The 127,500-nt window shown below is 38.8% G+C and overlaps 6 protein-coding genes, 3 long non-coding RNA genes and 2 pseudogenes across 10 annotated transcripts in view; 10 read left to right on the forward strand and 1 right to left on the reverse strand.

The window, feature by feature from the left end:
- LOC149109017 (uncharacterized) overlaps window positions 1-4,706 on the forward strand; it is a 5,127-nt gene extending 421 nt beyond the window's left edge. The window contains exons 1-3 of the mRNA XM_089293755.1: window positions 1-1,449; window positions 2,750-2,857; window positions 4,557-4,706. The exon at window positions 1-1,449 is cut by the window's left edge and continues 421 nt beyond it. Coding sequence (XP_089149881.1) covers window positions 1,236-1,449; window positions 2,750-2,857; window positions 4,557-4,600 — 366 coding nt within the window. The 5' untranslated portion in view covers window positions 1-1,235 and the 3' untranslated portion in view covers window positions 4,601-4,706. The remainder of the gene's footprint in view (window positions 1,450-2,749; window positions 2,858-4,556) is intronic.
- LOC149109018 (uncharacterized) lies at window positions 4,686-6,684 on the reverse strand. Its single transcript, XR_016208455.1, has 2 exons — window positions 6,033-6,684; window positions 4,686-5,544 (listed from the first exon to the last, which is right to left on the reverse strand). It is a non-coding gene; the product is annotated as an uncharacterized LOC149109018 (long non-coding RNA).
- A 1,105-nt stretch (window positions 6,685-7,789) lies between these two features.
- On the forward strand, window positions 7,790-9,876 carry LOC149109019 (uncharacterized). The gene is made up of 2 exons (XR_016208457.1): window positions 7,790-8,006; window positions 9,414-9,876. It is a non-coding gene; the product is annotated as an uncharacterized LOC149109019 (long non-coding RNA).
- Window positions 9,877-17,571: 7,695 nt separating this feature from the next.
- LOC110042112 (multidrug resistance-associated protein 1-like) lies at window positions 17,572-49,562 on the forward strand. Of its 2 annotated transcripts, XM_089293461.1 has the most exons (29): window positions 17,572-17,939; window positions 18,049-18,179; window positions 20,384-20,721; window positions 21,240-21,348; window positions 22,865-22,926; window positions 23,713-23,844; window positions 24,791-24,997; window positions 26,208-26,391; window positions 27,694-27,948; window positions 28,555-28,620; window positions 29,125-29,262; window positions 30,107-30,247; window positions 30,769-30,856; window positions 31,236-31,311; window positions 32,091-32,217; window positions 32,594-32,770; window positions 35,388-35,555; window positions 36,033-36,116; window positions 38,729-38,825; window positions 39,234-39,871; window positions 41,237-41,749; window positions 42,022-42,221; window positions 43,766-43,892; window positions 44,321-44,422; window positions 45,038-45,184; window positions 45,303-45,461; window positions 45,603-45,769; window positions 46,453-46,647; window positions 47,685-49,562. In XM_089293461.1, exons 3-29 carry the CDS (start codon window positions 20,444-20,446, stop codon window positions 47,791-47,793), a joined length of 4,746 nt encoding a protein of 1,581 aa, XP_089149587.1. In that variant the 5' UTR covers window positions 17,572-17,939; window positions 18,049-18,179; window positions 20,384-20,443; the 3' UTR covers window positions 47,794-49,562. The 2 variants fall into 2 exon arrangements, with proteins under 2 accessions (XP_089149587.1, XP_020603110.2); XM_020747451.2 differs by having other exon boundaries at window positions 17,572-18,179.
- A 2,383-nt stretch (window positions 49,563-51,945) lies between these two features.
- LOC110055077 (uncharacterized) lies at window positions 51,946-54,209 on the forward strand. The gene has a single exon (XM_020761457.2). It carries the CDS (start codon window positions 52,162-52,164, stop codon window positions 52,981-52,983), a length of 822 nt encoding a protein of 273 aa, XP_020617116.2. The 5' UTR covers window positions 51,946-52,161; the 3' UTR covers window positions 52,984-54,209.
- A 2,395-nt stretch (window positions 54,210-56,604) lies between these two features.
- LOC110042117 (QRFP-like peptide receptor) lies at window positions 56,605-59,630 on the forward strand. Its single transcript, XM_020747455.2, has one exon. It carries the CDS (start codon window positions 58,202-58,204, stop codon window positions 59,027-59,029), a length of 828 nt encoding a protein of 275 aa, XP_020603114.1. The 5' UTR covers window positions 56,605-58,201; the 3' UTR covers window positions 59,030-59,630.
- An 8,115-nt stretch (window positions 59,631-67,745) lies between these two features.
- LOC110042114 (QRFP-like peptide receptor) lies at window positions 67,746-70,138 on the forward strand. The gene has a single exon (XM_020747453.2). The coding sequence runs from the start codon at window positions 68,080-68,082 to the stop codon at window positions 69,046-69,048; it is 969 nt and encodes a 322-aa protein (XP_020603112.2). The 5' UTR covers window positions 67,746-68,079; the 3' UTR covers window positions 69,049-70,138.
- A 2,615-nt stretch (window positions 70,139-72,753) lies between these two features.
- On the forward strand, window positions 72,754-77,895 carry LOC149109020 (uncharacterized). The gene is made up of 2 exons (XR_016208578.1): window positions 72,754-73,098; window positions 75,958-77,895. It is a non-coding gene; the product is annotated as an uncharacterized LOC149109020 (long non-coding RNA).
- A 9,488-nt stretch (window positions 77,896-87,383) lies between these two features.
- Window positions 87,384-91,786, forward strand: LOC149109021 (QRFP-like peptide receptor; annotated as a pseudogene).
- Window positions 91,787-98,983: 7,197 nt separating this feature from the next.
- On the forward strand, window positions 98,984-100,900 carry LOC110042116 (QRFP-like peptide receptor). The gene has a single exon (XM_020747454.2). It carries the CDS (start codon window positions 99,187-99,189, stop codon window positions 100,156-100,158), a length of 972 nt encoding a protein of 323 aa, XP_020603113.2. The 5' UTR covers window positions 98,984-99,186; the 3' UTR covers window positions 100,159-100,900.
- Window positions 100,901-117,250: 16,350 nt separating this feature from the next.
- On the forward strand, window positions 117,251-119,805 carry LOC149109022 (uncharacterized; annotated as a pseudogene).
- Window positions 119,806-127,500: the final 7,695 nt, after the last annotated feature.

A 127,500-nucleotide genomic window follows, 5' to 3' on the forward strand; every position in this document is an offset into this window, starting at 1 on the left:
GTAAATTGTTCTTCGGTTACGCCTCCGGTGGCCATGGAAGGACGCCAGATACCACTCTTCCGCATTGGTTATGTTCTTGGATTAAAGCAGTATAGTTGGACCTAAGTTCTGATTGCTGTTGATGTCACTGAAGATAATTCCCTGTAACAGATTCCGGTACTGATCCGCGCAGCAAGAGAGTTTCCCCAGGTTTTTACAGAAATGCTTTCCCGGGCCAAAAACCTATTATCACAATAGGTGATCGATTAACAATTTTGTAAAGCGTCTCTACATATAATTTTTAAACAATCATTAATTGCATCCTGACACTACGATAGCTACGATAGCTATCGATAGCCCAATTGGTAGGACACAGGTGTACAGTGGAGATTGGGTACATGATAAACTGAGGAAATATCTTACAAATAAAGAGAGAAATAAATTCAACGACTATTTACATGCAAAAAAGGGGAAAAGATAACCCCGGATTACGTGTACAAATTTAGGCTTAACTTTTCAAGACGCCCAAACTGTGATGCACTCCTTGAAACTGCTCTACCTTTGGAATAGGCGTGGGTGTAAGGGATGAGACAGTGAATCTGGATGCAAATACAACGGCTGGAAAAGAGGAAGGTTTAGTTAATCCAGATTCAGAGAATGTGATATTGGCATCGGAAAATCCAGAGACTGTTGATCAATTGCCAGAGAACCCAGGAGCAGAGAATGTGACGGAGGAGGCGGCAAATTCAGACTGGCTGTAAGACAACTTCCAGAGAATGCAGATTGGATCGTTTGCACTGGAAGTGACGGGCAACGGATAACGCGGAGTGATAGACTGTCGATAATGTAACAATATCCTAACTTTAAATACTTTTGATCATTCTTTTAGAACCGTAGTCCAGCGTCGTGTAACAGATAAACTGTAGGGGACTGGGCAGGAACTAGCCGAGCAAAATCTCGGGAAGGAAACGTTAATCTGTGACATTTCTCCCCAGATATACTAGTGCTTTAAACATCTCAGCTTGACTAAATGGCGGATTCGTCTGTTATATGTGATCTCCGTATTTGTTTCGTATCAGTGTGCGTCCGGATACAGGGTTATCTGTACATTATCCAAGCTATCTAATAATCTCCCCAGCACAAGGGCATGGTAACTAGAGTAGCTTTGAGTATTGCTGTTATTCTCGCCCCAGTCATTCATTCCAAATTGAGATAAGACGAATCGCTCGAGAATAACACGTTTTCCAAGCCAGCTTATGATGCAATCATCGGTATGGAACTTGTATTTGCAACAACAACAACTAGCTTTTCTAGCCACGACTTTAGGTTTATTACTAGTACACGTAATATTGAAGCTCTTGCGTTGGTTGGTGGGCATTTTCTTATCTCAGCAGGCAAAACTCCAGATGCGGCCATTGCGCATTCCTATGGAGCACGATGAACGTGGAAACAAGGCAAATGGTAAAGATGGTAAGCCTTTCTTGATGCCTACATAAGTTATAGTCTATTTTACCGATATTTCAGGATTGTGAACATATAGGCCGAAGTGCGAAGAAGGAATGCGCTGAAATTAACTACATTTCAGTGTACCTTACAGGCGTTCCTGCTAACTCAGTACAAACACAATCCTCTTCGCTAGCGCCCAAGTGGCAAGTGCACAAGACCGTAAGTTACATAAGGCCTGCTTACTATACTGCTCGGTTACTGCTACTTTTCAATTGTGAGACCTACATACAAATGATCTTAAAAAGTATACAGTTTGGGCAATAAGAATTGTTAACTTTACAAAAACAATGCAGAGTTCAAAATGCTGCATTGTTGAATTCTTGCATTCAATCGACATACTCTACTTAAAAGTCTCTCCAGCCATAATTAATTGGAGTAAGTGTAGCTGCAATATCTGAAAATGTACAACTGCGTACATCAGTTGTTCGTTTTTCTGCTATCAACGAATCGACGAATCTCTTTAGAACGAATTCCTGCTAAAGTGATCGAGAAATGTTGCTGGGCTTGGCCAAAACTACAAGGTAAAATGCATGTATGGAACGGCATTCAGTTGTATTGAATCATACCGCCCAAGAGATAATCAGGGACGGAGTTTTGATCTCTGTTATGACTAAAATAAACTCCTAATCTTGTAATTGTTGCATCGAGGTTTCACTCTTTTGCAGCACAAGCAATAGTGCATCAAACACCAGCCCAAGAGGAGTACTAGAATTGAAATCTGTAGCGATGTTTCTTGTTCAATTCCCGCTGCACTGTTACGAAATGACTGAATTTAATCACCGTCTTTCCCAGAATATCTTCTGATATTAACATTCTTCATGAAAGTCATGGGTCAGTTTAAACATTCCTAAATTTTGGCCTCTATGCCTTCGAGTAAGGGAAGAAAAATGGCGGCTGCTAAAACATTAGCAAGGGATAACTCCATAGTGTTTACATCCCATTTAACTGATCTGTGTTCTAATACTTTGTGTACCTTAACTTAAACTTAGTCGTTATTTATCAAATGATACCGAATATATCTTTAAACTCAAGTCACAGATAAAAATAAGTTAGATTTAAATGACCCTCACTCGATTTCTTGTCCTCGATCATTCAACTGAGCCGGTCATGTAGGGACAGTCAATTGATCACTCCCTGTGCCTTCTTTTAAGTGAATGAGATTTAATTATTTCTTTGGACTAAATGCACTTCTAGGCTATTGCTTAGTCATTAAAAGACGTTATTTTTTAAATTTAATCTTCATTTATTTGCCTCTCACATCCAGATGTGAAATATGGAGTTCAGTGCTCCGAAGATTACCACTTATCCTCGGAAGCATGTATTTTTCAACAGAATCGGCCAAGCGAGAACGATGATACTTCTAGCATAAAAGGTAACGCCATTTTACAAATATTCAATACCTTTATTTCTATTCATTTTCTCCTCATTAACAGCAGCAAATCCTATGCCTTGGACTGAAGTTTTAACAACTGCTGAATAACCAGCTTGTACGATCTATATATAACGTACTCTAAATAAGACAATGTTGAATATTAGGTCTTATACATATTCTGCAGAGAACGGCTACAGTAGCAGTAATAACGATATATCGTAAAAAAAATTGAATTCCTTAGTACACGGTGTTTGTATAGAATATGCTTACAAGCAGCGATTTTTAAACCAGAATACAACTTCTTCATGTTGCGTTTGTTACTTGCAAAGAAAGGTACGAGAACTTTAAGTGAATCAACATTTATACGAAACATGTATGGAAGTATACTCCAAACAACTCATAATCGGAAAGAAAACACCATTTTGTAAAAGCACAGAGAAATGTATACATTGCTATCCAGCTTACACGTCTCAGTGCACGAATGGAAATGTGGTCAAACACTTTAAGTAAGTAAGTAAAGGCTTTATTAATGTGTCAGTGTATTTAGTTTTCACAACTAATTGGGGACACAACCGAAGTCATAACTTACCTGTGTTGTTGTTTAAATGGCGAGGCGATGGCAAGTTTTAATGTCAAAATTATGTTATATAAGTCAACCTGATAAAACAGTACTAAAATGTTATTACTTTCCACTGCAGCAGCCTGAATTTCCGGCTGCAAACACTATAATAACTCCTGGTCAGTTTTGTGCGCGCCTTCAGAGCGAATGTTGAGTTCCCGTGAAAAGAAACACTCGTCAATGATACTTTCCCTCGCAACGAAATTCTCGTAGCTCTTTTCGTCGATTATTACCTCTGGCATTACACACAATATCCCGCGGAAGCAAAATGTACCTCAGTTGTCGTTAAAACATTATTGTTAGCCTTTAATTTAACATGCTTTCATAATCATGCTTTCGAAATATCAATTCCAGTGCCTCATGCGCTTCTAAAAACACAGAACTATAGTTTAGCGGTTTCCCGTTCAAGATATACAAGAATGTCTAAGAACTTTTGCAATTTTGTTTTTACTTTATCATTACAAAACATCTTTCTTTTCTTAACACGCTTAAGTATGCCGTAGCTAACTCACAATTAGTTAAAATGTTGGTGACTGAATGTGTCCTGATCGAGATCAAAGATGGCGGGGCTGTTCAGTAAATATTATTGCTGATGACTGGCGAGTCTCTCCTTCGCCTCCAGCTAAAAATTTTGAAGACATAGTAGCTAAACAATCTCTGTATCCCTGCATAGAAGATTTTATTATCACCAGGGACAGGTTAATGCAGTTAACGTGGCTGCCTCGAATTCGGTAGCCTGCGTCGAATTGGTCGAGGGCTTCAAGTTTTACATTTGGGAAAAGTTTACTTATTCTAGCTTATATAATTAAGCAATAGACCACAAGTTTTTATGGTTTATAGGCTGATAAACCACGCGGGATGTTGGAAGGACACGAGAAGAATTCGTAAATCACGAGCCGCAAGAAATGTCCATGAGTTTACCGGCACAATAAACCATAGCTGCTTGACCAAATCAGAGCGCGCGCATTCATTTCATTATGGTATAATTATAGATAAACAACAGGTTGGTCTTTTGAAACTCACAATTATCTAGTCACATGTACGTGCTCTTCAAGGCCACTAAAATTTTTGTGTTGTTAGCCACAGAACTGAAGTATTCCATACAATGCACAGAAGCTGACTGATGTGGCAGACGCTGCAGCGAGAAAAGACGACGACAAGTTCCTCAACCTGGAGAATGCTGGCGATTTCATTTGAGAAATAAAGGAGTGAAAATAATTTCCCTTTTAATACACAGTTTCTTTTTAAATTGCTTTATAAATACACATAAATGTCTATTATTGGGATACTGGAACTGAACAAGCTAGCTAGACTGAATCTTTGATGTGCAAACATTGAGAAATTTCAACTGTATGTTAGCGACGTTTACCTACATTGTAGCGTATAAAGCGCCCAATATAGCCAGCAAGTTCGACAACGCCACTTACTCGCAACCTCTTTCTTATTATTTCACGGGGCTGGTTATCACGACATGTGTCAACAATAATTTTTGGTGTTTATGCATCAATCGGAATCAAAGTCATACTCAACCACAATTCGCGAATGTCGAGTCAGCTCTCATCAACTGCATGGCTAACCTGACCTCGTAATATAAATGTTATAAATCAGAAACGTTTCTTGTGAGCTAAATAGGTTTCCGAGGTTAATTTCTCTTCTCCAGTATGTCAGAGAATAACAAACCTTCAGTAACTTTGGTTTTGTAGAAAGGAGGACTAAGAAAACAATCGTTTTATTACTTGAAGTGGAAATCGAGCCTAGGATTGCCACGTCGCAGCTCACAAAAAATGGCAGCTTAACAAAATACACGTGACAGCGAATACAGTCTATTGAAATATCGATCATTTGGTTTTACAAAATTATAATCGGTAATGAATCTAACCACAAAAATTTTTCCTACTGTCGGAATCAGTTGAAACTGAAAATGTTATACATAAAGTTGTTCCCTAAATCAATCAAACCTCTTTCAACTGGAAGCCATAAATCATATTTAATCTCGCTTGTAGCCGTTTAAAATAGCGATACAGCTTCCCGACTCCATGGCTGTCGTCAGTTTGACTCTTCCCAAAATCTGAAAATAAGAAGCAGAGTATACATGAGTACTTCTGGACCATTTTCCACCATCGATCGACAGTCACGCAATTAAAAACGTGGGGTTTATAAACACGAGGGTTGATTGAAATGAACTTTTGTTGCATGTTAAGTCTCTGCATTGCTCAGATATTATCCCAGCCTGGGTTACTTTCGTTGGTATATATGAACGAAAGAATCAATGCTCTACATCTTATGCGAGTCGCGCTTTGCAGTCCTGTAGCCCCTTTGCAGACGCTCAGTTTGCCCCAAAGAGCTTCTACGTTGGAGGCTATCTGCTCCGAAGATCTTTGAAAGCCCGGCTTACTTCGAAAGGTCAAGTTAACTAACTGTTACCAAATGTATTCAGGGAAACTTCGCCACCAGTAAATATTCTCATCGCCGGATCAGCAACTGATTCGCATATCGATCAACAAATTAAATTACAAATAAAATTCCTCATCAACGAAAGCATAAAAGTCTACTTACGTTCGAATTCATCTCTGCTCAAAAGATCAGTTAAATTGTCGATGAATCTGCTGGTTCCCGCGGCAGAATTTCAGATCCTTTTACATCGCCTTAAGGTGTCAATCTACAAATACAATCCGAAGTCGTTCCTTCGATCCGTAAGTGCGTCGAGGATCACATTCTCGTCTTCGCATCGGTGTTTCTTTATTTTTATTTTTTTCTTCAAACTGATTGTTGAAGTACAAGTGACGCATCCATCCTCTGACGATGTCACCTCGCCTGGATTTCACTGCACCAAGAGCAAATAAGCACTGAGAAATAAAGAAGTTTTGCGAGTTACCAAGGACGTCTGAGACACGTGGTTCAGGTACTCATTATTGTATTTCAGATACCGTCAATGAAGATTATAGCCCACTTCATGCATGTGATTTGAAGCATTGTGTGTGGTCTTATGCTTATGCATTATGCTTAGCTTTATTTGTTCAAATTGTGAATGTACGCTTCCACCCTTAAAGACTTGCTTAGCCATCGAGATTGTGATACTTTTTTTTTTTACCACCAAATGTAAAGTTCATTGTTTAATCTACTATTTTTCGGAAAAAGAAATCTTAAAACTTAAAGCATACAACACGCACGTGTTATTAAAGAAATAACGTTTCTAATAAAAGTAACACAGCTGTCACAATCAATCATTAGGTCCATTAGCATTTTTGTTGAACATAGGCAAAGAGTAGAGAAAGAACTTGGTCAAATTGACTACATTTCACGGTGGCCTTATAGTCGTTCGAGTCGTTCCTGCTTAAAATACTGCTGAGTTGTGAGAACTGCAAATGTTCTTGAAAAGTATGCAGAGCATACTAATAGCATATTACTAGCATTTAAACAGTTAGTTTACTGCACAGTATATGTGCGCGCCAACAGACTTACACTGAGTAAAGCTGTGTCAATATATAATAAAGAACAAAATTGTTAACATTGCATAAACAACGCAGAGTTCAAAATATTACATTGTTCAATTTTAGCATTCAATCGACATCTTGAGCCATCGTTAATTGGAGTAACTTTAACTACAATTTTTGAAAATGTACAACAACATTAGTTGTTGTGTATTTCCCACGATCACTGTGCAGTTATGCAAAGCGATAGATACTTTGTGAGTAAATAGAACCGATCCAAATAATAAATACAGTTGACCCTCAAAGGATCTCTTTAGATCTAATCCTCCGGTAGGACGAGAGATGTTGTTCAGCTTGGCCAAATCTAAAAATATTTAAATGTATGGAACAGCTTCAGGTCTATTGAATCCGTACAGGAGCTACAATCGGGGACAGAGTTCTGATCTCCGTTATGATTTAAGAAGTTAGCTAGTCTTAGAAATACTGCGTCAAGGTTTCACTCTCTTGCAGTGCGAGCAACTAATTGGATCAAACACCAGCCCAAGAGGAGTACAAGAATTTAAATCTGTAGCGATGTTCCTTGTTCATTCCCCCGCTGTACTGTTACGACATAAATTTAATCACCGTCTTTTCCAGAATATCTTCTGACCTTAACACTCTCAGTGCAAGTCATGTGTCAATTTAAACTTTCCCCTTAATGCCTTCGAGTAAGGCAATAAAGATGGCGGCTGCTGAAACCACAGCGAGGAATCACTATCCAATATATCAGCTTCCAGGAGTATCTTTTTAACTCAGGTCACATATAGAATTTATTTAGATCTAAATGACTCTATCACTCGAGCTTATTTCTTCGAACATCCAGCTGAGCCACTCTTGTAGGGGCAGTGAAATGATTACGCCCCTGAGAGCTACCTTTTAAATATAGTCTTTTCTTGTAACTAAGTGCTTTTCTATGCTATTGCAATGTCACCTACATTTATTTGCCCCTCAGATCCAGACCTGAAATATGGAGTTCTGTGCTCCGAAGACCCGGGGGCATGTGTTTTTCAGCAGTATCGACGAATTCCAAGCGAGAACGATGATACTTTTAGCATAAAGGGTAACGGTATTTGATAAATGTCTAAGACTAGTTGCATATGTTTACTTATTTTCTTATTAACAGTAGCAAATTTCTTTGTGATCCGTAACTCTTGGTCAAAGCTTTAATAAGAGCTAAGACACTACTGACTGCAACACCAAGTAACCTATGTTACTGTTGGATTTAACGCAGATATATTTCTTCTGTAGCAGAAAAAATGGTAGATCGATATAGTTTAAAAAGTGTTTGAATTCCTAGCACAGTATTGCATGGTAGAACATGCTTCTTAGCAGCAATGTCAGTCACTCTACAATACAATGGCTACATGTTGTGTTTGTTATTTGCAAAGCAAGTAACGAAAACTTCAAGTGAATCGGCGTTTGTACGAAACATGTAGGGAAATATATTCCATGTATTAACAAATCCGAAAGAAAAGAGCATTTTGTAAAAGCACACAATAATGTTACCCTGTTAATATCTAGCTACGCTCTGCAAGGGTGAAATGATGTAAATATAATTATTTGTAACAACCCTGCGCCTTTTTAATGCTACGACAAAGTCCTAGTACGTTTTAAGTTTATTATGTTGAGTTAATCTGAAGAAACAGCAATACATTTTTAATACTGTTCACTGCAGCAATCTCAATTATCTGGCTGCAAACACCATAATAACTGTCAGTTTTTTCGAGTTTCCGGTGGAAGAAAACACTCGCCAATGATTTATTCCCTTGCAATGTATTAAATTATCGTAACTCTTCCCTTACATAAAATATCTAAAGCTAAAGACAGCTAGTCCTTGTTTTTCGTTGAAACATTGTCTGCTTTGATTTACTCAGTGTGCTCTCGAATTCTCGAATGCCGGGCCACTTAAACTGCTAACATCAAAGAGTGTTTCAGTTTCCTGCAGTTTTAAGATATACAAGACTGTCGAACACTTTTGCAATGTTGCTGTAAATAATTTATTATGATTACAGAACATATTTGTTTTCTTAATATGCTTCGGTTAACCTGCGTTTTACAATTAGTTAAGATCCTAGTATTCAAGAATGACTCCTGTTCGAAATCCAAGATGGCGGAGCTTCTCCTAGTGTACGCCAGGAGAACTAATTAACTGAGCATGCATAATATTGCCGAGTTTACATTCTCCCAGACACCAGCAACTAAACATATTTAAGAGATAGGGGTTAACAATCTTTTCATCTCTGCATGGATGGTTTCATTTTCAACAGAGACAGGTTAATAGCCAGCGATGAATTCGTCGAGGACTTCAAGTTGTAGTTAGTTTTTCCGTTGGGACTGGAGAAAATCACTTGTTCCGCTAGCCTTTATTATTAAAGATAAGATGCCTTTTTTCAAAATAAAATTACTTTTAGTCATCTGTGCATGTCTTTTTTAAGGCCACTACTAATTATTACAATGCTTCTCATAGATCTGAATTCGACGTATTCCGCACAGTGTACAGAACACTGAAGCTAGCACGACGATGTACAAGTCCCTCAGAGTATGCTGGCGGATTAACTTGAGAGAAGAGTGCAACTACTGTGGGCTTTAAATTCACTACCCTGGTCCCAGAGGTTTTTCTTGATTTTTCTTCTTTTCGCGAAATCAAGAGAAGAGAAAAATCAAGTAAAGCCTCTGGGACACTGCACATAGATGCCTAGCACTGAAATCTGTAGAACAGCATTTGAAATAGCATGTGAAATAGCACAAGTTGATGAAAGTGCACTGATTTGAGTCTTAAAGTTAAAATGTAAATTACCTTAGGTATGTAGCGCTTTAGCTTCGATTACCAGCCGCTCAGTGCATGCGATGGCGAACTTATTCTTGCAAAGTTATAATGTAAAGATTCTAACTTCAGTAAAAATTAAACTGTTTCCATTGTCGGATTGAAACTGAAAGTGTTATGTGGTTGTTCCGTAAAAGCAATCAAACCTCTTTCAACTGGAAGCCATAAATCAAAGTTAATCTCGCTTGTAGGCGTTTTGCATGAAAAAGCGTTGCAGCTTCTTGACTACTTGGCTGTCGTTTTCGACTCGTTCCGAAATCCGACTGAAAATATGAAACATAGTGAACGGCATTCGACCATCGACAGTCATGCAATTAAAAACCGTGTGGGGTTTACAAACACGAGAGTAGATCATTGAAATGAACTTTTGCTGCATGTCAAATTTTCACATTACTCAGATATTATCCCAGCCTGGTTACTTTGGTTAGTATATGAACGAAAAAAAATCAAGGCTCTGCATTCAGCTAGTGCGAGTCCGTTTGTCCCAAAGAGGCTATCTGCTTCGCCATCGCCTTCGCCAATCTGTATTGATGCAGACCACACGGCTACTCGGTTTGACGATCTTTGAAAGCCTTCGAAAGCTCAAGTTTTCTACGTTTAATATTTCAGCTAGTGGAAATCTGTTGCCAAATGCCATGTTAGCTAGTCAGACTGTTGCCAAATGCATTCAGGGAACCAATTCGCCAATAAATATTCTCATGACTGATTGCCATATCGCCACAAATTACTTGATCAAGGAAATTATAAAAATCTCAGTACTTACGTTCGAATTCATCTCTGCTCAAGATCAGTTTAATTGTCGATGAATCTGCTTGTTCCTTTCCAGAATTACAGATCCCTTTATATCGCTTTAAATTTGGTTTAAATCTAAATACAATCCGAAGTCGTTCTCTCTATTCGTGAGTCGAGGATCACATACGAAGACGGCTGAATTCTCGGTGTTGCGTCAGTGTTTCTTTAATTTTTTTTCTTCAAACTGATTGTTGAATTACTGAACGCATTCATCCTCTGACGAATTCACCTGGCTTGGATGTCACCGAAAGCAAATAAGCACTGAGAACTAAAGAGCTAACTAGTAAGTTTAAAATTTGCTAATCACGAAGGTCTGAAACACGAGGTTTGTTTGCACTTTGGCCATGGTGTGACTTACGTAGCTCACACTCCTGTGGTGTCAATCATCAGATGATGATTTGAACCACATCCGGTGTGTGGCCCTGAAAGAACGCACTGCTTTTATGACCTTTTATGGCTGATTCTGCGAGTCTTTCGGTGGAAAACCTATGGCTTTCCTGCCTTTAATCTAAGGAACTAACGTTTTGGTCGGAATTGAAGATTAAGGGAGAAAGAAGAAGAAAACACTGGTTTTGGACCTCTCGAGGGGTTGTGTATATGTACGCAACTTAAGACATGCTAGTCGATAATTTGGACGCCAAAGTAAAACAAGATTTTGAATGTACGCAACGCTTCCACCCTTAAAAACTTGCTTAGCCATCGAGATTCTGACTATTTTACCACCAAATGCAAAGTTCATCAATTAATCTAGTATTTTTCGGGAAAAGGAATCTTAAAACGCGCAGGAGTTATTGAGAAAAATAATGTTTCTAATGAAAGTTAACAATCTGTGACAATCTCCAAAAGGTGGGAAACGACTGCATCCGGTTCAAGTGCTTCTTTTTGGCACCTCTTGGTGAGATAAAATATGTCAAGTTGAGTGATGACAGCTGGTACATGTATTCTTACACGTTTCCCTTTTCGAATGAAACAGGGGCTTGCAATAGACCTTTTTCGACTGGGCGGTTTGTTGCCCCTTTCAGACCATGTGATGATACTTTTTAAGAATTCTTGCTTTCAAATTTTCAAATTGTCACGTGTATGTGAATAAATAATTTACAGATGGATAAAAGAACAATTCACTTGTGAACATCACGTGGTCTGTAATCACGTGGTCTAAAAACAAACCGCCCAAGCGAAAAAGGTCTATTGCAACTTAATTACCCAAGCGATTTCATATCGGTAGCGAGTGCTTTTAGTTTTCGAAAGAACGCAAAAGCACTTGGCACTTTAGACCGTTTTTACAATCAGATATCAATGTTAATTAATAATGTTTACGGAGCCAGTAATGATGATATAAACGCCATCAGAGATGATGATATCTTTACAAAAGGTTTGATTTCCAAATAACTCGCAGTGATTAAAAAAGCATTTCTTCTTTAATTAATCCGACTGGGAATTCAAAATATTTATTCCATTTTTTAAAATGAATACGAAAGCGAAAAATAGCAAATAAATGTGCAATTGTTGTTGTTTTTCTGCATTATTATTAAGGAGTTAACGCAATGAAACTTTTTTCTGCCTTATATTACTTTCTTTAAGAAAGATAGATTATACTCGGGTATGAGTATAGCACATGGGCTTGACGCGATCGAGTAACCAAAAGCGCATTCGTCAATGTCTAAGAATGAAATAAACTGACATCTCGATGGCTTTGTATTTATAACTTAGAGCGGCACGTCCAGATTTATACCAAATGTTGGCAGCTGAGAGAAAACAAAAACTTACACAAACAAGATATAGAATAAATAAAATTAAATGATTAATTAACTTAATAATTTGCGCAGCTGAAAATAGGACCTTTTCTTCTCATATTTACCGGAAAGTCTTACTATATGACTTGTTTTTTAAAAAAGCAAATTTTCGTTTGGTTTAATTGAATATTAGTACCAAGAAATTAGCGTACATTCCCATACTAGCGTTCGCGTCAGTCGTTTTACCTTGAATATTAGAGCCATATATCAGTCATCAGTCCTCATCGCGCAATCGGACGCATAAGGCCTTCACAGTCTCTCTCCAGCGCGAACTGATCTTGCGCAGCCTTACGGAGCTATATATATATATGGATCTGAAATTTATCAGACATCACCTCTGTATTATTGGCTTTAAAACAACCACAAAGAAAGAAAGAAAGAAAATCAACGACTATTCAGGGGCACCCAACGGATCGTTTCGGTAAATTATGTGTTCGGAAGACTTTTAGTCCCCTCTGATTTTCTTAAGAGAATTGTCACTTCGAACTTAAGTGATATGAAAAATTAATGTCTGTTGGTTTCGGATTGTTAAAAATGTCGTTTTAGGTACCGAAAAAAGGTCAGCTATCATTTTCGGAAAGGCGATAAGACCTAAGGTTTCCGGGAAATGGACAAAAAAGACCTAACAAATTCGAGAATACTCAAATGCAAGTTCCCCTAGAATAACCGAACAGATAATTTTTTTTTTTTTTTTAGCGCAACCTAAAATTAACCTACAGAGCTTTAAAAGTGCTCCAGATGGCCTAAAACCGCCGCGTTTAAAAACATTCGAGAGAAAACGGTCGTTGGGTGCCCCTCAGTATTTACGTGTAAAAAAGCGGAAAAGATTAACCCGGATTACAATGAACTTAATTTAGGCTGAAGGTTGCTTCAAACCTTGGCGGGTGTACTCCAGAAAAAAAATTCGTACGCGCGCTGTTTTCAAAGAAACCTCCACAAACTATATATCAACAGAAAGGTTATAAATTGTAGAATTCGATAAAATGATGTTTTGGTTTAGATTTTGCCTTCCAAACGCGGCAGAGGCCGTCAACTCCAAAATGACCGACTGACGTTCCAGCGAATTAATCGGGTATCAAATGCGATCGTTCATGCAAAATAACAGTGCAGTGTTTATCACAAAACCTCAATCTCCAAAAACGTGTTAGCATTTTCTTTTATTTCTATTGGTTATTTTTTTATAGATCTGTCGAGTTCGACTATCGAAAAATTCGCGTAACCTGTTGCGTTAAAGGCCGCCACGAGGAAAGTACTTAAAATAAGGGAATTCGCCGACATGCTTTTGTTCCACATCTATCAGTGAATGCTCTGACCAAATTTCATGAAAAACCGTCAAATCTGCATACCCTATTAATTCATTTAAAGAGAAGAGATTCTCTCGAAGAGCGAGTGCGAGTTTTCGCCTTCTAAAGATTTATAAACATATCACGCCTTCACAGAGGAATGTGTCAACCATGAAAAGCCGTGAGCCAATGAAATAACAGAACCCCTCGGACTTTAATTTTCTTGACCAAAAGAATATCGACCAATGTAGCCCCGCGAAGGTTTGAAGTAACCTTAACTTTTCAAGATGCGCAAACCGTGACGTAGCTCCTTGAAACTGCGTCACCTTTATGTTCAGGGAAATAAGTCATACCAGCTGAAACCGCAGTTTGAAAAAGCGTTACAACTTCTTAAGAACATCTGTGTCGTTCTCGAAATAGAATTCGAAAATCTCAGCGGAAAGAAAAACCCCTTTTCAATGTTGTAACCACGTGACAGTGTCCACGGAACGTATTTCAACATTGAAAAAGGGGAGAGGGGGTTTGGCTATCGACAAAAAAGGTTTTTGTTTTTTTCCAGTTACCGACGGACGCCGATAGAGAGCGTTTGGTTTGCACAAATGTGTCAACACTTTTGTTCATGATTGTCTGAAATTGCCTTTCGATGAAAATAAATAGAAATTGTACTATATATGTGCTGAAAATATTGAAATACCATAAAAATTGCAACAGAAACCGTCTAGTTGTAGTTTAGGTCAGGATTTGGAGGCTTACGAGCAGTGCAGAATAGTTTTCCGCAGACTCGTTTCCAGTCTCCGCGCATCAGCAACCGCTTTATTGCGCTGCAATATTTAGTGGTCTCGCTAAGCTCAAATTGAGTCCAGACACGTTAGAAAACAACAAATCGTGTTTGTAAGATAATACGCTAAAGTAAAGACCCAAATTTACGTCCGTGTAGACTTTGATTCGCGAAATTTGTCTGAGTGATTTTGCTGATAACAAACCCAGTGATTGAACTCGGCAGCAGAAGTCTCATATGACACAAGCTATCGTTGACAATGCAACAGTTCTGGGGAACAGTTGCCACACATAAAAACCCAGAATTTCTGCCTCTTTCCTTGATGTTGTTAGCAGAATATATGCCCTGAGGTGGCTTTGCAACGATTCACAGCGGTTCACAATGGTTCCCAGCGATTTACATAACTCAAATAAAGAGTATCGTTTATGTTCTTTAATTGGGTATGTGAACCGTTGTGAGCCGTTGAAATGTAACGTCTTGCTCATGTGAACCTTTTTCGTATGGTTTTCCAAGGAAATTGCGCGCGGGGCAGTACGGGTCATATGATAAAACAAACTTCCGGACTGCAAAACAAATCTGTTTTTGATCGAGTGGTGCAATTTACACGTACAGCATCGTAGTTAGCAACAAAATTCATTCTAAAGTATGAAATTAAAAAGGTTAGTTGTGAGCCATTATTTAACAAATAAAGAAGCCTGAGCTGTGTATTATACTGTGATAAATTACGACGGGCATTTCAGGGACAGAATGTTTTTGAAACGTTCACTTAATTCGTCACACAAGGGAGTGGTAACTGGATAGTTCTTATCTCGCCCCAGTCCTTGATCATTGCAATTACTCTCGTAGTTGAGAGGAAAATTTTGCTATCGCGCGCGAAGGACATTTTCTCCAAGCCAGCTTGCAGTGATGGAATCAACGGTATATAGCTTGCATTACAAATGTTTTTGTTATCATGGCTTTTTATTACTGGTAATATTGACGCTCCATCCATTTGGCGGATGGACGTTTTCTTTTCTCAGAAGGCAAAACTTCAGCTGCGGCCTAAGCGAATTCCTAAAGAGCATGAGGATGAACTTGGAAACACCTGCGGTAAATATTTGCTCGTCTTGAAACTATAAGAGATATTTCAGGATTATGAACATAGGCAAAGCGTAAAGAAAGAACGTAGTCAAATTGACTTCATTTCACGATGGCCTTCATAGGCGTTCCTGCTTAATATACTGCTGAGTCCGTGAGAACTGCAAATGATCTTGAGTGGGGAATAAGACATGCAGAAAACATTACGAACGTATGTGCCCGCCAATAGACACACACTAAGTTAACCTGTGAAGCAGTTGTTGTGCATGCTTTCCTCACGATCACACTCTGTAAAAACTGACTAGTTGAAACAACCAATTAAAATAGTTGCCAAATGGATCTGAGAGAACTCTTTCTTTTTAGTTGTAGTCACCATTTTAAAATGGTTTGAATTAACTGGTTTCTTTTGGTTTGAAACAACTAATTATTATAGTTATTATGACTATTGATTTGTTTGTTTCGACTATTTTGTTTAGTTAAACTGCCGCCACTTCTCATGTAATTTTAACCATTAAGAAATAGTAGTTTTAACCTGTTTATCATAAGTTGGAACAACCATTACCTTTGGTTAAGATGACTATTTTTTTTGTGTTTATTAACCAAACAAATTGGTTAATTTAACTAATTAAAATGGTACCCAGGGTGCATCTGAGAGAACCCTTTTTTTTTAGTTACTTCTTGTCAAAATAACTAAAAGAATGGGTTAAACAAATTTGTTATTTTGACCCCAAACGTATCAGTTATAATTGCTGTTTTTAATTAATTGAAATAACAACTTAAAATAGAACGTGGGCAAGCTGCTCATCCGAATGAAGAAGTTGTCGCACCCGTTGAGAAGATTGTTTGTCTTCTATTTCAACCGACTATTAATATAAAGATTATAAAAACTATTAAAGAGCTACGATGGTTCCTTTTCAAGAAAAAGCAAGTACAATCAGACAGGCTGCCACCAACGCAGGCCACATTGCACCAGGCAATCCTGAGAGCGCATTACCAGTTGATGGTCTGGAAGAGCGACAGAATAACAAACCCCGCGCTACCATCACCGGAAGATGAATGGGTACCCGTCATGACAAACCTGCTACCAGCCCCTAAAGCGATACTTCAACTTGTATAGTGTGAATGCTCCAAAGAAAGGTGTTCCACTAACCGTTGTCAGTTCCGCAAGTCTGGTTTAAACTGAACAGTCCTCTGCACCTGCTCCGACAATGTGGAGACCTGTGATAATGATGTTCAGGAGGAAGATGTTCTCTACTCAGATGAAGAGGACATTTCAGATGATGATGGCGACTATATTATAGTCCAAATGAACACTGTAAATCATTGTATACACACGAGTGAGCCATATGGACAATCAGGAACAGTGTTTATAACTAAAAACCATTCTAAGATATTTGTTAGAAAGGCTATGGTACATTTCGGTACCAGTAAAACTCCTGTTAAAAGTGATTCTAATATGGCAAAAAAAAAAAGTTTATGTGATCCACTGTAATGTTTTGGCTACATCATATCACTGCTATGAAGAGTGACAAGGAGTTGTCAGACTATTTTGATTAAACTAGTTTCCTGGCCTATGTCTGTCATACTATATTTTTAATCAGTTCGTAAAATAGTTTCCTAAAAGATTGTCATTTTGGAAAATAACTAAGGCTTCGTTTATGACAGCCTCGTTTTCGTGCAAGCATGGTCACGTGATTACCCTTACCATATAAGCACGTTTGATTACACGGATGACATACTGTCTTCGTCAGGAGAAGTTTAAGGGCTTTCCAGTGCAGCTTTTGTGTGAGCCTCATTTTCGTGCTAGCTTGGTCACGTGACACCAATAACCTCTTAAAATTGTGTTTTCATATTTGAAACATTGATTTGCATAATTGCGGTGATTTGGGTTCAATTTTACGCAAATAGTGGATACTTATGGTTGGTTTTATGTTTGAGCCTCGTTTCCATGTTGGGATACATACGTCACATTTTCGACCCCTCATAAATCCCGTCTGAGCGAGTTCCAAAGTTGCCACCAAAACTGTTCACGTAATTTAGGGTCCCCTTAACACATTCAGACTAGTGGCTTGCTTTCTTCATGAAATTCCCATGGCATTACACGTGCTCCCGGACTAGTACCATCATCCGATGTCTAAACCGGATGGCCTCTCTTGAAACAGTTCTTAAAATAAGCAAATATAATCCGTTGACTGGGATTTCTGTTTGGCTAATTATTCTTGTGGCAGCTTTTCTGGGCTAGAGCTTGCGAACAGGCTCCCGGCAAGCCCCGCCCCGATCACTTCGCTCTGGCTTTGATCGGTAGCGTGTCTCGCGCCTAACGCTCGTGTCACGCGAGTACTAAACCTAAATTCCACGCACGAAAAGGCTTGGTTACCGTTGCTAGCGATTGAACGGATGGTTCTGTCTTGCGCCAAAAAAAGAAGAAGAAGAAAAAAACGAAAAGGTAGGGGAGAAAAGAATACGTCCTTTGACAATACCGGTGCAACAATTGAAGAACGCTGACACAGCTCGTTTAATTTGACTGCCTAAATCTGTGTTCGATTCAATGTCAGAGGGCTTTTGAAACATAAAACTGCTCAGGAAGGAAGGCCTAAATGCAATGATATCGATTTCTTCGCCCTTTTGATGGTCACGGCATCCGTTTGTATTATCGTTTACGATTCGTGCCAACAGACAAGACTTGGTAAGTGATGTTCAGTTTTTTGTTATTTTACTAAGAGCTTAATGTTTCAGCTTTGGTTATGAATATGTTACGGTCGATCGCCACGCAAGCGAAGTGTATCGGGTGCGCTGAATATCACAAGGGGCTTCAAACTAAGTTTAATATTTACTCTACCTGAAATAACGAAATATTTTTCTTCTGTAGTTGTCTTAATACGTAAAAGCAACACTTTAATAATGTATGCAAAAAAAGCACAGAATCCATGTAAAAAAGGTCACCGTTCTAAGCTGATAACGTTATGGTGCGTTATGCAAATGGTCATGGAAATCCCAGTCAAGTACTCGAGCTTAGTTTATCTCACCTGATCCCATGTAAGCGAACACTCTATCTTTGAATGATTTCCAGCTTTTCAAGATTTAAATTGAAGCTTAAATCTATCAACTGGAGAGAAGGTTTGCAATGGAAACAAAAGAATACAATGCTACAATTTTACACTGTATCCATCCATTTGTTGTGCACTTATCAATGTTAGACCCCAGTAGGAAGGGGAAAACCCAGGGGAAATTGACATTTTCAGGGAAGCCAAAGTCAAGTTCCCCACCCATGGGCCCTGATCCTGTAAATGTCAATTCCTGTCCCTTCCCTTGGGGAACTTATTCTTTCACTGAGACACGCTAAGAAATTCTGCACCTACAGGCTCAACTTGCCTTTTGTATCATTAAGCAACAAGGAGTACATGTATTTTTACTCCCATGAGCATGGGACACTAGTCCATCCCAGGGTTAAGCCCCAGCATTGACCCATTTATACCCATTTATTATCCAACTGGAGCAAATAACATCCAAATAACAGTACAGATATACAGTGACATTGTACAGTTATTTGTACAGTAGAAAACCTGTTTGCCATACAGGTTGGCGCACACATGCAAAACTGTCACACTCTCTCTCTTTCATTGATAAATTTATTGACTACAGCAGTTGGATAGTAAATCTCTTATTAGATGTTTTGGTGTGTAGTATCACTTTATATTTTTTCTTGTTGTTTGTATTTTGACTCGCCCTATGGGTTCGTCAAAATATGGCACAACTTGTAAAAATATACTACGATACAACATACCAAAGCATCTTATATAGTAATAGATATATTTATTCACCTGGGCAAAGAGATTGAGACACTGCAAGAGTTATGTGTCTTGCCCAAGAACACAACATAATGACTCTGCCAGACCTCAAACATGGACCACTCACGGACTACTATGCCTCAATATAATTATACCATACATGTATGATACATGTATTGCAGGCAATAAATTCATTGTACTTTTACCTATAGTGTCATATGCATATCTTTGATGTATGAAAGGTTTCCAAATTATCTAATGGTTAGTACATGTAAACATGTATATTGTAGCTGTAATTAGATAGAGTGCAGTATACTCGGTCACCTTTTTTTCGGCAAGTACATTTTGCAGGTTGAAGGTTGCAGGTTGAAATTTAATTGTAACTGGAAAACCGCTGGCACCTAAAAGAAATGTACAGGCGGTAGACTTACCGTGACTGTTACATGACACTGTTTACAATCGCTCAGTATAATGGCTTTCACCTAAATGCCAAACCGGCCAAAGTGCAGGAAGCGATGGGAGGAGAGTATATTCCTAATAAGCCTGCAATGAATTATTGTTTTTGGAGAAACATCTGAAATATCATCTGAAATATCTGCTGAATTTGGTTTCTTCCCGGTGAGTACCAAAATGAAAGCACACTGAGGCTAGTATATTCCGTCGTTTAAAATCTTATATTATTTCATTTCTTTATTTATTTACTTCATTTGTGATGGCAATCTTCTGTTGTTGGGAGAAGACCCAAGCCAAATCTGGAATCGATGGAAACATCTGTGGAGCGGCCATCCAGATGCCTTCGAAGAGATTTCGCTGGTCTCAGCGTGTTGATATCGATAAGTACTTATAGTGGATTGAATCAATAAACCTAACATGAAAGACGCCTCCTACTTTGTGTAAGAACCCCTGACAAGTATATAGGTTATTAACTATTTTTAGTGCCAGCAGTTTTTCAGTCATGATTAAATTTCAACCTGCAACCTGCAACCTGCAAAATATACCTACCGCCTTTTTTTCACTTGCAAGTAACCATTTTGGAAAGTTCTATTCTTCTTACACTTGTGAGTATTTTTATTTATATTTGATGCAATCTGACTTATTTTAGATATGTCCGAGTACTGCTTTCTGCAAAGTGTAAACAGTGAACAAGGGTACATGTACATGAATGCAAGCCATGGCAGCAGTAATTTCAAAGAAAGTAAAGGTGGTGGCTATTTACGACTTTGACCCATCAAATTCTGTTGGTGTCTTGATGCAAGATTGCCTTGAGAATGCACCGACTGCTCAGGCTCAGTTGCCATTTTGCAAGGGTCAGTGTTTTGAGATTCTGACCAGGAATGTCAAGTCTTGGTGGTTGTATGTCAGATGTGTTTCAAGCCAGAAAGAAGGGTTTATACCAAGTATCTGTGTTGTCCCTTTGAGGGATGACCTGAGTGATGAAAAGTAAGTGCATGCATATAAATTCTGAGTAAGAATAAACGTAGTAACCAGCAATTAAACTACATGTAAATTAAAGTAGATCTGCGACTTCATCCGAGACAGCGAGATACATGTACAGGTATTTTTTTTCTACAAGCCTGAGACTTTGTTAGTTATGTGCTATGGAAATTGAGACTTGACTGGGAATCAAATAGCCTAGAAAAATTTGAGTCGTCAGGACCCTTGAAATTATCCTGTTGTAAAATTACTGTACATAATGAGATGACTGTACATTAAATGATTTTCTGTATTCGCGGAAGAACTGGTTCTCTGCAGATGATGCCAAAATCTGGTCATGAATATATAATAATTAACAGGAAAGGCAATTTTAATACACATGTCATGCATTTCATAATATCAGGATATACCTTAGTCTGTACTCCCTGTACCTGTATGTGGTTCATACTTGTATCATGGCTCCTTGAAATAATTACTCCAGATGTACTCAGATGTTAATTAATGGCTTTGTGAACATATTCCAGACTTCATTATCTCATGAATGGTGGTGATGTGTCTCCCTCAGTGGTTAATTCACAGGCTAATTCCAAGTATTTCCCAAACACCCCATGTGAAAAGACAGTATCAGGAAGGGTATGTAGAACTATAAAGTCGTGACATTTTATTTTATAATAAGAAAAAAAGTATATTTAAAATCAGTTAAATATTAATAGTAAATTCTTTTTAATCATTTGTCTGTCAGTGTAGATGACTGAGAGTTCTCTCTCTTTGATCAAACATGCCTGCAAAACAAGCTATATGTCCATGTCTTGATTGATTGTACATGTATACAGAATGGGTCGACGTTTTGTGAGCATTAATAGCATTTGAATTTCTTTTTGGCATGTTACCCAGAATGTATGTTAACAATCAGAACTGACTGAAACTAAAATATATTATTAATAGTATTCACAACTACATGCCAAGAAACTGAAGCGTGACTGTCCACATTGTATTTTATACAAATAACAATGTGTATGTGTGTACTGTAGCACAGTAAAATACATGTAGCTGGTTACATAAGGTACATTTAAGACTATGGAACGCAATGGGTAAGGCGTGTCAATGACAGAAAAGTGCAAAGCCCTATTTTTGCATTTCAAATTTGCCATCTCTACTAGTTTATTCGAGTTACATGTACAAAGTTTTTGGTTTACTAAATTGGATGGAAGATTTGGTTAATAGTAACGGCTTTTTCAGGGTTGACGAAACACACTACTAACAGTGGGTCCTTGTTTGTTGGTTGGTGTGTGTTTATTTTATCATCGCAAGTAGTTTTGACCTTTTTGTTACATGCATGTACTGTACTTCATCCATCCCACATGATTCATATGATAGTTTTTGAATTTTTGTTGTTGCTTGTACGTGTAGATGTTACTACATGTATTATTTCAGTTTTCCATTTGTTAATTTTATGCCAAGTGCCCAATAGCAAAATGTTTGTTTCAGCTATAGATATACATGTACATTAATCTAGTCTGAAGGCATATGCCTCATTGTGTATTTAAAAAAAAATAAAACCCTTTATTATATGGCTAGCTCCATGAGCGGGCAAGATGAATCAAATCTTGTGCTGTTATTGGCTACCTGAGTGGGCAAGATGGAGCTATCTTGGCCACGTGGGACTACCCGCCATTTCCCGGGAGAAAAATTTCCCCGAAAGCCACGTAAAAAATCCTTTATTGATAAAGCTCATTCAGTCAAGATGGCTGGATATTTACCTCATTCTTTTTTTGTGTGTTTATGGACCTCAACTCCGTCTCAGTCCATAAACACGCAAAAGAAGAACTTGGCCAATATCCAGCCATCTTGACCTCACACTTGGTCAATAATCCATACTTCTTGCCTTGTGGCAAGCTCTCAAGCCATTAAAAACAACAATGACCTGTTAAGAAAAGAAGAAACAATACGCTAGCTCATGTATACTAATGAGGCATATGCACGTACAAGTACTGTATGCTGTATACCCGTGCATGCACACACGGACACTGTATGTACTTGTTTTTGGCTGATGCAAAGTGTGCATGTATATCTTTTCTTATTTCTGAGCTGCACTATATTACAAGTTTTTACTGACAGTAATTTTTGTGATTGTGCTTTTTCCTTGGAGAAACCATGCCCAGAAGGGAAAGCTAATTTCTTTTCACGCGTGTCATTTTGGTGGCTAAACAGGTAATGTTGACTGTTACAATTTATGCTTAACTTTGATTTGTTAGTTTAAGTGCATGACTGTGTAAAAACTTTGTGTAGTCTGTTAGCCCTTTTTTCTTTCCTAAATAGGTTGTTATAGGTTGTCATGCAACAATGATTATGAAGTAACATAAGCAGAGGGCTAGTCTTTGCTGGTCAATGAAATAATTTAAAGGTTTAAGTATAAATGTACCTTTACCCTGTGTACATGTATATGTATATATATGGAACTTAGTGCAGTGTTAGGACTATTTATATTGTAGCTGTCCAGCCCTTTTGCATGCATTGCATGCCTGTGATGTTCATGTAGGTACTATCAGAACATAACCATACAGTCGGTCTATACACCATGTGCGCCAATGACTGCATGGACAGTTATGGCTCTACATGTACATGTATGTGCTCTTTGCACAATTTGTGTCTTGATGATTACTTTTTATTAGTGCTTAAAAGTTTACGTATATTAAAGGCTGCAGTCAAACCCTGCCACTGATCAGAACCCTGTCCCGTACTTTGGCCTGTGTTTCACCCCACGAGAGACCCATCTCCATCCCCCAGCACTTTCATCACTGTCCTCTGTCAGGTGGTTTTTGGCACGTCTCCCTTTCTTCTCTCAGTTGAGGTCCATTCCAAGCCAGTGTTCGGTAACTATCCCCTCATTGGGCGTTTTCAGCACATGACCAAGCCATCGCAACCTGTGATTCGTGTCTATGATGCTACATGACTTGTACTGTAGATAATAATTTTTACTCTTCTTTTTGTGTGCAGTTTGTTTCTAACTGGCTTCAAGAGACCATTGCAGGACAGTGACTTGTGGTCGTTGGAGGAAAAAAGTCTTTCTTGTAATATTGTACCAAGACTTCATGGGGAATGGGACAAGGAACTTAGAAAAAATCATGGGTGAGTGTCTCGAGATCAGTCTGTGGGAGTACTTCTGTCACCATTTTCCCTCATCCACTTCAATTTAATTCTGCTGGTGAAAGTACTTTACAGTTACACTGTACATGTTTCAAATACAGATCTTCACATTCAAATACCTTTGATAATCTTCACTGACATGTATAATACCCAGAGATCTCCAATGTTCTTGAAGGATCTTGAACGAAATGATTGCTACAATATCCAGGGCTCGAAAAGTGTCGTCCGGTTGTCCAGTACAAGTACGTGTACTGTAGATTGTTCTGCTGTGCAAATAACTCTTCGTTCTCACTTGCCCAGTGGCTAAGGGCCCAGGCAAATCGTCTGCCAACTAAAGAAAAAGAAAGTAAACTAAGACTTGCCCAGGGCAAGCAAAATTTGAGAGCTGCTTGTCTGAAGGGCAAGCTAGACTTCAGGTGTTTTTTTTTTTTTTTTCGAGCCCTGATATCCTAAAAAGGCCCACTCGAAAGTCCCTTGCAAAATCCTCAAGGATTATATCAGTTGCAACAAATAGATTCTTCAAATAATGTTATCCTGAGACCCTGGCAAAATCCTCATTGAATCCTTCAAGGATTGTATTTAGGATCATTGTACCGGTAAATCTTTGTGGGGATTGTTGCCTAAGATCTTTGATGATCATTGGCAGACTAAGGATCCTTAAGTGGTATCGATGACCTTGCACGATCCTCTTCTAAATTCCTTCTTGCGGGTGTTTGAAAAACTTTTATTTTATCTTTTAGAGATGTTTTTATCAGGAGTAGTGCAAGATAGGTAGTGCATGTATATGTCTGTGCGCGAGAAAGTGCATTCTTTTCTAGGTTAAATGCAGTCTGAATGCAATGATTTATTACAGTAACCATAAGATAATCTCCTGTTATGCGTCTCCCTTTATTTCTGACAAGCCTGCATCTGTTTGTTGACATGTCAGGAAAAACAAAGCACCTCAGTTTGATGAACATGAACTTGAAAAGGACCAACTTCATGGAACCTCTGATGTTACTTTTGCTAGAAAGAAATGCCATGATCCATCCCTGGTCAAAGCTATGATCAGAGTGTTTGCTCCTTACTTTGTGATTGGAATCGTCTTCAAACTGATCAACGATATATTGCTTTTCATTCAGCCGTATCTTCTAGGGTAAGTGGAGTCTTACAATACAGTTCCATTTTCCCCATTTTTTCGACATGGACCATTAACATCAAGGGCCCTAACAGGTGTTATGTACATTTTATGGGGTATGGCTCTTAATGACAACCTTGATATGCATGTATGAAGTAGGTATAATGGGGGTACTCTCTTACTGAATTGATGGGGATGATTGTGAGAGATTTGAAGGGGTACCAGGGTCAATTTTCTTAAAATGTAGCTTGAATTCATTTGCACCTCTAAGAGGCACCACTTCCTATATAGATAAGTCATTCCTATCATATTTAATTTTATTTTCAGCTGAATAGCCTTAGTATGTGAAAAGGTATCAGTGAGGTTCGATATAAAGAGGGGTAATTTTAGATATAAACGCATAGTTCATATTCCTAGGGTATAACTTTATAAGCCCCTTCTTTTCTCGTTTAAGATGCCTGATCAGATTCACTGACTTGTTTTATTCACTGTATTTTATGAGAGGGGTGTGGTGGGGGAATTAATTAGTAGCAGCATTAAACTACAAATTTTGACCAGAAAAATGAATGACAGTCACCTTTGTTGGGAGTTACATTCCCCCATCCACCTCACCCCTGTCCCCTAGGGTATGATGAGGTAGTGTTAACAGTGTATAATACATTCCCTGTTAATTTGTTGCATAGGAATTACTTAGGTGGACTGTGAGTTTGAGATGAGAAGTCTAGTTTCAAACCTGCTACAGCCTGGTTCACAATAACACAAGTGAAATAAACATAAGCGCAAGCACAAGAAGAAAGGAACATGTTTCTTTTTCTTGTGCTTATGCTTGTGCTTATTTCACTTGTGTTATATTTTACAAGTCTGAACCAGGGTTACATGTTATCATGGGGGTCAGTTTTAAAATGACTGTTGTGAAGCCAAAAACAAAGGATGTGCTGCCAAAATCTTGTTTTGGCAACATTTATGGGTGTGGTTCAAGGGTTAGCTTTAATACATATGTACATAACATATTTTCTCAATATGATATTTTTATTTAACACTTCCGAGGATTACTTGAATCCTTCCGAAGGTAAACGAAAATCATGTGAACATTCCGAAAATGAGCACTTGTTGCACAGACTATTTATACCAAATTGCACTCAAACTCTGTGATTACTTATACAAAGTGATTTCTTGATCACAACGTTATTTTACGTACATTTAATTTAATTTTGCTCCTGCTTTACAGACTCCTTATAGAATACACAGAGGATAAAGAAAATGAGGCAGACAAGTGGAAGGGTTATGTGTATGTTGCCTGTATGGTTGTCATAGCAATCTTTCAAATGACAGCAGTTCAACATTCACTTCATATTGCATTTAAATCAGCAATGAGAGTCCACACAAGTATAATTGGAGTTGTTTATGCTAAGGTAAGTCATCTCTGTTGAAGTCTGCAACCATGTTATTAAAATTTGATGTCCAAGGATGGATGCCAGAGAAATAATGGTATAAGGAAAGGGAGGGGTTTGGGGGGGGGGGGGGGGGGGCGGTGGGGAGAGTAAGGGGCAGTAGCATGGGGACCCAGGAGAAAATAATTATATTATATAATTATATTAAAGAATTGGCTTATGCTTAGGGAGTGTATATCGAGTTGTGGGTGCACACAGTAAGTTTGGAGAGGACAAGAGGTGTAAGAGTTACTCGAGGGGACAGCCGAGAGCAACTCTAGCTTCTGGAGTGCTGTCCAAACTTCCCAGCTGCATCCATAACTCGATATATGCACAGCTAAAAGCATGAACCATTTCTGTTATAACTTAGCGACAACAACTTGAGGCCTAAAACATGTTGTATTTGTGATTGACTACAAAGTTGTCACAATGCACTGTGAAGGAAAACAAATGATCCTATTGCCTGGTTAAAAACACGCCACAATCAGTTGAGCAACAGTTGAATGAAAGGGCTTCTTCTGTTTTTAAAATTGTCAATGACTGAAAAATTTGCTTCTTCAAATTACCTATTATAAAAATGTAGGCAAACAAAGTCAAAAATGGTAGGTACATGTAGGTCAAGTCTGCATACGAGCCAAGTCAAAAGTCAAAAATACTCGATGAAAATGTAGGCAAAGTCAAAATACTCAACAGGTTTTAGTAAACATCTTAGCTTGGCAAAAAATAGGATCTGGATTGTTCAGAATGATGTTTACATTGCCGAAAATTTAACAAAAGGAACTTGCGGCTAAACTCGACAGAAATTTTGCAGCTGAAATGAAACTGCACACATTATTTATATACACATGGCCGTATGGATATAAAGATCTCTACCGTGATGGCTCAATAGGAATTAGGGCTAGAGTGTAGGAAACCGGGCCACTCTTTTGCATCCCATTGAATTTGGATGGTTCCTTTTCGTTCTTAGAAGCATTGAGAGAAATATTGATAAGTGGCCCGGTATTATAAAATCGCTCCCTTGACACTCTCAAGTCTGGGTTAGTGTTGTGGCGACTCACTCTCATAGCTAAGCGTACAAATGTACATGTATTGACACAGTAAACTTGAATATTTTGTTTCACCTGTAGGGTCAATGTTCAAAGTAACGCTTTTTCTTAAGCGGTATAACTTGCTTTCTGCCATCTTCTGATATACTGTAATAATCATTTCTGTGTAAATGTTCCTCTGGCTGTTCTTGATGTGCTTAAGATGTTGTTGTCTGTTAATTTCTTGGTGAATCTCTAGGCCTTGTCACTGAGTAGCTTATCAAGAAGAATTTCTACAGCAGGGGAGATGGTGAACCTTATGGCTGTTGACGCTCAGCGTGTTATGCAGCTGGTGCAGTCCTTCAATCAACTATGGTCAGCACCATTCCAAATCTGTGTTGCCATCTATTTCCTGTACGTCACCATGGGTGTGGCTGTTCTGGCCGGACTGGGCATGCTGATAATGTTGATACCGCTGAACCTTCTCATTACACGACTAGCCAGGAAGATACAGGTGATAACTGCAGTATATTATTAGGATTGAATGTCAACTTCTCGCCACTTTAGGGGAAAGGTTCCCAGGAGTCTTTTCTTTCTGTTTAGGATTTTTATTTTTCTGTACGCTTCAGCATGTACTGTTTGCTTCAACATCACTTACAGCCAAACAAAGCAAGCTAAATTTATTTAGCCTGTGAGCAGGCTCTTGTTGGAGCAGAAGAGCGTGCGGTGCGAGACAAGAAAGTGACTTTCTTGGCGCCTCTTCACCAGACTCCTTCCCGCCGAATCTCTTTGCTCTTCGCCGCTCGCGCGCGTGACTAAAAGGTGAGCCTGCTCGCAAGCTAAAATTTATACTACACAGTAAATTGTAGACCTGTTGTAAATGGGTCAAGGACTGTTGAACTTTATAAGATTCTGGACACTACTCGACAAAGCGAAGCAAACACACCACTACACGACTACCCAAAGCCAACAGCAAACATCCTATGGGAAACTCAAACGATTTAAGTACGTTAAAAAACTATAAAACGGAACTGGAGCTCTTATGGAGGTCAAGCCAAGGTTGGCACAAGAATTCATGAGTATGCCTATGGAACTATTGTTGCAATATTTTTATTTACAGGTGAAACAATTGGAAAATGCTGATGAACGGCTTAAGCTGACGAACGAGCTGCTTAGTGGAATTAAGGTAATGTCCTCTGCGTTGTACAACTTAAACCTCATTTAGTATTGTATTGGGGTGGTGTTTTGCTTGCCCTGTCGGCTTTTCTTCCTTCTGTGATTTCTTCTTTTTTTACCCAAAATAAGGGGGGGTTGGGGGTGCCTCCCCTAGATCCGCCACTTGCCAGTATGTGTAGTGTGGGTTGCCCTATATGATATCGTTTTCACCTGTACCTGTATGTTTAACAAATAGATTCCGTGTTAACATGCGTATGCTCTGTAATAGATCACAGATGACGTCAAAATTTGGTAAGAACAAAAAAGTGACACACGAGCCGTTAAGCGTATTCTGTGATCTTTTACTGAACAGACTTGTTTTAATTTATATAATGTAAAAAAAAAAAAAAAAAAAAAATGCGTCTGTCCTTCAATAGATCATAAGTAGGCACCAAACAAAATGCGAGAATAACTTGACATATTAAATATTAATTAATAACACAAATAGTTACTGGTTACAACTTTGTATTTCTAGGTGCTTAAACTTTATGCCTGGGAAGAATCCTTCATGACCAAGATCACTGAGATTAGAAATAAAGAACTTCGTCATCTCACCAACAGTATGTACTTCGGTGCAGCTGTTTCCTTCACTTTCATCTGTGCTCCATTTTTGGTGAGGAAGTGTTTCAGTTTGCTCCAATTTATGAATACCGAAGTCTTTGACAACTATATTTCAGACGTCCAGAAAATATCATGATTATGCTTTGTATTTCACTGCTGGGTTTTTCATTTTTCATTTCATTTCATTTTATTTATTTATTCCATTCTAAAATGACAAAGATAAATATAAAGTAAACAAGTAAGAGGAGAAATGGAAAAGGGCAAAAATATAGCAAGCTAATCATATGCCCTTGTTTAATTGACAATAATAATTAGGGTAAAAAAGTTAACTTAACATAGGAGAGGGAGAGGTATGAATTAATTAATACTGAGCAAAATAATACTGGAAGAGTGCAATTCATAACGGCACTAGAGAAAATCAGACTCGAACGTTAGGCAATGTGTCTCTCATACGTTTTGATACGTTTTCTCGCTCATTGTCTTTGAGGTCTCATGCATCTAAAGACACCGTCATTGGTTTGTAGTTAAAGGTCCCATGGAATATGGCTATTTTTTGTAGAAAATTGTTGAGACATTTATGAAGGAAAAGGAAGTGATGGCGGCTAAGTGAATTTGAAATAAATAGAGGAAAATGAAGATTTATTGAAGATTTGACATCAGTTTAGAAGTTTTCACGAGTTGGACACTAACAACCCGTACTGGCTTTAGGTTGAGTGAGCTTAGTCCTCTACATGTATCTAAACTTCCCTTGCAAATTCGGGAAAAAAGTCAATAAACATAACAGCGACTCCTTGACTTTTACTTAAGCTCCAACCATTACCTCCAAGTACGTGTCATCCTGTAAGTTCAAAGCAAACTTGTTTTTCGTCTCTTTTCCTGATTGGTTTCTCCTGCAGGTCTCTCTAGCCACATTCACTGTATACGTTTTGCTTGGAAATGAACTGACAGCTGGTAAAGCCTTTGTAGCGATCTCCTTGTTTAACATTCTTCGCTTTCCTCTTACCATGCTACCCAGAGTGGTAATGAACTTTATTCAGGTACATATATGTTCAGCTTGTCAACGTACATTGTTACACTTTACAGTTGGAAGGTCTTTTTTGACTGGCCGATAATATATCACATGCCACGCCTGTGTTATTATCGAGGGTAAAGAACTTGAGCTTTGGGCTTGCACGTGACCGGGTCTTAAGTCAGAAGTCTGCCGAAAATTTGAGAGGGCATGGAGTTAAACGGATGTTTCAATGTTCAGTTGAATGACTTTTAAAAAGCAGGCTGATTTCATTTGGAGGTGTAACTTAATGACTACAATAGCCCTTCTACAGAAAATAAAGTAATCCCTTAGGGTTTCTCAGGGGAACATTGAGATAATTTTATGAGTTCATAGCTACAGATCGCTGACGTACCAAGGTACATGTATTTGCCTTTTTGAAATGGAAAAAGGTAAGGTTTGCCCAGCGTTTTAAAGGTAAACTATTTTAAATAAAGCCATGGAAGTGACGCAGTTGGCGCGTGTTCACCTGTGCTCTGTTTTTCTGATTTTGTTTTTGTTTTTGTTTAGGCTCAAGTCTCATTCCACCGCCTCGAGCAGTTCCTAAAACTTGATGAATTAGAACCCGAAAACGCCATTCGAAGCATGCCGTCACAATGTAAGTCTGAACGCTGTGTAAGAGGCACATCACGTTATGAGACGCCACATACTGCCTGAACATTTGCTTGAACGACGTAACCGCAGCCCACTTGTCGAGATGATCGCGGCCTGCTTGTCCAGATGACACTTTGCACTTCGCTGTGCATGTCAGTTTGTCTATAGAAGTTATGCATTCATAGTACTAATCCACAAGGATAAATTACGTTAGGTTATTTCGACATTTTGTGACCAGCCCCCATTGATACATGAAAACAGCTCAAGAAGGTTCGACAGCCATGAGCCCCATTTCCTGCACTGGGTGTGGAATGTTAGATCCTAATGACTGTGTCACAGTTATACGAGTCTGTTTACATGATCTCTATTTCGTCCATTACCAGGTTCAACCCTGGCATGTCGCATTGAAAATGGAACCTTTTCTTGGGATAGAACTGAAGACATTCCTGTCTTAAGAAAGTAAGAAAACTTCTAGCCTTGCTGTTAAGCAGGCTATTTAGTCTTCCTAAACTAATTCGGGTGCAGGAAATCTGGTAGTTCCCTCTGAGAAGGTAATGGAGGAATTGTTGCTAGACTGGATTCGAACCCGCGACTTCAAGATTAGGTCAACAGAGTTTAAAGACCAGCCATGGGCAGATAATGGGTAATTACGGTGGGAATTCGTAACACAGACAGCCACAGACAGACAGGCAGCCAGATAGGGACAGACAGACGGCCGGATAGAGACAGCCAGACAGCCAGAGACAGGCAGGAAGATTGCCAGGCAGACAGACGAGCGTACTACCAGCAGACAGACAGGCAAACTGCCAGATAGACCTTCTGTCAGGCAGACAGACCTACTGCCAGATAGACCTACTGCTAGACAGACAGACCTACTACCAGACAGAAAGGCAGAGACAGCAGACAGACAGGCAGACAGACAGACACAGACAGGCAGATAAATGATTCAAAATTTGGAGTAATTTATTAGATATCGATTTTAGTGACTAGATTGCGCTACAAATTTCAGACACGCGCTCATGTAGATACAAAAGCAGTTACAGGTTATCGCCTTTTTTCCGCTGATCTTTTCCTCTTTCTTCCGTCACTCCTTTCCATCCACGCACCCGCTTTCCTCCTCCCTCCCCCCTCTTTAGTATTCTTTCATACTTTCACCGTATGCTCGAGCCTCACTACCACATCATTCCACATTCTAGATCTTGGACTGTTGTTCATTGCAATTTCCTTTTCTTTTCAAGCATCAATGTGAATATTCCAAGCGGTTCACTTGTTGCCGTGGTCGGTCAGGTTGGATGTGGAAAATCAACCCTTCTTTCTGCTCTTCTTGGGGAAACCGAGAAATTGCATGGGAAAGTTTATGTTAAGGTTTGTATTTCAAAAAATCTAGCACTTGTGACAACTGAGGGTGGGTAGACTTATTACATTTGTGCCATAACAACAGCGTTTTTGTACAAGCTTCTTTCAAAATTAAATGACACATCACCACCAAGTGAAAATTTTCCCAGGTCTAGGCAAGCTCTGCGGGAAATTTCTGACTGTTGTTATCCAGTCAGGGATAACCTAGCACTACGTACGTTTTCTGTTCATTTCGTTGCTATGACAATAGCCACGTTGCTTAGCAACACCCCTGCCGAATGTAAAGGCTCAGAGGCCTCTGTTCTCTATTCCGGTTGTAATATAGCATGGTTTTTATTTTTTGTTTCGTCTAAGATTTTTCCCTTGTCTTTTTTAATCTTTTCAGGGAACCACAGCTTACATTCCTCAGCAGGCTTGGATCATGAATGCAACGCTTAAAGAAAATGTGCTCTTTGGTCAGCCACGTGACACTGAGCGATACAAGCACGTGATTAGCGCGTGCGCCTTGGATCCTGATATCGAGGTCTTACCAGCAGGTGACATGACAGAGATTGGCGAAAAGGTGAGAAAAAAATGTTTTAATTATGAACGTCTATCTTTTCTTTTCTTTTCTTTTTTTTTTAACATATATATATACGTTTGTGTTTGTCTGCAAGATAGAAGACGTATTTGTTGTTTTGTTTGATTTTCTACTAAGTTTAACATCGATCTTCATTTTGTTCCACTTATAACATGTATCGACCGAACGACAGGCATGTGATTTCGGTTTTAATGCTGGCACTTATCCACGATAAAGTTGCTGAAAATTCAAAATTTCAAAAACGTACAAGTTTGTCAAAATACAGTTGAGTTTTCATGGAAATATTCAGGGTCCGAAATTGCGCTTTCCTGGTCGCCAATGCGACTAACAATTTTGCACTGGCGACCAGAATTTCACAACTGGTCGCCAGCGAGTGATTAACTATTTCATGCCACGATAATTACACAAACAATAACTTTGATTTTCGGCCAAATCGATTAAAATAAAATTGAAAGCCGCCTGCCAATTGGTCACTTCCTTTTTACCTTCCCGCTGCTTTTAAAGTATAAAACCGATTTTCCTGTTATTATAAATCTACCACAACGTTTTACAGCTACGATTAGTGCAAAGCTTCGCCGCCATGTTTTTTTCAGCGGTTTCCCATAACATGCGTATTGCGGGCTCAAGAGGCCCCATGCGTTCTTTCGCCATGAATTTATTCAGGCGATGTGGTATCCAAAGATGTTCTGAAATCTTTCCGTAATTTACTACAAAGTGGAGACGGAACATCGGCGAAGAAATTAGATGAAGATTTAGATATTCTCTGGGCCTCAAAAGGTGGAAATGTAGATCTGTCAAAGTGGTCAAAAGATGATTTCAGCACTGGTTTGATTCCTGATTCCATCGATTGCAAATATTTTTGTCAGCAAGCCCGTAGCGACCAAAAATTTTGGTTTGTGTTTCGCTGCGAAGGAATAATTTTATTGACACTTTTTGGCGACCACATTTTTCCATATGGCGACTGAAAAAAAAATTTCAGTCGCCAGTTGGCGCCTGCCGAAAAAAGTTAATTTCGGACCCTGAATATCAAAATTTTTGACCAATGACATGCCATATCATGATCATCATCTCATAAATTTACAGAGTAGCATTGCTGTTAATTTCTTCTAGCTAACTTATGTTAGAATGATGAAATTTTTCCTGTGTTTGCACAATTTCTCTGAACTTTGAAATTTGTTTTCTCTCGTTCCCAAAGGAAATTGTTTTCGGTGTTACCTCAGGCAACTATTTATATCTTTAGCTTTAAGAAAATATAAAAAAGGACTGTAAAATACTTAAGATGATTTCCGCAGAACATTTGAGCAATAATGGCAAAAATTAAGTTACCTAAAAAAACCTCATGGCATGGTATTATTTTGAATACAGTTGAGAAGAACTTATCGAGACTTAAGCTCTCAAGCTGATTCCGCGAGAGAAAATTGAACTTGAAGTTATCCATATTTCACATAAAACGTTACTTATTAACTTTTTTAATATATACTTATTTATTTTTACATTCATAACTTCTTTTTGTGTGTGTCCCCAATTAGCAGCAACGCTAAATACCCCAGACACGTTAATAAAGGTTTTTGTTTTGTTTTTTGTTTTTGTTTGTGTGTTTGTTTGTTTTTTTTAACGTTTTCGCTTTAGTTAAAAACACAATAACGCACACTTTAAGCATTCTTACGATGTTTGACATTAATTTTCTCGAGAATGCTTTAGAATTTAATTGCGGGGTCATTCAGAGAAATTAACTAAAGTGAGTTGTTTTAGATAGTATTACAAAAGTTACCGTGCTATGAGTAAATTTTTAGTAAATAATTTTTGCACTTATTGCTCGAACTTTGTGCGGAATCCGTCTTAAAATTATTCTGGTGCCAGATTTTTGTCCACTAAGAACTGAAATTGAACGATTTTCTATCGGATTTCGTCTTAAAACCTGTAACAGTGCGACGTTGATTTGGAGGTGCGTTCCGGGATTTCCAGAACATCAAATTGTTCTTAGACAAATTTTGGCAAACGTCATGAAATTCTAAGTTCATTGCGGTAGTGCTTTTAAAGTTAATAATACAATACAATACAATCTTTATTTAAACACGAGACGTTAGTGAGCTTAAAGCGAAGGCTCGGTTTTTACAAAAATGTACGTGTACAGTATCTATAATACTAATAAATAGTATGCGTTACAAGCGTTTGAAGTTGGTAGGGGCATCTGAAGCCCTCCCCCCTTTTTGAATAGGGTTAAATATCGTGTTATACCATATGCTAACATTTTCAATGAACGCGACGTTTCGAGATCGACAACATTTTTCTTAGAGGCAAATGCTAGTTCAAAGCTAATACATCATGGAAATTTCTGCAATCTCCATTAGCGGCCGGTCTAAAACACAGGTCACGGGTCATTGTTTTTACTAATACTGGAACAACCCTTACCCCTTCCTAATGCTAACCTTAGGCCTAAATACTACACTAAGACAATGTTAAGGCTTAAGGTTAGTATTAGTAAAGGTTTAAGGTTGTTTCAGTATTGGTAAAAACAATATATAATGTGACCCGTGACCTGTGTTTTAGACTCGCGACTCTATTAGTGCTAACTGTTGCTCGTCATGGTTGTTTCAAGGGTATAAACCTTAGTGGTGGACAGAAGCTGCGAGTGAGCTTAGCTCGCGCTGTGTATTTTGATGCTGACGTTTTCTTGCTGGATGATCCACTCAGTGCCGTTGATTCACACGTTGGAAAACACATCTTTGATAAAGTCATTGGGCCTCAGGGACTGCTGAAGGAAAAGGTAGATTAATCTCGAAGATATGTAAAATTGGATGTATCAGTAGGGCAGTCTTTACTCTCGGCGTTTACCTCATTCAGTCTTTGATCGAGCTATGGTAATATATTGACTCTAAATATTGGAAGGGTGTGGATCGGTTGAATGTCCAAAGAAATTCGAGCTTTTTTGTGTGACGTCGGTTCTAAAGCTTAAAATTGAACGGAGAATGTGTGAGTCATCAATAGTGCCAAATTATACCCAAAGTGCCAAACATGTAGCTAATAGCTAAGTTTCTACAGATTCTTTAAATTGTGTGTAGTCAGTTCGTATCCAGCGTGATACCTACTCTGTGCAAAGTGGTATTGCACACTAAGGCGAAATGTAAGCAATGGCATCAGTAAAGACTCTTCTATAAGTTCTGTTTTTGTTCCACTGATGCACCGTAAAATAGCTGTTCGACAAAACGTGAGCTGAATGATGGTTTTTTTCTTTTCTTTTCAGACTCGTGTTCTTGTGACACACAGTATGAGATTTTTACCGTATACGGACCAAATCATAGTTATCAAAGATGGCGAAGTTTCCGAGGTATGCACTAAATGCTATTTTTCATTTTGTCGTCTTATTAGCTAAGCCCCTCTTACTGTAATACCCAAATTACCAATTTCAATGAAACAGAAATACGACATACTTGTAGTAATGTACAGAATAATACTAAGCAATAACGTAACCACGGGGCACGTTAGTGTTTGTGTTTTTGCTGTTAAGGAAACGTCATTAGATTAGGAGCACTCATCTAAAACAGATATTTGTACTCCGTGGCGCAATCTTGGAATACTCTTTACAAGTTCAACAGCAACAGCAGCAACAACAACAACAACAATAACAACAACAACAACAACAACAACAACAACAACAACAAATCAGTTATATTATGATTGTCATCTAGAAGATGATGTTCTTTTTGTAAGTAGTGACTTTGACGAAGCCAGGCTCGTTTGCTGTGGAGCTTGAAACACTTGTTAAACGTGTGAAGGAAATGATGTTAGCAATTTTTACTTTGACTTATTCGTTGCCATTAGGCCTCCATTTCAAGTCATCGCTAAATTACGGTCATGTACATAAATATCTTACGGCGCTTTCCATTCGGCCAATTGCTATTCGACTTTTCCGTTGTGAATCTTCAGAAATCTATAGAGGAAAAATGGAACGTTATCTTCTAGAATTGCCGGAAATGAGGAAAACCTCGCACGGGTATACCCAAATTTTCGAAAACAGGCCGGGAATCTCCGTTCCATTTGCCCCAGTTTTGAAAGTTCCGAACATTTTGGTTGAATTGAAAGCGCCGTTAGGTCCTGACCGCATTACGCCGGAGAAATTTGAAAACGCAGCTTATTTCTGCGGTTAGGCCTACTGTTTTTAGAGTAAAAGCGCTGTTTTCAATTTTCTCCTGCAAAGTGTGGACGAGGTCTTTGTCTGGTTGGTAAACCATTCTATAATCTGGGTCACGTGAATACTTCTGAGATCATGAATGTGGACAAGGGTGGGTTCAAAACAACACTGACTTCATATAACACGAACGCTAGCCTTAGTTGTCTGTGTGATAAAGAATGAAAACCCATCATCGATAACTTCTGGACTCGTCGTCTAACACTGTTTCCCAAGTGTATCTGGTGTTAATTTGAGGAAAAAACAAAAAACAAAACAAACAAATAAACACAAACAAACAAACAAACAAACAAACAACAAAAAAACACACACACACAGAACCCGTCTATAGAGTAAATTTAGCAGTACAATCCCCGAGTGGCCTATCCCAGAAATACTTGCACGCTTACAGAAGCCTAGTCTACCCAGAGTTCTTTGGAATGTAGATCATTGGTCAGTGCATAGTTTCAGCGGAGATATTTTCTGCTGTGGGAATTTGACTATGTCATTAATTACATTTTCTTGTAGTATTTCAAACTATTTCATAACGGCCTGTTTATTCACGGGATCCTCCTGAAAACCACCTCCGGTGAGTGAGGCAATTCCTTTAATATCAACCTCTAAGTTCTCCTTGCAACATAGCACACTATTTATCAGGCAAGAGACGAGAATAAAGGAAATGATAGTCAAAGCTATACAGTAGAAACCCCCGTATAAGAACCTGTTTTTTTTTCAAGTTAGCATCCATAGGTTCTTATATAAGTGATGTTTACTGTGAAATTAGGTTCGAATTCCTAACTTAATTTTTGTTTGAAAAATCAACTTGTACTCATGGGTGTGGCCTTTTTACTGAATCATTCACAGTACAGTATTGTGGTCTTATAACACTGCCAGTGCTCTGGCTAGTTTTTGTTACCTTTTTTATCGCATGTGCTGGGCTGTATTATATTCGAAAAAACTCTTTATTTTGAAAATAAGAACCTGGATTGAGATTTTAGCCGAGAACTGTTCTTATGTGAAGGGTGCTCAACAGGAGGGAAAAAAAAAAAAAAAACACCCAGGTTCTTAAATTTTAGGTTCTAAAACGCGGGTGTTGACAGCAATGTCTTGCTGTACCACCAAGTTCTCAAAAAACATCTTTAAAAGGACTATAGCAGTCAGTAACAGCAATCTTCAAGGGATTAACCTTCAATCTTCGATGCCACTATTTTTTACGCGTCAAAGTCAAAGAACTGTGGCCTTGAGAATCAGTAGATGTAAAGTATTCCGTTCTGTAAAACAGCTCTTTAGATAGGGATTTAAAAGCTGCAAACGAGCGTACGTGGCACTTATTCGAGTGCGGTGCTATTTATATTTTTGTCACGTGGGGAGCTCAATAAAGGGCGGCACGTCTAAAATTACTCGCAAACTTCAGTCTCTACTGCGGTCTCGAAATTCGTGCTGCGTTTCTGTGGCTTCCTCTCTGAATATTGTAATTTATTTATTATTTATGTACGTGCACGTGCACGTGCGAACCTACCAGTATCTAACTGCTGCAGTTTTCTCTACCGTCTTCGAGTAAGAATGTCAAAAATGTGAAAGACCGTTGTCTTGCGTAAAACCAAATTCATCTATATAAATCATGTAGAATTTGTGAAAAATAAGAAGAGAAGTTTGATTGCGTTGCTAAGTGTATGTAGTTAGTTTCATGTCACGAATTGTGCTATTTAGTTTGGTTGATCTTGTCTCGAAAACTGATGTTTTTTTTAAATTCTTGCTGATACTTACTGTAGGTGGGGACATACGCAGAGCTCATAGAATCACAAGGACGGTTTGCTGAGTTTCTTGACACTTATGCTGGTGAAAATGGCAGCTATGAAAACAATACAAGTAGGCTGTGATGTTTTAATCTTTGTATTGCTGATGGTTTGACAACACAACGTTAGTACGGCATCCAATTAGAGGCTTGAAATAAGATTGACTGTACGTGGCACTTAACATTATTTTCCTTTGCCATAATGGTGCAAGATGAGTCACAATCAGCGAGTGCTGGTCAGTGCTGTCCGCAAAATGTTAGGGGTGAGGTTTAAGGTGATGGGGCGATGTCTATGCTTTTACTTTGCAATGTTCAACTTTCCCGTCCATTTCCTCGTCGCAGATCAGTTGAAAACAAGGTTTCCCAACAGGAATTTTTGTCATAGAAAAACGTTTGACCCTTTGAGAGCTGACTGGGAATCAGTAGGTATCTAAAAACGAATTTTTTTTTTTTATGTCTGTCTGTTCCTTTTATTTGGACAGTTATAAAACAGGAAAGTGGAAGAGGAGATAATCACGCGTCACGGCCTGATAAATCTCCCAAAAAGGTGGCATATGCTCGATCTGTCAGCTGTCATCACCTTGGCAACGAGCTTCATCCACGTGACCACGCCGGAAAATCTCAGAGTGAAGTTAACCTAGCAAGACTCGCCGTCGACAAACACGCTGGAAAACGTTCTCCTATAAAACATTCACAAAAGCTTGAAAATCGCTACAGTTTAGCTAGTATGCGTTCTTTGAACAGCTTTTTATCTGTGTGCGAAGGAATGGACGCAGATTATGTGGTAGAAGATGATCCTTTGGAAGATATTGAGCCTGATGAAGACGATGGAAAGCCGTTAGATTCTACGCCAAAGTTACAACATCAGCAAAGTTTGGCTACTGATGTTTCTCTGAATAGTTTGTTAACGTTGGCAGAAGAGGACACTTCAGGGATTGAAGTTGATACACCAACGATCATCATCAAGGGGCCTGAAGATAGTGATGAAGAACCGGTGAAGGAAAACAAATGTTTAATTGAAAAAAGACGATCGGAGAATGCTGATCCTCCTTCTGGGAAAAGGGAGAGAAGAGGCGGGACAGGAAGGACAACCTCGGACGAAAAGTCGCAAACTGGGAGAGTAAGTTTGTACATTATATCTACAGTCCAACTTCCCGTAAGCGACCACCCAAAATGTCAAGCCTACGAGAGTTTAGACCATATTGAATCAAAAGTTTGCCTCATTAGAATATGGTAACTTCCTAGACTTGCCCCGTGCGCCAATGCCAATTCAATGTTTTATTCATGTCAAAAGTTAATTTCGGGAAAAAACAACAACAACAACAACAACAACAACAACAACAACAACAACAACAACAACAGCAACAATTCTTCCCATTGAGAAATTTCCATCTCTTCTACTACCCAGCAATGTGATATGTTACAACGGCTTATTATACAATTTCCTCTTTACCATCTGTTAAGTGGTCGCTCACTTGAGGTTGAAAACAAAAAAAAAATTAACGTTTAGCTTTAGGAGTGGTTGCCTACTAGAAATGGACGCTTACAAGAGGTTCCAAATTTAGTGATTTGACTGGGAAACTTTTGGTATTTCTGGAAACTGGTCGCTGAGGAGAGGTGGCCGCCTACGAGAGTTGGTCGCAACTGGAAGTTGGACTGTAATTCATCTGAGTTGTGCACCTAAAGGTGGCTGGTGTATTTACATTTTATCAGTGTTCAAATCCGCATCGAGAGGTCCGAGTTTGGGCATTAGAAAAGGTTTTTGTGTTGACTTCTTTAGCAAGGCGGTTCTTTTTGCCTCCAGAAGTATGAATGGGTACTCACAAATTGTTGAAGCAGCCTGGTAAAATACTGCCTGAGCCAGGAGTAGTACCCGTGATAGATTGCGATGAAAAACGAAGCGGGAATACTTCTAGTTCTTAATACTACATAACTGGAGCTAAAGTTCCAGCCTAATCAGCTTCTTAGGTTCGAGTACAGATTTAAACAGACTTAAACTTCCAGTTTCGTCTTACAGTTGGTCTAGCTTATCAGTGGCCTAACCTTCGTGCAATGTGGGCCTCAAAAAGAACATTTTATTTTATTTCACACAGTGCTCTTGTGGGCCATTCAATTCAAAATGAAGTTATTCAGTGTTGACAAAGTGTTGTCTGTCCTTCCGTCCGTTATTCTGTCAGTCCGTCCGTTTGTCTGTCTGTCGGTCTGTCTGTCCGTCCGTCCGTCCGTCCGTCCATCTGTCTGTCTCTCTGACTGTCTTTTGTCGACCCACCTGCCTGTCTTACTCTTAATTTTTGTTCTAAGTAGAGAGGAAAAGAGCTTGCTCACACTCTTCTTCTTTGTTACTACCACGTCCATTTCGAGGTCTTTAGAATTACTTCACACTAACTCGGGTTATGACTTATTACAGTGTAAATTTGGCGTCAAAAAAAACTATCAAAAACGGCTTCTATCAATTTTAGTAAATGATATTTTTATCTCTCACCAGGTTAAGCTGTCAGTTATAATGGCGTACGCATCCAGTCTGGGCATTCTATGCTCGTTGCTTCTTCTCTTCTGTGGTCTGGGTGCAGAATCCTCAATTATCGTGTCACGCATATGGCTAGCTAAATGGAGCTCCACTAATGTCACGACATCACAGCAGCGTGACACATTCCTGGGCGTCTACGGTACCTTGGGATTCGGCCAAGTCCTCCTCACTACTGGCATGTCTCTTATACTAGCCTACAGCGCGATGAAAGCTGCGAGAAACCTGCACCAAGGACTTCTTGTCAATATAATGCATCTACCCATGCAGTTCTTCGAAACAACACCCATTGGGAGGATTGTGAATCGTTTTTCAAGAGATGTTAATTCGGTTGATGATAAGATTCCGCGTTCTCTGGGAATGTTTATAAGAACGTTCTTGTCCACGGTCGGTACTATTTTTGTGATCAGCTATTCCACTCCTTTGTTTCTCACGTGCGTGTTGCCCCTGGGCGCTCTTTACATATTTATTCAGGTGAGTAGCAAGGCTTCTTGAAGTTAAGCGACCTTGAGTGTCATTGCTCTTTGAATAATTGGAATGCACATATTGCCTTTAACAGGTGAGGGTATAGCGACTATTAAACGACGGAGAATCTTGACGACCCGTTATATGCTCTTTTAGTTGTTGTTTCTTCGATAGGCAGAGATGTTAAAAAAACCACAGTATGAAATATCAAAAATTGTATCAACAGAAGGTTTATTGACTTAAGGTTTGAGGCGTTCATTTGGTGATTTATTCACTTTCAGAGGGCATTTGTATCAACATCTCGTCAACTAAGGAGAATCGAATCCGTGAGCCGGTCGCCGATCTACAATCATTTTTTTGAAACCATTAACGGTACAAGCACCATTCGTGCCTACTCGCAGCAAGAGAAGTTTGTCCTGGAGAGCTATCGGCGAGTGGATGAGTCTCAAGTGGCGCATTATCCCGCTATTTGTGCAAACAGGTAGCTCCTTACTTATATTTATGACGAGTAATACCGGAAGATGTTGATTATAATGCTACGTCATAGGGTTTACCAGTTCTCGAAAGGTTTTTTGGTGGACTTTTTGACGCGTTTGTAATTTTTTTGAAAACCTTTGTGCGTTAATACCCAAGCAGAATCAAAAGCTTCTTAAAGGAGCTCAGTCACGCTATTTTGAGTTATTTTGGCCACGTACAAAATTACCTTTAAATGGTAGGAAACCTGAAAATAACAGTTTAATAAGATAGAAAAACACCAAAGACATAATGATAAACCATAAAGGATCAAGGATGGCTAAGGAGGGAGAAGATTGACACGAATTACAAACGACGAATTTGAAAAATTGAGGCTAAACTTTTCAATATGTGCAAACCGTGACTGAGCTCCTTTAAGCGTCGTTTCATGTTCCTTAGCAAATCCCGTTGTTTCAGAGAGGTACACACCTGAAAAATTTTGTTGTATACTCCTTAAAAGGTTTTTCAGTGAACAATATAATACATGAGGTGAAATAAGTACAAAGTACACTAGTTATATATTATGTATGAAGTACACTCGGTGTAAAAAAGAAAAAAAAAATAGAAAGAAAGAAAAATGAAAGAAATAAGAAAAATTTAGTTTAAGAACTCGCTGAGAAGCTTTGTCTTCAGAGTTTTGTCAAAGTCTTTGTCTAAAGAGTTCCATAGTTTTACTATTCTGTAATATAAAGATCTCTGACCAGCACTGGTTTTGCACAGGGGAATATTCAGTTCGCAAAGTTCGCAAACTGAGAAGTTCGCATCTTGAAAAGTCTTTTTAAGAGTTTCCTCAAAAGACTGCTTTGCAAGCAAATTCGTTTAGGTTAATATAACGGCGAGGGGACCAGATAGTGTGTATACCAACACATATACATCAACTTTAGTTTCACTCCGACTTTGGAGTAACTATCTGTTATGTTAATGTCTTCGAACAAAACCTGAAATACAATACAAAATAGAGCGGTTATTTGAGTGTCGAAAAGTAATTGGTTTTGCCCTGACTAAACCCTTACTATACTTCATGATTGTTTTAAAAACTCGCGCCAATTATTCATGCAATCAGAAGTAAAACCAAAACCAATCGTGACGCGTTCGCACTCGTTTTCCCGCGCTTCGCGTCAGCAACATGGACAGTGTAATTATGTTGAGTTTTGATTGGCTCATTGTATTGCCAGTGTCCCTTGTGATTGGCTAGAGCGATTACTTTGGTTTTGGTTTTATGACACTCAATTAAAACTGCTCTACTTTCTAAAACTACAATGAATGTTTCCTAATGACAAGGAGAGGGGAGAGTGGGGGATGGCTTTCTAAATTAACTCATCGTGTGGTGCAGCACCAGCTGACAAATAACCAAACGGGTTTATTCCCATATTCAGAGTGGTCAGATAATATAGCATTTGACATTGCCAACCTTAAACCATCGACGCCAAGTTAATACTCTGACTGCCTTACCTTAATGGAGAGACGTTCTTTCTTCGACTTCTTATTTATCTATTTTTTTTTTTTTTTAAGGTGGTTAGCTCTCCGTCTGGAGTTTATTGGAGCTGCTATTCTGTTTTTCGCTTCATTGTTTGCTGTAATTTCCAGAGAGACTATAGCACCAGGTCTCGTGGGGCTGTCTGTGGCATATGCATTACAGGTTTGTTTCAAGTCATTTTTCTTGAGTTTAGTTTTGTTTTTAATGTAAGGTTTTTTCTTGTTCTCTTTTTATTGTTGTAATATTGTTGTTGTTGTTGTTGTCGTTAGTTTTGCTTCTTCGGTTTTTTTTTTTTTTTCGTTGGTAAATAGTGAAATATAGAATGTAAAACTGCCATATCCTTTTAATCCCTAAGATTTTGGTGGCAAAAGATAGCTGAATGACGAATTTCTATATTGATAAATTATTGGTTTGACCTGGAAAATAAAGTGTGTTTCTCGTCTGTCAGTTAACGTGCAAAATACTCTTTCGCATGTATTAGTATTACATACGCTCAAGTTAGAATGGGTAGCCCCCTTAAGAGAGTTTGTACGGCTGTTTGTAAAGTGAGTGCGGGCGAAGTTTCCAGTTGTTTTGTTGTTCGTTTCTAGATCACTGGTGTATTAAACTGGATGGTGCGGCAGTCCAGCGAAATGGAAACCAATATCGTCGCCGTGGAGAGAATCAAGGAATACACAGGAATTACGAGAGAGGTTAGTATTCTATCAGCCAGCCAGACACACACACACACACACACACACACACACACACACACACAAACACTCAGACAGAGAGACAGACGGACGGGCGGACGGACTCCTTAATTTAACTTACATCAGGGTGGCCTGTTTAGGAGCAAACGTTGCCGTAGGAAAGATATATAGTTGAAGGTGCTTCCCTCCAGGTTTAGTTAAGCCGCGGCGAAACGATCGCAACATTTCAACGCAACATATCGCTACATTGTTGAGCCCAACATGTTGTCCAAACGCGTGCAACATGTTGGGCCCAACAGTGTTGCAATCTGTTGCGTTGAAATGTTGCGATTGTTTGGCCGGGGCTTTACACTTGCGAGAAGCGCACATATTTCATCGCAGTAAATTGCCAGTTTCATTTTCGGAATTTCGGAATCAATCGCTTCCGAAGTTTCATCTTCGGGTTTTCAGGTCAATCCGCGTCGGAAGTCTCGTTATTTACTGCGCTGAAACTTTGTCGTCGGGATTTCGAGAAGAACCGCGTTCGGTATAAATCATTGTTTTCCGCTTCTGCTCAGAAGTTTACACTTCTTGTATTTGGATCACATAACCGTTTTGATAATTTATGCTATACAGGCCGAGTGGATAGTTTCTTCTCACCGTCCCCCTGACGAATGGCCCCACCAGGGGAGGATAGAGATAGAACGGTTTGACTTGCGTTACAGAGAGCATCTACCTCTAGTCCTAAAAGACATCAGTTGCGCCATTGGAGCTAAGGAAAAGGTACGTGTTGTGTGACATTTTATTGCCTCTCCATCTCGAATCACGCAATCGCATACCTGAGTGTTTTGAATTTCACCGTGATTTAAACAATTGCTGCAGCTGTCTTTGTACTCAACAGATTGGTATTGTGGGTCGCACAGGAGCTGGCAAGTCAACGCTCACCTTAGCTTTGTTTCGTATTCTGGAGAGAGCTGGCGGACGAATTGTTATTGATGGTGTTGATATCGCTTCAATTGGACTCCAAGATCTGCGGTCACGACTCTCGATCATTCCACAGGTGAGTGCGACATTACTGCTAAAGTACATGGAAGTTACAAAAGGCCAAGTTGATGAAGTGGAGTAACCAAAATAATCATTTTGCAGTGTTCAGAGGAATTTTTAACTTTTCTCAGTTTTAATATGAATTTTGTCCTTACAGGACCCCGTATTGTTTTCTGGAAGTCTGCGTCGAAACCTGGACCCATTCAATCATCACACTGATGAACAACTGTGGAACGCACTTGAAGTGGCTCATCTAAAGAACTTTGTAACAGGGCTTGAGAAAGGTCTACAATTCACCATTCTGGACGGAGGGGAAAACCTAAGGTAAGACTTGCGCACGCATTTCGCCCTGTGTGCTGTCCGTTCATCAAGCAAGGACGAGTTCTTGTCAAAAGCTCTCATTAGTTTGAAGATGGACGTCTCTATTGGCCAAAATAGTAAAATAGAACTGGCTGCCGCTTGTACGATTTGACGACAGCGGACCTGTCGTAGCTGTCAGTAAATGGCCATTTAGCACGTGGTTGAACAGTACGTCTCAATTACGCACCCCGTAATTGAACTCTTGCACTTGAACGGGTTCCAGTTTTCATGCACCTCAAAATCAAAATTAACTGTTGCCCTCCTTTTTTTCGAAGAATTTAGACCTCTCATTTTGTAAGTGATATACAGTTATGTCATGATATATCCTGGTAATTTATGTAATTCTGTCTGTAATTATTCTCGTGATACTACTTCACGGTCGTCCAATTTTGTTAATCATTCAACGTAGGGGATGTACTCAGTCCTGTAGGCATAACTGCAACCCTCAGTATAACCCTTAGTTTCCACCTTTTTTGCAGCTGACTCTGTCAATATTTTTCCAATGTGGGATTTTTGGCGGTTCATTGAAATTTTGTTGTGAAGAGAGCTTTTTCGTTTTCATCTCGTGAACTGTATCTTTGCTTGATCCACAATTTAAAATTTTCATCAGCGTCCTCCTACAACTTTAATTACTGTTTCTTGCACAGTGTTGGTCAGCGGCAATTGGTGTGTTTAGCGCGTGCGCTGCTCCGTAAAAGCAAGATCCTGGTTCTCGATGAAGCCACGGCCGCGGTGGATCTGGAAACTGATGAACTCATACAGCAAACGATTCGGCGTGAGTTCGCTGACCGCACAGTATTCACGATCGCTCACAGGCTTAACACTATCATGGACTGTGATAGGTAAGAGATGAGGTCACTAACATACTTAAGCCGTTTAAGAGACATGGGAAACCAATTTGTACGAATTAATCTTTTGGTTATACCAACAAATTCAGTACTGGCAAGTTTGTTCCTAGAATCTCGGCCTGGAGCTAATTCTTTTCTACTTCAAAGTAATTCGTAAAAATTCAGTACCGACAATTAAATGCCCGTGTCTCACAAGGACTTCGAACTACTTGATTCATCGTTATAGTCTATATTGATCGCGTTGAAGACTTAACCGGTCCTGCTGTAATATTTGCGTGAGAGATAAAATAAAATTCAAGAACAATGGCATGTTTCCTCACCCTGTTTCAGTGGAGACAGAATGTAGTGTCACCGCAACGGGTGCCTTTTATGTCGCCTAACATTTCTTCTACCATTTTCCATTTTCATCTTTGTCCTTCCCATTCTAGAGACGGGTAAATTGGACGATTTTTTTTTGGCAAAGACGAAGAACTTTTCCTTGCTAGTTTAAGGCGAGGTATCCATCTCAGATGGCTTTACTCGTCTACATTTCTTGTAGAATGGGACGAAATCAACTTTAGATGAATAACTCCTGTAAAATGGAGTAGTTCTTCTGTTATGATCCATCTAAAGCGACAGAAAAATGAACAGTTAGGATGTATCCGTCTGATATTACAGTCCGCCTGTTTTCATGTTACAACCAGCTACGGTGTCTGTCTTCCAAGGACAACGTGTCTTGGACAAGTTATCCTCCTCCAAGGGCAAGTTATGTCTCGGGTATACAAACAGCTTTGTTGGATGATCATTGCATTCCCTCGAGTACTTCTGTGCTAAGACAATCAATGAAGACATCATTGCTTTTCGTTGTCATATACACAACTTAAGCAGCTCTGAACTTAAAGCCTGAAAAAATTTATTCTTGAACGAAAAGACAATCGTTGCAGAGTTTTTAATGGTGTTGGTATCACAATGCGCTTCTCGTATTTATTCTTACAGTAGATACGAACGGGATCATGCTTGTTTTGTGATCAATTGTTTTCCTTTCATTTCAGAATCATGGTTCTAAAGGACGGATCAGTAGTGGAGTTTGATGTGCCATCGAATTTGCTATCAAGAAGAGGTTTGTTTTACATCATGGCTCGAGATGCTGGCCTGGCTTAAGAAGAGTCTTGTTGGGTTTGCTTGGATGGGGACATGGGTCGCTGAGCGCCATATTACTGGAATGCCTTGGCTATGCAGTGAGCAGCTGGGTCGCAGTGGATAACCTGTCGGGTTTAAACTTGGATGAAATTTTTGGGGGATTCTCTTCAGCAAAATGAAAAGTTTCAACCGTTCAATGTGGTTTTATAGAGCACTAAAGTAGTGTCACGGGCTCGTGCGCAAGTATCTCTTAGAAATGTTTTTTAGTACTGAGCACGGCACGATCCAAAAGTTGCTGTTTTTTTTGGTTTTTTTTTCATCTTATGATTTAGCAGCGTTCAAATTGCTTTTAATTTTCGAGAAACCGAATTTGTTTCTTTTTGTTGTTTTGTAGAGGCGCGGTGGCCTCATGGTTAGTGCACTCGTCTCCGGATCGAGCGGCCCGGGTTCGAGCCCTGGCCGCGGATATTGTGTTGTGTTCTTGGGCAAGACACTTTACTCTCACAGTGCCTTTTTCCACCCAGGTGTATAAATGGGTACCGGCGAATTTAACGCTGGGGGTAACCCTGCAATGGACTTGCATCCCATCCAGGGAGGAGTAGAAATACTCCTGGGAGCTTCATGCTAAGGAAACCGGGATAAACTTCGGCCTGGTGGGCCACTTGGCTCGTATACAGACTTTACCTACCTTTTTTTTATAGGGCATAACTACTTTCGCAACTGCACTATTTATTGCCATAAAACCGCGGCGTCTAGATTCAGGTTCTATTTATGTGGAGTAACGTTGTCCCAGGTGGATGGGTTAACTTCACTCCCGAGACCTCTTTTATCGAGCGATGAAAGGAAAAAAACAAATTGTCCCTTTAGACCGAGCCAATTATGGTGTCCAATGTGCTCTACATTGTATATGTCCGGAGTTGTCCCGGACATTTGAGTCAAAGATATCCGAAGTGCGTACGCGGACTAACATTGGCTTCTCCAAAGAGTCATCCTACCTTTAAATCGAGTAACGCTCTACCCATTTTCACCCCGGGCTCCGAATCAACTTCGTAATTCCTCACAACAACAGTTCTTCCATTTATCAATACATTTATGCAAAATCTCCTCGTCCCGAGGTACCCCTCCATACATCTCACATATTTGCTTTCATTTTATAGCTCATGGCAAATAATCAATGAAAGTTTGACAGCCTTTTATAGTTTACTTTAGAAGACTTCACCTAAAACTTACACAGCAGCGTTTACGTCTCCTGTATTTCGATCTATCTGTATCCATACCGTACTCTGAACTTACAGAGTATTCCTTCTCTTCTTCATTCTCTTTTTTTGTTTTGTAAGAGAGTTTCTATAACCCGTCGCTTTTTGCTAGGTCTCATGGTCCTGTTCTCGCAAACAAAAGCCTGGGTTTCCTTGTCTGCCTGGAGTGAAAGCAGGACATCTCACTCAATTGAAATAATACGTTAGAAAACCTTAGCTTCCTATTGATGACAGTCACCCTTTGTAAGGAAGCATAGGGTCGACGGGGCCTAAGTTTTAAACATCGTATTATTCAAAATGGGTCGCCATTAATCATTCTGTAGCACAAGTGAAGCGCAGTCGACGTAGTATCATTCTTTAAGCAGAAGCATATCAGTCATATCATATCATATGAAGTCGCAGTCTCTGGTTTAGAAATGGTATTTTTCACCTCAGAAATTATACAAACTTTAATTTATACTATATTATTTTATTACATGAAAATGTGTATATTATTAATTACATAGGTACAGAAAATACAATGTTCAAATTAAACCGTGGATTTATATCTATTTCTTAATTGCTAAGAAAGAACAATCTGAAACAACACTTTCTTGGAGACTGCTGAAGCTCGCACGGTCTCGTTACCAGACTTTTCGGTTTCCAACAAGCGCGCAGATACTGAGGCAGACATTGAGAAGTCAAAGAAGTACCTTGGACCAAGATATAGCCTCAGTGGTAGTCCTTGAACATCTGAAAAAAGTTGGGATAAAGTCGAAGAAAATAAAAATGTAAGGGTGACTACGACACTTTCTGCGGTCGCTATTGAGAACTATGGCGAACGAAAGATTGCTTCAAGATCTTATTGGACGCGTTATAATATATTGGCGTCTTTATATTCTACAATCAGAAATTGAAAGCCCCCTCTGAGGTTTTATATATTGGTGAAAAGATTTCCAGTATATGTGTAGTCTTCTTAGTTTCCAGCTCGATAGCATCAGTTTTAATTGAAAGTACCGCATTTTTTAATCGAAGTTTTCAAACTACACGACATGAAGACGCCAAAAATAAATCACTTACTTCAAACATAGTCCTTTCCTCCAAAGCGTCACACAACTAGCAATCGCTCAACTTCATAGCCATGAAGACAGGAAAGAATGTTACGTTTAGAAAAGAAGACGTGTGCTGAACGTTGTCACAAGTAAAATGAATTCTACCAAGACCGATTGACTTATAAACGGGTATTCACAAAACAATAAACAATGTCACGTGGTTAACAACCAATGAGAGGACGGGGGATAGGGGGTACGCGATATCACGTGGTTACGAATCAATGACAGGACGGGGGATAGGGGTTATACCGCACAGTAATGTCATTAAATTGTTATAAGCAAAACAGAGTCTAAGTCTTTACAACGTTTATTGAATAATAACTCAAAAGAAAGAATTGATTATAATTTTAACTCTTTAAGTCTTGACCGTCGGTATTGCACAAAGTGTTGGGAACTAGACTCGTTTCCAGTTTCACAGAGTCTTGGTCCCTGGCCCCAAACCGCACGATATTCTGCCGTAGTTTTCTTTGCTTTTGGTCATGCCTGATCCGTTCCTTATTCTTGGCATAATAACGTCTCCAATATTCGTTGATCCGTTCCCGGTTGTTTTCGCAGTATTGTCTTCGGTAATGTGCTCCTTGTTCTGTTGACAATAGGCTCTCTGGCTGCGGGCGAGTCGTTCCTTGTTGTTTTCATACCATCTTTTACGACACCACCACCACCTCATCCACTACCACCACATTTACCACCACCACCACCTACACCGTCACCACCACATTTACCACCACCACATCCACCACCACCACCGCCGCTACCACCACCACCACCATATTTACCACCACCACCACATCCACCACCACATTCATCACCACCGCCACCACCACCAGTACCTACACCACCACTGCCGCCACCACCACCACCACCACCACCATATTTACCACCACCACCACATCCACCACCACTTAACCCACCACCACCACATTCACCACCGCCGCCACCGCCACCACATCCACCACTACCTACACCACCACCACCACCACATTAACCACCACCACCACAGCCACATCCAGCACCTACACCACCTACACCACCACCACCACCACATTCACCACCACCACCACATCCACCACATTTACCACCACAGCCACATCCACCACCTACACCACCACCACTGCATCCACCACCACCACTGCATCCACTACCACCACCACCACCTACACGACCACCATATTTACCACCACCACCACATTTACCATCGCCACCACCACCACATCCACCACCACCACCACCACCACCACCACATTCACCACCATCACCACTACACCACCACCACATGCACCATCACAACCACCACATTCACCACCACCACCTATATCACCACCACATGTACCACCACCGCCGCATCCACCACATTCACCACCACCACCATCACCACCACATTTACCACCACCACATTCACCACCATCACCACTACACCACCACCACCACCACATGCACCATCACAACCACCACCTCCTATATCACCACCACATGTACCACCACTGCCACATCCACCACATTCACCACCACAGCCACATCCACCACCTACACCACCACATTTACCACCACCACCACATATCCCACCATATCCACCTCCACCGCCACCACCACCACCACCACCACCTACACCACCACCACATTTACCACCGCCACCACCACCGTGTCCACCACCACCACCACCACCTACACCACCACCACCATATTTACCACCGCCACCAAAACCACATTCACCACCACTGCCACATCCACCACATTCACCACCACAGCCACATCCATTATCTACACCACCACCACCACTGCATCCACCACCACCACATCCACCACCACATCCATTACCTGCACCACCACCACATTCAGCATCACCACCACCACCACCACCAGCACCACCAACACCACCACCACATTCACCACCACCACCACATCCATTACCTGCACCACTACAACATTCAGCGTCACCACCACCGCCACCACCTCCACCACACTCGTCAACTCGATCATTAATCATGTATAAAACTAAGGCATTAACTGCCTCAATTCATTTTGAGTCAAACTAGCAAGGAGTCATGTTCCTTTATTGTCGATATTGTCATAGACTATTCTCTCGTGCAGACAGTAGAATTCGTCACGAAAAACATAGTTGTCAAAGCAGTAGATCAGAAAAGACACGAGATGTCCCAAATATCACATTTCCTACCGAAAAGCACCATGGGATCCCTAGTATAATAGAAATGGGAGAAGCGTTTCGGTTTAAGACACCCTCCAGTATTTTGATCGTTGGCCCTTCTGGTTGTGGCAAGACTTGTTTTACCGAATCGTTACTCTTGGATCACTTGGAAGAATTGTTTGTAAACCCTCCCACTACGATTCATTATTGCTACGGGGCGTGGCAAGACGGATTTAGAGACATGGAAGACGCTGGTGTGCAATTTCACGAAGGGATTCCAGAGTCAGACCATCTCAAGTCATGGTTTCCGAAGGGTGGATTACTCGTACTGGACGATCTGATGGCAGAGGGAGGTGAGGACAAAGCGTTGCTAGACTTATTCACCAAACACTCTCATCATCAAAATATCACCGTGTTGTACTTGTGCCAAGACATGTTTCCACCAGCGAAATACGCCAAGAGTATTTCCAGGAACGCCCACTACATCGTAGCCTTCAAAAATCCAAGAGATCAATTAGGGATGAAGAATTTACTGCTTCAAGCTTTTCCCACTTGCTGGCAAGACATGATGGATGCGTATCAAAAAGTGACCGAACGACCGTTTGGGTACACGGTCCTGGATTTACATCCCGCCAGTGATGACAGGAAACGCGTGTTTAGTCACCTCATGACGCACGAAGGATACCCACGCTGGCATCGAAGAAAGAGAGAGGATGTCTGATCATTGCCCAAAATGGTATATTAAACATCAGTTTAATCGACTCGGTTCATTTGAAGTACGTTGTCTTGGGTGAAGGTCGACGAAAATCATGGATGATCGTTCAACAGATATTTTTGGCCCCGTGGAAGATAACAATGATGAGAACGTTGAAGAGGAAGAAGAGGTGGATGAAGAGGAGCCTGAAGAGGAACTGGAATAAGATGAGGATAGTGGCAGCTCCGAAGAGGAAGAGGAAGCAGACGACGATGAACCAGATCCGTGGAGTCCGCTACGTCAAAACGTCGGGGAAGACGTCAAAGAAACCTACCTGAAAGAAGTCCAGCAGTTCCTGGATAAGGGAAAATCCCAAAATGCCGAAAATGCTGCTTTCAACGTCCTATTACCTGTAAGTAGAAGAAGGCTACGAAGGACTTACTTAGAGCGTCTAAAATGCACTCACCGTATCAAACACGACGCAATACACCGTAAAGTCATGAAGACTCTTCGACGCTTTATTGAGGAAGACGACATGGATTTTGACGAAGCGGCCGAGTCGGCAGTGGCCAAACGAAAATTCCTGCTAAACAGACTTATGCGGAAGAAGTTACTCCCTGACGATGATGACGAGGAGGAAGTAGAAGAAGAGACCTGAATTAGCCATGTGCCTCTTATAAGAGTGTGTGACTCCAGGGTTTTAGTCATTATTTGTAAGACGCTACACATGCAAGATGACTTGCTCCAATCAATTGTCAGGGAATGACCAGAAGGTCGTCTGTAAAAAGGCCTACCACAAAAAATATTATTCAAGGAACAGAGAGTGAATCCTGGCCCAAAAAAAAAAATATCATGCAGAGAACGTCGGAATTCTCAAAACCCGTCGTAAAAGATGGTATGAAAACAACAAGGAACGACTCGCCCGCAGCCAGAGAGCCTATTGTCAACAGAACAAGGAGCACATTACCGAAGACAATACTGTGAAAACAACAGGGAACGGATCAACGAATATTGGAGACGTTATTATGCCAAGAATAAGGAACGGATCAGGCAAAGACTTCATGACCAAAAGCAAAGAAAACTACGGCAGAATATCGTGCGGTTTGGGGCCAGGGACCAAGACTCTGTGAAACTGGAAACGAGTCTAGTTCCCAACACTTTGTGCAATACCGACGGTCAAGACTTAAAGAGTTAAAATTATAATCAATTCTTTCTTTTGAGTTATTATTCAATAAACGTTGTAAAGACTTAGACTCTGTTTTGCTTATAACAATTTAATGACATTACTGTGCGGTATAACCCCTATCCCCCGTCCTGTCATTGATTCGTAACCACGTGATATCGCGTACCCCCTATCCCCCGTCCTCTCATTGGTTGTTAACCACGTGACATTGTTTATTGTTTTGTGAATACCCGTTTATAAGTCAATCGGTCTTGATAGAATTCATTTTACTTGTGACAACGTTCAGCACACGTCTTCTTTTCTAAACGTAACATTCTTTCCTGTCTTCGTGGCTATGGAGTTGAGCGATTGCTAGTTGTGTGACGCTTTGGAGGAAAGGACTATGTTTGAAGTAAGTGATTTATTTTTGGCGCTATTGGAAACCCGCTTAGACAACTATAATTGTTGAATTAGGAGCGATTTGCAGTGTCTGTAAATGAAGTTAAATCTTTACTTCAAGCGCGAAACCTTTGTTTGAAATTCCTTTGATTTTATTCTCAAGGGTTAAGATACAGTCTATCATGATTTCAGCTTCTAAACATGTGCTTTTCGGTTTTAATTTATTCCATGCTTCATCTCTGACTAATTATGTTAATTCTTCAATGGTCGCCCAAAATGCCTTTTGTTTGTTCAAGCTGACATTTTTTTGCGTGACCCTGGCGTGATTTGTGTCGTCATGGAAATCCTTGAGACCGATCCCAGTCCTCCGTCGAGGCTGGTGGGCTGTTTTCCAACATGGCCGACTTTCGTGGGCGCCGCCATCTTGAAATCTTAATTCGGCTCCTGATTGGCTGAAAATAAATAGCGCCATCTTGGATTTGGAAAACAATAGCATCCATTGTTCTTAATTCGACTCCTGATTGGTTACCGCTCATATAAGCGTCTATTACTATTACTATTCCTATTACTACGACTATTACAATAGCATCCATTGTTCTTAATTCGGCTCCTGATTGGCTGAAAATAAATAGCGCCATCTTGGATTTGGAAAACAATAGCGTCCATTGTTCTCCAAACAATAGCCTATTGTCTTTCTCGGCTCCTGATTGGTTACCGGTCATATAAGCGTCCTATACTACTCAACTTGAATATTCTAGCGGCGATTCTGGTCAAAAGCGGCAATCAGTGCAAAAGATATTCATTTTTTCTCGAGTATTTCAAAACAGGAAGAAATGTACTGATTATTCTTGTTATTCCTTTTTTTTCTGTCGTGATAGTGTTTTTCGAATTACATTTTGGGAAACATCACCGAAGCAAAATAATTGCTTGTAGATGAAACAACCTCAGCAGGCATGGTGTACACGTGTAAACAAGCCCAATTCAGCTGCTTGGTTCGATCGAACAATATTTAGGGGATGCAATTTTCCGCAGTTATAGCTGATAAATTAACAGTTATCAGACCATAAAACCAAGGTTTTCATGTCTATTTGGGCTTTAGGACTGTGAGGGATTGCAGACACGCAACCTAGCGGAACACATCTACCCTGATATCTACCAAATTCAATGGTATTCTGTTTCTGGTAGAAATTATGTTTCTGGTTACTTCAGGAATGTAATTATAACTCAATTATGCCCATAGTGCAAAATTTCAATTAATTTTTGATCTAAACCTAGATCGGGGTGTTTTGGGAAAATTCCCGTAGAGTTGAATTTCAAATGTTAAGTAAAAGAATTGAAGCTTCTGAAAAAAATGTAGAACATTAAGTACTGTAGTCAGAAGTTTTAACGTCCACTTGTATAGATAAAATACACATCGAATTATACGTTGTTCTAGCCAGCGATAATCCATTTTGCTTTTTGTTAGTCAGTTTTTGGAGTCCACATAGTCAGCCAGCTGTTTAAAAGGTAAATTAGGCCGTGCATTGTTATGTACTATGGGAATTCTCAAACGAAATTTTTTTAAATTAATTTGAGGCACAGAAAAGGTTGATCAGTTACTGAGGAATAAATCTAAAAGGTCTGAGAACTGACCATTGAGCAAATAAAAGAAATTTTGTAGTGCTTTTAATTTAATTTATCAAACCTCGCTTTCCTGATTTACATGACAATATATGGAGCAAAAGATGCAACAAACAAAAAAGTTCATCTCCGCTGAACATTCGAGGGATATATAATGGCAAAAATAGAGTTACGAAAAATCAAACGGATGGTAATAGTTTGAATACAGTTAAGAACAGCCTATCTGACCCCGCGAGATAAAATTATAATTGAATTTATCAGTATGTTAATTACAACGGACGTTTCGCACCAGTTCGAAACACAATAACACAGGCTTTAAGCGTTCTTATTAGGTTTGACATATAAACCTTTCTCGAGAACACTTGAGAATTTAATCGCGGGGTTACCTTATAGAATTGAATTTACGTGAGGTGTTTCAAACAGTCCAAAAAAAATACCGCGCAATGAGTAGATTTTGAGCAACAATAAAATATATATATATATATTGCACTTATTACTCGAACTTTGAGCGGAATGAAGAAATGTCAACAAATATCTAAGTGATAAACAATGAAAACACTATCTCGACTAAAAGGCAATCTATGATATAAGATGCAAAGTTCTAGGTTTCCTTGAGCTGCTCAATAAACCATACTCGCCTTAAGGCAGATTTCAAGCTAAATTTGACGGACCAAAAATTTTAGCAAATTTTAATACGGAAAACCTCTAGCCTGAATTTCGGACATCTCTTCAAATCGCACGCTCCGAAACGATGAACCTTGAGTAGAATCTAAATTAAATAGAGTGGTGTTTCATCGTCAACGAGACTCACAAAGAAAGAATGTGTGAGCCTTGAAAGTAACTGATAAAAATATAACTGACATAATGTTGGCAAACTCCAATACATTCAAGAAAGGCAAATACATGGTAGTCTTCTCCATTATGGAGCTGCTGGTTTTAGTAGGAAGCTGTTGGCATCAATGGCGATATTCTATGGTTTCTGCTTTGATTAAAAAACAAACAAACAAACTAACTAACTAACTAACTAAACGTCCCGGGCAGCTAGATCCTTTTTTTGTACAGTTTTTCAAATACTTTATTAAAAAAAAATGTCTGAATGTGACAGAACACAAGTTTGAATCTGATACTGATGATGTTAGCTGTTAAAGAAGTCAGATGCATCCCACGGTTTGTATACCAAGGGTCCCTTTTTATGGCAAAAAAAAATGACTCACGATACCCTGCAGAAAAAAAATCATGACACATTTGCGAAGCAGCTGTTGTTTACGCTGTTTACGCTGCCATTATATTGGACATTAAGATTTCTTCACTGAAACACCGATAAGGAACAGCCTCTGCTAGGGCGTCAGGATGATTTAATAGAGTTCGAGCGACTGACGTTGAACATCCCTCGTTCTCACTGATTCGTCTTGATGTCATATGTCAAACGCGGAAGACCGGGTTTGGTCACATTTCCGAACATCAAGAAGAGAGCTGAAAATATGACACGCAGCGGGACATTTCTGACGAACCCTATCCTCAGTGTTTAATATATCTCCTCTATCGAAAGTAAAACTAAGAAGAAAACGAAGAGTTAAAGTCGTTAAAATCTATGCTAATTAAGACCAAACACCATCACGGTCATGATGTCCTTTGTTTAAACTGCATAAATTTTTAATGATTTGAGAAGACAATTGCGCACGTTCAATTAATAACAGCACTGTTTATCATATACTGCAGGCAAAGCTAAACAAAAAACTGGCTGTCGCTACTTCATCTGGTGTAGCAATGCTATTTCAGGACAATTTTCGCTGCCAGTTTACGTCGATGTCAAGTTATATAATGGAGAGTAAATTGTGGCATAAGCTGACGTGTTTCTGATGGAGAGGCGCACACAAATGTCACAAATAGGCTGTGGATCTCCGTACCATTGGTTAAAGTAATTATTTTCGCGCGAATGACGACCTAAGGGCAAACGATTATCCCGCCTTCGGTAGCAAGTAAAAAGACTGAAGTTATTAAGTGAACACACGAAAGAATACTCATTCATGAGAGTAAGACAGCAACTGGGCATAATTAACAACAATGTCGGAAAACGTATATACAACGATGAATGGATCACAGCTATCGACCTGTTTCAAAAATCCAACACCAGAAAAAATCGGAAAAACCTTTGCCTTCTGCCTGATTTTTCTTGTTTCGCTGGCTGGGAACACCGTCATCGGAATAATTGTCTACAAGGCGAAAACCATGAGAAAACCCACCAATTTTTTAATCGTAAACATGGCCATTTCTGATCTGCTGTATGCGATATTTGTTATCCCTCGGGAGATACCAATGCTCTATATAGACTCCTGGCTGATCGGTGGTCCTCTTGGCCAGGCCTTATGTAGGCTGGCAATCTTCTTAACTCATTTCTCTGCTTCTGTGTCTATTCAGAGCCTGGTTCTGATAGCAGTGGATCGATTTGGAGCTGTGGTATTTCCTCTCCGTTCTTCGCCCATCAGTTCAAAACTGTGCCCGTTCTTCATTCTCACCACCTGGATCATCGCGATGGCTGTATTCTCCCCATATCTCTTCGCCGTGAAACTTGTTGAATATCCAGGAAGATTGGAATGCAAGATGCTATGGAACGAAGTCTTTGGAGAGACCTTGTCTTTTCAAAATTACTTTGTGTCATTTTCGGTCGTATTCATTTTTATCCCGTTAGTGTTGATAGCCATACTATACATTATCATCTTTTTAAAGTTCAAGTCACAGAAGATTCCTGGTGAGCAATCGGCCAACAGTGAAGCTGAGCAACGCCGGCGAAGGGAACAAAATGTGTTGAAGATGGCCATTGCTATTGTGTTGGGGTTTGCAATTTGCTGGTTGCCCCCCATTATCGTGTGTTTACTCGTCTTCTTTTCATAGGATATCGTGATGTCCTGTGGCTTCCAATATTTTGCCTCTTTTGCTTTTTTAATGACCAGGGCAAGTTGTGCCATAAATCCTTGTATCTGTTTTATTTTCAGTAGCAATTATCGTGAAGGACTTAAGACTCTCCTTAGATAAACGTCTTTTGAACAGTGCATTAGCCCTCTCTATAGTCTGTCTAGAGGTTCAGTACTGCTAGTGGATCTAAAACTTATAAAAGACGTTAATTTAAAACTGCTTTATATTATACACTATAATGCCTTTAGGGAACTTTGCACATGGGTTGGACACTGGCTGAGCAAGTTATCATCATTTTGTAGTTATTCTGCAGACCCCAGTTTTAATTTCATATTTTCATGGGAAGTTTTCCGTCGCGTGGGAAACCATTCAAACAACGTATTATTTCAATAATGCTTTTTATTTGAATCAACGTACCCTTGATAAACTTTGCGGAACCGTTTGCAGCCGTTCTTTTGATCTTTTTTTGTTGTTGTTGTTTCATCATTTGTAATCATTTCGTGGACCCTTTTCTAATTTTCATAACCGGTTGGGGTCTTGTATTTTATGTACAAGAGAGGAAATTAAAACGTCATTTCATGTAAAATGAATGAAACGCTCTTTCTCTTTCTGTCCTTTTTATCGCCACTGTTTCCTTCGTTCGACCCAACAGTGATTATAAACTACAGAGGTGCAGCAAACAATTTTTATCTCTCAACAAACCGTTGTAATTCTCAGCCCTGGTCTGAACCTACGATAATCAGCCTTTTAAGGCGCATTGCAATGGTTTATATACGTTAGCTCTCCTTTTCTTAATTATGAGACTAATTGCATATTCCATAATTAAGACTTTCTGGTGTTCCAGTTGTAGTGCCATTCACATTTTTTGTTTTATTAACAGGACCTAATAGAGCATATTACGAGGCTTCTGTGTATTATTTTAGAGGCTTTACCTCTGGTAGCTTTTTTAAAGGCGAAGAATATTATTCCATGTCACATTCTAGTTCATTTGTTGATCGAGTGGCGCTAAAATGTTGAACAGGAAGCCTCTGTCAATCACTTGCACCTTGCAATTAAGGGGCAGTGTCCGAATGTTTTCCTATCAGCTGCGAACAGCTTCGTACTTCCTACGATTCTCACCATGTTATAACCACATTGGTTAGATGTTAATCACACCGTCGATCCTCAGGGCAAAAAATAAACTAAAATAACATTGGTGGACGTTTATCACTTTCGCCTTTTTCCCATAAACTACACGGGAAATACTTTGGCAGTTCTAAACAGATAAATAGCTAGACACCTTTATTTCAAATTATAAATCTACAGGTAAATTTTCAGGGCAGTCCCTTTAGGGAGCTTACAAAGCATCTCCGCTATCAATAGTAGCCCTGAAGCTGTTACCTAACACAGAATATACAATAAATAGATATATACCAAAACAACAACATAAATATAGTATAGTATATTACAACAAATATCAAAATCCTGTAACTACCATAGTAATATCTTTAAACAGTTTATGTAAATTCGAGAATACATTGAACATCTTCTGTAAAAATGCACTCTAGCTAAGCCGGTAAAACTTTCCCTGAGCCAGAAACGGAAAATCCAAAGTCGTTCTATTCAGTATCTTCTTTGAAACGAATATCTAATTTCAAAGGCTTGTAAGTGAATTTGCCCACGTAGTGTTATTGTAAACAGTAACGAAAAGGTAGTTCTAGCTTTCCCCTTAAGAGTCGCTAAGCGAAAACAGGCCAAAAAGACAAGTGGAAAACTTTAGGCCCGAAAAACATTGCGTGGCTCCAGTGTGCAGGCGCTTTTCGCTTCTTGCTCGAAAGTTGTCCTGGTTGAAGAAAAAATGTTTATAAGGTTTAGTCATTTTGTCGGGGGCGGGTAAAGGTCGTGAAACTTAACATTTGCCTTTCTTAAGTGTAACAGAGGAGATAGATTCATATTCCACAATTTGTTCCTCCTTAGGCCTCCCAAACCCGCTATCATTATTATTATTATTAATATCATTATCATTATCATTATTATCATCATTATTATTGTTATTATTGTTATTATTATCACTATTATCATTATTAGTATTAGTATTACTTATTACTTATTACTTATTACTTATTACTTATTACTTGTTACTTGTTACTTGTTACTTGTTACTTGTTACTTGTTACTTGTTACTTGTTACTTGTTACTTGTTACTTGTTACTTGTTACTTGTTACTTGTTACTTGTTACTTGTTACTTGTTACTTGTTACTTGTTACTTGTTACTTGTTACTTGTTACTTGTTACTTGTTACTTGTTACTTGTTACTTGTTACTTGTTACTTGTTACTTGTTACTTGTTACTTGTTACTTGTTACTTGTTACTTGTTACTTGTTACTTGTTACTTGTTACTTGTTACTTGTTACTTGTTACTTGTTACTTGTTACTTGTTACTTGTTACTTGTTACTTGTTACTTGTTACTTGTTACTTGTTACTTGTTACTTGTTACTTGTTACTTGTTACTTGTTACTTGTTACTTGTTACTTGTTACTTGTTACTTGTTACTTGTTACTTGTTACTTGTTACTTGTTACTTGTTACTTGTTACTTGTTACTTGTTACTTGTTACTTGTTACTTGTTACTTGTTACTTGTTACTTGTTACTTGTTACTTGTTACTTGTTACTTGTTACTTGTTACTTGTTACTTGTTACTTGTTACTTGTTACTTGTTACTTGTTACTTGTTACTTGTTACTTGTTACTTGTTACTTGTTACTTGTTACTTGTTACTTGTTACTTGTTACTTGTTACTTGTTACTTGTTACTTGTTACTTGTTACTTGTTACTTGTTACTTGTTACTTGTTACTTGTTACTTGTTACTTGTTACTTGTTACTTGTTACTTGTTACTTGTTACTTGTTACTTGTTACTTGTTACTTGTTACTTGTTACTTGTTACTTGTTACTTGTTACTTGTTACTTGTTACTTGTTACTTGTTACTTGTTACTTGTTACTTGTTACTTGTTACTTGTTACTTGTTACTTGTTACTTGTTACTTGTTACTTGTTACTTGTTACTTGTTACTTGTTACTTGTTACTTGTTACTTATTACTTATTACTTATTTTTTCCGCCTGGGAAACACTTATGTAGGTGAAATGGAACTTGCTTTTTCGTGTTTGGACCAACGATTTCTTTTAAAGAGCAAAGAAAAGTAAAGTCGATTCCTTCAATCTTATTTCATAAGTTACTCTCGTGGTTAGTAAAGCTTTAGTGTTTCTGCTTTCTTTGATAGACCACCTTTCGTGTGTCAGATTTGTTTTGCATTTGGCTTTTGCTTGTTTTTCTACAATTGGTTGGCTTCATGCACGCTCACCTAAATTTACAAAGAATAACAGTCTTCATTTTCTCATCCTGATGTCGAGTTAAATTCCTGGATTATCCATCAATTGAAGCATCCATAAATTTAGCGTTGAAAAGAAGATTAAACTATACTGGCGTACAAATCGGTCACAGAACACAAGTCTTTGTCAGCCAGCCAAATTGTAAATTCTGTGGCCTTCGTCTTCGTTGGTACTGGACTACTTCGCATTTTTGGAGCCAGCTGGTCCAGTCGGGGACTGAGCTCAAGTCAAACGTAATCAAATTTTTCCCCTCCCACCCCCCTCCTATTATGCCGTTTTTCACAACTCACTGAAAGATGAGCACATTGCAGTGGAGAATTATGCTCATTCGGAGAATATTTCTTCAACAGTTTGAGAGTCGTTCTCTGGGGGAGTACCACTGTTTGAATGTGAAATCAGATATTCCTCTACTGGCAAATGTGTTCGAATATTTTATAGAAATTTGCTTAAATTACTATAAGTAATACCCGGCATTGAAATTGAGCTACTAAGACATGGAGATATGCATTTGTTTATCGAGGGAGGAATTAGTGTAATTTGAAATCTTCACAGTAAGGCAAACAATAAGTATCTGACTACCGAATTTTAGAGTGCAGTAGAGGGGTTAAGTTTCTGAAGAGACTGTGGTGCTGCGTCGGTGGGGAGTATTACAAGATAATTTGGTTTTATCAACTGGGTTGTTAATGTGAATTGGCCACCGTAAAGAGATTCAAATCTCCTTACGGTGGCCAATTCACATTATCAACCCAGTTGATATAACCTAATTATCTTCTTAGACTACAGTAGATGAGGAATCAAAATATATCATCCATCTCGATGCTAATAATTTGTATGATGTGCTGGGTCTCGGCCATTGCCCATGGATGGTTTTGCTATCGAAGGCTGACTTTCAGTTGGACTTATTACTTCAAATGTATATGAAGACAGTGACATTTCTTACATATTAGAAGTGTATCTAGAATAACTTCACGACTTCCACAGTGTCGACTTTTCACTCTACTCGGAAAAAGTAAAACATGCAATGACATGCTATGGCCTTATTGCCAACAGCTGGGTTTGAAAGAACCGTCCATCGCAAAATTTGCGCCTACGTTTAACTTACATAACAACAGACCAATTTGAAATTCTACCTGGATCTTGGTGTCAAATTGGCGAAGGTCCATCGCGTCTTGGCCTTCTAGCAATTTCCCCTCGGGGGGGGGGGGGGTACTTCCTTATACGGTATGTGCGGCCCCAAAGGGTATGGTTTTTCGGCTGTTTTGGTCATAAATAGGGTATCGATTTTAGCTGATTTTAGCCATTTTGGTCATAAATAGGGTATGGTTTTTGCACTCTAACCTTGATATGGGCATGTTTTTGAAAAGAAGCCACTTTTTCGTCATTATCGAAAAGAAAATCAACAAAATTATGTTTACGGTAATTTCACATTGGTCTGAACTAGGGAACTTATTATAACGCAGGTCTGAAACAAGGCTTTGATTTAAGGGTTAGGTCATAAATAGGGTTTCGATTTTTGGTCAGGTAGGGAATAACGCAGCTTTTGGTCATAAATAAGGTAAGGGTTTTAAGAAGCGGGCCGCACACCCCCACCCGATTTTTCTAGGAGTACCCCTACGGGCAATCTCCTTAGCTGAAAGAATATATTGACTTCAACACAGGAAAACGTAAACAGGCAGCTAATGACTTTAAGACAGACTTCTTTACACTGCTCAACATCGGAGTCTTTTGGAAAACAATATAAAATCGACGCAACAGAATAAACATTGAACTTGTGACAAAAGTCAAAGGATTGCACAACCGGACAAAGCGCCTTCGTTCAATCATTTCAGAATTTTCACAGCTGAAATCATCGGTGTCAATCCAAAGAAAACAACTCTGTATTTGAATTGACCTATCTACATATACGCGGTTTTTGCAATCTTCGAACTGTCTAAAGTACTGATTTTTGATCTCTACTACAACCACGACAAGGCAAAGTATGGATCTCTAACAAAACTGCTGTTCAGTAATACCAACTCGCTATGTTTAGAGGTAAAAACTGAAGACATCTATGCAAACATGGCAAGCGGGGCACATTTGTTTGACTTCTCTGAAAACCTTAAAGACTATTTCCTCTACAGCACTGAAAACAACAAATGGCTGTAAAGTCATCAGGAAGTGCAAAGACGAGACGCGTGGTATAATTGTTGAAGAATTTGTTGGCCTGTGACCCAAGATGTACTCACTACTCTACAGCGAGAACAACAAAACGGTAGAGAAAAAACACATCACCGAACAAAACTTCAAGCACGAACACTATGAACTATGTTTATTTCCTCAAGAACAAGAGATGGCATTAGTGGAGCAACGTCGATCATTTCAGAAAAATATCTTCCCCATCAAGTTCAGCAAGATCGGCTTAAGTCCCTTCCGTAACAAGCGATGCATTTCGGGCAATGGCCGTGACACGCTATCTTATGGTCATTACTCATTACACCACATTTTAGATCAACATGACTAGGGAATGATTGAATTATTAGCAGATTTGTAAGTAATTTTATATTACGAAAGTGAATACCCCAAAAGTAGAAACATCCCTTTTTCATTACTTTCTCTCTTCGAGTAGTCGGTTAGATCGCAAACTTTGATTACTTATTTAACTGTTCTCATTATTCATCTGTAGACAGTGTGTTGGTTATGTACATTGTTTTAAGGAGAGGTTAGGTGTGGATCTCTCTTAGGGCTCCGTGTAACCACTTTTAACAGTAATTAAGAGCAGGGTAAACAAGGCAATGGAAATGAAAACAACAATGTCTGAATTATTAAGCGTTCCACCTGTAAATTAGATTGACCTAGTGAAATGCACTTCTACAATCGTGAGTACCAATTGCATTCAAATTGAATAGTTTTATTTTGGATTATATGCATCATACTTTGATCTAAATTCGGAAACTAGGCTCACGTGCCCACGCGAAACTGAACCTCGCTGTCCCCAACACGCGACACGAAATACGCAACGCGCGACACGCACGCGACCGGTTAAAATTACATTGTAACAAACTTTAGTGAATTCATTTTTGTACTTTAAAACTTAATTTTTGTAAAATTTTTATGCCTTTAAACTTTTTCTCAAAACTTTTTTCTCTCAAGAAGATTTAAGTCTTTTATCTTGGTGAAAAGATAAATATGAAGAGATTTTCTCGAATTTGTTTTTGGTGCAAAAGTGCACAAGATGCTCATGTTTTCGCAGGTATTTCAAAAGCAGCAACAAATGGACTGATTATTCTTTTTCCCTGTTTTCGTGAAATAGTTCAAAGAATTATTTTTCGGGAAAAATCCTTGAACTAAAAGAATCCCATTTAGAAGAAACGATCACAATCGGCATGGTGTACTTGTGCAAACCAGCCAAACGCCGCTGTCTAGTTCAATCGAAGCATATTTAGAGCACGCAGTTTTACCGCAGTTCAGTAGCTGATAAATTAACAATTATCATAGACCACGGAACCAAGTTTTTCTCGACTATTTGGGCTTCAGGACTATAAAAGATTAATACAATTAAATTTTTGCAGACACAAAACTAAGTACAACACATCTACTCTGATACCTATCACATTCATTGGTTGAGTAAGAATATTTCTGGTTTATTTTGATTTGGGAAGCGTTATTACGGTCAAAGTGCAAAATTTCAAGTAATATATGATTTAAACCTAAATGGGTATGTTTTGGGGAAAATTGCCGTAAAACTGAATTTTCCAAATGTTAAGTAAGAGAGTTGAAGATTTTTAAAAACATGTCGTAGAACATAGCAGCTCTAGTGACCACTTTACAGCGCTTTTATTATCAAGCCTCACTTTCCTGGTTTGCATTAAAATAATGTCGAAAAACACATGCAACAGACAGGTTTAAAGATGATTTTCGCTGAGCATTCGAGCAAAAATGGCCAAAATAGAGTAACCAAAAGAAGAAAATGGAAGCTTAAACGACTACTTATTGAGATAAAATACATTTCAAATAATATCTTGCTGCTCACGCTTTGCCTCGTCAAGCAGCTCATAGTTAATAGAGGGGAATGGTTATGAAATGCGAGAGAGTTCTTTGTTTACAAGTGAATATATGAAAGATCATATATTTGAACTGCGAAGAAAGATGTAATGACATGATTGATCATCGCAGTTATGCACACAACTTAAGCAGTTGTGAAATTTAGGCCTGAAAATCAGGCCTGAACGGGATTCGAACCCGAGCACTGCGCCGGTATCGAAGAGGTCAAGGGTTAGAATCCTGTTCAGGCCTGAATTGTTTTCAGGCTTAAATTTCACAACTGCTTTAGTTGTGTGCATAACTGCGATGGTCAACCACGTCTTCACAAAGTTCTTTGTTGTATGTTTTTGTTTTCTTTTTTGGCCTTGACCGTGTGCAAAACACAATACTGAGTGGTTTACTACTGACGGAGAAAGAGGAAAAGTTTTGTTACGTAATTAATGCATAGTGTTTGAACGGAAACCAAAAGATTGTGTACGGTCGTGGACCTTTCAAAGTAAATTTCAGTGTCCGGTTTGTTTGCTCCTTTGATGTTTGGCGGGCTTCATAACCATTCTCCTCCATTAACTATGACCAGCTGTCTAAAAAAGCAAATTGTATGAGGCGAGAAGTACTATGAAAATTCTTTAGCGGCAGTATTCATTCACTTTAGACACAGAAAGTTGATCACACTTGCTGATAAAAAACTATGAAAGACCTGAGAACTGACCTTCAAAAAAAATCAAGAAATTTTACAGCGCTTTCAATGTATTTTGAATCATTATCAAACCTCACTTGCCTGATTTGCATTACAATAATGTCGAAAATAGGTGCAACAAACAATTTAAAAGATGATTTCCGCTGAACATTCGAACAAAAATGGCAAAAATAGAGTAATAAAAAAAAACTCATAGCGTGGTAGTATTTTGAATACAATTCAAATCAACTAATCGAAATTTTAGCTCTCTAGCTTTTCCCGGGAGAGCAAATTGAATTTTAAGTTACCATATTTTAATCACCATATTTCACGTCAGTTCAAAAAAAAAAAAAAAAATAACACTAAAACAATAAATGCAATTTATGACATAACGTGCAAATGTTGTAGGTTTCCTTAAGCTGCTGAACAAACCATAATCGTCTTAATGCAGGCTTAAATTTAAGTTCCACGGACCAGAAATTCTCACAAATGTACGATGTCATTTTAATGAAATTTCTTTAGTTAAACTACGAAGAGGAGAAGTCTCCGATAGGTCAACGGGACGATTTAACGGTCTGGAGTGTTTGATATGAGTCATATAATTATCTCCTCGATCGAAACTAAAACTAAGGAGAAAACGAAGAATAAATGTCTTCAAAATCTATGCTGACTAAGATCAGACATCCAAACACCACCACGGTTATGACTATGAATTATTGATGATTTGAGAAGGAAATTTGATGCACGTCCAATTAATAATAACAGCAGCACTTTTGTTAATGTCACAAATAGGCGTTGGATCTCCGTACCACGCCATTCGTTAAGGTAATTATTTTCGCGCGTATGACGGCATCAAGGTAAGCCATTATCCTGCCTTCGGCAGCACGTACATAGAGTGCCGTTATTAAGTGAACAAACCAGAAGACAACTTATTGCATAAGAACGGAAAAAGAATTAACGGCAATGTGGGAAAACGTAAATACAACGATGAATGGATCACAGCCATCGACCTGTTTCAACAATCCTACAGCAGAAAAAATCGGAAAAACGTTTTTTTACTGCTCGATCTTGCTTGTTTCGCTGGCTGGGAACACCGCCATTGGTATAACTGTTTACAAGACCAAAACCATGAGAAAACCCATCAACTTTTTAATCTTAAGCATGGCCATGTCGGATCTGCTGTATCCGATTTTCTTGATCCCTATGTCAATTCAAGGGCTCTATACAGACTCCTGGCTGATCGTTGGTCCTCTTGGCCAGGCCTTATGTAAGCTGGTTTTCTTCTTAACACATGCCTCCGGACTTGTGTCTATTCTAAGCATGGTTCTGATAGCAGTGAATCGATTTGGAGCTGTGGTATTTCCTCTCCGTTCTCCGCCGATCAGTTCAAAACTGTGCCCGTTCTTCATTCTCACCACTTGGATCATCGCGATGGCTGTATTCTCCCCATATCTCTTCGCCAGGAAACTTGTTGAATATCCAGAAAGATTGGAATGTGGGATGCATTGGAACGAAGTCTTTGCAGAGACCTTGTCTTTTCAAAATTACTTCGTGTCATTTTCGGTCGTATTCATTTTTATCCCGTTAGTGTTGATAGCCATACTATACATTATCATCTTTTTAAAGCTCAAGTCGCGGAAGATTCCAGGCGAGCAATCGGCCAACACTGAAGCTGGGCAACGTCGGCAAAGGAAACGAAATGTGTTAAAAATGGCCATTGCTATTGTGTTGGGGTTTGCAATTTGCTGGTTGCCCTTCGTTATCATGTGTTTACTCGTCTTCTTTGCATCGGATGTCTTGATGTCCTGTGACTTGCGGTATTTTAACTCGTTTGCTGTTTTAATGCTTAGCGCAAATTGTGCCATTAATCCTTGCATCTGTTTTATTTTCAGTAGCAATTATCGCGAAGGACTTAAGAATCTCCTGAGATAAATGTCTTTTGAGCAGTGTATTAGCCCGGGCGATGATACTTCTGTATAGTCTGTCGAGAGGTTCAGTGGACCGAAAACGTATAATAAACGTTAACTTAAAACTGCTTTGTGTTGTACATCATAATGGCTTAAACAAACTTTGCAGATCGGTTGGACAACGACTGAGTAACTTACAATTATTTTGTTGTTATTCTGCAGACCCCATCAATTTTATATTTTCATGGGAAGTCAGTTCCGTCGCGGGGGAAACCGTCTAAGTAATATTTTATTTCAATAATGCTTTTTAATTGAATTAACGGAATCGAACGGTCTGCAGCCGTTTTTTCGACAATTCTTTTCTCATCGCTTGTAATTATTTCGTGGACCCTTTTCTAATTTTCGTAACCGCTTGGGGTCTTGTATTTTATGTACAAGAGAGCAAATTGAAAAGCCACTCCATGGAAAATGCCTTTTCTCCTTCTGTCATGTCGCCACTATTCTCTTCGATCGACTCAACAGTAATTATTAACTACATAGGTACATCAAACATTTTTTATCTCACAACAAACCGTTATAATTATCAGCCCTAGTCTCCACTTAAGATAATCAGCCTGTCAAGGCACATTGCAGTGGTTTATATACGTTAGCAATCCTTTTCTTAATTATGAAACTAATCTCCATATTCGAATTCGATAATTAAAACTTTCTGGTTTTGGCCTCTGCTGAGCTCATAATATAATTATTTATGTTCCAATTCTTTCTAAAGTAGTAGTGCCAGTAAGTCACAATTTTTGTTTGATCAACAGGACCTAATAGAGCATGTTACTTGCCTTCTGTGTATTATTTTAGAGGCTTTACCTCTGTAGCTTTTTGAAGGCGTAGAATATTATTCCATGTCATACTCTAGTTCATTGGTTGACCAAGCGGCTTGAAAATCCTGAACAGGAAGCCTCTGTAAATCACTTGTACTTTGCAATTACGGGGCAGTGTCCGGATGTTTTCTTATCAGCCGCGAACAGCTTCGTACTTCATACGATTCTCAGCATGCTATAAACACATCGGTTAGATGTTAATCACACCGTCGATCCTCAGAGCAAAAAAAAAATAATAAACTAGAAAAACGTTGATAGACCTTTATCACTTTCGCCATTTTCCCATAATCTACCTGGGAAATACTTCGGCAGTTCTAAATATATATATAGATAGATAAATAGACACTTTTATTTAAAAGTAAAAATCTACAGGTAAATTTTCAGGGTAGTCTTTTCAGGGAGCTTACAAAGCATCTCCGCTATCAATAGGAGCCCTGAAGTTATTACCTAGAGCTACCTAACATAGAATACGCAATAATAGGATATATACAAAAATAAAAACATAAATATAGGAAAGTATATTGCAACAAATATCAAAAGCCTGTAATCTTTAAATTTATGTAAATTCGAGAATACATCAAACATGTTCTGTAAGAATACATCCAAGCTAACCAGGTAAAACTTGCCCTGAGTCCGAAATGGAAAATTCAAACTCGTTCTATTCAGTATTCTCTTTGAAACGAATACCTAATTTCAAAGGCTTGTAAGTGAATTTGCCCACGTGGTGTTTATTGTAAACAGTAACGAAAAGATATTTCCCCTCAAGAGTCGCTAAGCAAAAACAGGACAAAAAGACAAGTGGAAAGCTTTAAGCCCAAAAAACATTGCGTGGCTCCTGTGTGCAGACGCTTTTCGCTTCTTGCCCGAAAGATGTTCTGATTGAAGAGAAAAAAGTTTATTATGGTTAGTCATTTTGTTGGCGGGCAAAGGTCGTGAAACCTAACATTTGCCTTTCCTAAGTGTAACAGAGTAGATAGATTCATATTCCACAATTTGTTCCTCCCTGGGCCTCCCAGACCCGCCATTATTATTATTATTATTATTATTATTATTATTATTGCCATTATCATTACCATTACCATTAGCATTATCATTAACATTACCATTGCTGTTACTATTATTATTATTATTATTATTATTAATATTATTAATATTATTATTCCTTACAGAATATAATTATGTAGGTAGGCTATTGTAATTGTTACCAGATACATGTAAGATTCAAATTTGTACGAAAAAGAACTCAATAAAGTTTGTGTTATTATTAATTAAAAACTATTATTATTATTATTATTATTATTACTATTACTATTATTGTTACTTATTTTTTCTGCTTAGGAACCACTTATGTAGATGAAATGGGCCTTGCTTTTTCGTGTTTAAACCAACGATGTTTTAAAACAACATGAGAAAAGTAAAGTTGATTTTTTAAAATCTTATTTCATAAGTCTCTCACTGGAAAAGTTGAAAATTTACATGGACATGTCAATTTTAATTTACAGTATGTAAATCTTGATTTACATTCTTTGTAAATTACAATTTACATGTTAGGGTTTTGTAAAATAAAATTACAGGAAATTTACACCTTTTAGTACAGCATGTAAATGTTCTGTAAATAGTGATTTACATTGTCTTTGTCGACAATGATCATTTGAAGAACATGTAAAAACCTGTAAAATATTTTACGCACTTTTACAGTATCTGCCTTTGTAAAAAAACATGTAAATTGCTTTGCTAAACCATGTGAGGAACGTGTAAATAATTCAAGCGAATGCTGTAAAAAGTCTGGAAATGTTATGTTTGTAACCCTGTAAAAATCATGTAAATGAAAAAAGGGGGCCTGCAAGAAACATGTAAAAACCGTGTAAATGAAAAAACGGGGCCTGTAAGAAACATGTAAAAACCATGTAAATGAAAAAAGGGGGGCTGTAAGAAACATGTAAAAAGCATGTAAATGAAAAAAGGGGGCCTGTAAGAAATATGTAAAAAGCATGTAAATGAAAAAAGGGGGCCTGTAAGAAACATGTAAAAAACATGTAAATGAAAAAAGGGGGCCTGTAAGAAACATGTAAAAACAATGTAAATGAAAGAAAGGGAGCCTGTAAGAAACATGTAAAAACAATGTAAATGTAAAACCTAGGAGTTGCACGGGTGCGACACCGCACTAATTAAGTTGTCTTCTTGTGAACTTTCTGCGCATCCACAACGACAAAATAAAACTAGAATTGTTACTGCACATGCAGGCGTCCCAAGCTTACGTCTCTAGAAAAGAGAAAAATTAATTCTGGGACACGTACGTATTTATTCATGAAGGACCATGAAAGCGTCACGTGTTGTGTGAGTTCAAGACGGACAGAGCCCTGGTGACCGAGTTTGAACTGACGCGGAATTAGGTTAGGCAGGGAACCGTAAGGGACACCCAACGACCGTTTCCTCTCGAATGCTTTTCAACGCTGTTTTAGGCTATCTGGTGTACTTTCAAAGCTCTGTAGGTTAATTTTAGGTTGCGCAAAAAAAATTTATCTGTTCGGTTATTCTAGAGGAGCTTGAGTATTCTCGAACTTATTAGGGCTTTTTTGTCCATTTCCCGAAAACGTTAGGTCTTATGGCCTTTCCGAAAATGATAGCTGACTTTTTTCGGTACTCAAAATGACATTTTTAACAATCCGAAAACAACAAACATTAAACTTCTCATATCGCGAAAGTTCGAGGTCACAGTTGTGCCCCTGAACCGCTGAGAATGAACGAAATATCATCGATTTAGAGCGTTAAATATTCCGAAACATGCACATTCTACAAGTAAGATTAATACAACTAAGTCTGCCCTTGCATGTTCACTGTTTCTTTGTTTTTTGTTTGTTTTTTGTTTTGTTTTGTTTTGTTTTGTTTTTTTGGTGATTTCTACCGTTTTGTGCTTTCATTGCCATCACTGTTATCCCAGTCACTTTATAAGAGCATACCAGCCTTGTGTGTGCCCGATCTCCAACAAGCAGGAATCAGCCGTCTTCATGTTAGGTACCAGGTTCTCTCGGTTCTCCCGCCATCTTTGGCAGTTCGTTGGAACTTGTATCGAACTCGAGCTCTGTTTTAGCGGGCCAAAATCCACTCTACCTTCGCTTCGTCACCGTGCACGGTTTCAAGGCAAAGTGTACCGTTACCCAGAAGTTGAAGATAGCGATTACAGGCAACAAAAACAACAGGTAAGCAAGTTTTGCATAAATTGAACGAGCAGAGTAAAGTAACGTCAAGATACGTATACATTTCGTTTTGCCTTTGGTTGTGCATGTGTCATTATCAAGGAGAAGTTACATTGCTTGTGGAATCGACTTTGGCGATGTTTACCTGCCGTACATAAAGAGCTTTATTATCTGTTATTATCTGTTCTCGATAACTGAGCATGAGCATGCGACATTTGTTATTGGCTTATATGCACCTCATGATTCTTTCTGATGCATGCTCTTGTAAGGTTATGTTGCCCTCTGATGTGAATGCTAGTAAACTAAAATGTAATGTGCCATCTTTAGCAGAGAAATTTCTCTTATGCTAGAGTCAGTATTCTGAAGTTACTCAAGTGTCTACAGTTGTGCCTACATGCAAGTTACAATATGCTGTTATACACAACTGTACATGGACATTGCACCCACTGGTGCTGATACTGTAGTAAGTTAAATGTTGTGGTATTTTCTTTCACAAAAAAAACACTAAGATACTTTATAAAGAGGTATACATGTACCTCAAACTGTCGTGAAAACTACACAGGACTTGAAAAAAAGGAAGAGTAACTTGCCCAGGCAGGAAAATCTACTTGTCTTGGACAACACAGTATAGTCAATCGATTATTTCATAACAATCAATAGAAATTAGTCAATGATATCAGAAATCAATAAAAGGATTCGTCATGAGTCATTGATTGTGATCAAATTTTCAATAAGCATGATCAATTTTGCTGATACTAGCTTATCTTTTAAGCAACATTTAATAAGAAAGAAATGAACAAAAGATTTAAAGTGAAATATGAGATCATGAATACAATTGCATAAAAGCATAACATTGTATCTCATAAACAGAATATTTTGCTGGCATACATGTATCAGGGACTATGTTTTGGGGGTTTTTGGTAGTGCCTTTGAAATCTACATGAAAAAGTTACAATCAAACATTGTGTTGAGGGACAATTTTTCTACAGTTTAGGTGAACTAACAAAGAGAGACCATCTTTCAATTGATTCTCTAATGACTGATAAATTTGGTAAAATCAAACTGATAACTTGAAACTTTTCTAGCATGTGAGTATGAATTTCTTTCAATTGATCGATAGCACTGATAACACTTACATTAATTTCAATTTATTGATTTATATCAATTTATGGATTGATTTCAATCATTGCCTTACCCTGGGATGACCAGACAACACTTTAGAGCCCTGTCACAGCTGTACATTTTACTTGTACGAAATTGGGCTCTTACCAAATACATGTAGGTTTCATGTGTCATGCATCTGTTCATGCATCTGTAGCAGGGCAGGAAAAAAAATTGTAAGTCACTTGCCCAGTGGGCCAGTCAATTTCAGTTTTCACTTGCCCCACTTAAATATTAGTTGCCAGTGTGGTGGCCAGTAAGGAAATCAGAGGACAAATGCGAATGAAGTGCACTCAGATTCCAAACTAATTCTTGCTTTCAACCTAATAATTAACTAATCTTTAGGTGTTAAGTTTTGAAATGGAATGACTGGAAATTATCATTTATCAAGCTGGCATTTTTAGTGAGACTCACAAGACTACTGAGGCTACATTGTAATTTCACTTGCCCACTGGGCCACTGAACTTCTATTTTCGCTTGCCCAAGAACAAAATTTACTTGGCTGAGGAAATCAGACCTGTGTTTTTTCCTGCCTTGAGTAGATCACAGATAACATCAAAATGTGGTAAAAACAAAAAATAGTCACATAAGCCATTACCAGAGTGTGTCACAGAATCTGTGAATTTTTCAGGCATGTGTCACTGATGTTTTTACCACATTTTGATGTCTTCTGTGATCTATTACTGAACAGATGCACGACAACATAGAATCTGTCTGCTTCGTAATACATAACAAAGAAACAAAAACAAACTTTTATGACATCATCTGTACCTTTGTCCACCAGTAGAGCATAAGTGCACGTAAGAAACAATCAAATTGTGCCTGCAAATAACTTGACTTATTATTTAAACATTGTTTGATAGGAGTTTGATTTATTGTGCATGAATATTACAATGTAGGAGATAGTGAACATTGAATAGTTACTGCCACGGATTTTGAGTTTACTTCTACATCCTCTGACATTCAGTGCCTTCCAATCAGAGATGCAAATTTTTTGTCACACAGTAGCTACAGATGTAGATGTAAGATCTGTTTGATTGGTGAATATTCAGGGCTCAAAATAATGGCTGGTCAACGGGCAATGTCTGGCCAGAATGGTGACTTGACCGGCCAAAAACTTCACTTGCCGGTCATGTTGACCAGTCATGTCATGTTGAGACGGTCACGTTCATTCTTGAATAAACAATCAAATCCCCAACTGTAAATCTGAGAGTTTTTATCTCTTTTTTATTATGACCTCTAACGAAAACATAGACCAATGCATACATGTATCTGTTCGAATGGCTAAAGACCATTCGCTTGCTGTTTGTCATGCGTTCAAGATAGATAGGAATGCCATTCGAGTGACTGGGGTTAAATCTGTTCAGAAAAATATTAAGCCAATCTTTAAACGGTCTAGCAGTGACAGGAACAAACAAACTATATTTGTGGGTTTAATTTAGCTCACATTACGTGTACTTGATTTTTTCGTAAATATCTTGACCAGACAGAAATGACACGTGACCGAGCTAAAATTACTTTGGCCGGTCAACATGACCGGCTACAGTCCGATTTCAAATGTCACAGTATAAATTGGAATGATAAGAAACAAAATAATAACTCCAGTGTAAAATTCGCTGATTGATATCATACACAGAATTTGCTGATTCATACTCAGACATAACTTATCTTATTTAACGAAATGTTTTATGTTACTTGTAGGATGAAGTAAAATTGAGAGTGGTCAATACATGCATACTCCTTGGCATTGATGCTTGATCAGGAAAAAATCAGCCACTGAGAAGTCTACAGTACCTATGACTCTATAAGGGGTCCAAGGTCCATTTCTTGAAGGCCCTGGAAACTTTTCGGGCCCACAAAGCCATCTTTAATTGAGCTGTGTCTAAAAACTAAGAGCTGTGTATGCCTGAAACTTCTTGTGTGAAGGAAACCTCTGTTCATATTGAGAATAAGCGAATAAAACAGCTCTGTAAGCATAAGATTTCAGATTTTGGTATGGCTTTCTGGGTGCGAAAACTTTTTGGGACCTTCGACAAAAGGGGCCCCTGGTGCATTACAGTCTAACATGGTGACCTTCAACACTTTCTGGCATAAATTCAACCACTTTAAACATTATTTTCAATGCTTTGAAGTATCACTACGCTGTACCTGTGTTAGTGAATTAGCATTAAATTTGAAGATCATAGATTGCTAGATTGATACTTATTGTTCAATACAGCAGCTATAAGATTTCATCATAAACAGCAAAGGCTATGTTTAGATACATGTAGTACCAGAACAATAATTTATTAACTTATGATGTGTTATGGGAACTATGGTACTAGATAGGCCTTTCAATTTCAACAGGTTCCTATGAATTTTTTTTTTACAGTGCAGTTTTTTTTATCACAAAAAGAAAACGTAAAATTTTGAATATTGTTTACAGTGAATGTTTTGTCAGGGGTCCAAAATGTTTGTCCTGTTTGGATTCCGTACAGTTTTGGAAAAAGAAGGAAACTGTGACTGTGTAAACATAGCCTAAAAGATGTCAGAAGCCTTGTTTTATGTTATGCAATGTAGTATTCCTTTGGCATGAATGTTTGTATGATGAATTTAAAATGTCAATCTCTATCTTGTGGTAAATGTTTTTTCTCCCTATTTTCTGTTATTTCAAAAGAACAATTCACTCTATGAAAAAAGTTGATCAATATTTCACACTTACATTGCAGTAATTTTCATAATAAGGTAAAGGTAAAGTCTGCATATGAGCCACGTGGCCCAACAGACCGGAGCTTATCCCGCTTTCTGTAGCAGGAAGCGACTAGGACTATTTCTACTCCCCCTGGATGAGATGCCAGTCCATTGCAGAGTTACCCCACCATTAAATTTGCTGGTACCCACTTATACACCTGGGTGGAGAGGCACTGAGAGTAAAGTGTGTTGCCCAGCAACACAACAGAATGTACCCACCTAGGGCTTGAACCTGGACCGCTCGATCAGGAGTTGAGCGCACTACATGTAACTATGAGGCCATCGTGCCTCCCACATTTTTCATAATAATTATTAAGGCTAATTTAATCCTACATTAATTACTTAGTAAGAAAAAAACAGTTTATTCATTCATTTTATGACAAAGGTATTATCATTATGTTACATTTGACTTTGTGAATTTAGTATATATTTAAGACAGGTATCCATTTGCAAACAATTTTAATTTAGTAATATGCCTAAATTGCAAAATTTTCACTAGTTGTAGCTGACAACAGTATAGTTCTTAATCATTTTATTATTTATGAATTAAATAGAGTTGAATATGACATGGTTTTGCACAATCTTGAAAAGGTCTTGAATTTTAGTAGTCTTCTTGAAAAGTGCTTGAATTCGGTTAAAGGAGCTCAGTCATGGTATTTTAAAATATTTTGGCCATGCCCAAAATAACATTTAAGTCGTCTTGTTATGGATAGAAAGAAAAGAAAACATGTTTTATTTGTTGCAATGTGTACATTGTAAACCTTATTCATGGCATATAAAAACTATTTGAATTTTACTGAGTTTGTTCTGATTGCAATGAATTTCTGATTCTGTATAAATTTGCATGTTTTCTACTATTATAATTAAGGTCAACAGATTTGATTACAATAAAACAGTACATTCCATGCATTTTTCTTCAAGTTATTATTTACAAGTTATTTATCGTACAGGGTGTCTGCCTCCCTTTTTCGATTTACATGTTATTTACAGGCTCCCTTTTTACATTTCCAGGTTATTTCCAGGCTCCCTTTTTTGATTTACATGTTATTTACAGGCTCCCTTTTTCAATTTACAGGTTATTTGCAGGCTCCCTTTTTCGATTTACATGTTATTTGCAGGCTCTCTTTTTCAATTTACAGGTTATTTACAGGCTCCCCTTTTCAATTTACATGTTATTTACAGGCTCCCTTTTTTGATTTCCATGTTATTTACAGGCTCTCTTTTTCCATTTACATGCTATTTACAGGCTCCCTTTTTCGATTTGCAAGTTATTTACAGGCTCCCTTTTTCGATTTACATGTTATTTACAGGCTCCCTTTTTTGATTTCCATGTTATTTACAGGCTCTCTTTTTCCATTTACATGCTATTTACAGGCTCCCTTTTTCGATTTGCAAGTTATTTACAGGCTCCCTTTTTCGATTTACATGTTATTTACAGGCTCCTTTTTTTGATTTCCATGTTATTTACAGGCTCTCTTTTTCCATTTACATGCTATTTACAGGCTCCCTTTTTCGATTTGCAAGTTATTTACAGGCTCCCTTTTTCGATTTACATGTTATTTACAGGCTCCCTTTTTCCATTTACATGTTATTTACAGGCTCCCTTTTTCGATTTACATGTTATTTACAGGCTCCCTTTTTCCATTTACATGTTATTTACAGGCTCCCTTTTACGAGTTACATGTTATTTACAGGCTCCCTTTTTCCATTTACAAATTCTTTATGGGCTCCTTTTTTGATTTCCATGTTATTTACAGACTCCCTTTTTCGATTTACACGTTATTTACAGGCTCCCTTTTTCGATTTACATGTTATTTACAGGCTCCCTTTTTTGATTTACATGTTATTTACAGGCTCCTGTTTTCATTTTCCATGTTATTTACAGCCTCCCTTTTTTTATTTACATGTTGTTTACAGCCTCCCCTTTTTATTTACATGTTAATTACAGTATTATGGCAGCCTCCCTGTATTAAATTTACATGTTATTTACGGGTTTCCAGGTTGAATCACAAGAAATTTACAGGCTATTTACAGTATTTGCAGGAACAGTTTACATGTTATTACATGATCTTAGCCCTTTGCTTTGAAACATTTACAGTGTTTTCTTCATCATTTACATGTTTCACTTGAAATATTTACATGTTTTTTACATGAAACCTCCAAAACATGTAAAAGGGGAAAAATCATGTAAATTAATCTTTACAGTCTTTTTTTGATTATTTACATGTTAATTACATGTTATTTACATACTCTGTAAATTTTCAACTTTTCCAGTGTCTCTTGGTTAGTAAAGCTTTAGTGTTTCTGCTTTCTTTCGTGTGTAACATATGTTTTACATTTGGCTTTTGCTTATTTTTTTTTATTTTTTATTTTTTTTGTGCTGTTGTTGTTGTTGTTTTTTTTCTACAATTGGTTGGATTCGTGCACGCTCAACTAAATTTACAAAGAATGACACAGTCTTCATTTCCTCATCTTGATGCCGATTTGACTTCCTTGATTATCCATCAATTGTAGCATCCATAAATTTAATGTTGAAAAGAAGATTAAACTATACTGGCGTACAAATCGGTCACAGAACACAAGTCTTTGTCAGCCAGCCAAATTGCAAATTCTGTGGCCTTCGTCTTCGTTGGTACTGGACTACTTCACATTTTTGGAACCAGCTGGTCCAGTCGGGGACAGCGCAAGTCCTCCAGGTTTTGAAGGTGTATCCGAAGCGGCGTTGAGGTGAGGCGTTGTGGACAGCGTTTTTTATGAATTTTTTTTTAAAGACCAAGAGGTGGTCGGGGATGGATAAACTGGCTTGCTCCTGGAACATTTCAAAGATGAGTTTATCCATTATGCACAGAAACACCTGTGAAAACTCGTCCTGCGAAACAATTGGGGAAGTTAAGGAAAACCCAAAACAAACGTGAACAAATTTTCTGCCTCCCACCCCCACCTTCTGCCATTATGCCGTTTTTCACAACTCACTGAAAGCTGAGCACATTGCAGAGGAGAATTATGCTCGTGCGGAGAATATTCCTTCAACAGTTTGAGACTAGTTCTCTGGGGGAGTACCACTGTTTGAATGTGAAATCAGATATTCTTCTACTGGCAAATGTGTTCGAATATTTTATAGAAATTTGCTTAAATTATTATAAGCTATACCCGGCATTGAAATTGAGCTACTAAGAGATGGAGATATGCATTTGTTTATCGAGGGAGGAATTAGTGTAATTTGGAATGATCTTCACAGTAAGGTAAACAATAAGTATCTGACTACCGAATCTTGGACTACAGTGGAGGGGGTAAGTTTCTAAAGAAACTGTGGTGCTGCGTAGGTGGGGAGTATAACAAGATAATTTGGTTTTATCAACTGGGTTGATAGTGTGAATTGGCCACCGTAAAGAGATTCAAACAATAGGCAAACAATTATCGAGACTACCGAATCTTAGACAAAGGTAGATGAGGAATCAAAATACATCATCTATCTCGATGCAAATAATTTGTATGATGTGCTTTGTCTCGGTCATTGCCCATAGATGGCTTTCGGAGGATGACGTTCAGTTGGATTTAATATTTCAAATGGATATGAAGACAGTGACATTCATTACATCAGTAGAGGTGTATCTGGAATAATTAACCTCACGACTTCCACGGTGTCGACTTTCTACTTTACTTGGAGAAAGTAAAACATGCAGATGACATGATATAGCCTTATTGTCAACAGCTGAAAGGAGACTTGGGTTTGAAAGAACCTTCCATTGCAAAATTTGCGCCTACATTTAACTTACATAACAAGAGAATAATTTGAAATTCTACCTGGATCTTGGTGTCAAATTGACGAAAGTCCATCGCGTCTTGGCCTTCTAGCAATCTCCTTAGCTGAAAGAATATATTGACTTCAACACAGGAAAACGTAAACAGGCAGCTAATGACTTTGAGACAGACTTCTTTACACTTCTCAACAACGGAGTCTTTTGGGAAACAATGTAAAATCTACGCAACAGAGTAAACATTGAACTTGTGACAGCAGTCAAAAGATTGCACAACCGGACAAAGGCGCCTTCGTTTAATCATTTCAGAATTTTTACACACCTGAAATCGCGGGTGTCAATCTAAAGTAAACAACCCTGTATTTGAATCGACCTATCTACACGTAAGCGGCTTTTGGAATCTTCGAACTGTTTAAAGTGCGAATTTTTGTGGGGGCTGCAGCCTCCACTATGCTACCGTCGGCGGAATTTATGTGTCTACGTGTCGCATATCGCGAGGTCTTCCGGGAGAAATTGAGTAGGCTTATATGACTTGATCGTTCGATACGGCGGCCATTGCTGTGTACTTGTAATATTTGAGATGCTTTTCGATAGCTTACCGTCGCGAGTCAAAGTAAGTTATTTTCCATTTCTAAATTGCTTTGCCTCGTTTTTGTTATATATTATCTTTCTTCCCGCACTGTCCTCGAGAACTGTGTTCACCTTGTTATTTCAGTTAGATCTTCGTGAGAGAATTTCTTCGGCGATACAAGATTTGTTTTTCTCACGCAAGCCATTAACTTATCCAGGCTCGGCTCGTGTTCAGTGTGGATTACACGGGAGAAGTATTCGCTTTCGCAAGCACTCACCTTCTTTACCCAAAGGAGTGTCAGTTATTGGACTCTACTGTTATCACGTAAATCGTGTGCATGTATTCGCACTGTGCAGTTATTTTGAGCAGCTGTGAATGCACTCAAACTGCTGAACTTACATGTACTAGAGCTGTTTGTTAACTACATGGCAATATTAACTGCGAGTATGGGGACATCAATTGAACAATACCGGTCGAGGAAGCGAAGGATGCCTTATCACATGTTTAACGGGGATGGATTCTTACTATGTCTTAGCTAAATGTGTTTTACTTGACAACATTGAAACAAATTCTGGACATGTAGAGAAATGATGGGCTACATTTTGTCTACATCCCATTGCTTGTAAGGGGAAGTGAATGATGTGGAGAGCAATCCAGGCCCTGCAGTATTTAATAACACTAATCCAACAACCACTGTGTCTGCTGGCCACAAGTCAAGGAACTGACAGATTAGCACACTTTGGTGAAAACGTTGGTAAGCAGTGTGTTGCAAATTATGTTCACTTGATTATGATTAAAATTTACAATCAAATAGAAGACACGGAACCCAGAATATGCTTATTGGATCGAGCCTATAGAGTTCTACAAAATATAAATTCTGCATAAAAAATGTGTATTTGCCGTTAACTGTTACAATGAGGTTAATTAATATTCCAGGAAGAGTTTCGGTTTTTGCGAGAATGTACATTCAACGCAACTTAATGCAATTTAATACATTGTTCATTATTTCTACTCTTCACATCAAACAATGCCCAATATATGTCTCTTAAAAATTCACTTGCAGAAGCATTTTCAAATAATTTTCTCAAACTCCTTAATAACTCATCAAATTTAGACAATGTAAATCATAACTGTTATGGTGTTTGGATATCTGATCTTATTTGACGTAGATGTTGTAATTTTAAGTCGCCTTTTTCTCCTTAGTTCTAGTGTCAATTGAGAAGATAGGTGTACTTGTGTATACAGTGTCAAATACCGAAGACCACATATCATCACATTTTCAAAACCTCGAAATTTTGTCAAAAATTCTCAGCTGTGTGTTATATCTTAAAGACTCTTCTCCATATTTGGAAATGTGGTTGAACACGATCTTTCATGCTTGATGTATTACATCATTGTTACTACAATTGTTGTTTGTTACAGTTTTAAAGACGTCAGAGCACAGCTTTGACATATTTTTAATTTAACTTCGAGGATTTGCATGGGATACCCCTTTCATTTGGAAAATACACTTTGGTCAGCATTGAAGAGCTTAAAAACCTATTATATTTGCAATTATCTTGCTCACAAACATGGACTGGTCCTTTCAAAATGAGAGGTGTACTGCACATGTCATGATTTGTGGTTATCAAGCTGATATGCAACAAGTTCAACACGACCAGGGATGTGATTACAGTGAATGAATGTGCGTACAAGAAATTCCCCTAAAAAAGCTGATAACAGTTGCATTGTCTTCTTCAAATAACATTTAATTTATTAACTTCCCACTGTGAATAGCATGATAAAAAATATGTTATTACCTTATTGTATTTTAAAACAGATCCAACCGATCAAAGTAGTATTGGGTTTGACAAAACAATTATAACACCTACAATGAGAGACATCTGTACCAGGTCATGTGAACGTAAGAACCTAGTAAGCCAGAGTGAAGCACACTGGGCAATGTGGAACACTCCTTTAGACATAATTTTTATGTTTGTTATGTAGCATTTGACTTTTTGTCAAGTTTCAGCTGATAAACCTGTACTGTATACTTTTCACGTTATTCGCTGGAAGCTCTATTACACAACTCTTTATACAACTGTATGCTAACAGTCACTTGAAGATTAATATTGACTCCAGAAACAAACATGGATGCACTCTTCTATCCAGAAATTACTATGCAAACTACTAGTCAATCATCAACATATACTTTTAACATCACAAGGATCTTCATGTATCAAAAGAAGCATGCAAACTAAGTGAACAATATGTTTTTGAATATTGTTTTTACCGTATTTACAGTAAAATTTTACCACATCTTGCATCATCTTAAAGCTGGCAATCAACAAAAGAAACTACTTCCTGTTTGCAAATTGATTATTCTTATTCCACGTGACAACATTTCTTTCCAGTCATGACAAAACGTATTCAGAACTTCAGTGGAATTGACACCATTGACAAGGTGTCTATTTGCGACCAGCTGTTGAATTCTCAGTTGCTGACTTTATTATGGAACTGGCTAAGATATTGCAGCAAACCCTCTTGACACTACATGAGCAAGTTAATTTGTGAACAAATTAATAACAACTCACCTAACAAGTTAATAACAACTCACCTATGTTGACACCTAATAATCAATATTACTTTATTTATTTAAATTTATAGCTTTATCTTTCTAGTGATGGCCTATTCACCCATAGTACTTTAACTCCCGAATACTAACGTTTAAAACTAGCACTCCAACTGAACGAAATAAAAGTAAATCTAAGCCTACACAAGTACGCTTTGCGGACCTATTTTTGATTTCTGTTACAACCACGACAAGGCAAAGTATGGATCTCTAACAAACTGCTGTTCAGTAATACCAACTCGTTATGTTTAGAGGTAAAAACTGAAGACATCTATTCAGACATGGCAAGCGAGGCACATTTGTTTGACTTCTCTGAATACCTTAAAGACCATTTCCTCTACGGCACTGAAAACAACAAAAGTCATCGGGAAGAGCAAAGACGAGACGCATGGTATAACTGTTGAGGAATTTGTTGGGCTGTGACCAAAGATGTACTCCGCACTACTATACAGCCAAAACAACAAAACGGTAGAGAAAGACACGTCACCGAACAAAACATCAAGAACGAACACTGTAAACAATGGCTATTTGCTCAACAAGAGATGGCATCAATGGAGCAACGTCGATCATTTCAGAAAAATATCTTCCCCATCAAGCTCAACAAAATCGGCTTAAGTCCCTTCCGATGCATTTTGGGCAATGGCCGTGACACGCTATCTTATGGTCATCACTCATTACACCACATTTTAGATCAACATGACTAGGGAATGATTGAATTATTAGCAGATTTGTAAGTAACTTTATATTACGAAAGTGAATGCCTCAAAAGTAGAAACATCCTTTTGTCATTACTTTCTCTTTTCGAGTAATCATTTAGTTCGCCAACTTTGATCACTTATTTAAATTCTCATTATTCATCTGTAGACAATGTGTTGGTTATGTACATTGTTATAAGGAGAGGTTTGGTGTGGATCTCTCTTAGGGCTTCGTGTTATCACTTTTAACAGTAATTAAGAGCAGGGTAAACAAAGCAAGCAATAGAAATGAAAAAACAATATCTGAATTATTAAGCGTTCCACCTGTAAATTAGATTGACCAAGCGAAATGCACTTCTCCAATCGTGAGTACCAACTGTACTGCATTCGAATTGGATAGTTTTATTTTGGATTATATGCATCATGCCTTGATCTAAATTCGGAAATACGACTCACGTGCCCACGCGAAACTGAACCTCGCTGTTCCCAACACGCGACACGAAACACACAACGCACAACACGCGCCCGACCGGTTAAAATTACATGGTGACAAACTTAGTGAATTAATTTTTTTAATTTAAAACTAAATTTTGTGAAATTTTTATGCCTTTAAACTTTTTCTTAAAACTTTTTTTTCTGAAGAAGATTTAAGTCTTTTATCTTGGTGAAAAGATCTGTGAAGAGATTTTCTGGACCTTATTTTTGGTGCAAAAGTGCACAAGATGCTCATGTTTTCGCAGGTATTTCAAAAGCAGGAAAAAAAGGGACTGATTATTCTTTTTTCCTGTTTTCGTGAAATAGTTTAAAATATTATTTTTCGGGAAAAATCGTTGAAGTAAAAGAATCGCATTTAGAATAAACGATCACAATCAGCATGGTCTACTTGTGCAAACCGGCCAAACTCAGCTGTCTAGTTCAATCGAAGCATATTTAGAGCAAGCAGTTTTACCGTAGTTATTGGTGGTAAATTAACAATTATCATAGTCTTAATTAGCATAGATTTTGACGATTTTACTTCTCTGTTTACTCCTTAGTTTTCGTTTCGATTGAGCGGAAATATCAAACACTCGAGACAGTGTTTCATTGGCTATCCAAACACCTCGAATTTCGTCAAAAATATCCCCCTGCGCGTCGTATTTTCAACTCTCGTCTCGGTGTTTGGATATCCCAATAAAAGACTGTCTCTCGTGTTTGATATATTACTGACTTCGTAGAACATAGAAGTTCTAGTGACTACTTTACAGCGCTTTTGTTATCAAGCTTCACTTCCCTGGTTTACAACACAATAATGTCGAAAAACAAATGCAAGACAGTTTTAAAGATGATTTTCGCTGAACATTCGAGCAAAAATGGCCAAAATAGAGTAACCAAAATAAGAAAATAGAAGCTTAAACGACTACTTATTGAGATGAAATACATTTTAAATAATATCTTGCTGTTCAAGCTTTGAAATTTCGTTTTAAGTAAATTTGAAATTCACCTCGTCAAGTAGCTCATAGTTCAGAGAGGGGAATGGTTATGAAATGCGGGAGAGTTCTTTGTTTACAAGTGAATACATGACAGATCATGTATTTGAACTGCGGAGAAAGATGTGAATACACGATTGATCATCGCAGTTACGCACACAGCTTAAGCAGTTGTGAAATTTAGGCCCGAGAAAAAAATCGGGCCGAGACGGAATTCGAACCCGAGCGCTGCACCGGCAGAGGTCATGGGTTCGAATCCCATTCAGGCCTGAATTTTTTTCAGCCTTAAACTTCACAACGGCATAGTGTATGAACGCATACCAAAAGATTGTGCACGGTCGTGGACCTTTCAAAATAAATCTCGGTGTCCGGTTTGTTTGCTCCTTTGATGTTTGGCGGGCTTCATAACCATTCCCCTGTATTAACTATGACCAGCTGTTTAAAAAACACATTGCATGAGGCGAGAAGTATTAGGGAAATTCTCTAGCGGCATTTTTCATTCACTTTAGACATAGAAAGTTGATCACACTTGCCATTAAGAAATTTTATAGCGCTTTTAATGTATTTTGAATCCCTATCAAACCTCACTTGCCTGATTTGCCTTACAATAATGTCGAAAACAGGTGAAACAAGCAATTTAAAAGAAGATTTCCGCTGAACATTGAGCAAAACTGTTAAAAATAGAGTAATCAAAAACACTCATAGTGTGGTAGCATTTTGAATACAGTTTAGAACTACTTATCGTGACTTAAGCTCTCTCGCCGTCCCCGGGAGAGAAAATTGAATTTGAAGTTACCATATTTTAATTAAAACGGACGTTTCACGTCAGTTCAAAAAACAATAACACTAAAACAATAGCTGAAATTTATGACATAAGAAATGTTCTAGGTTTTCTTAAGCTGCTAAATAAACCATAATCGTCTAAATGCAGATTTAAAGTTAGATTCCACGGACCAGAAATTTTCACAAATTTAAGATGTTATTTAAATGAAATTCCTTCATTTAAACTACGAAGAGGAAAAGTCTCCGATAGGTCAACGGGACGATTAAACAGTGGTGAGTGTTTGACATAACTATCTCCTCGATCAAAACTAAAACTAAGGAGAAAACGAAGAATTAAAATATTAAAAATCTATATATGCTGACTAAGATTAGACATCCGAAAAAATCACAGTCATGATTTCCTTTGAAATTATGAATTACTGACGATTTGAGAAGGAAATTTAATGCACGTCCAATTAATGATAATAGCAGCACTTTTGTTAATGTCACAAATATGCGTGGGACCTCCGTAGCATGCCATTTGTTAAGGTAATTATCTTCGCGCGTATGACGGCATCAAGGTAAACCATTACCCCGCCTTCGGTAGCACGTAAATAGGCTGACGTTATTAAGAGTCACTGACTGGAAATATTGAGAATAACTGGCCAGGTTAGAAAAATCGAAAATCCTGAAACTTTGCCTAAAGAACGCTTATAGGGAGCCACTTTCGAAAATATTATTCCGATTTTCTTAGAATTTAAAGTCTTCGAGAAATTCGTAAAAAACGAAAATATAGCTTTTTGCCTTATTAAATATGCAAAAAATATCTGAAAAATTCACAAAGTTCTCGGTATTCGCATTGAAACAATTTACAAAACTAGAACTCGGAGTAAACTTAGCATAAGAGCTTTACTTTTCTTCTTTCTAACAATAGGAAGTTTTAAATTTTTCAAGCATTTTGAAGGATTCCGTCGACCGTTGAAGAATTGCCTTCTAAAGCCCCTATGAAAACGGCAAAAATTGCGTAGTTTTACGGGCTTAAAACGCATCTTGGTATGTCCGATATGGAACAAAAACAAGTACTTTGCAAAAGAGTGTCGTTTCTACTATAATAATATGGAAAAACAATTTCTGGGCAATCGAGGTCCACACAGGTAAAATGCAAAAGTTCGCGACAGTCTCTTCTCAAATTTGCATAATGCGGTATGTTCAAAGAACTCTATTGTTGAGCACTCTAGTCTGTTTTTGTTCCAGTTGTGGGCCTTGCTTTGTGGAAAATATACAAAAAGAGAGTTGATCCATGTCGTTATTACGCAAGGTACATAAAACTGCAGACAAAGCCCAAAATACAGGTGCAAACACGCTACATGTATTACGTGACTGGCGTCACGTAATATTTATTTTCAGTTAGCTCCAATTTGAATTACTAGATTATTGAGATTTAGACACTTGCTTATAATAGAGACATAGCAGGGTTTGTCTTTCCCGTTTATATACACTTGATTAGTCTGCAAATATTCGAAAGGAGACTGGTCTTTCAAAGTAAATCTTACCATGTGTCTCGATTTTGATCTTGATGGAAAACGGATTAATTAGAAGCACTAAACGAAACGAAGAGGTTTTCTGATTAACGTGATCTAGCTAGATCAAGGAAGGAGGTTTTTTTGAAAAATAGAGTAAGACTGTTTGATGTCTATCCCGCGATCTGACCTCGGTTGGAATTCGGCCTAGTGCAAACGTCGTGCTTCTGCCGTGCCGAACTCAAATAAATTTGGCCCGGCAGTGGCATGACAAAAAGCTATGAAAGAATTTAATTCATTCGCGCAGAAGATCGGAAGAAGTTTGCTTTGCTGAAAAAAAAAAAAAAAAAAAAAAAGAAGCAACTGCAGCTGATGCAGCAGGATATGAATTCACAGGGACGGCGGAGTCTTTTTTCAAGTGAAAGAAGGGGGTGGGGGGAAATGCGGGGCTTGAAAACGAGTGGTGCCGGCGCAAGTTTGTAGAGCGGTCTAGGGGCATCCTCCCCCAAAAAATCTTTTTAAGTCTAGGGGCTTGGAAATGGTATTTTTGACATTCTCCATGGTGTAGCTCTTAAGAAAATCAACCTAGTGGATGAACTATAAAATGACAGGTACTTTTAGTGCATTTACAGCAATATATTTTGAAGGTTTTGTGAGCTTGATACATCTTTCTCAGCCCTCCATGATATATCACGGCCTTAGTACTGACTGACCTGCGCTTTTACACAAACCTCCCCGTGTGTGGGAAGGAAGTGCACGCTGCGGAAAGGTTAAAACTATGTAAACACGAAAAGCTTCCGACAGATTTGGTAGGAGGTTGTAGCTTTGTGAATTCTTGGTAAATCTGTAGTCAACCAGACTTTTTTTCGTTTTCCTTTCCTTCTTCTTTATTTCTTCATTTGTACCTCATACTAAAACAAAATAAACTGTCATCGTGGTAAAAAGTGGAGGGGAGAGGGGAGGGGGGGGGGGGCGGCTTAAGCCCCCCACCGCGGCTCCGCCGTCCCTGGTTCAGTTCGGCACGTGCACGGCAAGAGCACGCCGTTCGAAGCCAAGTCGCGCTACTGCCGTGCGGAACGGCATTAGGCCTGCCGTGCCAGAAGTAGTCGCGCCGACTTTGATTCAGCCTGCCGCGCAAGAGTCGAAGTTCTCGGTATTCGCATTGAAACAATTTACAAGACTAGAACACGGGATAAACTAAGCATATTGGAAACTTTATATTAAATTAAATTTTGAGGGGTTCCGTCGGCTGTCGAGGAATTCAAGCCCCTATGGAAACGGCAAAAATTGCGTAATTTTACGGGCTTAAAAGGCGTTTTAGTTGCCCAATATCGGGTCGAAATAAATATTTTGATTAACTTTTGGTCTTCTTCAATCAGTATTTGGAACAAAAAAATCTGGGCAGTAAGAACGCGCGCCAGCAAACACAAACGTTTTTAAGGCTAGGTGAACTTTTTTGCACAATTGACGAAAATTGAAAAGTTTCTTCATAGAATAACTTCTCGATATATTTCTAAAAGTGTTGTTTTTTCGTTGTTGGTGCCTTCAATTACTTAGCCTAATAGTTTCCAAATAATAAAGAAACAGGGAAAATCGATGGTTAAACTGACAACCGTTTACATAACACATTATCCCCTGTCATACTTTTCGGCTCAATCCCCGTAAAAGGTACCGCAAAAGCTCTCGCGGTGGACCTTTTGGAGATTAACCCCTAAAATGTACGACGAGCACCCCCCGTTATTTTTATATGAGTCTCAATTTCAAACAGTCTTACTCTATTGTTCAAGAAAAGTTGCTTTGTCTGCAGTTTTATGTACCTTGCGTAATAACGACATGGATCAACTCTCTTTTTGTATATTTTCCACAAAGCAAGGCCCACAACTGGAACAAAAACAGACTAGAGTGCTCAACAATAGAGTTCTTTGAACATACCGCATTATGCAAATTTGAGAAGAGACTGTCGCGAACTTTTGCATTTTACCTGTGTGGACCTCGATTGCCCAGAAATTGTTTTTCCATATTATTATAGTAGAAACGACACTCTTTTGCAAAGTACTTGTTTTTGTTCCATATCGGACATACCAAGATGCGTTTTAAGCCCGTAAAACTACGCAATTTATGCCGTTTTCATAGGGGCTTTAGAAGGCAATTCTTCAACGGTCGACGGAATCCTTCAAAATGCTTGAAAAATTTAAAACTTCCTATTGTTAGAAAGAAGAAAAGTAAAGCTCTTATGCTAAGTTTACTCCGAGTTCTAGTTTTGTAAATTGTTTCAATGCGAATACCGAGAACTTTGTGAATTTTTCAGATATTTTTTGCATATTTAATAAGGCAAAAAGCTATATTTTCGTTTTTGGCGAATTTCTCGAAGACTTTAAATTCTAAGAAAATCGGAATAATATTTTCGAAAGTGGCTCCCTATAAGCGTTCTTTAGGCAAAGTTTCAGGATTTTCGAATTTTCCAACCTGGCCAGCTATTCTCGATATTTTCAGTCAGTGACTCTTAAGTGACCAAACCAGAAGACAACGTATTGCATAAGAACGGAAAAAGAATTAACGGCAATGTATTTTACTGCCTGATTTTTCTTGTCTCGCTGGCTGGGAACACTGTCATCGAAATAATTGTTTATAAGACGAAAACCATGAGAAAACCCATCAACTTTTCAATCGTAAACATGGCCATGTCCGATCTGCTGTACCCAATTTTCTTGATCCCTATGTCGATACAAGGGCTCTATATCAAGGACTCTTGACCAGGTCTTATGTAAGCAGGGTTTCTTCTTAACACATGCCCCTGGTCTTGTGTCTATTCAGAGCCTGGCTCTGATGAGAGTGGATCGATTTGGAGCTGTGGTATTTCCTCTCCGTTCTTCACACATCAGTTCAAAACTGTGCCCGTTCTTCATTCTCATTACTTGGATCATCGCGCTGGCTGTATTCTCCCCATATCTCTTCCTCATGAAATTTGTTGAATATCCAGGAAGATTGGAATGTAAGATACTATGGAACGAGGTCTTTGGAGAGACCTTCTCTTTTAATAACAACTTCGTGGCATTTTTGGTCGTATTCATTTTTATCCCGTTGGTGCTGATAGCCATACTGTACATTATCATCCTTTTAAAGCTCAAGTCGTAGAGGATTCTTGGCGAGCAATCAGCCAGCACTGAAACTGAGCAACGCCGGCAAAGTGAACGAAACGTATTAAAGAGGCCCTTGTTATTGTGTATTTGCTGGTTGCCCTTCATTATCATGTATTTACTCGTCTTCTGTGCATCGAATAGCATGATGTCCTGTGGCTTCCAATATTTTATTTCTTTTGCATATTTAATGCTTAGCGCAAATTGTGCCATAAATCCTTGCATATGTTATATTTTCAGTAGCAATTATCGAGAAGGACTTAAGACTCTCCTTAGATAAACGTCTTTTGAACAGTGTATTTACCTTCTGTATCATGGGGTCTGTCGAGAGGTTGAGTGGACCTAAAACTTGTAAAAAAGGTTAATTTAAAACTTCTTTGTATTTGATTCAATGTACAATGGCTTTGCAGATCGGTTGGTTACCGGCTGAGTAACTTGTCATCACTTTTTAGTTATTCCGTCGTCGGAAACCGTGTAAATAACATTAGGTTTCAAAAATGGCTTTTATTTGAATCGACGTACCCTTTATAAACTTCTCGGAACGGTTGGCAGTCCTTCTTTTGATATTTCATTTCCCGCCATTTATAGTTATTTCGTGGACTCTTTTCTAGTTTTCGTAACCGTTTGAGTAGTAAGTGAAGAGTTGTAAAATGCCGAATAGAGTACCATGCCGAGATGATTACGACGCATAAATTATTTAAAATTATGTAGTTATGCAAGAGCACATGGCAGACCCCAAGCCGCCTGGCACTTAATAGCTGTGACCTTTGCGTGTTTCATTCGCTATAGTACGCTATTCGGCACGCAATAAAACAAATTATACTGAAATGAAATTGCACTAAACTCAGCCTTGTCTTATAAGTACCATTATCATATGGCCAGCTCCGTGAGCGGGCAAGATGAACCAAATCCTGCCCTGTGATTGGCCACCCGAGCGGGCAAGATAGAGATATCTTGCCCGCGGTGTCCCGCAAGAAACATTTCCTCGAAAGCCATATAATAAATCCTTTAGTGACCAAGCTTGTTCGGTCAAGATGGACCTCGACTCCGTCTCGCTCCATAAACACGCAGAAAAAGAACTTGACCAATATCCAGCCATATTGACCTCACACTTGGTCAATAACCCATATGTCTCGTATTCTATTCGGCACGCACTAAAAGGTGTATTTTTTCAATAAAATTGCATTAACTCAGCCTTGTCTTATAAGCACTAGTCTCGTACTCTATTCGGCACGCACTAAAACATGATTTTTTTTAATGAAATTTCACTGAACTCAGCCTTGTATTATAAGCAATATTTATTGCCATAGAACCGGGACGTTTAGATTCAGGTTCTATTTATGTGGAGTAACTTTGTCCCAGGTGGAAGGGTTAACTTCACTCCCGAGCCATCTTTTATCGAACGATGAAAGGGGAAAAAAGTTGTCCCTTTTGACCGAGCCAATTATGGTTTCCAATGTGCTCTACATGTATATGTCCTGAGTTGTCCCCGACAGTATAGTCAAAGATGTTCAAAGTGCGTACGCGGACTAACATTGGCTTCTCCAAAGAGTCATCCTGCCTATTAAGCGAGTAACGCTCTACCCATTTTCACCCCGAGCTCCGAATCATGATCAACCTCGTAATTCCTCACAAGAACAGTTGTCCTATTTATCAATGAATTTATTCAAAATCCCCTCGCCCCGAGATACCCCTCAATAAATCTTACACATTTTCTTTCATTTTATAGTTCATTGCAAATAATCAATGAATGTTTAATAGCCTTTTATAGCTTACTGTAGAAGACTTCACCTAAAACTTACACAGCATCGTCTACATCTCCTGTATCTCAGTCTATCTGTATCCATACCGTACTCTGAACTTACGGAGTATTCTTTTTCTTCTTCATTCTCTTTTTTTGTTTGGTAAGTGGTTCTCTATCCCGTCGCTTTTTGCTAGATCTCATGGTCCTGTTCTCGCAGACAAAAGCCTGGGGTTCCTTGTCTGCCTGGAGTGAAAGCAGGAGATCTCACTCAATAGGCCCTTTGCAGGATCCGGTCACATGGTACGGAATAAATTATGCTGGGACGCAAGTTACACAGTGGGACTTTCAAAACAAAGAAAAGTCTGGCTGGGTTGGTACGAGTTGCTTTGTTTTGGAAGTCCCACTGTGTAACTTGCGTCCCGCATAATCAGTTCCATACCATGTGACCGGATCGTGCAAAGGGCCTATTGAAATAATACGTTAGAAAACCTTAGGCCCCCTATTGATGACAGAAACCTTTTGCGAGGAACCATAAGGACGGGGACTAGGTTTTTAAACATCGTATTATTCAAAATGGGTCGCCATTAATCATTCTGTAGTACAAGTCAAACGCAGTCGACATAGTATCATATTTTTAAGCAGAAGTATATCAGTCATATCATATCATATTAAGTCGCAGTCTCCCGGGTTTAGAAATGGTATTTTTCACCTCAGAAATTATACAAACTTGAATTTATACTATATTATTTTATTACATGAAAATGTGTATATTTTTAATTGCATAGGTACAGTAAATACAATGTTCAAATTAATCCGTGGTTTTATATCTTTATATCTTAAATGCTAAAAAAAGAAAAATCTGAAACTACACTTTCTTGGAGACTGCTGAAGCTCGCACGGTCTCGTTACCAGACTTTTCGGTTTTTAAGAGCGCGCAGATACTGAGACATAGAGAAGTCAACGAAGTACCTTGGACCAAGATATAGCCTCAGTGGTAGTCCTTGAACATCTGAAAAAAGATGGGATAAGGACGAAGAAAATAAAAATGTAAGGGTGGCTACGACAATATCTACGGTCGCTATTGAGAACTCTAGCGAACGAAAGATTGCTTCAAGATCCTATTGGGCACGTTTGCGTGGCGTCTTTATATTCTACAATCAGAAATCGAAAGCCCCTTCTGAGGTTATATTTATTGGTTAAAAGATTTCCAGCATATACACAGTCTTGTTAGTTTCTAGCTCGATGGCATATGTTTTAATTGAAAATACCGCATTTTTTAATCCAAGTTTTCAAACGACACGATATCAAGATGGCCGCGAGAAGGCTGCCACGTTCTGTGAAAAGATTGACTCATCCTGATAATTTTAGCATTCTGAAGTGTTTGTGCTCTTATTTATGAGGGTGGACCAATCGCTTTTAAATAACGTAAGTAAATTTAAGCCGTTTTCATTGACTTCCATCCATCATATTTGTGCTCCTCCGCAAGGCACAAATAATGAGTTTCCATACTAAAATTGCGGATTACTGGAGTAGTTTGTTGACTCTGTGGGAACCATGAACGGGAAGTTTTATTTATGTCAATCATCTGTACCGTGTTATTACTCGGGTTACTTAAGAGCAAATGTACACAAAGATCAAAAATAGTTCGGTAAGGCTTGAAAAATCGAATTTGCCCTACTGTTGCATATAAGTAGGCCTTAGTAAAAGTAAAAACGCTATGTAGTTTTTTTCTTCAAATATCTTGGTATTTCCGAGGAAAAGGACATCGATTTAACGTCCAGACATCAATCTAACGAGTGCTAACTGGGCTGGAAATCGACCGTTTTCATTCCATTTGCATTTCGGAACTATCGAGCGCAAAAAAATTTGTAATACAATCAACTTAATGCAGAACTATTCCTTGTTCATAAAAGCCCATTTTAAGAATATTGGATTAATCCAACTATATGGCGGTAAACAGAACCAAAGGGTTCTCCAACAATGAGTTCGTCAGTCGGTGAAAAGAATTGTCATTTTGACCATGTGCCATGTCTCGGAATTCCAAAAGATATTAGATTCGAACTATACTAGCATAGGTCTTTTAATATATGTAATGTTTAGTTTGGGCAAATGATTAGGCACTCGTCACAAAAAAATTCAAATCACACACAAAAAAATTAAAATAACGCCAGCAGTCGAATGCGTGACGAAAAGTGCTACCATTGTTTTTGTCATTAAATCACTTCAGTTCGAAATATCACAAGAATATCAGCACTACTTAAGCATAAAACAATATAAATATGTTTACCTTAGCTGGGTTATCATGTCTTGACTATCTTATTTGCATATTGTGCAGCAAAAGTCTTTGCACACAGGGTAGGGGTAGAGTGGGGATTATTTCCGAAAGAAAAAACGTTAGAATTTTCCCAATATCTCGATCTTAGTTCTAATTCAGGGCCTCTTTTCTTAGGTGAAGCGATAAAATGCTACACACTAACAGGGTCTTTGTGGCTTAAAATTCAAACAAAGAAAAGTAACTCTGTTTAAAGCTCTGAAATCCCGACCCTCATCTCCATGTAAAATATGTTGTAGCGCACCGGTCTAGGATAAACATCTTCAGTCAAACTGGAGGCCTTTCAAACGTCTTCAAAATGGAAACCCGAAAGTCACACGTGGAATAACGCTTTTAGCAGTTACTACAGGCTTAATCAAACGACACAAATAACAGATAGAATGATACATCCAATAATACATACATGGGACTTGAGACAGTAATTTTTTTTCTTCAAAGTCGGATATGAGTACTGACAAGAAATGCAGGGAAAGAATCAGTTTGCAAGATTCAGGATACTACAAACCGAAGTAGGTTTATGTGTATGTCATTTATACTGCTTGGTATTGCTGAGGTTTCGAACTGAAATATTAAATGCCGGTATGCTGATGATACTTTTGGTCACGCACTCGGTAGCTGCTGGCGTGATTTTGTGTCTTTTGTGAACCATTTTGAATAATTTTTTGACGAGTGCCTAATCATTTGCCCAAACTAAACTTTACATATAATGAAAGACCTATGCTAGTATAGTTAGAATCTAAAATCTTTTGGAATTCCGAGATATGGCACATGGTCAAAATGACAATTCTTTTCACCGACTGACTAACTCAATTTTGGAGAACACTCTGGTTTTGTTTACCGTCAAATAATTAGATTAATCCAATATTCTTGAAACTGTTCTTTCTTAGACAAGGAATAGTTCTGCAGTAAGCTGTTTGTATCACAACTTTTCTGCGCTCAATGGTTGCGAAATGCGAATCGAATGAAAATGGTCCATTTTCAGCCGATTTTCAGCCACGTTGGGACTCGCTAAATTGCATGAAATTGACTCTGAAGGTTAAATCGAAAATGTCGTTTTTCTCGGAAAGACAAAGCTATTTCAAGGAAAAAACTACAGCCTGTTTGCACTCTTGCTAGGGGCTAGCTATAAGCAAAAGACGAGTAAATTTCAATTTTCTAGCCTTGCCGAAGAAATTTGATTTTGTTTGATTTTGTGGGAATTTGCTCTTAAATGTTTTCCCTTAACAGACACCTGCTTTGCATACAACATTAACTCTAACTGTGATATTGTATAAAACCAGTATAAACCAGTATAAAACCAGTCATTCTTCGCGGCTCATGAAATTTTGAAAAGTTCATGAGGCAGAAAGTACCGGAGGAGCGACTCCTTTTAAATACCAAAACAAGTCCTTGAAAGTCGGAAAAAACATACAAATAATAACGTAAAATGTATTTTATTAGATATGCGTCCTCCTAAAAAGGCAAAAAATGTATTTCACGTCTTTTAAGACGTTTATTACTCATACAACTTTGAACAACTGTACATGTGTTAGTTGATTTACCTGTAGTGTAGCAGTAAACCACCTTATAAATGTGTTTCAGTATGTTTAATGAAACGCTTACAACTTGAATATTCTAGCGGCGATTCTGGTCAAAAGCGGGTAATTAGTGCAAAAGATATTCATTTTTTTCTCGAGTATTTCAAAACAGGAAGAAACGTACTGATTATTCTTGCTATTCTTTTTTTTTTTTTCCGTGAAAGTTAATTCGAATTACATTCTGGGAAACAACCTCAGCAGGCATGGTGTACACGTGTAAACAAGCCCAATTCAGCTGCTTGGTTCGATCGAAGCATATTTAGGGGATGCAATTTTCCGCGGTTATAGCTGATAAATTAGCAATTATCAGAGACCATAGAACCAAGGTTTTTTGACAATTCGGGCTTTAGGACTGTAAGGGATTGCAGACACACAACCTAGCAGAACACATCTACCCTGATATCTACCAAATTCAATGGTATTAATTCTGTTTCTGGTAGGAATTATGTTTCTGGTTATTCCAGGAATGTAATTATGACTCAGTTACGCCCATAGTGCAAAATTTCAATTAATTTTTGATCTAAACCTAGATCGGGATGTTTTGGGAAAATTCCCATAAGTTGAATTTCAAATGTTAAGTAAAAGAATTGAAGCTTCTAAAAAACATGCAGAACATTAAGTACTGTAGCCAGAAGCTTTAATGTCCACTTGTATAGATAAAGTACACATCGAATTATATGTTGTTCTAGCCAGCGATAATGCATTTTGCTTTTTGTTAGTCAGTTTTTGGAGTCCACATACTCAGCCGGCTGTTTGAAAGGTAAATTAGGCCGAGCATTGTTATGTACTATGGGAATTCTCAAACGAACTTTTTTTAAATTAATTTGAGGGACAGAAAACGTTGATCACTCTTACTGAGGAATAAATCTAAAAGGTGTGAGAACTGACCATTAAACAAATAAAAGAAATTTTTGCAGTGCTTTTAATTTAATTTATCAAATCTCACTTTCCTGATTTACATGACAATATATGGAACAAAAGATGCAACGAACAAAAAAGTTAATTTCCGCTGAGCAATAATGGGAGAAAATAGAGTTTCCAAAAACCAAATAAATGGTAATAGTTTTAATACAGTTCAGAGCAATTTATCTGACCCCGCGAGATAAAATTAATATTGAAGTTATCATTATTTTAATTACAACGGACGTTTCCCACCAGTTCGAAACACAATATTACAGGCTTTAAGCGTTCTTATTAGGTTTGACATTAACTCTGCAAGGGATGTTCAAAGTCAGAATTCTCGCATGGCCTAGCAGAGGCTGCTCCTTGTCGGAATTTAAACTAAGAAATCTTAATGTTCGATAATATAACAGCGTAAACCACGTATTGAACGGCTGCCTCGCAAATGCATCATGAGTTCACTCATGTACTATATCAAACACGAAAGACCGTGTTTGATCACATTTCCAAACAATGAAAAGAAAGTTGAAAATACGTCGCGCAGCGGAGCATGTTTGACCAACACTATCTGCAGTGTTTAATATACCTCCTCAATAGAAAGTAAAACTAAGAAGAAAACGAAGAGTTAAAGTCGTTAAAATCTATGCTAATTAAGATCAGATATCCAAACACCATCACGGTCATGACGTCCTTTGATTAAACTACATCAATTGTTAATGATTTGAAAAGACAATTGCGCACGTTCAATTAATAACAGCACTGTTTATCATATACTGTAGGCAAAGCTAAACAAAAGACTTGCTGTCGCTACTTCATCTGGCGTAGCAGTGTTATTTCAGGACAATTTCCGCTGCCAGTGTACGTCGTTGTCAAGTTCTGTAATAGGAGGTAAATTGTGGCATAAGCTGACGTGTTTCCGATGGAGAGGCGCACTCAAATGTCTGTGGATCTCCGTACCATTCGTTAAGGTAATTATTTTCGCGCGACTGACGACATCAAGACAAACAATTATCCCGCCTTCGGTAGCACGTAAAAAGACCGAAGTTATTAAGTGAACACACCAGAAGAATACTCATTCAGGAGAGTAAGAAGGTAACGGAAAAAGAAACTGGACATAATTAAAAACAATGTCGGAAAACGTAAATACAGTGATGAATGGATCACAGCCATCGACCTGTTTCAACAATCCTACAGTAGAAAAAATCGGAAAAACGTTTTTTTACTGCTCGATTTTTCTTGTTTCGCTGGCTGGGAACACGGTAATCGGAATAATTGTATACAAGACGAAAACCATGAGAAAACCTATCAACTTTTTAATCGTAAGCATGGCCATCTCCGATCTGCTGTACCCGATTTTCTTGATCCCTATGTTGATGCAAGGGCTCTATATCAAGGACGCTTGGCTGATTGGTGGTCCTCTTGGCCAGGCCTTATGTAAGCTGGTTTTCTTCTTAACACATGCCTCCGGACTTGTGTCTGTTCTAAGCATGGTTCTGATAGCAGTGGATCGATTTGGAGCTGTGGTATTTCCTATCCGTTCTCCGCCCATCAGTTCAAAACTGTGCCCGTTCTTCATTCTCACCACTTGGATCATCGCGATGGCTGTAGGCTCCCCATATCTCTTCGTCATGAAACTTGTTGAATATCCAGGGAGATTGGAATGCAAGATGCTATGGAACGAAGTCTTTGGAGAGACCTTCTCTTTTAATAATTACTTCGTGGCATTTTCGGTCGTATTCATTTTTATCCCGTTAGTGTTGATAGCCATACTATACATTATCATCTTTTTTAAGCTCAAGTCGCGGAAGATTCCAGGCGAGCAATCGGCCAACACTGAAGCTGAGCAACGCCGGCAAAGGGAACGAAACGTGTTAAAGATGGCCATTGCTATTGTGTTGGGGTTTGCAGTTTGCTGGTTGCCCTTCATTATCATGTATTTACTCGTCTTCTTTGCATCGGATATCGTGATGTCTTGTGGCTTCCAATATTTTAACTCTTCTGCTTTTTTAATGCTCAGCGCAAATTGTGCCATAAATCCTTGTATCTGTTTTATTTTCAGTAGCAATTATCGTGAAGGACTTAAGACTCTCCTTAGATAAATGTCATTTGAACGGTGTATTAACCTTCTGTAGAGTCTGTCGAGAGGTTCAGTGGATCTAAAACTTATAAAACACGTTAATTTAAAACTGCTTTGTATTGTGCACTATAATGCCTTTAATAAACTTTACAGATGGGTTGGATACTGGCTGGGTAAGTTATCATCACTTTGGAGTTATGAGAAGTTTTCCGTCGCGTGGAAAACCATTCAAATAACATATTATTTCAATAATGCTTTTTATTTGAATCAACGTACCGTTGATAAACTTCACAGAACGGTTTGCAGGCGTTCTTTTGACATTTCCCTTTTTCACCAGTTGTAATTGTTTCGTGGACCCATTTCCAATTTTCATAACGGCTTGGGGTCTTGTATTTTATGTACAAGAGAGGAATTTAAAGAGTCATTTCATGTAAAATGAATGAAACGCTCTTTCTCCTCCTGCCTTTTTTTAATCGCCAAATGTTCCCTTCGTTCGACCCCGCAGTGATTATAAACTACAGAGGTGCAGCAAACATTTTTTATCTTTCAACAAACCGTTGTAATTCTTAGCCCTAGTCTGAACCTAAGACAATCAGTCTTTTGGCGCATTGCAATGGTTTATATACGTTAGCAGTCCTTTTCTTAATCATGAGGTTAATTGCATATAAGATAATTAAAACTTTCTGGTTCTGGCCTCTGCTGAGCTCATAATATAATTATTCATGTACCAGTTGTTTCTAAAGTAGTAGTGCCTGTCACAATTTTTGTTTTATTAACAAGGCGTAATAGAACATGTTGGGAGCGTTCTGTGTATTATTTTAGAGGCTTTACCTCTGGTAGCATTTTTAAAGGCGACGAATATTATTCCGTGTCACACTCTAGTTCATTTGTTGACCAGCGGGGCGAAAACCTGAACAGGAAGCCTCTGTCAATCACTTGCACCTTACAATTAAGGGGCAGTGTCCGGATGTTTTCCTATCAGCCGCGAGCAGCTTCGTACTTCATACGATTCTCACCATGTTATAAACACATCGGTTCGATATCAATCACACCTTCGATCCTCAGAGCAAAAAATTAAACTAGAAAAACATTGGTGGACGTTTATCACTTTTGCCTTTTCCCATAAAGTACCCGGGAAATACTTCGGCAGTTCTAAATAAATAAATAGACACCTTTATTTAAAATTACAAATCTACAGGTAAATTTTCAGGGTAGTCCCTTCAGGGAGCTTACAAAAGCATCTCCGCTATCAATAGGAGCCCTGAAGCTATTACCTAGCATAGAATACACAATAAATAGATATACACCAAAATAAGAACATAAATAGAGTAAAGTATATTACAACAAATATCAAAAGCCTGTAACTACTATAGTAATATCTTGAAACAGTTAATGTAAATTCGAGAATGCATCGAACATATTCTGTAAGATTCAATGAAGTTAAATAACCTGGCCATCTCCATTCAGGATTTTATCAGTAAGCTACACTTTAAATACAAGCTTGAAAATTTGTCTTAATTAAATGTTTTAGTGAGAAGTACTCCTCCCTCCTCAAAGTCAATATACAGTATAACGTATTGTAAGTAACTGTATGTACAGCAAGTAACGTAAGTAGAGTATTATATTGTTAGCAGTGTAAGTAGCCCGTATTGCAAGTAATTGTATTTTCTGTAAGGAACTGTATTGAGTATTGTATTGCCAGCATAAGTGACCCGTATTGTAAGTAACGTAAGTATTGTAGAACTGTGTTTTGTAAATTAAAATTATTAAAAAAAAAATATATATATATATATATATATATATATATATATATATTCTGTAAGAATACATTCTTGCTAAGCCGGTAAAACTTTCCCTGAGTCAGAAACGGAAAATTCAAACTCGTTCTATTCAGTATCCTATTTGAAACGAATATATAATTTCAAAGACTTATAAGTGAATTTGCCCACGTAGTGTGATTGTAAACAGTAACGAAAAGGTAGTTCTAGCTTTCCCCTCAAGAGTCGCTAAGCAAAAACAGGCCAAAAAGACAAGTGGAAAACTTTAAACCCGAAAAACATTGCGTGGCTCCAGTGTGCAGGCGCTTTTTGCTTCTTGCTCGAAAGTTGTCCTGGTTGAAGAAAAAAAGGTTTTTAAGGGTTATTCATTTGTTGGGGGCAGGGAAAAGTCGTGAAACCTAACATTTGCCTTTCCTAAGTGTAACAGAGTAGATAGATTCATATTCCACAATTTGTTCTTCCCTGGGCCTCCCAAACCCGCCATTATTATTATCACTATTATTATTATCATTATTATTATTATTATTATTATTATAATTATTATTATTTTTATTATTATCATTATTATTCATTACAGAGTATAATTATGTAGGTAGGCCATATGAATTTTTACCAGATATATCTAAGATTCAAGTTTGTATGAAAAAGAACTCAATAAAGTTTGCTTTATTATTAATTAAAAATTATTATTATTATTATTATTATTAATGAAATGAAATTATGCCGTTTAAACGCTGACCGGGCGTGTGTCCACTAATTTTAGAAAGTCGATGATGGCATGAGCTTGTAAATTAGTATTTTAGGATATCATGATAGTTTTATTTTCATCAAAGTTTTAGTCTACGATAGTGGAATGTGTGCAGATTTGTAAATAGGTTTTCTGAGGAGATTTTACTTAAGCTTTCATTATTTTATTATTATTAATATTATTATTATTATTACTTAATACTAATTACTTATTTTTTCTGCCTGGGAAACACTTATGTAGGTGAAATGGAATTTGCTTTTCCGTGTTTGGACCAACGATTTCTTTTAAAGAACATGAGAAAAGTAAAGTTGATTTTTTTTTTCAATCTTATTTGAGAAGTTACTCTCTTGATTTGTAAAGCTTTAGTGTTTCTGCTTTCTTTGATAGACTACCTTTTATGTGTAAGATTTGTTTTTCATTTGGCTTTTGCTTGTTTTTCTTCTACAATTGGCCGGCTTCGTGCACGCTCACCTAAATTTACAAAGAATAATAGTCTTCATTTTCTCATCCCGATGTCGATTTTACTTCCTAGATTATCCATCAATTGAAGCATCTATAAATTTAGTGTTGAAAAGAAGATTAAACTTAACTGGCGTACAAATCGGTCACAGAACCCAAGGCTTTGCCAGCCAACCAAATTGCAAATTCTGTGGCCTTCGTCTGCGTTGCAATTGGTACTGGACTAATTTTCATTTTTGGAGCCAGCTGGTCCAGTCTGGGACAGCGCAAGTCCTCCAGGCTTTGAAGCTGTCTCTGAAGCGGCGTTAAAGTGAGGTGTTCTGGACAGCGTTTCCTATGAATTCCTTTTTAAAGACAAAGAGGTGGTCGGGGATGGGTAAACTGGCTTGCGCCTGGAACACTTCAAAGATGAGTTTATCTATTATGTACAGAAAAACCTGTGAAAGCAGGTCCTGTGAAACACCTGGAGAAGTTAAGGAAAAGCCATAAACAAACGTGAATAAATTTTCTCCCTCCCACCCCCTCCCCCTCCCATTATGCCGTTTTTCACAACTAACCTAAAGATGAGCACATTGCAGAGGAGAATTATGCTCATACGGAGAATATTTCTTCAACAGGTTGAGAGTCGTTCTCTCGGGGAGTACGACTGTTTGTATGTGAAATCAGATATCCTTTTACTGGCAGACGTTCGAATATTTCATAGAAATTTGCTTAAATTATTATAAGTTATACCCGGCACTGAAATCGAGCTACTACGAGATGGAGATATGCATTGGTTTATAAAATGAGGAATTAGTGTAATTTGGAATCTTTATAGTGAGGCAAATAATAAGTATCTGACTACCGAATCTTAGACTACAGTAGATGAGGAATCAAAATGTATCATCTATCTCGATGCAAATAATTTGTATGATGTGCTTTGTCTCGGCCATTGCCCATAGATGGTTTTGCTTGGCTATCGGGGAATGACTTTCCTTTGGATTTAACATTTCAAATGTAGATGAAGACAGTGACATTCATTACATATTAGAGGTGTCATATCTAGAATAACTTCACGACTTTCACAGTGTCGACTTTCCACTCTACTTGGAAAAAATAAAACATGCAGATGACATGCTATGGCCCTATTGCCAACAGCTGAAAGGAGACTTGGGTTTGAAAGAACCTTCCATTGCAAAATTTGCGCCTACAATTAACGTACATAACAAGAGAATAATTTGAATTTCTACCTGGATCTTGCTGTCAAATTGACGAAGGTCCATCGCGTACGTCTTGGCCTTCTAGCAATCTCCTTGGCTGAAAGAATACAGCTGACTTCAACACAGGAAAACGTAAACAGGCAGCTAATGAATTTCTCGCCATATGGATTCTTGCGTCGGTCATTCTCGCCCCGGAACTCGTCGTCACCAAACTTCTTGAATATCGAGAAAGGTTTGTGTGTGACCAGCATCGGAATGAAGTCTTTGAAGAGTCCACATCCTTTTACCGCTTACCGATGATTGTAATGGTCTTTTGTATCCCGTTTGTGTTGATAGCCATACTATACATTATCATCTATTTTAAGCTCAAGTCATAGAAGATTCCAGGCGAACAATCGGCCAACGCTGGACAACAGCGCCAGTAAAGTAGGGTTAGATAAATTATGTTCGAAAAGTTGAGCAATATGCTTTCGAGCGTCACTCCTAAAATCATAGTATTATGCTCGAAATTATGCTGGTGCCCTAACATTATGCTCAAAGATGCTGGGTGAATTTTGCGCAAAGAAAAACAAAATAGGGGCTAACATATTATTTAATGTCCTTCTTTTAAATAACAATTACGCCTTTGAAAGAAGAATGCTCTGATACGGAGCAACAATAGCTAAATGTCAGCAGCCTCTTCAGTTCGGTTCACGACAAGTGAAAACTTTCTGGGGAGCTAGGAATAAAGTAAGGTAGTCTGGCCTTCAAACGGACAACTAGGCCTTCGAGAAAGCCAAATAAGTGCATAAAGCAGCCACACACCCACAACTGAGATTTTTTTAAACACATTAGTTTGATGTTTTTATTAGCAGGATAATTTTAACAACTTTTATGCTCTTAAACATGACTATTATGCCGGCATTATGTATTATGCTCGAAATTATGCAGGCATAATTTATCTAACCCCACAGTATAAAGGGAACGAAATGTGTTAAGTATGGCCATACATTGCTATTGTGTTAGGGTCCGCAATTTGCCGGCTGCCCCTAATTATCAGGTATTTTCTTGTCTTCTTTGCTTCAGCCATCATGATGTCTTGTGGCTTCCAATATTTTTCCTCCGTTGCTTTTTTAATCGCCAACGCAAATTATGCCATGCATGAGTCCCAGTATTTGTTTTATTTTCAGTAGAAATTATCATGAAGGACTTAAGACTTTTCTTAGGTAAATGATCAACAGCGCAGAAACTTATGATACTTGTGTATGTACGGCTGGGAGGGTCAGTCGACCTGAAACTAACAAAACATAGCAGAAAATAACAAAACCGCCTTACCTTATTTTGATCGCAGAACGGTTTCGAACCCTTTTTAGGAAACTGCGTTCACAATCATTTAGTGTACTTTCTCTTTGAGCTAGATTTGGAGTGGTTTTAAATTCTCGGCAAGTTTTCCGTCGACCCTAACCGTGTAAATCAAATTTCTCTTTGTTTCAATGCACACTTAGAAAACTTTCGTTCTTTTGTGTTATGAAGAGCAATTGTTAATACTAAGTTCTGGTAATTTCTAGAATGTTTATTACATAGTCGCGCAATGTTTGTGCCAGAACCTTCTACTGTCACGTTATGGAACAGTTTAAAACATTCTACTAAAAGATCTAATTACGATGTAATGCTACATAAATAGTTGTGTTAGAAGCTCCAAGAACGTTCTAGAATATTAGTTAATTGTATATAAGGACTCAACGAACAAGCGTGGATTGTTGTCGACAGAGACTCACTGGAGAGGCTATACCAAGAAAGAGCTATTGAGGAACTTGATCTAAAGTCAAATGGATCGAGAGGAGATTTCATCGGAGATATCGACGCTTACTGTGGGTTTGTGTCAAGGTAACTGAAGTTTTAGTAATAGGCTTAAGTTAGTTTGATGATATATAGATTGCATTGTTTAGAAGGCTCTCCTTTGTAACCAGGATATTTCACCACGAATCGTTAAATAAATAATAAGTTGGGTTTGTAGTGTATCTTTCCTGTCAGATGAGTGATACCGTAACAATTGTTAATGTTTTTGCCGTCATTTGTTGTTATTTCGTACACTCTCAATCAATTTTCTGAAATTAGGAAACAATAAAACACGTAGAAATGTCAATACACTATTAAAGAATAAAGTATCATTCCTTTTTAACTTAGAAAATATTATTTTTAAAGTTGTAGTGGCGGAGAGATTTCACTCCATCACTCCCTCACAGGGTCACTTCTTGTTGGACATTTGAAACCCCAAGGGGGAGGGTGGGGGGAATTGACCCCCATATGAAAAGGTCAGGGATGCTCGTGGAAAATTTTGAATTTGACTCCTACAGGAGGCTAATGTGGGCGTTGCTCGAGCTTTATTAGACCCCTGAAAGATACCACTTAAAACGGAATAGGTGCGATCACTAGCCATTGTTCAAGAAAGGATCCCACGCGCACTTGTAGACCCGACTCTCGTGCTGGGGAGATCAGCGCAAATGAAGCCTAAAGACAGAAATAAAATTATGGCATTTCTTTTATTATTGTTTCTTCGAATGCAACCTAAACGATACTTTGACGGCTAAAAATAGTGACGTTTCGCCATCAACACCCTAAGTGAGATCAGAATCCTTGATTTGTACCCGCGACGTCGAGCATCCCCGACCTTTTCATATAGGAATGCCCTTCCCCTGCCGAGTTTCGAATATCCGCCGTCTAAGGCCGTATTACAGTCGCTTGCACTGTGTCAAGTTGGTTCTTTTGGAGAGGTAGAAGGTGAAACGAGTTTTCAATTGCAAGGAAAATACTTATGGTTCCTTCTTAGCGATTCGATTGTAAGGGAAAGTCTTCACAAACCTACGTGATATCAAACGGTGTGTTCCAAAGCAATCGTGCTAAGGATGACCATTGCTATTGTGTTAGGGTTTGTAGTTTGCTTTTTCCCCTCACTATCCACTTGTTACTCATCGCCTTTAGATTGTATAACATTCCATCGTCTTGCGGCCTCCAAACCTTTCGCTTTGTTGCTTATTACATGGCTCGAGCAAACTGTGCCGTAAATCCTTGTATCTGTGTTATTTTTAGTAGAAATTATCGTGAAGGACTTAAGACTCTCCTAGTAGATAAATAAAGATATATTCCTGACTTTAAAAAAAACAGACCGTTATTCATAACTGTAAACTGCGCTATATTCGATTTAATGCACTGAGGTAAAGAAACTTTGCAGGACTTTGGTATCAAGTTGAGGCCCTTCTGTAAGCAATATTTGTAATTTTCTATAATTCAAAAGATGTTTTTTTTTTTAATTTCATTTAAAGTGCACTAGCTTGCGAAACTTAACTACGCTAGGCAGAATGAATTTCACAATGATTTTGCCATCATTTGTAGTTACTTTGTGGACCTGTTTGTAAATTTTATAAACTAGGAATCACTGAACAAAATGCCTAAAAAGGTTTGTGCAATATTGAATAGTGAGCCTAATTGATTTTTTACAGCAATTCTATGTGAGCGAACAATCCAGTCACGTGACCTATCGGCTACATATAATTTTATATATATATATATAAAATTGTTACCAGAACTCTCGGGCCAACAAAAGTGTCACAACGTCAGGAGGACTACTAAAGATTCCTAGTGCAAACCTCACAGCATAAACGAACGTAGAGAATTAAAAAACTGTGAGGACGGAAAACTTCTGACATAAAAAAGATTAAAAAATTTAATAAAAACGTTTCGGTCAGAGACCTTCTTCAGTTATTACAACTTTTGAATAAAAACGAGCTTTAAATAAGATTAAGGGCTGGTTCACACTTTGACATAAGCATAAGCATAAGCATGAACATAAGCATAAGAAAAATAAGTGTGAACCGGGGTTACATAAGCTTAAGCAAAAGCATAAGCATAAGCTCAAGGAATGGAACTTTTTCCATTTTCTTATGCTTATGCTTATGATTATGTTGTGAATACTTGAGTGTGAACCGGGCATACATAAGCATAAGCGTAAGCATAAAGAGTTTTCTTGTCAGCGGAATACACAACAATAAAATCCTGGCCCTCTCTGTAAGAATCTCTCAGCTGAAAACATGGCGACGCAGGTGAACGAAAAGTTGGCGGAATCTGTCCGCAATTATCCTTGTTTGTACGACAAAAAATCAGCAGACTTTAAAGACAAAAACAAGAAAATGTTGGCTTGGAGTGATGTAGCAAAGGAGGTTGGATTAGAGAATGGTAAGTGATACACGTTCGAATGATAATAGAGAGGTTAGTTCTCTTTGCATAGGCAATCTTCTTCGATTTCTCCGGCTTAACAGTAGCAAAAATCCAATTTCGACTTCGTTATCCGCCATCTTTGATTCCTGAGAGGCGAACTGCGCCTGCGCAATAGCCATCCTTAAGCTTATGCTTGTGTAACCCCGGCTCACACATATTTTTCATATGCTTATGTTTATGCTTATGCTTATGCTTATGCTTACGTCAAAGTCAAATAAGATTAAGGTGCTACTGATTACGTAATTACAAGTGACAACTAAAAATTTACAAAATCACGTGAAAGAACAGAAAGTGGTGCTAATTAACAAAGGACAAAAAACAAAATCAACAAAGCGAAAAATATTGAATGAATCGAAAACAAGCTACTATGAAAATAATCGGCAGGGTATGAGAGATAAAGACTAAAACCTAAAAAAACTGGCCAAAAAAGATTAAGAAATTTAATAAAAACGTTTCAGTCAGAGACCTTCTTCAGTTATTACAACTTTTGAATAAAAATGAGCTTTAAATAAGATTAAGGTGCTACTGATTACGTAATTACAAGTGACAACTAATAAATGTACAAAATCACGTCAAAGAGCAGAAAGGACGAAAAACAAAATCAACAAAGCGAAAAATATTGAATGAATCGAGAACAAGCTACTATGAAAATAATCGGCAGAGTATGAGAGATAGAAACTAAAAACTAAAAAACCAAACTGGCTAAAACGAATAAAATAACCGAAGAGGCAACGCGGCAAGCATTAGAAAAAGTTAAACCCTCTCCTACATATAACTGAAAACATCAACTGTACCAAAATCCCAAAACGAGGCCTTTGGAGCCTGAAAGGGCAAATTAGCAACAAAATCCCTAGAGAGGCCCTTAAATAATATTAATCATAATAAGATCCCTTGACAGGGCCTTTGAGTCTAACCAACACCTAAAAGGCTGACAGAATCCACGAAAAGGGCCTTTGAACGATCAATCAGTAACGTACAATATAGGAGAGGAAATTAATTATAACATATTCTGTTTTTCGTTCGTTTATGCTGCGAGGTTTGGACTGGCAATCTTTACTGATCCTCCTGATGTTGTGACACCTTTGTTAGCCTGAGAGTTCTGGTAACGATTTTTTATATATCTACAGATCTATATATCTATATAAGATACAAAACTAAAGTCAAAATTCTCCCTAACGCTAGGTTAGCTTAATCGGGCTTTGAACAACTAGGCCATGAGTATATCAAACAGCAAATCCTGTCTCAACGGAGGATGGCCGAATGAAAGAAATGTTATAGAAAGGTTCATTATCACTCAAGGTCAAGTCAAGAAATGCATTAAGAAGGCAGAAGACGTTCAAAATTCAAAAGACGTGTGGTGTTCAAGCTTTTAAAATAATTATTCACGCTACGAAAGCGTAATTTGAATATCGTAGCTTTACCATTAAATAAATTCATTCAATCATTTCACAAAACTGAATAGGTCTAAAAAAAACACAAATGATGAAATCTCCATACCCTGTAAATACATTATGCATTACCACATACGAGCGTCAAATATCGCAAATCCTGTTCGCTTTTAATGGTTTCTTGACTTTTCTTGGTTTCCAGCGGTAACAGAAGAAAAATGTTAGCCGTCTAAGAATCGGCTGTCCCTGCATAAAGAAGGCTTCAAAACGCGCCTGGCAATGTTTAAAAATGCACTTTTAGTTTTTCAGTTTTAGACGTGAGGTTATCGGCGAAAATCGACCGAGAACTACTTGTTTCCAATATGCAACCTAAAACAACTTACACACAAAGCGAGTCAAGTGTTATTGTTTCGAGATAAACGAAATCAAATCGATGAAAGTCATAAAATTTCTCACAGCATGGTTTCAAATCAAGACCATGCACTTTACAACTCCTATTGACGATAAGCTTATCTCGCCGAAGCAACTCGATTATTTCCATGCAAAACACAACGAAAGTTTCTACAACAAAGAATCGTTTACAGCTATTTCGTAATTTGCTTCGAATGTGAATCTTTCAAGTAGAAACGTCAGCAAAAGTTGTGAAGACTGAACTGAACTAATCTTTTTGATAGATCAACGTATGGTGAAAATGAAGCTAAAAATTATCCATTGAATGGTAGAATGACTGAATGATCGATTGATTGATCTATCTATCGATCGATCGATCGATCGATTGATTGATTGATGGACACCTAGATTCCAGTAACAAGAAAACCTCATCCCATCACCTATAGCCCAACTAACCGATTGCCTACACTTTAATGTTATTGTTTTGCGGCAAACACCTCTGCATAGTGCAATGGATAAGTTATATATTTTGCAAGTCTTCCTGCTTTTACTGGCTTTCACAGGTGGTGTGCGATGGTAAAGGAAAACTATTCTTGTTTTTTATTTAACAAATAAAGAAGCCTCGACTGTACTCTGATCTGTTGTGAGGCATCCGGGGAAACACGAGACGTAGTCGAGTGTTTCTCCATACTTCTTGAGTCCTCTACTGCTTCCTAAGTGCTTTACAACAGAATAGAGCACAGTCCAGGTTTTTTTATTTGTTTTATAATAAAGAATCCATTGATTTCCCCACGCATTCGGCTAAATAATCAGACCAAACTTTAATTATCTTCTAAACGAGGAAAAGTGGCGTCAGAGTGAGTGTATCTGTTCAATCCTTGTTAGAATTGTTCAAATAATGTCATTGGTTAACGAGAAAACAGCTGTCAATCACAAACTAAACTTCACTGAGCTGACCTTGCGGTTTGGGTGGCCTTTGAGACAAGAACGATCCGCCTTCAAAGTTCACTTTTTTACTGAAGCCCCAAAGGGACATCCACTTATGAAAAATGGGAGTTCGTTTTTGGAGGTCAAGAATTTGCCTTTTCGAAAATGGGAGTTTGTTTTACGAAAATGCGAGTTTGTTTTACGAGAATGGGAGTTTGTTTTTCGAAAACGGAAGTTTGCTTTTTCGAAAATTTTGTTTTTTTCGAAAATGGGAGTTTGTTTTAGGAAAATGAGAGTTTGTTTTGCGAAAATGGGAGTTTGTTTTTCGAACATACGAGTTTGTTTTTCGAAAATGGGAGTTTGCTTTGCGAAAATACGAGTTTGTTTTTCGAAAATTGGAGTTTGTTTTCTCGAAAATGGGAGAGGTTTTTTGATGATGAAAATGATTGACAGGCCAAGCACGACTCCTATTGGTCAGGATAGAGCTAGCCAATGGCGTAATGTACTTTTCGATCTTTATTTGTTTGAAGCTCGACCTCGTTATTTTGTGTGTCTGACGGCATTTCAGTGTAAAATGGGGTTGACTAGCCTTCACGAATTCGATTCTACGGTTCGTGACATTTTTACAATTGCCGTTCTCTGTTCGGTCACTCGACCCGGCCTTTTTTTTTTTTTTTGTCGCTTCCCTAACTCGTGTTTATGAAGGGCACTTCATGTTGTGTTATAAGGAGGAATTTTAAGTAGAGTTGAGCTGTTAGATCGTGCTATGGCAAATTTTTATAGGTCATAGGTCTGCATGATTTCCGCTGTTATCTGCATGTCGCTTCGTCGAGTTTGACACCTCTGTAATATGCCATGTGTTTATACATTGTTTTCGCTCATTTCTATTGCAAGCTATGTTTTTAAATCTCCAAGTATTTGCTTTTAAGGGACAAAATACGAAATTTACCGTGAACATGTTGCTTCCTTGTATTCTATATTGTGACGCCGGGCCCGGCTGTGATTAAAGCTGTTTGCAAGTACAGTAGTAGATTGTTATCACAGATATCATATTTGCCCTCGTACGTTTTTCTTCGGAGACGCCGTAGCTTTGCTTCAAGAAAGCTATACGTTTGTCTAGAGAAATTTTAATATTTCTTGCAGCTATGTGATCGAGCTTATGTTTCTCAAGCTCGATGTATAGGGGTAATCCTCCTTTGATTGTTCTGGCACCACATGATTCAAATCTAGCTGTTTACGGGCAAACAAATAAGGATCGAAAAGTACATTACGCCATTGGCTAGCTCTACCTTGACCAATAGGAGTCGTGTTTGGCCTGTCAATCAGTTTTATCATTACTCCCATTTTCGTAAAACAAACTCTCATTTTCGAAAAAACCAACTCACATTTACGTAAACCAAACTCCCATTTTCGTAAAACAAACTCCCATTTTCGAAAAACAAACTCCCGTTTTCGTAAAATAAATTCCCATTTTCGAAAAACAAACTCCCATTTTCGTAAAACAAACTCCCATTTTCGAAAAACAAACTCCCGTTTTCGTAAAATAAATTCCCATTTTGGTAAAACAAACTCCCATTTTCGTAAAACAAACTCCCATTTTGGTAAAACAAACTCCCATTTTCGTAAAACGAATTCCCATTTTCGAAAAACGAACTCCCATTTTCGTAAAACAAGCTCCCATTTTCGTAAAACAAACTCCCATTTTCGTAAAACAAACTCCCATTTTCGAAAAACGAACTGCCACTCTCGAAAAACAAACTCCCGTTTTCTGTAGTAAAACAAATTCCCATTTTCGTAAAACAAACTCACATTTGGGTAAAGCAAACTCCCATTTTCGTAAAACAAACTCCCATTTTCGAAAAACGAACTCCCATTTTCGCAAAACAAACTCCCGTTTTCAAAAACAAACTCTCATTTTCGTAAAACAAACTCCCATTTTCGAAAAACAAATTCTCATTTTCGAAAAACAAACTCCCATTTGCAAAACAAAATTAACATTTTTACGAAGTGGATGTCCCTTTGGGGCTTCCGTACTTTTTAATTTAATTTTTTTAATGAGGATCTGAAGGTTTCTAGTTCAGAGGAAATCGGCTGCATTGTGGCTCATGGAAATGTGCACTTTTCCAATGGAAATTACGAAACAAGGAGCTCAAAGCTCGCGTATAAAAATGTGAAATGCTGAGTTGTATTTGAAAGGAGTTCCAGTTATTTACACTTTAATGTTATGACATTGTAATTGATCAGAAACCTGAGATAACGCTCTTAGGGGTTACCTTAGACGATCAATTATCATTTTCGAGTCATGTAAGCAATGTTTGTAGAAAAGCCTCCTGTCAAACTGGTGTTCTTCTGAGATTACGTAACCTCATTCCGACATCAGCTAAATTACACATTGTCAAATTTGCTATATTACCTCATCTCACATACTGTCAGACTGTCTGGCATTTTTGTCGTTCTTCTGATGTCAGGAAACTAGAACGAATTCAGGAACGAGCACTACGAGCTGTTTAGTGTGACAATAAATCGACGTATGAGGAACTCTTGCAAAGAGCGAAACTACCAACACTTCATGTGCGACGATTGCAAGCCATTGCAATCATAATGTGTAAAGTTAAAAATGGTCTGGCGCCTCCTTACATTGCGGAATTATTTGTTGTTACCAATTCTCAGTATCACCTTAGATATTCTGATTTCACCATACCCAGGTTTCGGACAGTTGCTCATGGCAAACATAGCCTGACTTATTTAGGCCCTGTCATTTGGTCCAAACTCGACAAATCTATTCGATCTTCTGATTCATTGCACACTTTTAAAAAGCGCATCAAATTGGTTGATTTCACAAGCCTGCTGGACAGTACTTGTAGAGACTGTTCTTTATGTAACAACTAACACTTGATCTTACTGCATGACTCATTGTTTGTTATATATATATATATATATATATATATATATATATATATATATATATATATAAAACGGTTATAAAATGCCTCAAGCCAACAAAGAATGCCACTGCGTCAGGAGGATCAATGAAGATTCACAGTCCAAGCCTCACCGCAAAAATGAATTTAAAAACGTTTGATAAAGCAAGGACGGACAACTTCTGACGGTAAAAAAAGTTTAAAAAGTTAAAAATTTAATAGAAAAACGTTTCGGTCTTAAACCTTCATCGGTTACAAGAGAAAAAGGACGAAAACTAAGTTTAAATACGGTTACAGTGTGGGAGGTTACGTAACGAAATGAAAAATACAATATTGTGCTATTAATACATCGTGATTAATACAATACAGGAAGAAAATGCAAAACGAGAAATACAATGCTGTACTATAAATTGCGTCATCCAGGGTGCCTTATGGCGCGAACGCAGATTTACACAAGAGAAAGTTAATTATAACAAATTCTGTTTTTGGAGTGAAATTCTTTTCTTTTATTTAAGCCATGGGGAGCCAAAGAGAACAGTTGAGCACTCCAATAAGCCTCTTTCGTAATTAAAAACCTATCGATCTCGTCTGAGTCATTAGGGACCTGCACCTGATCAATGCATTGGAATTCAAAATCATCCAAGGAGTGTGGAATTTTATTGAAATGTACTGCTACCTCACAACTGGTTTTGTTTGTGAGCATAGCAGACTTGTGGTTACGAAACCTAACCCGAAAATCGGTGGTAGTTGATCCTATGTACTGTAAACGACATTCTTGCAGGAAACTAAATAGATCACGTTTTTAGAGTCACAAGAAAGCCTTGAATGAATGGTGTATTTTCTGCTCGTTTTAAAACTTAGAAATGATTTAGATTCAACAAAGAAATTTCGACAGAGATCGCATCTATTTCTTTCACATTTAAAGCAGCCATTGTTTGGCTGAATTGTTTGTCCCTCATCGGCGGCTTTAAAACGAGATGGTGCTAATAATTCTTTCAGGTTTTTTGTTCTACGAAAAGATGGTATGATAGAGCCTTGAGGGAAAAGTTCTTTCAATTTGGGGTTGGATTGCAAAATCAACAAATGCTTTCTAATTATGCTACTCACATTAGGCAAATTGGGGTTAAATGTGAGAACAAATGGAAATAATTTCTTCGATTGTTTTCCGCGTTGCCGTAGTAAATCATTCCTAGAAATGGTGGAGGATTTGGAGAATTGATCGTCAACTAATTTGGAGGGATAACCCTGATTAACAAGATAACCTTTGTACTCAACTGTTCTCTCGGCAAGGAAAGTTTCTTCAGAGCAATTTCTCTTCAATCTAGTCGTTACTCCAAAAGGAATAGCCTTGAAGACATGCTTGGGATGGCAGCTAGAAGGTGGAAGATATAAATGACTATCTGTAGGTTTAGAATAAACATCAGTTCTAATAAACCCATCCACAAGATGTAAAGTAAGATCAAGTACGTGAAGCTCACGTTCAGAAAAAACTAACTCGAATTTAATAGTAGGGTATAGAGAATTAATGTAATCAGTAAATTGATGTAAGGCAGGAAGGCCTTGCTGCCAAAGATCAAAGACATCGTCACGATAACGCCACCACAAGGACGGCTTTATCGGTCCGGAAAACTTAGCTTTAAGATCAATTTCACCCATGGCTAGATCGGCATAACTACATGCATTTTTTGGACCCATGGCCGTGCCATGAATCTGAAGAAAGAAATTCTCCTTAAAAACAGAATGGTTACAAACAAAACCAGTTGTGAGGTAGCAGTACATTTCAATAAAATTCCACACTCCTTGGATGATTTTGAATTCCAATGCATTGATCAGGTGCAGGTCCCTAATGACTCAGACGAGATCGATAGGTTTTTAATTACGAAAGAGGCTTATTGGAGTGCTCAACTGTTCTCTTTGGCTCCCCATGGCTTAAATAAAAGAAAAGAATTTCACTCCAAAAACAGAATTTGTTATAATTAACTTCCTCTTGTGTAAATCTGCGTTCGCGCCATAAGGCAGTTCAAAGGCCCTTCCTTGGATTTTGTCAGCTTTTTGGGTGTTAGGTATGCTCAAAGGCCCTGCCTGGGATCTTATTACAGCTTATTGTTTAAGGGCCCCTCCAGGGATTTTGTTGTTTGTCAACCCTTTAATGCTCCAAAGGCCTCGATTTGGGATTTTGTTATTTACCCTGTCCAGCGTAAACGTAGGTTTCCTTTTTTTTTTTTTCAACTGCTTATCTTTGCAAACTATTTTTCTTGTTATATTTACCGCATTGCAAGAGTCCGTCTTATCTATTTTAACTCTTTTAGTTTTTAGGTTGAATTTAACCTAGTTCTGCAATTATCACGCTATATAATGTAATTTATGCACAGTATTGTATTCTTTTCGTTTGGTCTATTAATTATCACCCTGTATGACGCAATTTATAGTACAGCATTGTATTTCTCGTTTTGCATTTTCTTCCTGTATTGTATTAATCACGATGTATTAATAGCACAATATTGTATTTTTCATTTCGTTACGTAACCTCCCACACTGTAACCATATTTAAACTTAGTTTTCGTCCTTTTTCTCTTGTAACTGATGAAGGTCTAAGACCGAAACGTTTTTCTATTAAATTTCTAACTTTTAAACTTTTTTTACCGTCAGAAGTTGTCCGTCCTTGCTTTATCAAACGTTTATATATATATATATATATATATATATATATATATATATATATATATATATATATAAGTATATATAAGTATATAAGTATATATATATACTTTGCGTTGCTGTCTTACAAGCCTCGCGGAACAAAGTCGATTGTCTACAACGAAAGCTCCAATCCTGTAGGGAACAAATCTTCTCATCCATTAATTCTGGCTCTGCGAACTATATCTGGAATGGCCTGAAAACGGAAAACTTCAACCTACTTCGCATTTTGAAAGAACGCGAGCAAAGAAAGTTGTTAAAAACAATTCCGTTAGATCAGGAATTACTTTCATCCAGTAACACCATAGATCTACCCACTATAACCGCCACACGAAACCGTCGTTTCCACGGGCTACACAGGCTACTGAGGAAACGCTAACTTTTTCGTCGAAAGCGCAGGAGGCCTGTTAGAACGACTGCTAGCGAATCAGATCAGTTGGATCCCATCAACCTTTCAAGCCAGTCCATCAATCAAGACCAAACCAATCTACTCAAGAAAGGACCATCTTTCTGCCCCATGCCAAAAGATGTTGATTGGCAGCGTGTATATGATGATTTGGAATCTTTTGAAGCCCGCTTGCGGACAGCAGTATTTTTCATTGAAAGCAATCCTGAGGATAGCCAAGAACCACCTAGTCACCTTCCTCAAGTCCCAAAGGAAAAGAAATGGAAGCCACCGCCATCAAGGTATCCAGAACTTGAACTTTTTCTATCTAGTGTTAGGCGTGATTTGATAAACCCTCGCAACATTAAATCAGCTAGAGATAATTTAACCAAAGGGGAACGGGTTGCGTTAAAGCAATTTAGAAATTCTGATGTAGTAATTCGGATACAAGATAAGGGTTCTCGTTTCGTCTTAATTGATAAAGGGGAATACGAGGATAAAATGTTTGGCCAGCTTCATAACCAGCTCCATTATAAATCCTTACAGGAAGATCCTACATATAGGCATTTGGCTGCAGTTGAAAGTTGGTGCAACAAATGGGTCAGAAAAGGTGAAATTTCAGACCAATTAGCTAATTGGATAATTAACAAAAAAGCCAAACCAGGGGTCGCCTTCGGTAATATTGAAACCCACAAAGCAGGGAATCCACTCAGGCTTATCACATCGTGTTGTGGTACGGCCATAGAAAATCTTTCAGCCTTCAGTGAATTTTACTTGCAACCGTTGGCTCGTAAGTTGCCATCTTTCATCAAGGATACGACCGATTTACTTAATAGAATTGAGGATCTTAACAGGAGTGGCCCTTCTCCCGAAGGCACCCTTTTAGTTTCTTGGGATGTTGTGTCAATGTTCCCTAACATAGATAATCAACTCGGTCTTACTGCAGTAAAAAAGGCACTGAATGCCAGAGAAAACCAGCCTCATCCACTAATTGCATTTTAGAGGCAGTAGAAATTTGTTTGAAGAGCAATCACTCGGTTTTTAAGGAAAACTTTTTCCTACAAATTCATGGCACAGCCATGGGCCCAAAGAACGCCTGTAGTTACGCGGATCTTGCCATGGGGGAAATAGATTATCAAGCTAAATTTTCTGGCCCCATAAAGCCGACTTTATGGTGGCGATACCGTGACGATGTTTTTGATCTCTGGCAACAAGGCCTTCCTTCACTGCATGAGTTTACTGACTTTATAAATTCCCTATATCCTACCATTAAATTTGAATTAGTTTTTTCTGAACGCGAGCTTCACGTGCTAGATTTAACTTTACATCTCATCGGGGGTTTCATCCAGACAGACGTTTATTCAAAGCCAACTGATAGCCACTTGTATCTTCCACCATCAAGTGCTCACCCCAAACACGTTTTCAAGGCTATCCCTTATGGCATAGCAACTAGGTTACAGAGAAACTGCTCTGAACAAGTATTTCTTGCCGAGAGAACAACTGAATACAAGGGTTATCTAGTCAATCAGGGTTATCCCACAAAACTAGTGGAAGATCAATTTTCTAAAGCCTTAACTACATCTAGAACTGACTTACTTAGAACTCGTGCCAAAGCTGAGAAGAAATTGTTTCCATTTGTAACAACATTTAATCCAAATTTACCTGATGTTGGTCGCATCATCAGAAAACACCTAGGTATTTTGGAATCCAACCCCAAATTAAAAGAATTTTTTCCGCCAAATTCCATCATACCCTCTTTTCGAAGATCTAAAAACCTTAAGGAGTTGTTAGCGCCATCTCGTTATGGCTCTAACACTAAGGTTGAAGAGGTTGTTGAGGTTAAGGGTTGCTTTAAATGCAAAAGAACAAGATGTGATCTCTGTCGCAACTACTTTGTTGAATCAAATTCTTTCCAAAGTTTTCAAACAGGCAAGAGCTATAAGATACGATTGAAACTTTCCTGTGATTCAAAAAATATCATTTATCTGGCTTCGTGTAAGAAATGTAACTTACAATACATTGGCTCTACAACAACAGATTTTAGAGTTAGATTTCGCAACCACAAGTCTGCTATGCCGACCAAGAAAAAGACTTGTGAGGTAGCGGTGCATTTCAACAGAACACCGCACGACTTAAACGACTTTTCTTTCCAGTGTATTGATCAAGTGCAGATAAATGCAAACAATACAAGTAACATCGAAAAGCTTTTAATCACTAAAGAGGCATATTGGAGTGCACAGTTGTTCTCTCTGGCACCTTTTGGCTTGAACAAACGTCAGGAATTCCACTCGAAAAAAAGAATAAACTACAATTAGCGCAAAAATAACTTGCAAATTTGGCGGTTATCTTAGTTCAGGTGTTCAAAAGCCCTGACCTTGGATCTTGCTAGCTTTGTTAGCGCTAGGTTTTCTCAGGGGCCCCCATCGGGGAATTTATTACATTATTGTTGTTTAAGGGCCCTGTTTAGGGCGCCTGTTGTGCCTTGCCGCGGCATAGTTTCAAGGGCTTTGTTCGGGGATTTTGGGACCGCCTTTTTTGAACATTGAATATTTTACACGCGGGTCCCTTCACACTTTCGGCTGACTCGACGAATCGCGTTACTTTTTTGATATTAATCTTATTTGTATTATATTCGATTATTTATTCTTATTTGGTTTGTGTCTTTTGAGTTTTGTACCGCATTGTCATAGTATCTCGCTTAGTAATCACCGATTGTTTATCATTGGTTAATTTTTTCGTTTTCATGTGTTACCACGCCCTGTTATGTAATCATCTTTGTAATATGATGTCATTTTTTATACTGTAAACTTATTTAAGGTTATTGTAATTTATTATTCACTTGCACTGCAGCTGATGAAGGTCTTTGACCGAAACGTTTATTTTTATTAAATTTTTAAACTTTTTTTTTTTTTTAGATTTTTTAGATTTTTTACTGTATATATATTTTTTTTTCGCTCGAAGTTGTCCGTCCTCGTTTTCCACAATTGCCTATATATATATATTACTGTATATTACTGCAGTACTGTTTCGGCCTTCTGGGCCTCATCAGTGCAGTGCTGAAGACTAGGATGGAGGCTAAGCTTAAAAAGCCGCCCCAAATACTACACATGTGGTAGTATCTAAGCCATTACCAAAGTGCTCAAACTAGCGAGCTAGTGAGCATGCGCAATTGCAACAGTAACGACTCATCCCAGTAGAGTGCTCAAACTGGACATGAAAGCAGAGCTTTATAGGCCAGCGAGCTATATCTAACTGCAGACAGTACTGTTTCGGCCTTCTGGGCCTTATCAGTGCAGTGCTGAAGACTAGGATGGAGGCTAAGCTTAAAAAGCCACCCCAAATACTACACATGTGGTAATATCTAAGCCATTACCAGAGTGCTCAAACTAGCGAGCTAGTGGGCATGCGCAATTCCAACAGTAACGACTCATCCCAGTAGAGTGCTCAAACTGGACATGAAAGCAGAGCTTTGTTTTTTGTATTTAAGGCGGTACGATGGACGCAATGCAATGTCCACCGACCATAGAGGCATAGATAAAAAGTACCGCCAAGGAGGGGGAGCACCCTCATACGAGGCCGGCTCACCAACTTCGCCGGGGAGTCGAACCCCGCCCCACCGTAAAAAGACAAAAGACAATAGACACAATTTAAAACATTAACGCATGCAATAAAAGCGAGAAAAGAAAGACTGGTTAAAGAATACTAGCTCAGTACATCCAACAAAGGCGACCAGGACTAGGGAAAGAGACGTGTAATAAAAACGAGGAAAGCAAAAAGTTCTAGATAAAGCCAGGCGCTCAAAAACTCAGTTTAAAGGAACCGCCAGAGACAACGCCAACGACGCCATTAGCGCCCCATTGACGATGGAAGAGGCGACGACGCCGCTGGGAGAGGAAACGCTTGAAGTACAGAGGCAAATAGAAATTTGCCCTAGACTTGAGACAGGCCAGGAGTCTGAGAGCACTAGGTGGCACCGAGCGGAAGCGATAGTCGTTCCCCTGGCACCAGACTAAAAACTTACAAAGATTCAGTAAATAGGAGAAGACCCGAGGAACACAAAGAAGCTCGTCGCTGCTAAAGCCAAAGAGCATGTGGCGCACAGTTATGAAGGGAGCCAAGGGGGAGGCCCGAAAGAGCAGAGATTGAACAAAGCCAATGCCACTCTGGATGAGGGGACACGAAAAGAAGAGATGTTCAGAGGACTCCATGTGATAACCGCAAAAACAATTGGTGGGTAGGTTATAACCAAAGGAGGATAATCGTTCAGCGGTGTACAAAACCCCATGAGCTACTTTCCAATTCAGATCAATGACTTGCCTGTCCAAGGGCAAGAAAAACAGAGATTTCCAGATTGAAGGCCAGTCGAGCTCACCAAAGGAAGGTCTGAATTTGGTAACACAATGAGGCCGACAAGGATGATTAAGGAGACACAACTGGTAGCACGATTTACAAGAGAAGGAGGATGCCGGGAGGTCTACATTATCGACCAAAGAGCGTACAACCAAGCCATTTGGAGAGGCTGAGCCATTCAGAGCTTTCCACGCATTCAGCATGGCAGCATAAAAAGGAGGAAGCCCAGTAGGAGAGAAAGCCAAGGGCGCAGAGAAGACACTCATGGGGTCTATACCAAAACGGTGAAAAAACCAGAAGGTCATTAGAGAGACCCAGCTGTTCGTAGAGCACAGATAGCGGCGGATCCATTGCACCAAGAGAGCATTAACTTTAAGAGCAACAGAGACCATGTTAAAGCCACCCTTGGAGCGGTCATGGATTACTACATTGCAAGCCACAAGGTCACGCTTCCCGCTCCAGAAGAATTTCAAGATAGTCGAGTTGAGCTCAGCAAGGACCCAGGGCGGCATATGCACCAATGAGGCGACATACCAGATCCTTGACAGAGCGAGAGCATTAATATCAAGGGCTTTGCCGCTATATGAGAGGGACCGTGAACGCCACGAGAAAAGGCAGTTCTCAACGGCCTCAATTCTACGGCGCCAGTTAGCAATGTCAACGTTACCATTCCCAATGAAAACACCCAGGACTTTTAGCTTGGAGGAAGACCATTCGATTGGCACCGGTGCATCCACACGATCACGCCAAGCACCGAGCCAAAGGCCTTGGCACTTCTCCATATTTAATTTGGCTCCGGTGCCGGCCTCAAAGAGGGCATACGTGTCAAATACAGCCACCGTAGCAGCATCTGATGATGAAATGACAGATGTGTCATCAGCATACAAGGATAAAACTGGCAAAGGCACAGAAGCACGAGGCAACACAAGGCCCTTGATGGCCGGGTGGGCCCGAATGTTAACCGCGAGGACTTCCATAGTCAGAACATACAGGAGAGGAGACAGGGGGCAACCCTGTCTAACTCCCCGAGAAGGTTTAAAGTAACGAGAGGTGTAACCGTTGATGAGGATGGAGCTCCGAATGTCAGAGTAAAGCAAAACCACCCACTTGATGAAAGATGGGCCAAAACCCATTCGAGAGAGGGTAGACTGGAGAAAAGGCCAATCGACGCGGTCGAAAGCCTTCTCTTGGTCCAAAGACAAGATGGCAAGCGGGAGGTCCGCATCGTTGGCGTAGTGAACCACATCCCGGAGGAGCGCCACATTCTCACCAATGAAGCGATGGGGGACTCCGCAGGTTTGATCACGGGCCACGACATGATGAATAACTTTTAGGAGTCTACCAGCGAGAGCTCTGGCACAGATTTTATAGTCCACATTCAAGAGACTAATAGGGCGCCAATTCTTATGTAATAATCGATCACCCTTCTTGAAAATGAGGGAGATAAGCGCACCTCGTTGGGAAAAGGGAAGAAGACCAGAGTCAAAGGAAGCATTCAGAACCTCGACGAGGTCGGGACCCAAGATATCCCAAAAAGCCAGGTAAAATTCGGCCGGGAGGCCGTCCGAGCCTGGAGATTTTCCTTTAGCCATGCCTAACAAAGCCTTATGCGCCTCCTCCACAGTGAGATGGCACTCACAAAGGGGGACTTGCGAAGGAGGGACGAAAGAAGACAGATTATCTAGGAGCTGATTCTGGACATCGGAGTGGGTAGGGCAGGCAGAGAATAAATCAGAATAAAAAGAGACCCATGAGTTTCAGATGCCAGGAACATCAGCCACGATAGAACCATCAGGATTCTGCATAGCAGAAAACCATTCCTCAACGCCATTTCTCTTCTCTAAACGAAAGAAGTAGCTGGTGGAGGCTTCGCCCTCCTCAGCCCAACGGGTGCGAGATCTGATGCGGACGCCTTCAGCAGCTGCACGGTCAAGAGACGCGATTGTTGACAACGTGGACTCATAGACATTGAGAAGGGACACACGCCCATTGTCGATTTGAGCTTTTAAGTGTTGAGCCAGAGATTGCAACAGAATACGAGTTGAGTCCCGCTCTTTCGATTTTGAGGCACCAGCTTCAATAGCCAGGCTCTTGAGATGATTTTTACCCGTGTCCCACCAAGATTGTAAGGAATCAAAGGAGGGTTTCATATTTTTCCACCCAGCCCAGAAATCCGAGACTGAAGATCTGAAACCAACATCCTTAAGGATTGAGCTATTGAGCTTCCAGCGGCCGGGGCCGCGAGGAGTCGGTTCCGGAATAGGAACAGAGAGAAGAATAGCACAATGGTCGGAATACGGGCAAGCCAGCATGTCACAAGATCGCACGGGATGTATCCATGAATAGGGACACCCGATAAGGTCAATCCTGGCTGACAGTGTGCCATCTGGCCTAAGCCAAGAGAAAGCAAAGGTAGCAGGATGAAGAGATCTCCAAATATCAACCACACCACAATCACAAAAGAGGGAAAGAAGGGAAGCGCTGCTTTCCCTGGAATAATCCAAAGCATTGGAACCCCTCCTATCCATGGACCGGTCAAAAACGGCATTGAAATCCCCACAAACAAGGGTGGCAGCCGACGGATCAATTTTGGAGGAGACAAAACTGAAAAAGGTGTCTCTGTCCGGATTCCGGTTAGGGGCATAAACACAGACGACACGAAAAATTACATCACGATCTTGAAATTCAGCCAAAACAAAACGACCATCCGAGTCAGTACAAGAATTAAGCAACGAATATCTAGGCCGGAAGAGAATAACAGAACCACAGGAGTGCGAGGAGCCGGGGGAAACAACAGACAAGAAACCGTAAGAAGAAAACCAGGAATTGCTCTCGGCAATTGAAGAGACATGGGTTTCCTGCAGGCAAGCGAAGTCCAAAGACAAATGGCTAAGCCAATGAAGCAGAGCCATCCTCTTATTCGCGTCCCGCAACCCATTGGTATTAAGAGTTAAAAAGGACGCCATGACAAGTCGGTAAATGAAGAAAAACATCAACTGCAAACAATAAACAGAATGTCAAGAGGGGAGATCAGCCCTAAGTGGGACGATCTCGCAAAACCATCGGCAGACCACGGTGCCGCCCACCACCATGGGGGGAGGCAGAAACAGTCCTGTACTTCTTTTTGGACGAGGGCTCTCTGGACCTGCTGCGTTTAAGCGATGCCAAAGATGGATCCATTGAGTCGACATCAGCTTTAGAACGCAAATCCGAAGATTGTAACACTTCAACGACATCGGAGACTACGACGTCGCCAGTAACACTACCATTTTTAACATTTTAGACACCACTAAGAATACTTTGGCTCTGAGAGAACTCAGAGATGGCTTGAGAGGAAGAGAGGGAAGGCACATCCTCAGTAAACTCTTCAATGTCAGAGCTGTCTGACGCGTCCACAAAAATTTCCTCCACATCGGTTTGTTGAGAGGGAGGAGCAACCTCTTCCTGAGGAGCCAGTGAATGGCTAGAGCAAGGCTGAGTACCAGGGGCTGGCTGATGAGAACCAACCAAAGAGTCAACAGACCCCTCGGAAGGGGCGACCCGAGGAGAAGCTGAATGACTAGAAGAGCCAGCAACCTCGTGAGAACCCGATTGGGCCCCACCGTTGGCCGCAGCACTAGAGGAAATTTGGGCACCTGAAGAGCCCTCACCAATGACAGGAGCACTAGGAGGATTTTGATCTCCCGAGGGACTCCCGTCATTAGCGGGAACACCAGAAGAATTTAGGTCACCCACAGGGGGGACCACCTGAGCCTCACCATTGACAGTGGTGTCAGAAGAATTTGGACCATCCACTGGGGGGGCCACCTGAGCTCCACCATTAGCGGGAGCGCCAGATGAATCACCCCCAGAAATGTTAGAAGCAGCATTGAGGCCCCAAGGATTAGGGCAATTTCTAGCGAAATGACCCTCCTGTTCGCAAAGGCGGCATTTATTCTTATATGGGCAGTTTAACGACTTATGCCCAATTGTCGCACAGATGTTACACATAATGGGTTGGCCACGGTACCAAACCCGACAAGTAGAGCCATTAATAACAGCCACTCTAGGAGGAGTTTGAGACAAAACAATGTCAATCAGCCTCGTGCCAGTGGCGATGTCACCATTTCGTAAATACCTTTGGTGACGAACACCCTTAACAACACCATAGTCAGAAAAGAAGGCGGAGACGTCCTCAGCAGGATCCTCATACGGGTGATCAAAGAGATGGACGATAGTGGTGGGAGGACCTCCGTCCATCCTACACCACAAGCCGAAAAGCCTCACACCCTTTTCATGCAGAGCAGCGAGGGCCTGCTCCTCCTCTTTAAAGGTGACGCGGATGACGTCAAGGTTCTGTTGGACTGCCACAACATTTTGATATTTTTCAAGGATGGCAGTCAAGATTTCATCCCGGGATTTGCCCGAGAGCTTTTTGCCGCAATGAATGTTGACGGTTTTGCGGTGTTCACGCATGATAGACCAACAACAGCAAATTTAACAAGAGGAAACAAATTTAGACAACAGGACTATTGCCTGGCTACAATAAAATTAGGTGCACACGGGAAAAAGGATAAATTGGAAAAACTACGGGAGTTAACCCGGCTACAAAAGTATTACTTAAGTAATAAAACTACAAAAAATTAAGATATAAATTGGATAACAGGACTTTAGCCTGGCTACAATAGAATTAAGCGCAGCGAATAGCAATAAATAAGGCAGAATTAATTAATATTTAGATACGTTAACGGGAATTTTACCCGACTACAATAAATACTATTAAAGAGAAAAAGAATTTAGACAACAGGACTATTGCCTGGCTATAATACAATTACCACGGGAATTTACCCGGCTACAAATATATAACTAGATAATAGACTACAAAAAGTTAGGAAAACAAATTTAGACAACAGGACTTTAGCCTGGCTACAATAGAATTAAGCGCAACGGATGGTAAGGTATAAGGGAGAATTAATTATTATTTAAATACGCTAGCGGGATTTTACCCGACTACAATAAATACTATTAAAAGAAAAAAGAATTTGGACTACAGGACTATTGCCTGGCTACAATAAAATTACAGCAATAAATATGACAGAATTTGGAAGAGCGAAAGCTTAAAAACAAGCAACGCTCAAGCAAAATTGAAGCACACAATAAATATCAAAGATAAATTTGGACAACAGGACAAGCCTGGCTACAATAAAATTAAAGCAAGAGACACAAGGCACAGGAAAGTGCGAAGTGCACAAAGGTGAATTAAAAAAAAAAACCACTCAAAAAGAGCCACACACAAAATTAGAAAAATGAGAAGTTAAGCTGGATGGGTGACCAAGCTTAACAAAGATGGCCCGCCCAGCCGGATGGGTGACCGAGCTTAACAAAGGCAAAAACACGCAACGGCCAGAAAACTGGCACAATTGAGTGCAAAAGAAAAAGCTCTCGGCCGAAAACGGAATCGAGCAAAGAAGAAAAAACAGAGGAAAGACGCAAAGACGCCGCTTACCCTAGGTTAGGTCAGAAGACCAGCATAAAGTCCCTAGGAGGGTCACGGCAAAGATGCGAGGATTAAAACTTACCAGTCCTCCTGTCTTGCAGGTCAATCAGTACTTGATTCTGCTTGGCGGGTTCGATTCCCGGCTGAACACATTTTCACTCATTTCTTTGTTGTTTCGATTTCTGTTCCCATCATACACTACTATTAAATATTTGTCAGAAATCACTGTGAATCAGCTTCCGAAGGGAATAGGTTGGTGATCCAAAGATAAAATGAGGCAGTTAGTTGTAATTATTTCCCTGCTCATCCTATTCAATTATTCCATATTCGGGGGGAAATTCACTGTGAATCGCTGATCAACTTGAGCGGAGTGACGCGATCCTAACTGCAGA

The sequence above is a fragment of the Orbicella faveolata genome, unplaced genomic scaffold (assembly GCF_042242905.1).
Source record: "Orbicella faveolata isolate gen_17 unplaced genomic scaffold, um_ofav_v1 contig_25, whole genome shotgun sequence".
Classification (NCBI taxonomy): Eukaryota; Metazoa; Cnidaria; class Anthozoa; order Scleractinia; family Merulinidae; genus Orbicella; species Orbicella faveolata.

What these genes read in the sequence shown, in the direction of transcription:
- LOC110042112 (XM_020747451.2), top strand. Translation starts at nt 20,444, where the DNA reads ATGCAAGCCATGGCAGCAGTAATTTCAAAGAAAGTAAAGGTGGTGGCT. An exon ending in GAACTTAGAAAAAATCATGG is followed by an intron (nt 23,845 to 24,790) that starts GTGAGTGTCTCG and finishes TTGACATGTCAG; the next exon opens with GAAAAACAAAGCACCTCAGT. An exon ending in CTCTTTACATATTTATTCAG is followed by an intron (nt 41,750 to 42,021) that starts GTGAGTAGCAAG and finishes ATTCACTTTCAG; the next exon opens with AGGGCATTTGTATCAACATC.
- LOC110055077 (XM_020761457.2), top strand. Translation starts at nt 52,162, where the DNA reads ATGTTCCTTTATTGTCGATATTGTCATAGACTATTCTCTCGTGCAGAC.
- LOC110042117 (XM_020747455.2), top strand. Translation starts at nt 58,202, where the DNA reads ATGTCGGAAAACGTATATACAACGATGAATGGATCACAGCTATCGACC.
- LOC110042114 (XM_020747453.2), top strand. Translation starts at nt 68,080, where the DNA reads ATGTGGGAAAACGTAAATACAACGATGAATGGATCACAGCCATCGACC.
- LOC110042116 (XM_020747454.2), top strand. Translation starts at nt 99,187, where the DNA reads ATGTCGGAAAACGTAAATACAGTGATGAATGGATCACAGCCATCGACC.